Consider the following 116,085-nt stretch of genomic DNA (forward strand, 5'->3'; position numbering starts at 1 on the left):
TTTCCTAAGCAGGTGGTCCCCCCTGGCGTCTGCGAGGGCATTGGCTTAGCAGCTGTTTGAGGGCCTTGCATCCTCAGGGGCGTCCTTGGTTGTCTCCTGGCCAGGGTGCGAGTCCTGTGAAGGCCGGACTTGTGTTCCTGATGATTGTGCTTCCCTTCTTTGCCAGTTCGCTGTCCCCGTGTCCCCCGTGAGAAGCCAGGCGCGCTTTGGGGGAGGCCAGCGTGAACGGTCAGTCGCTTGGTACTTGGAGAGTGCCAGTGGGATGCAGTTGGTGGCACTCGTGGTGGGTTAGGTCCGTCCCTGGTCAGTCCCTGTTGAGCTAGTGTGCTGGGTAGGTCAGGAGAGTCCCCCGGCCTAGGCTCCCCCTTTCCTGAAGCGGTGTCTAGTGAGTCCCGGGTGGTAGGGAGCTGCTCACAGGAATCTGTGTGGCCAGAGGAGTGGAGGGGCTGTGGGAGGAGTTGGGATGCAGACGCATTGCCCGGTGGGGCCCAATTCCTTCCTGGCCTGAGCGCCTGCCTGGTGTGCAGGCAGTGAATACATGCGTGTGATTGACCTTGTGGTGTGCATCGAGGCCCCAAGCGGGCGAGAGGCAGGACCACAGAGCTGTGTTCTTTCCTGGGGACAGGTAGGCTTGGGTTCCCCATTGGCTTGCTCAACACACAAGGCCTGAAGGGGTGCGCTTCCACACGCCAGTGTGAGTTCTCTCAAGAACATACAAGGAAGCGTGGTCCTAAAGGAAGGTCATGCTTCTTAGAGGGCTGCCAGCGTGTGGGCTGTGTCGCCCGTGGTGGAAGCTCTTCCTTTGGCTGTTTCAGGTTGTCCTGTCCACCGGGGTTTCAGTTGGGGGGGAGATTGCTGAGGACGAGCCATGCTAGGGTTCGTCCTGCTTGCTTCTGGGAAGCCAGGGAGGAGCCGTCAGCCAGCCGGGGGTGACTTGAGAGGAAAGAGAGGCCGGCCAGCGGACCCTTGTTTCCTTTCCCTGAGCGTAGGCGCTGCCAGGTGTCCTGTTGTGGAAGGTTTGCACTTGGTGTGAAGGTGGTGTGCAGATGTGGGATTGCAGCCGATGTTTGTGACTTGGCTAGAAGAGAGAGCTTGCCGCCCTGCAAATCACACACACTCATGCACCCGGCCCCTCTCTGGTGTGCGCAGTGGGGCCTAGCCAGGCCCCACTCTCAGAGGGAGCCTGACGGCATGGGAAGAGGAAAGACGCAAAGCCCTTTAGAATGTCAGACAGACGTGCAGGTGAAGTAGAAGATGGTCACTGTGGGCCCCCGAACTTCTCTCATATTGGCATCTGCTTTGTGTCCACGCCACAGGGCTTGATTTGGCGGAAGTCCCCGGTCCACAGGGCAGCGCGGCGTGTGCCCTGGTGGAGGATCGGCGATGGAGGCCGGTCTGCAGGCCGTGGTCACTCCCGGATACCGCCCAGGCCGCTGTGTGCCCCGGAGAGGTAAGCGAGGGTTTCCCTGCGCAAACGACGGGGTTGGCGTGGACTGGAGGAGCCTCCAGGCTGTCTGGCGGCAGTCCTGCCGAGTCCTAGCAAATCGCAGGGCCCCGGGAGCAGCCGAGCGTCCCTGCGGCAATGTCTTGTGCCACGCAGGGCGGCCGAGCCCGAGGCTGTCTATTGCCCGGTGGTGGAGCCCGTGTGCTTGGATCGATGATGATTCCCCAAAAAACATTCCTTGGAAAAGCTGAACAAAATGAGTGAAAACTCACTCCCGTCTCGCTCATCGGTGACTGAGGTCCGGCACGTTCGCGTGACCCAGCTAGTGTAGGGCCCAGGAAGGTCTTTTCTTCACTCCCATTCCTACACCAGCTAGGGCGGCAGCTCTGGACAGGCACGCAGCCATGGGGGTGGGCCCTGGGACCCTTTCCTTCTTAGTGTGGCACACACGAGCGGTCCAGGGTATGGCTGATGGGTCCGGGGTATCCCTTGTGTGGGGTGGCGGAGTAGAGACGCATGAGGTGATTGCAGTGAAGCTGGAACGTGGTGTGCAGTTGGGCCTAGGAGATGCTCACGCATGCAGGGGACGTGGCAGGTGAGCTTCAGGGTCTCGGGGGCATGAGCCAGGCCTGACTGTGGGAAATGGCCCATTTCCTCTGGTAGGGCGATAGAGATCTATGCAATAGCGTTGCGTGGCTCCGAGTTGCGGGTAGTGCTGCATAGGAGGGGACAGGAAAGGTTGGCAGGGAGTTGGAGCACCCCGGCTCCACGGAGTGCGTGTGCACTGCGGCTTGACAAGGCGCCACCCTGCTGACTTGTGCCCGTCCACGTGGGAGGGGTGTGTGGTGACCTGCCCTCACCCCAGCAGGAAACACAGGGACGGAGCTCACTCCAAGGCCCAGAGATGATCTCCCATTTGTACGCAGTTGGAGAGGAGCCAGAGGCGGTCCTCCTTGCGGGTGGTGTGGTGCCTGGCAGGACCGGGTTTTTGAGTAGACCAGGGACTCCTCCCAGGGAGTCAGCGTGTTGACTTTCCTAAGCAGGTGGTCCCCCCTGGCGTCTGCGAGGGCATTGGCTTAGCAGCTGTTTGAGGGCCTTGCATCCTCAGGGGCGTCCTTGGTTGTCTCCTGGCCAGGGTGCGAGTCCTGTGAAGGCCGGACTTGTGTTCCTGATGATTGTGCTTCCCTTCTTTGCCAGTTCGCTGTCCCCGTGTCCCCCGTGAGAAGCCAGGCGCGCTTTGGGGGAGGCCAGCGTGAACGGTCAGTCGCTTGGTACTTGGAGAGTGCCAGTGGGATGCAGTTGGTGGCACTCGTGGTGGGTTAGGTCCGTCCCTGGTCAGTCCCTGTTGAGCTAGTGTGCTGGGTAGGTCAGGAGAGTCCCCCGGCCTAGGCTCCCCCTTTCCTGAAGCGGTGTCTAGTGAGTCCCGGGTGGTAGGGAGCTGCTCACAGGAATCTGTGTGGCCAGAGGAGTGGAGGGGCTGTGGGAGGAGTTGGGATGCAGACGCATTGCCCGGTGGGGCCCAATTCCTTCCTGGCCTGAGCGCCTGCCTGGTGTGCAGGCAGTGAATACATGCGTGTGATTGACCTTGTGGTGTGCATCGAGGCCCCAAGCGGGCGAGAGGCAGGACCACAGAGCTGTGTTCTTTCCTGGGGACAGGTAGGCTTGGGTTCCCCATTGGCTTGCTCAACACACAAGGCCTGAAGGGGTGCGCTTCCACACGCCAGTGTGAGTTCTCTCAAGAACATACAAGGAAGCGTGGTCCTAAAGGAAGGTCATGCTTCTTAGAGGGCTGCCAGCGTGTGGGCTGTGTCGCCCGTGGTGGAAGCTCTTCCTTTGGCTGTTTCAGGTTGTCCTGTCCACCGGGGTTTCAGTTGGGGGGGAGATTGCTGAGGACGAGCCATGCTAGGGTTCGTCCTGCTTGCTTCTGGGAAGCCAGGGAGGAGCCGTCAGCCAGCCGGGGGTGACTTGAGAGGAAAGAGAGGCCGGCCAGCGGACCCTTGTTTCCTTTCCCTGAGCGTAGGCGCTGCCAGGTGTCCTGTTGTGGAAGGTTTGCACTTGGTGTGAAGGTGGTGTGCAGATGTGGGATTGCAGCCGATGTTTGTGACTTGGCTAGAAGAGAGAGCTTGCCGCCCTGCAAATCACACACACTCATGCACCCGGCCCCTCTCTGGTGTGCGCAGTGGGGCCTAGCCAGGCCCCACTCTCAGAGGGAGCCTGACGGCATGGGAAGAGGAAAGACGCAAAGCCCTTTAGAATGTCAGACAGACGTGCAGGTGAAGTAGAAGATGGTCACTGTGGGCCCCCGAACTTCTCTCATATTGGCATCTGCTTTGTGTCCACGCCACAGGGCTTGATTTGGCGGAAGTCCCCGGTCCACAGGGCAGCGCGGCGTGTGCCCTGGTGGAGGATCGGCGATGGAGGCCGGTCTGCAGGCCGTGGTCACTCCCGGATACCGCCCAGGCCGCTGTGTGCCCCGGAGAGGTAAGCGAGGGTTTCCCTGCGCAAACGACGGGGTTGGCGTGGACTGGAGGAGCCTCCAGGCTGTCTGGCGGCAGTCCTGCCGAGTCCTAGCAAATCGCAGGGCCCCGGGAGCAGCCGAGCGTCCCTGCGGCAATGTCTTGTGCCACGCAGGGCGGCCGAGCCCGAGGCTGTCTATTGCCCGGTGGTGGAGCCCGTGTGCTTGGATCGATGATGATTCCCCAAAAAACATTCCTTGGAAAAGCTGAACAAAATGAGTGAAAACTCACTCCCGTCTCGCTCATCGGTGACTGAGGTCCGGCACGTTCGCGTGACCCAGCTAGTGTAGGGCCCAGGAAGGTCTTTTCTTCACTCCCATTCCTACACCAGCTAGGGCGGCAGCTCTGGACAGGCACGCAGCCATGGGGGTGGGCCCTGGGACCCTTTCCTTCTTAGTGTGGCACACACGAGCGGTCCAGGGTATGGCTGATGGGTCCGGGGTATCCCTTGTGTGGGGTGGCGGAGTAGAGACGCATGAGGTGATTGCAGTGAAGCTGGAACGTGGTGTGCAGTTGGGCCTAGGAGATGCTCACGCATGCAGGGGACGTGGCAGGTGAGCTTCAGGGTCTCGGGGGCATGAGCCAGGCCTGACTGTGGGAAATGGCCCATTTCCTCTGGTAGGGCGATAGAGATCTATGCAATAGCGTTGCGTGGCTCCGAGTTGCGGGTAGTGCTGCATAGGAGGGGACAGGAAAGGTTGGCAGGGAGTTGGAGCACCCCGGCTCCACGGAGTGCGTGTGCACTGCGGCTTGACAAGGCGCCACCCTGCTGACTTGTGCCCGTCCACGTGGGAGGGGTGTGTGGTGACCTGCCCTCACCCCAGCAGGAAACACAGGGACGGAGCTCACTCCAAGGCCCAGAGATGATCTCCCATTTGTACGCAGTTGGAGAGGAGCCAGAGGCGGTCCTCCTTGCGGGTGGTGTGGTGCCTGGCAGGACCGGGTTTTTGAGTAGACCAGGGACTCCTCCCAGGGAGTCAGCGTGTTGACTTTCCTAAGCAGGTGGTCCCCCCTGGCGTCTGCGAGGGCATTGGCTTAGCAGCTGTTTGAGGGCCTTGCATCCTCAGGGGCGTCCTTGGTTGTCTCCTGGCCAGGGTGCGAGTCCTGTGAAGGCCGGACTTGTGTTCCTGATGATTGTGCTTCCCTTCTTTGCCAGTTCGCTGTCCCCGTGTCCCCCGTGAGAAGCCAGGCGCGCTTTGGGGGAGGCCAGCGTGAACGGTCAGTCGCTTGGTACTTGGAGAGTGCCAGTGGGATGCAGTTGGTGGCACTCGTGGTGGGTTAGGTCCGTCCCTGGTCAGTCCCTGTTGAGCTAGTGTGCTGGGTAGGTCAGGAGAGTCCCCCGGCCTAGGCTCCCCCTTTCCTGAAGCGGTGTCTAGTGAGTCCCGGGTGGTAGGGAGCTGCTCACAGGAATCTGTGTGGCCAGAGGAGTGGAGGGGCTGTGGGAGGAGTTGGGATGCAGACGCATTGCCCGGTGGGGCCCAATTCCTTCCTGGCCTGAGCGCCTGCCTGGTGTGCAGGCAGTGAATACATGCGTGTGATTGACCTTGTGGTGTGCATCGAGGCCCCAAGCGGGCGAGAGGCAGGACCACAGAGCTGTGTTCTTTCCTGGGGACAGGTAGGCTTGGGTTCCCCATTGGCTTGCTCAACACACAAGGCCTGAAGGGGTGCGCTTCCACACGCCAGTGTGAGTTCTCTCAAGAACATACAAGGAAGCGTGGTCCTAAAGGAAGGTCATGCTTCTTAGAGGGCTGCCAGCGTGTGGGCTGTGTCGCCCGTGGTGGAAGCTCTTCCTTTGGCTGTTTCAGGTTGTCCTGTCCACCGGGGTTTCAGTTGGGGGGGAGATTGCTGAGGACGAGCCATGCTAGGGTTCGTCCTGCTTGCTTCTGGGAAGCCAGGGAGGAGCCGTCAGCCAGCCGGGGGTGACTTGAGAGGAAAGAGAGGCCGGCCAGCGGACCCTTGTTTCCTTTCCCTGAGCGTAGGCGCTGCCAGGTGTCCTGTTGTGGAAGGTTTGCACTTGGTGTGAAGGTGGTGTGCAGATGTGGGATTGCAGCCGATGTTTGTGACTTGGCTAGAAGAGAGAGCTTGCCGCCCTGCAAATCACACACACTCATGCACCCGGCCCCTCTCTGGTGTGCGCAGTGGGGCCTAGCCAGGCCCCACTCTCAGAGGGAGCCTGACGGCATGGGAAGAGGAAAGACGCAAAGCCCTTTAGAATGTCAGACAGACGTGCAGGTGAAGTAGAAGATGGTCACTGTGGGCCCCCGAACTTCTCTCATATTGGCATCTGCTTTGTGTCCACGCCACAGGGCTTGATTTGGCGGAAGTCCCCGGTCCACAGGGCAGCGCGGCGTGTGCCCTGGTGGAGGATCGGCGATGGAGGCCGGTCTGCAGGCCGTGGTCACTCCCGGATACCGCCCAGGCCGCTGTGTGCCCCGGAGAGGTAAGCGAGGGTTTCCCTGCGCAAACGACGGGGTTGGCGTGGACTGGAGGAGCCTCCAGGCTGTCTGGCGGCAGTCCTGCCGAGTCCTAGCAAATCGCAGGGCCCCGGGAGCAGCCGAGCGTCCCTGCGGCAATGTCTTGTGCCACGCAGGGCGGCCGAGCCCGAGGCTGTCTATTGCCCGGTGGTGGAGCCCGTGTGCTTGGATCGATGATGATTCCCCAAAAAACATTCCTTGGAAAAGCTGAACAAAATGAGTGAAAACTCACTCCCGTCTCGCTCATCGGTGACTGAGGTCCGGCACGTTCGCGTGACCCAGCTAGTGTAGGGCCCAGGAAGGTCTTTTCTTCACTCCCATTCCTACACCAGCTAGGGCGGCAGCTCTGGACAGGCACGCAGCCATGGGGGTGGGCCCTGGGACCCTTTCCTTCTTAGTGTGGCACACACGAGCGGTCCAGGGTATGGCTGATGGGTCCGGGGTATCCCTTGTGTGGGGTGGCGGAGTAGAGACGCATGAGGTGATTGCAGTGAAGCTGGAACGTGGTGTGCAGTTGGGCCTAGGAGATGCTCACGCATGCAGGGGACGTGGCAGGTGAGCTTCAGGGTCTCGGGGGCATGAGCCAGGCCTGACTGTGGGAAATGGCCCATTTCCTCTGGTAGGGCGATAGAGATCTATGCAATAGCGTTGCGTGGCTCCGAGTTGCGGGTAGTGCTGCATAGGAGGGGACAGGAAAGGTTGGCAGGGAGTTGGAGCACCCCGGCTCCACGGAGTGCGTGTGCACTGCGGCTTGACAAGGCGCCACCCTGCTGACTTGTGCCCGTCCACGTGGGAGGGGTGTGTGGTGACCTGCCCTCACCCCAGCAGGAAACACAGGGACGGAGCTCACTCCAAGGCCCAGAGATGATCTCCCATTTGTACGCAGTTGGAGAGGAGCCAGAGGCGGTCCTCCTTGCGGGTGGTGTGGTGCCTGGCAGGACCGGGTTTTTGAGTAGACCAGGGACTCCTCCCAGGGAGTCAGCGTGTTGACTTTCCTAAGCAGGTGGTCCCCCCTGGCGTCTGCGAGGGCATTGGCTTAGCAGCTGTTTGAGGGCCTTGCATCCTCAGGGGCGTCCTTGGTTGTCTCCTGGCCAGGGTGCGAGTCCTGTGAAGGCCGGACTTGTGTTCCTGATGATTGTGCTTCCCTTCTTTGCCAGTTCGCTGTCCCCGTGTCCCCCGTGAGAAGCCAGGCGCGCTTTGGGGGAGGCCAGCGTGAACGGTCAGTCGCTTGGTACTTGGAGAGTGCCAGTGGGATGCAGTTGGTGGCACTCGTGGTGGGTTAGGTCCGTCCCTGGTCAGTCCCTGTTGAGCTAGTGTGCTGGGTAGGTCAGGAGAGTCCCCCGGCCTAGGCTCCCCCTTTCCTGAAGCGGTGTCTAGTGAGTCCCGGGTGGTAGGGAGCTGCTCACAGGAATCTGTGTGGCCAGAGGAGTGGAGGGGCTGTGGGAGGAGTTGGGATGCAGACGCATTGCCCGGTGGGGCCCAATTCCTTCCTGGCCTGAGCGCCTGCCTGGTGTGCAGGCAGTGAATACATGCGTGTGATTGACCTTGTGGTGTGCATCGAGGCCCCAAGCGGGCGAGAGGCAGGACCACAGAGCTGTGTTCTTTCCTGGGGACAGGTAGGCTTGGGTTCCCCATTGGCTTGCTCAACACACAAGGCCTGAAGGGGTGCGCTTCCACACGCCAGTGTGAGTTCTCTCAAGAACATACAAGGAAGCGTGGTCCTAAAGGAAGGTCATGCTTCTTAGAGGGCTGCCAGCGTGTGGGCTGTGTCGCCCGTGGTGGAAGCTCTTCCTTTGGCTGTTTCAGGTTGTCCTGTCCACCGGGGTTTCAGTTGGGGGGGAGATTGCTGAGGACGAGCCATGCTAGGGTTCGTCCTGCTTGCTTCTGGGAAGCCAGGGAGGAGCCGTCAGCCAGCCGGGGGTGACTTGAGAGGAAAGAGAGGCCGGCCAGCGGACCCTTGTTTCCTTTCCCTGAGCGTAGGCGCTGCCAGGTGTCCTGTTGTGGAAGGTTTGCACTTGGTGTGAAGGTGGTGTGCAGATGTGGGATTGCAGCCGATGTTTGTGACTTGGCTAGAAGAGAGAGCTTGCCGCCCTGCAAATCACACACACTCATGCACCCGGCCCCTCTCTGGTGTGCGCAGTGGGGCCTAGCCAGGCCCCACTCTCAGAGGGAGCCTGACGGCATGGGAAGAGGAAAGACGCAAAGCCCTTTAGAATGTCAGACAGACGTGCAGGTGAAGTAGAAGATGGTCACTGTGGGCCCCCGAACTTCTCTCATATTGGCATCTGCTTTGTGTCCACGCCACAGGGCTTGATTTGGCGGAAGTCCCCGGTCCACAGGGCAGCGCGGCGTGTGCCCTGGTGGAGGATCGGCGATGGAGGCCGGTCTGCAGGCCGTGGTCACTCCCGGATACCGCCCAGGCCGCTGTGTGCCCCGGAGAGGTAAGCGAGGGTTTCCCTGCGCAAACGACGGGGTTGGCGTGGACTGGAGGAGCCTCCAGGCTGTCTGGCGGCAGTCCTGCCGAGTCCTAGCAAATCGCAGGGCCCCGGGAGCAGCCGAGCGTCCCTGCGGCAATGTCTTGTGCCACGCAGGGCGGCCGAGCCCGAGGCTGTCTATTGCCCGGTGGTGGAGCCCGTGTGCTTGGATCGATGATGATTCCCCAAAAAACATTCCTTGGAAAAGCTGAACAAAATGAGTGAAAACTCACTCCCGTCTCGCTCATCGGTGACTGAGGTCCGGCACGTTCGCGTGACCCAGCTAGTGTAGGGCCCAGGAAGGTCTTTTCTTCACTCCCATTCCTACACCAGCTAGGGCGGCAGCTCTGGACAGGCACGCAGCCATGGGGGTGGGCCCTGGGACCCTTTCCTTCTTAGTGTGGCACACACGAGCGGTCCAGGGTATGGCTGATGGGTCCGGGGTATCCCTTGTGTGGGGTGGCGGAGTAGAGACGCATGAGGTGATTGCAGTGAAGCTGGAACGTGGTGTGCAGTTGGGCCTAGGAGATGCTCACGCATGCAGGGGACGTGGCAGGTGAGCTTCAGGGTCTCGGGGGCATGAGCCAGGCCTGACTGTGGGAAATGGCCCATTTCCTCTGGTAGGGCGATAGAGATCTATGCAATAGCGTTGCGTGGCTCCGAGTTGCGGGTAGTGCTGCATAGGAGGGGACAGGAAAGGTTGGCAGGGAGTTGGAGCACCCCGGCTCCACGGAGTGCGTGTGCACTGCGGCTTGACAAGGCGCCACCCTGCTGACTTGTGCCCGTCCACGTGGGAGGGGTGTGTGGTGACCTGCCCTCACCCCAGCAGGAAACACAGGGACGGAGCTCACTCCAAGGCCCAGAGATGATCTCCCATTTGTACGCAGTTGGAGAGGAGCCAGAGGCGGTCCTCCTTGCGGGTGGTGTGGTGCCTGGCAGGACCGGGTTTTTGAGTAGACCAGGGACTCCTCCCAGGGAGTCAGCGTGTTGACTTTCCTAAGCAGGTGGTCCCCCCTGGCGTCTGCGAGGGCATTGGCTTAGCAGCTGTTTGAGGGCCTTGCATCCTCAGGGGCGTCCTTGGTTGTCTCCTGGCCAGGGTGCGAGTCCTGTGAAGGCCGGACTTGTGTTCCTGATGATTGTGCTTCCCTTCTTTGCCAGTTCGCTGTCCCCGTGTCCCCCGTGAGAAGCCAGGCGCGCTTTGGGGGAGGCCAGCGTGAACGGTCAGTCGCTTGGTACTTGGAGAGTGCCAGTGGGATGCAGTTGGTGGCACTCGTGGTGGGTTAGGTCCGTCCCTGGTCAGTCCCTGTTGAGCTAGTGTGCTGGGTAGGTCAGGAGAGTCCCCCGGCCTAGGCTCCCCCTTTCCTGAAGCGGTGTCTAGTGAGTCCCGGGTGGTAGGGAGCTGCTCACAGGAATCTGTGTGGCCAGAGGAGTGGAGGGGCTGTGGGAGGAGTTGGGATGCAGACGCATTGCCCGGTGGGGCCCAATTCCTTCCTGGCCTGAGCGCCTGCCTGGTGTGCAGGCAGTGAATACATGCGTGTGATTGACCTTGTGGTGTGCATCGAGGCCCCAAGCGGGCGAGAGGCAGGACCACAGAGCTGTGTTCTTTCCTGGGGACAGGTAGGCTTGGGTTCCCCATTGGCTTGCTCAACACACAAGGCCTGAAGGGGTGCGCTTCCACACGCCAGTGTGAGTTCTCTCAAGAACATACAAGGAAGCGTGGTCCTAAAGGAAGGTCATGCTTCTTAGAGGGCTGCCAGCGTGTGGGCTGTGTCGCCCGTGGTGGAAGCTCTTCCTTTGGCTGTTTCAGGTTGTCCTGTCCACCGGGGTTTCAGTTGGGGGGGAGATTGCTGAGGACGAGCCATGCTAGGGTTCGTCCTGCTTGCTTCTGGGAAGCCAGGGAGGAGCCGTCAGCCAGCCGGGGGTGACTTGAGAGGAAAGAGAGGCCGGCCAGCGGACCCTTGTTTCCTTTCCCTGAGCGTAGGCGCTGCCAGGTGTCCTGTTGTGGAAGGTTTGCACTTGGTGTGAAGGTGGTGTGCAGATGTGGGATTGCAGCCGATGTTTGTGACTTGGCTAGAAGAGAGAGCTTGCCGCCCTGCAAATCACACACACTCATGCACCCGGCCCCTCTCTGGTGTGCGCAGTGGGGCCTAGCCAGGCCCCACTCTCAGAGGGAGCCTGACGGCATGGGAAGAGGAAAGACGCAAAGCCCTTTAGAATGTCAGACAGACGTGCAGGTGAAGTAGAAGATGGTCACTGTGGGCCCCCGAACTTCTCTCATATTGGCATCTGCTTTGTGTCCACGCCACAGGGCTTGATTTGGCGGAAGTCCCCGGTCCACAGGGCAGCGCGGCGTGTGCCCTGGTGGAGGATCGGCGATGGAGGCCGGTCTGCAGGCCGTGGTCACTCCCGGATACCGCCCAGGCCGCTGTGTGCCCCGGAGAGGTAAGCGAGGGTTTCCCTGCGCAAACGACGGGGTTGGCGTGGACTGGAGGAGCCTCCAGGCTGTCTGGCGGCAGTCCTGCCGAGTCCTAGCAAATCGCAGGGCCCCGGGAGCAGCCGAGCGTCCCTGCGGCAATGTCTTGTGCCACGCAGGGCGGCCGAGCCCGAGGCTGTCTATTGCCCGGTGGTGGAGCCCGTGTGCTTGGATCGATGATGATTCCCCAAAAAACATTCCTTGGAAAAGCTGAACAAAATGAGTGAAAACTCACTCCCGTCTCGCTCATCGGTGACTGAGGTCCGGCACGTTCGCGTGACCCAGCTAGTGTAGGGCCCAGGAAGGTCTTTTCTTCACTCCCATTCCTACACCAGCTAGGGCGGCAGCTCTGGACAGGCACGCAGCCATGGGGGTGGGCCCTGGGACCCTTTCCTTCTTAGTGTGGCACACACGAGCGGTCCAGGGTATGGCTGATGGGTCCGGGGTATCCCTTGTGTGGGGTGGCGGAGTAGAGACGCATGAGGTGATTGCAGTGAAGCTGGAACGTGGTGTGCAGTTGGGCCTAGGAGATGCTCACGCATGCAGGGGACGTGGCAGGTGAGCTTCAGGGTCTCGGGGGCATGAGCCAGGCCTGACTGTGGGAAATGGCCCATTTCCTCTGGTAGGGCGATAGAGATCTATGCAATAGCGTTGCGTGGCTCCGAGTTGCGGGTAGTGCTGCATAGGAGGGGACAGGAAAGGTTGGCAGGGAGTTGGAGCACCCCGGCTCCACGGAGTGCGTGTGCACTGCGGCTTGACAAGGCGCCACCCTGCTGACTTGTGCCCGTCCACGTGGGAGGGGTGTGTGGTGACCTGCCCTCACCCCAGCAGGAAACACAGGGACGGAGCTCACTCCAAGGCCCAGAGATGATCTCCCATTTGTACGCAGTTGGAGAGGAGCCAGAGGCGGTCCTCCTTGCGGGTGGTGTGGTGCCTGGCAGGACCGGGTTTTTGAGTAGACCAGGGACTCCTCCCAGGGAGTCAGCGTGTTGACTTTCCTAAGCAGGTGGTCCCCCCTGGCGTCTGCGAGGGCATTGGCTTAGCAGCTGTTTGAGGGCCTTGCATCCTCAGGGGCGTCCTTGGTTGTCTCCTGGCCAGGGTGCGAGTCCTGTGAAGGCCGGACTTGTGTTCCTGATGATTGTGCTTCCCTTCTTTGCCAGTTCGCTGTCCCCGTGTCCCCCGTGAGAAGCCAGGCGCGCTTTGGGGGAGGCCAGCGTGAACGGTCAGTCGCTTGGTACTTGGAGAGTGCCAGTGGGATGCAGTTGGTGGCACTCGTGGTGGGTTAGGTCCGTCCCTGGTCAGTCCCTGTTGAGCTAGTGTGCTGGGTAGGTCAGGAGAGTCCCCCGGCCTAGGCTCCCCCTTTCCTGAAGCGGTGTCTAGTGAGTCCCGGGTGGTAGGGAGCTGCTCACAGGAATCTGTGTGGCCAGAGGAGTGGAGGGGCTGTGGGAGGAGTTGGGATGCAGACGCATTGCCCGGTGGGGCCCAATTCCTTCCTGGCCTGAGCGCCTGCCTGGTGTGCAGGCAGTGAATACATGCGTGTGATTGACCTTGTGGTGTGCATCGAGGCCCCAAGCGGGCGAGAGGCAGGACCACAGAGCTGTGTTCTTTCCTGGGGACAGGTAGGCTTGGGTTCCCCATTGGCTTGCTCAACACACAAGGCCTGAAGGGGTGCGCTTCCACACGCCAGTGTGAGTTCTCTCAAGAACATACAAGGAAGCGTGGTCCTAAAGGAAGGTCATGCTTCTTAGAGGGCTGCCAGCGTGTGGGCTGTGTCGCCCGTGGTGGAAGCTCTTCCTTTGGCTGTTTCAGGTTGTCCTGTCCACCGGGGTTTCAGTTGGGGGGGAGATTGCTGAGGACGAGCCATGCTAGGGTTCGTCCTGCTTGCTTCTGGGAAGCCAGGGAGGAGCCGTCAGCCAGCCGGGGGTGACTTGAGAGGAAAGAGAGGCCGGCCAGCGGACCCTTGTTTCCTTTCCCTGAGCGTAGGCGCTGCCAGGTGTCCTGTTGTGGAAGGTTTGCACTTGGTGTGAAGGTGGTGTGCAGATGTGGGATTGCAGCCGATGTTTGTGACTTGGCTAGAAGAGAGAGCTTGCCGCCCTGCAAATCACACACACTCATGCACCCGGCCCCTCTCTGGTGTGCGCAGTGGGGCCTAGCCAGGCCCCACTCTCAGAGGGAGCCTGACGGCATGGGAAGAGGAAAGACGCAAAGCCCTTTAGAATGTCAGACAGACGTGCAGGTGAAGTAGAAGATGGTCACTGTGGGCCCCCGAACTTCTCTCATATTGGCATCTGCTTTGTGTCCACGCCACAGGGCTTGATTTGGCGGAAGTCCCCGGTCCACAGGGCAGCGCGGCGTGTGCCCTGGTGGAGGATCGGCGATGGAGGCCGGTCTGCAGGCCGTGGTCACTCCCGGATACCGCCCAGGCCGCTGTGTGCCCCGGAGAGGTAAGCGAGGGTTTCCCTGCGCAAACGACGGGGTTGGCGTGGACTGGAGGAGCCTCCAGGCTGTCTGGCGGCAGTCCTGCCGAGTCCTAGCAAATCGCAGGGCCCCGGGAGCAGCCGAGCGTCCCTGCGGCAATGTCTTGTGCCACGCAGGGCGGCCGAGCCCGAGGCTGTCTATTGCCCGGTGGTGGAGCCCGTGTGCTTGGATCGATGATGATTCCCCAAAAAACATTCCTTGGAAAAGCTGAACAAAATGAGTGAAAACTCACTCCCGTCTCGCTCATCGGTGACTGAGGTCCGGCACGTTCGCGTGACCCAGCTAGTGTAGGGCCCAGGAAGGTCTTTTCTTCACTCCCATTCCTACACCAGCTAGGGCGGCAGCTCTGGACAGGCACGCAGCCATGGGGGTGGGCCCTGGGACCCTTTCCTTCTTAGTGTGGCACACACGAGCGGTCCAGGGTATGGCTGATGGGTCCGGGGTATCCCTTGTGTGGGGTGGCGGAGTAGAGACGCATGAGGTGATTGCAGTGAAGCTGGAACGTGGTGTGCAGTTGGGCCTAGGAGATGCTCACGCATGCAGGGGACGTGGCAGGTGAGCTTCAGGGTCTCGGGGGCATGAGCCAGGCCTGACTGTGGGAAATGGCCCATTTCCTCTGGTAGGGCGATAGAGATCTATGCAATAGCGTTGCGTGGCTCCGAGTTGCGGGTAGTGCTGCATAGGAGGGGACAGGAAAGGTTGGCAGGGAGTTGGAGCACCCCGGCTCCACGGAGTGCGTGTGCACTGCGGCTTGACAAGGCGCCACCCTGCTGACTTGTGCCCGTCCACGTGGGAGGGGTGTGTGGTGACCTGCCCTCACCCCAGCAGGAAACACAGGGACGGAGCTCACTCCAAGGCCCAGAGATGATCTCCCATTTGTACGCAGTTGGAGAGGAGCCAGAGGCGGTCCTCCTTGCGGGTGGTGTGGTGCCTGGCAGGACCGGGTTTTTGAGTAGACCAGGGACTCCTCCCAGGGAGTCAGCGTGTTGACTTTCCTAAGCAGGTGGTCCCCCCTGGCGTCTGCGAGGGCATTGGCTTAGCAGCTGTTTGAGGGCCTTGCATCCTCAGGGGCGTCCTTGGTTGTCTCCTGGCCAGGGTGCGAGTCCTGTGAAGGCCGGACTTGTGTTCCTGATGATTGTGCTTCCCTTCTTTGCCAGTTCGCTGTCCCCGTGTCCCCCGTGAGAAGCCAGGCGCGCTTTGGGGGAGGCCAGCGTGAACGGTCAGTCGCTTGGTACTTGGAGAGTGCCAGTGGGATGCAGTTGGTGGCACTCGTGGTGGGTTAGGTCCGTCCCTGGTCAGTCCCTGTTGAGCTAGTGTGCTGGGTAGGTCAGGAGAGTCCCCCGGCCTAGGCTCCCCCTTTCCTGAAGCGGTGTCTAGTGAGTCCCGGGTGGTAGGGAGCTGCTCACAGGAATCTGTGTGGCCAGAGGAGTGGAGGGGCTGTGGGAGGAGTTGGGATGCAGACGCATTGCCCGGTGGGGCCCAATTCCTTCCTGGCCTGAGCGCCTGCCTGGTGTGCAGGCAGTGAATACATGCGTGTGATTGACCTTGTGGTGTGCATCGAGGCCCCAAGCGGGCGAGAGGCAGGACCACAGAGCTGTGTTCTTTCCTGGGGACAGGTAGGCTTGGGTTCCCCATTGGCTTGCTCAACACACAAGGCCTGAAGGGGTGCGCTTCCACACGCCAGTGTGAGTTCTCTCAAGAACATACAAGGAAGCGTGGTCCTAAAGGAAGGTCATGCTTCTTAGAGGGCTGCCAGCGTGTGGGCTGTGTCGCCCGTGGTGGAAGCTCTTCCTTTGGCTGTTTCAGGTTGTCCTGTCCACCGGGGTTTCAGTTGGGGGGGAGATTGCTGAGGACGAGCCATGCTAGGGTTCGTCCTGCTTGCTTCTGGGAAGCCAGGGAGGAGCCGTCAGCCAGCCGGGGGTGACTTGAGAGGAAAGAGAGGCCGGCCAGCGGACCCTTGTTTCCTTTCCCTGAGCGTAGGCGCTGCCAGGTGTCCTGTTGTGGAAGGTTTGCACTTGGTGTGAAGGTGGTGTGCAGATGTGGGATTGCAGCCGATGTTTGTGACTTGGCTAGAAGAGAGAGCTTGCCGCCCTGCAAATCACACACACTCATGCACCCGGCCCCTCTCTGGTGTGCGCAGTGGGGCCTAGCCAGGCCCCACTCTCAGAGGGAGCCTGACGGCATGGGAAGAGGAAAGACGCAAAGCCCTTTAGAATGTCAGACAGACGTGCAGGTGAAGTAGAAGATGGTCACTGTGGGCCCCCGAACTTCTCTCATATTGGCATCTGCTTTGTGTCCACGCCACAGGGCTTGATTTGGCGGAAGTCCCCGGTCCACAGGGCAGCGCGGCGTGTGCCCTGGTGGAGGATCGGCGATGGAGGCCGGTCTGCAGGCCGTGGTCACTCCCGGATACCGCCCAGGCCGCTGTGTGCCCCGGAGAGGTAAGCGAGGGTTTCCCTGCGCAAACGACGGGGTTGGCGTGGACTGGAGGAGCCTCCAGGCTGTCTGGCGGCAGTCCTGCCGAGTCCTAGCAAATCGCAGGGCCCCGGGAGCAGCCGAGCGTCCCTGCGGCAATGTCTTGTGCCACGCAGGGCGGCCGAGCCCGAGGCTGTCTATTGCCCGGTGGTGGAGCCCGTGTGCTTGGATCGATGATGATTCCCCAAAAAACATTCCTTGGAAAAGCTGAACAAAATGAGTGAAAACTCACTCCCGTCTCGCTCATCGGTGACTGAGGTCCGGCACGTTCGCGTGACCCAGCTAGTGTAGGGCCCAGGAAGGTCTTTTCTTCACTCCCATTCCTACACCAGCTAGGGCGGCAGCTCTGGACAGGCACGCAGCCATGGGGGTGGGCCCTGGGACCCTTTCCTTCTTAGTGTGGCACACACGAGCGGTCCAGGGTATGGCTGATGGGTCCGGGGTATCCCTTGTGTGGGGTGGCGGAGTAGAGACGCATGAGGTGATTGCAGTGAAGCTGGAACGTGGTGTGCAGTTGGGCCTAGGAGATGCTCACGCATGCAGGGGACGTGGCAGGTGAGCTTCAGGGTCTCGGGGGCATGAGCCAGGCCTGACTGTGGGAAATGGCCCATTTCCTCTGGTAGGGCGATAGAGATCTATGCAATAGCGTTGCGTGGCTCCGAGTTGCGGGTAGTGCTGCATAGGAGGGGACAGGAAAGGTTGGCAGGGAGTTGGAGCACCCCGGCTCCACGGAGTGCGTGTGCACTGCGGCTTGACAAGGCGCCACCCTGCTGACTTGTGCCCGTCCACGTGGGAGGGGTGTGTGGTGACCTGCCCTCACCCCAGCAGGAAACACAGGGACGGAGCTCACTCCAAGGCCCAGAGATGATCTCCCATTTGTACGCAGTTGGAGAGGAGCCAGAGGCGGTCCTCCTTGCGGGTGGTGTGGTGCCTGGCAGGACCGGGTTTTTGAGTAGACCAGGGACTCCTCCCAGGGAGTCAGCGTGTTGACTTTCCTAAGCAGGTGGTCCCCCCTGGCGTCTGCGAGGGCATTGGCTTAGCAGCTGTTTGAGGGCCTTGCATCCTCAGGGGCGTCCTTGGTTGTCTCCTGGCCAGGGTGCGAGTCCTGTGAAGGCCGGACTTGTGTTCCTGATGATTGTGCTTCCCTTCTTTGCCAGTTCGCTGTCCCCGTGTCCCCCGTGAGAAGCCAGGCGCGCTTTGGGGGAGGCCAGCGTGAACGGTCAGTCGCTTGGTACTTGGAGAGTGCCAGTGGGATGCAGTTGGTGGCACTCGTGGTGGGTTAGGTCCGTCCCTGGTCAGTCCCTGTTGAGCTAGTGTGCTGGGTAGGTCAGGAGAGTCCCCCGGCCTAGGCTCCCCCTTTCCTGAAGCGGTGTCTAGTGAGTCCCGGGTGGTAGGGAGCTGCTCACAGGAATCTGTGTGGCCAGAGGAGTGGAGGGGCTGTGGGAGGAGTTGGGATGCAGACGCATTGCCCGGTGGGGCCCAATTCCTTCCTGGCCTGAGCGCCTGCCTGGTGTGCAGGCAGTGAATACATGCGTGTGATTGACCTTGTGGTGTGCATCGAGGCCCCAAGCGGGCGAGAGGCAGGACCACAGAGCTGTGTTCTTTCCTGGGGACAGGTAGGCTTGGGTTCCCCATTGGCTTGCTCAACACACAAGGCCTGAAGGGGTGCGCTTCCACACGCCAGTGTGAGTTCTCTCAAGAACATACAAGGAAGCGTGGTCCTAAAGGAAGGTCATGCTTCTTAGAGGGCTGCCAGCGTGTGGGCTGTGTCGCCCGTGGTGGAAGCTCTTCCTTTGGCTGTTTCAGGTTGTCCTGTCCACCGGGGTTTCAGTTGGGGGGGAGATTGCTGAGGACGAGCCATGCTAGGGTTCGTCCTGCTTGCTTCTGGGAAGCCAGGGAGGAGCCGTCAGCCAGCCGGGGGTGACTTGAGAGGAAAGAGAGGCCGGCCAGCGGACCCTTGTTTCCTTTCCCTGAGCGTAGGCGCTGCCAGGTGTCCTGTTGTGGAAGGTTTGCACTTGGTGTGAAGGTGGTGTGCAGATGTGGGATTGCAGCCGATGTTTGTGACTTGGCTAGAAGAGAGAGCTTGCCGCCCTGCAAATCACACACACTCATGCACCCGGCCCCTCTCTGGTGTGCGCAGTGGGGCCTAGCCAGGCCCCACTCTCAGAGGGAGCCTGACGGCATGGGAAGAGGAAAGACGCAAAGCCCTTTAGAATGTCAGACAGACGTGCAGGTGAAGTAGAAGATGGTCACTGTGGGCCCCCGAACTTCTCTCATATTGGCATCTGCTTTGTGTCCACGCCACAGGGCTTGATTTGGCGGAAGTCCCCGGTCCACAGGGCAGCGCGGCGTGTGCCCTGGTGGAGGATCGGCGATGGAGGCCGGTCTGCAGGCCGTGGTCACTCCCGGATACCGCCCAGGCCGCTGTGTGCCCCGGAGAGGTAAGCGAGGGTTTCCCTGCGCAAACGACGGGGTTGGCGTGGACTGGAGGAGCCTCCAGGCTGTCTGGCGGCAGTCCTGCCGAGTCCTAGCAAATCGCAGGGCCCCGGGAGCAGCCGAGCGTCCCTGCGGCAATGTCTTGTGCCACGCAGGGCGGCCGAGCCCGAGGCTGTCTATTGCCCGGTGGTGGAGCCCGTGTGCTTGGATCGATGATGATTCCCCAAAAAACATTCCTTGGAAAAGCTGAACAAAATGAGTGAAAACTCACTCCCGTCTCGCTCATCGGTGACTGAGGTCCGGCACGTTCGCGTGACCCAGCTAGTGTAGGGCCCAGGAAGGTCTTTTCTTCACTCCCATTCCTACACCAGCTAGGGCGGCAGCTCTGGACAGGCACGCAGCCATGGGGGTGGGCCCTGGGACCCTTTCCTTCTTAGTGTGGCACACACGAGCGGTCCAGGGTATGGCTGATGGGTCCGGGGTATCCCTTGTGTGGGGTGGCGGAGTAGAGACGCATGAGGTGATTGCAGTGAAGCTGGAACGTGGTGTGCAGTTGGGCCTAGGAGATGCTCACGCATGCAGGGGACGTGGCAGGTGAGCTTCAGGGTCTCGGGGGCATGAGCCAGGCCTGACTGTGGGAAATGGCCCATTTCCTCTGGTAGGGCGATAGAGATCTATGCAATAGCGTTGCGTGGCTCCGAGTTGCGGGTAGTGCTGCATAGGAGGGGACAGGAAAGGTTGGCAGGGAGTTGGAGCACCCCGGCTCCACGGAGTGCGTGTGCACTGCGGCTTGACAAGGCGCCACCCTGCTGACTTGTGCCCGTCCACGTGGGAGGGGTGTGTGGTGACCTGCCCTCACCCCAGCAGGAAACACAGGGACGGAGCTCACTCCAAGGCCCAGAGATGATCTCCCATTTGTACGCAGTTGGAGAGGAGCCAGAGGCGGTCCTCCTTGCGGGTGGTGTGGTGCCTGGCAGGACCGGGTTTTTGAGTAGACCAGGGACTCCTCCCAGGGAGTCAGCGTGTTGACTTTCCTAAGCAGGTGGTCCCCCCTGGCGTCTGCGAGGGCATTGGCTTAGCAGCTGTTTGAGGGCCTTGCATCCTCAGGGGCGTCCTTGGTTGTCTCCTGGCCAGGGTGCGAGTCCTGTGAAGGCCGGACTTGTGTTCCTGATGATTGTGCTTCCCTTCTTTGCCAGTTCGCTGTCCCCGTGTCCCCCGTGAGAAGCCAGGCGCGCTTTGGGGGAGGCCAGCGTGAACGGTCAGTCGCTTGGTACTTGGAGAGTGCCAGTGGGATGCAGTTGGTGGCACTCGTGGTGGGTTAGGTCCGTCCCTGGTCAGTCCCTGTTGAGCTAGTGTGCTGGGTAGGTCAGGAGAGTCCCCCGGCCTAGGCTCCCCCTTTCCTGAAGCGGTGTCTAGTGAGTCCCGGGTGGTAGGGAGCTGCTCACAGGAATCTGTGTGGCCAGAGGAGTGGAGGGGCTGTGGGAGGAGTTGGGATGCAGACGCATTGCCCGGTGGGGCCCAATTCCTTCCTGGCCTGAGCGCCTGCCTGGTGTGCAGGCAGTGAATACATGCGTGTGATTGACCTTGTGGTGTGCATCGAGGCCCCAAGCGGGCGAGAGGCAGGACCACAGAGCTGTGTTCTTTCCTGGGGACAGGTAGGCTTGGGTTCCCCATTGGCTTGCTCAACACACAAGGCCTGAAGGGGTGCGCTTCCACACGCCAGTGTGAGTTCTCTCAAGAACATACAAGGAAGCGTGGTCCTAAAGGAAGGTCATGCTTCTTAGAGGGCTGCCAGCGTGTGGGCTGTGTCGCCCGTGGTGGAAGCTCTTCCTTTGGCTGTTTCAGGTTGTCCTGTCCACCGGGGTTTCAGTTGGGGGGGAGATTGCTGAGGACGAGCCATGCTAGGGTTCGTCCTGCTTGCTTCTGGGAAGCCAGGGAGGAGCCGTCAGCCAGCCGGGGGTGACTTGAGAGGAAAGAGAGGCCGGCCAGCGGACCCTTGTTTCCTTTCCCTGAGCGTAGGCGCTGCCAGGTGTCCTGTTGTGGAAGGTTTGCACTTGGTGTGAAGGTGGTGTGCAGATGTGGGATTGCAGCCGATGTTTGTGACTTGGCTAGAAGAGAGAGCTTGCCGCCCTGCAAATCACACACACTCATGCACCCGGCCCCTCTCTGGTGTGCGCAGTGGGGCCTAGCCAGGCCCCACTCTCAGAGGGAGCCTGACGGCATGGGAAGAGGAAAGACGCAAAGCCCTTTAGAATGTCAGACAGACGTGCAGGTGAAGTAGAAGATGGTCACTGTGGGCCCCCGAACTTCTCTCATATTGGCATCTGCTTTGTGTCCACGCCACAGGGCTTGATTTGGCGGAAGTCCCCGGTCCACAGGGCAGCGCGGCGTGTGCCCTGGTGGAGGATCGGCGATGGAGGCCGGTCTGCAGGCCGTGGTCACTCCCGGATACCGCCCAGGCCGCTGTGTGCCCCGGAGAGGTAAGCGAGGGTTTCCCTGCGCAAACGACGGGGTTGGCGTGGACTGGAGGAGCCTCCAGGCTGTCTGGCGGCAGTCCTGCCGAGTCCTAGCAAATCGCAGGGCCCCGGGAGCAGCCGAGCGTCCCTGCGGCAATGTCTTGTGCCACGCAGGGCGGCCGAGCCCGAGGCTGTCTATTGCCCGGTGGTGGAGCCCGTGTGCTTGGATCGATGATGATTCCCCAAAAAACATTCCTTGGAAAAGCTGAACAAAATGAGTGAAAACTCACTCCCGTCTCGCTCATCGGTGACTGAGGTCCGGCACGTTCGCGTGACCCAGCTAGTGTAGGGCCCAGGAAGGTCTTTTCTTCACTCCCATTCCTACACCAGCTAGGGCGGCAGCTCTGGACAGGCACGCAGCCATGGGGGTGGGCCCTGGGACCCTTTCCTTCTTAGTGTGGCACACACGAGCGGTCCAGGGTATGGCTGATGGGTCCGGGGTATCCCTTGTGTGGGGTGGCGGAGTAGAGACGCATGAGGTGATTGCAGTGAAGCTGGAACGTGGTGTGCAGTTGGGCCTAGGAGATGCTCACGCATGCAGGGGACGTGGCAGGTGAGCTTCAGGGTCTCGGGGGCATGAGCCAGGCCTGACTGTGGGAAATGGCCCATTTCCTCTGGTAGGGCGATAGAGATCTATGCAATAGCGTTGCGTGGCTCCGAGTTGCGGGTAGTGCTGCATAGGAGGGGACAGGAAAGGTTGGCAGGGAGTTGGAGCACCCCGGCTCCACGGAGTGCGTGTGCACTGCGGCTTGACAAGGCGCCACCCTGCTGACTTGTGCCCGTCCACGTGGGAGGGGTGTGTGGTGACCTGCCCTCACCCCAGCAGGAAACACAGGGACGGAGCTCACTCCAAGGCCCAGAGATGATCTCCCATTTGTACGCAGTTGGAGAGGAGCCAGAGGCGGTCCTCCTTGCGGGTGGTGTGGTGCCTGGCAGGACCGGGTTTTTGAGTAGACCAGGGACTCCTCCCAGGGAGTCAGCGTGTTGACTTTCCTAAGCAGGTGGTCCCCCCTGGCGTCTGCGAGGGCATTGGCTTAGCAGCTGTTTGAGGGCCTTGCATCCTCAGGGGCGTCCTTGGTTGTCTCCTGGCCAGGGTGCGAGTCCTGTGAAGGCCGGACTTGTGTTCCTGATGATTGTGCTTCCCTTCTTTGCCAGTTCGCTGTCCCCGTGTCCCCCGTGAGAAGCCAGGCGCGCTTTGGGGGAGGCCAGCGTGAACGGTCAGTCGCTTGGTACTTGGAGAGTGCCAGTGGGATGCAGTTGGTGGCACTCGTGGTGGGTTAGGTCCGTCCCTGGTCAGTCCCTGTTGAGCTAGTGTGCTGGGTAGGTCAGGAGAGTCCCCCGGCCTAGGCTCCCCCTTTCCTGAAGCGGTGTCTAGTGAGTCCCGGGTGGTAGGGAGCTGCTCACAGGAATCTGTGTGGCCAGAGGAGTGGAGGGGCTGTGGGAGGAGTTGGGATGCAGACGCATTGCCCGGTGGGGCCCAATTCCTTCCTGGCCTGAGCGCCTGCCTGGTGTGCAGGCAGTGAATACATGCGTGTGATTGACCTTGTGGTGTGCATCGAGGCCCCAAGCGGGCGAGAGGCAGGACCACAGAGCTGTGTTCTTTCCTGGGGACAGGTAGGCTTGGGTTCCCCATTGGCTTGCTCAACACACAAGGCCTGAAGGGGTGCGCTTCCACACGCCAGTGTGAGTTCTCTCAAGAACATACAAGGAAGCGTGGTCCTAAAGGAAGGTCATGCTTCTTAGAGGGCTGCCAGCGTGTGGGCTGTGTCGCCCGTGGTGGAAGCTCTTCCTTTGGCTGTTTCAGGTTGTCCTGTCCACCGGGGTTTCAGTTGGGGGGGAGATTGCTGAGGACGAGCCATGCTAGGGTTCGTCCTGCTTGCTTCTGGGAAGCCAGGGAGGAGCCGTCAGCCAGCCGGGGGTGACTTGAGAGGAAAGAGAGGCCGGCCAGCGGACCCTTGTTTCCTTTCCCTGAGCGTAGGCGCTGCCAGGTGTCCTGTTGTGGAAGGTTTGCACTTGGTGTGAAGGTGGTGTGCAGATGTGGGATTGCAGCCGATGTTTGTGACTTGGCTAGAAGAGAGAGCTTGCCGCCCTGCAAATCACACACACTCATGCACCCGGCCCCTCTCTGGTGTGCGCAGTGGGGCCTAGCCAGGCCCCACTCTCAGAGGGAGCCTGACGGCATGGGAAGAGGAAAGACGCAAAGCCCTTTAGAATGTCAGACAGACGTGCAGGTGAAGTAGAAGATGGTCACTGTGGGCCCCCGAACTTCTCTCATATTGGCATCTGCTTTGTGTCCACGCCACAGGGCTTGATTTGGCGGAAGTCCCCGGTCCACAGGGCAGCGCGGCGTGTGCCCTGGTGGAGGATCGGCGATGGAGGCCGGTCTGCAGGCCGTGGTCACTCCCGGATACCGCCCAGGCCGCTGTGTGCCCCGGAGAGGTAAGCGAGGGTTTCCCTGCGCAAACGACGGGGTTGGCGTGGACTGGAGGAGCCTCCAGGCTGTCTGGCGGCAGTCCTGCCGAGTCCTAGCAAATCGCAGGGCCCCGGGAGCAGCCGAGCGTCCCTGCGGCAATGTCTTGTGCCACGCAGGGCGGCCGAGCCCGAGGCTGTCTATTGCCCGGTGGTGGAGCCCGTGTGCTTGGATCGATGATGATTCCCCAAAAAACATTCCTTGGAAAAGCTGAACAAAATGAGTGAAAACTCACTCCCGTCTCGCTCATCGGTGACTGAGGTCCGGCACGTTCGCGTGACCCAGCTAGTGTAGGGCCCAGGAAGGTCTTTTCTTCACTCCCATTCCTACACCAGCTAGGGCGGCAGCTCTGGACAGGCACGCAGCCATGGGGGTGGGCCCTGGGACCCTTTCCTTCTTAGTGTGGCACACACGAGCGGTCCAGGGTATGGCTGATGGGTCCGGGGTATCCCTTGTGTGGGGTGGCGGAGTAGAGACGCATGAGGTGATTGCAGTGAAGCTGGAACGTGGTGTGCAGTTGGGCCTAGGAGATGCTCACGCATGCAGGGGACGTGGCAGGTGAGCTTCAGGGTCTCGGGGGCATGAGCCAGGCCTGACTGTGGGAAATGGCCCATTTCCTCTGGTAGGGCGATAGAGATCTATGCAATAGCGTTGCGTGGCTCCGAGTTGCGGGTAGTGCTGCATAGGAGGGGACAGGAAAGGTTGGCAGGGAGTTGGAGCACCCCGGCTCCACGGAGTGCGTGTGCACTGCGGCTTGACAAGGCGCCACCCTGCTGACTTGTGCCCGTCCACGTGGGAGGGGTGTGTGGTGACCTGCCCTCACCCCAGCAGGAAACACAGGGACGGAGCTCACTCCAAGGCCCAGAGATGATCTCCCATTTGTACGCAGTTGGAGAGGAGCCAGAGGCGGTCCTCCTTGCGGGTGGTGTGGTGCCTGGCAGGACCGGGTTTTTGAGTAGACCAGGGACTCCTCCCAGGGAGTCAGCGTGTTGACTTTCCTAAGCAGGTGGTCCCCCCTGGCGTCTGCGAGGGCATTGGCTTAGCAGCTGTTTGAGGGCCTTGCATCCTCAGGGGCGTCCTTGGTTGTCTCCTGGCCAGGGTGCGAGTCCTGTGAAGGCCGGACTTGTGTTCCTGATGATTGTGCTTCCCTTCTTTGCCAGTTCGCTGTCCCCGTGTCCCCCGTGAGAAGCCAGGCGCGCTTTGGGGGAGGCCAGCGTGAACGGTCAGTCGCTTGGTACTTGGAGAGTGCCAGTGGGATGCAGTTGGTGGCACTCGTGGTGGGTTAGGTCCGTCCCTGGTCAGTCCCTGTTGAGCTAGTGTGCTGGGTAGGTCAGGAGAGTCCCCCGGCCTAGGCTCCCCCTTTCCTGAAGCGGTGTCTAGTGAGTCCCGGGTGGTAGGGAGCTGCTCACAGGAATCTGTGTGGCCAGAGGAGTGGAGGGGCTGTGGGAGGAGTTGGGATGCAGACGCATTGCCCGGTGGGGCCCAATTCCTTCCTGGCCTGAGCGCCTGCCTGGTGTGCAGGCAGTGAATACATGCGTGTGATTGACCTTGTGGTGTGCATCGAGGCCCCAAGCGGGCGAGAGGCAGGACCACAGAGCTGTGTTCTTTCCTGGGGACAGGTAGGCTTGGGTTCCCCATTGGCTTGCTCAACACACAAGGCCTGAAGGGGTGCGCTTCCACACGCCAGTGTGAGTTCTCTCAAGAACATACAAGGAAGCGTGGTCCTAAAGGAAGGTCATGCTTCTTAGAGGGCTGCCAGCGTGTGGGCTGTGTCGCCCGTGGTGGAAGCTCTTCCTTTGGCTGTTTCAGGTTGTCCTGTCCACCGGGGTTTCAGTTGGGGGGGAGATTGCTGAGGACGAGCCATGCTAGGGTTCGTCCTGCTTGCTTCTGGGAAGCCAGGGAGGAGCCGTCAGCCAGCCGGGGGTGACTTGAGAGGAAAGAGAGGCCGGCCAGCGGACCCTTGTTTCCTTTCCCTGAGCGTAGGCGCTGCCAGGTGTCCTGTTGTGGAAGGTTTGCACTTGGTGTGAAGGTGGTGTGCAGATGTGGGATTGCAGCCGATGTTTGTGACTTGGCTAGAAGAGAGAGCTTGCCGCCCTGCAAATCACACACACTCATGCACCCGGCCCCTCTCTGGTGTGCGCAGTGGGGCCTAGCCAGGCCCCACTCTCAGAGGGAGCCTGACGGCATGGGAAGAGGAAAGACGCAAAGCCCTTTAGAATGTCAGACAGACGTGCAGGTGAAGTAGAAGATGGTCACTGTGGGCCCCCGAACTTCTCTCATATTGGCATCTGCTTTGTGTCCACGCCACAGGGCTTGATTTGGCGGAAGTCCCCGGTCCACAGGGCAGCGCGGCGTGTGCCCTGGTGGAGGATCGGCGATGGAGGCCGGTCTGCAGGCCGTGGTCACTCCCGGATACCGCCCAGGCCGCTGTGTGCCCCGGAGAGGTAAGCGAGGGTTTCCCTGCGCAAACGACGGGGTTGGCGTGGACTGGAGGAGCCTCCAGGCTGTCTGGCGGCAGTCCTGCCGAGTCCTAGCAAATCGCAGGGCCCCGGGAGCAGCCGAGCGTCCCTGCGGCAATGTCTTGTGCCACGCAGGGCGGCCGAGCCCGAGGCTGTCTATTGCCCGGTGGTGGAGCCCGTGTGCTTGGATCGATGATGATTCCCCAAAAAACATTCCTTGGAAAAGCTGAACAAAATGAGTGAAAACTCACTCCCGTCTCGCTCATCGGTGACTGAGGTCCGGCACGTTCGCGTGACCCAGCTAGTGTAGGGCCCAGGAAGGTCTTTTCTTCACTCCCATTCCTACACCAGCTAGGGCGGCAGCTCTGGACAGGCACGCAGCCATGGGGGTGGGCCCTGGGACCCTTTCCTTCTTAGTGTGGCACACACGAGCGGTCCAGGGTATGGCTGATGGGTCCGGGGTATCCCTTGTGTGGGGTGGCGGAGTAGAGACGCATGAGGTGATTGCAGTGAAGCTGGAACGTGGTGTGCAGTTGGGCCTAGGAGATGCTCACGCATGCAGGGGACGTGGCAGGTGAGCTTCAGGGTCTCGGGGGCATGAGCCAGGCCTGACTGTGGGAAATGGCCCATTTCCTCTGGTAGGGCGATAGAGATCTATGCAATAGCGTTGCGTGGCTCCGAGTTGCGGGTAGTGCTGCATAGGAGGGGACAGGAAAGGTTGGCAGGGAGTTGGAGCACCCCGGCTCCACGGAGTGCGTGTGCACTGCGGCTTGACAAGGCGCCACCCTGCTGACTTGTGCCCGTCCACGTGGGAGGGGTGTGTGGTGACCTGCCCTCACCCCAGCAGGAAACACAGGGACGGAGCTCACTCCAAGGCCCAGAGATGATCTCCCATTTGTACGCAGTTGGAGAGGAGCCAGAGGCGGTCCTCCTTGCGGGTGGTGTGGTGCCTGGCAGGACCGGGTTTTTGAGTAGACCAGGGACTCCTCCCAGGGAGTCAGCGTGTTGACTTTCCTAAGCAGGTGGTCCCCCCTGGCGTCTGCGAGGGCATTGGCTTAGCAGCTGTTTGAGGGCCTTGCATCCTCAGGGGCGTCCTTGGTTGTCTCCTGGCCAGGGTGCGAGTCCTGTGAAGGCCGGACTTGTGTTCCTGATGATTGTGCTTCCCTTCTTTGCCAGTTCGCTGTCCCCGTGTCCCCCGTGAGAAGCCAGGCGCGCTTTGGGGGAGGCCAGCGTGAACGGTCAGTCGCTTGGTACTTGGAGAGTGCCAGTGGGATGCAGTTGGTGGCACTCGTGGTGGGTTAGGTCCGTCCCTGGTCAGTCCCTGTTGAGCTAGTGTGCTGGGTAGGTCAGGAGAGTCCCCCGGCCTAGGCTCCCCCTTTCCTGAAGCGGTGTCTAGTGAGTCCCGGGTGGTAGGGAGCTGCTCACAGGAATCTGTGTGGCCAGAGGAGTGGAGGGGCTGTGGGAGGAGTTGGGATGCAGACGCATTGCCCGGTGGGGCCCAATTCCTTCCTGGCCTGAGCGCCTGCCTGGTGTGCAGGCAGTGAATACATGCGTGTGATTGACCTTGTGGTGTGCATCGAGGCCCCAAGCGGGCGAGAGGCAGGACCACAGAGCTGTGTTCTTTCCTGGGGACAGGTAGGCTTGGGTTCCCCATTGGCTTGCTCAACACACAAGGCCTGAAGGGGTGCGCTTCCACACGCCAGTGTGAGTTCTCTCAAGAACATACAAGGAAGCGTGGTCCTAAAGGAAGGTCATGCTTCTTAGAGGGCTGCCAGCGTGTGGGCTGTGTCGCCCGTGGTGGAAGCTCTTCCTTTGGCTGTTTCAGGTTGTCCTGTCCACCGGGGTTTCAGTTGGGGGGGAGATTGCTGAGGACGAGCCATGCTAGGGTTCGTCCTGCTTGCTTCTGGGAAGCCAGGGAGGAGCCGTCAGCCAGCCGGGGGTGACTTGAGAGGAAAGAGAGGCCGGCCAGCGGACCCTTGTTTCCTTTCCCTGAGCGTAGGCGCTGCCAGGTGTCCTGTTGTGGAAGGTTTGCACTTGGTGTGAAGGTGGTGTGCAGATGTGGGATTGCAGCCGATGTTTGTGACTTGGCTAGAAGAGAGAGCTTGCCGCCCTGCAAATCACACACACTCATGCACCCGGCCCCTCTCTGGTGTGCGCAGTGGGGCCTAGCCAGGCCCCACTCTCAGAGGGAGCCTGACGGCATGGGAAGAGGAAAGACGCAAAGCCCTTTAGAATGTCAGACAGACGTGCAGGTGAAGTAGAAGATGGTCACTGTGGGCCCCCGAACTTCTCTCATATTGGCATCTGCTTTGTGTCCACGCCACAGGGCTTGATTTGGCGGAAGTCCCCGGTCCACAGGGCAGCGCGGCGTGTGCCCTGGTGGAGGATCGGCGATGGAGGCCGGTCTGCAGGCCGTGGTCACTCCCGGATACCGCCCAGGCCGCTGTGTGCCCCGGAGAGGTAAGCGAGGGTTTCCCTGCGCAAACGACGGGGTTGGCGTGGACTGGAGGAGCCTCCAGGCTGTCTGGCGGCAGTCCTGCCGAGTCCTAGCAAATCGCAGGGCCCCGGGAGCAGCCGAGCGTCCCTGCGGCAATGTCTTGTGCCACGCAGGGCGGCCGAGCCCGAGGCTGTCTATTGCCCGGTGGTGGAGCCCGTGTGCTTGGATCGATGATGATTCCCCAAAAAACATTCCTTGGAAAAGCTGAACAAAATGAGTGAAAACTCACTCCCGTCTCGCTCATCGGTGACTGAGGTCCGGCACGTTCGCGTGACCCAGCTAGTGTAGGGCCCAGGAAGGTCTTTTCTTCACTCCCATTCCTACACCAGCTAGGGCGGCAGCTCTGGACAGGCACGCAGCCATGGGGGTGGGCCCTGGGACCCTTTCCTTCTTAGTGTGGCACACACGAGCGGTCCAGGGTATGGCTGATGGGTCCGGGGTATCCCTTGTGTGGGGTGGCGGAGTAGAGACGCATGAGGTGATTGCAGTGAAGCTGGAACGTGGTGTGCAGTTGGGCCTAGGAGATGCTCACGCATGCAGGGGACGTGGCAGGTGAGCTTCAGGGTCTCGGGGGCATGAGCCAGGCCTGACTGTGGGAAATGGCCCATTTCCTCTGGTAGGGCGATAGAGATCTATGCAATAGCGTTGCGTGGCTCCGAGTTGCGGGTAGTGCTGCATAGGAGGGGACAGGAAAGGTTGGCAGGGAGTTGGAGCACCCCGGCTCCACGGAGTGCGTGTGCACTGCGGCTTGACAAGGCGCCACCCTGCTGACTTGTGCCCGTCCACGTGGGAGGGGTGTGTGGTGACCTGCCCTCACCCCAGCAGGAAACACAGGGACGGAGCTCACTCCAAGGCCCAGAGATGATCTCCCATTTGTACGCAGTTGGAGAGGAGCCAGAGGCGGTCCTCCTTGCGGGTGGTGTGGTGCCTGGCAGGACCGGGTTTTTGAGTAGACCAGGGACTCCTCCCAGGGAGTCAGCGTGTTGACTTTCCTAAGCAGGTGGTCCCCCCTGGCGTCTGCGAGGGCATTGGCTTAGCAGCTGTTTGAGGGCCTTGCATCCTCAGGGGCGTCCTTGGTTGTCTCCTGGCCAGGGTGCGAGTCCTGTGAAGGCCGGACTTGTGTTCCTGATGATTGTGCTTCCCTTCTTTGCCAGTTCGCTGTCCCCGTGTCCCCCGTGAGAAGCCAGGCGCGCTTTGGGGGAGGCCAGCGTGAACGGTCAGTCGCTTGGTACTTGGAGAGTGCCAGTGGGATGCAGTTGGTGGCACTCGTGGTGGGTTAGGTCCGTCCCTGGTCAGTCCCTGTTGAGCTAGTGTGCTGGGTAGGTCAGGAGAGTCCCCCGGCCTAGGCTCCCCCTTTCCTGAAGCGGTGTCTAGTGAGTCCCGGGTGGTAGGGAGCTGCTCACAGGAATCTGTGTGGCCAGAGGAGTGGAGGGGCTGTGGGAGGAGTTGGGATGCAGACGCATTGCCCGGTGGGGCCCAATTCCTTCCTGGCCTGAGCGCCTGCCTGGTGTGCAGGCAGTGAATACATGCGTGTGATTGACCTTGTGGTGTGCATCGAGGCCCCAAGCGGGCGAGAGGCAGGACCACAGAGCTGTGTTCTTTCCTGGGGACAGGTAGGCTTGGGTTCCCCATTGGCTTGCTCAACACACAAGGCCTGAAGGGGTGCGCTTCCACACGCCAGTGTGAGTTCTCTCAAGAACATACAAGGAAGCGTGGTCCTAAAGGAAGGTCATGCTTCTTAGAGGGCTGCCAGCGTGTGGGCTGTGTCGCCCGTGGTGGAAGCTCTTCCTTTGGCTGTTTCAGGTTGTCCTGTCCACCGGGGTTTCAGTTGGGGGGGAGATTGCTGAGGACGAGCCATGCTAGGGTTCGTCCTGCTTGCTTCTGGGAAGCCAGGGAGGAGCCGTCAGCCAGCCGGGGGTGACTTGAGAGGAAAGAGAGGCCGGCCAGCGGACCCTTGTTTCCTTTCCCTGAGCGTAGGCGCTGCCAGGTGTCCTGTTGTGGAAGGTTTGCACTTGGTGTGAAGGTGGTGTGCAGATGTGGGATTGCAGCCGATGTTTGTGACTTGGCTAGAAGAGAGAGCTTGCCGCCCTGCAAATCACACACACTCATGCACCCGGCCCCTCTCTGGTGTGCGCAGTGGGGCCTAGCCAGGCCCCACTCTCAGAGGGAGCCTGACGGCATGGGAAGAGGAAAGACGCAAAGCCCTTTAGAATGTCAGACAGACGTGCAGGTGAAGTAGAAGATGGTCACTGTGGGCCCCCGAACTTCTCTCATATTGGCATCTGCTTTGTGTCCACGCCACAGGGCTTGATTTGGCGGAAGTCCCCGGTCCACAGGGCAGCGCGGCGTGTGCCCTGGTGGAGGATCGGCGATGGAGGCCGGTCTGCAGGCCGTGGTCACTCCCGGATACCGCCCAGGCCGCTGTGTGCCCCGGAGAGGTAAGCGAGGGTTTCCCTGCGCAAACGACGGGGTTGGCGTGGACTGGAGGAGCCTCCAGGCTGTCTGGCGGCAGTCCTGCCGAGTCCTAGCAAATCGCAGGGCCCCGGGAGCAGCCGAGCGTCCCTGCGGCAATGTCTTGTGCCACGCAGGGCGGCCGAGCCCGAGGCTGTCTATTGCCCGGTGGTGGAGCCCGTGTGCTTGGATCGATGATGATTCCCCAAAAAACATTCCTTGGAAAAGCTGAACAAAATGAGTGAAAACTCACTCCCGTCTCGCTCATCGGTGACTGAGGTCCGGCACGTTCGCGTGACCCAGCTAGTGTAGGGCCCAGGAAGGTCTTTTCTTCACTCCCATTCCTACACCAGCTAGGGCGGCAGCTCTGGACAGGCACGCAGCCATGGGGGTGGGCCCTGGGACCCTTTCCTTCTTAGTGTGGCACACACGAGCGGTCCAGGGTATGGCTGATGGGTCCGGGGTATCCCTTGTGTGGGGTGGCGGAGTAGAGACGCATGAGGTGATTGCAGTGAAGCTGGAACGTGGTGTGCAGTTGGGCCTAGGAGATGCTCACGCATGCAGGGGACGTGGCAGGTGAGCTTCAGGGTCTCGGGGGCATGAGCCAGGCCTGACTGTGGGAAATGGCCCATTTCCTCTGGTAGGGCGATAGAGATCTATGCAATAGCGTTGCGTGGCTCCGAGTTGCGGGTAGTGCTGCATAGGAGGGGACAGGAAAGGTTGGCAGGGAGTTGGAGCACCCCGGCTCCACGGAGTGCGTGTGCACTGCGGCTTGACAAGGCGCCACCCTGCTGACTTGTGCCCGTCCACGTGGGAGGGGTGTGTGGTGACCTGCCCTCACCCCAGCAGGAAACACAGGGACGGAGCTCACTCCAAGGCCCAGAGATGATCTCCCATTTGTACGCAGTTGGAGAGGAGCCAGAGGCGGTCCTCCTTGCGGGTGGTGTGGTGCCTGGCAGGACCGGGTTTTTGAGTAGACCAGGGACTCCTCCCAGGGAGTCAGCGTGTTGACTTTCCTAAGCAGGTGGTCCCCCCTGGCGTCTGCGAGGGCATTGGCTTAGCAGCTGTTTGAGGGCCTTGCATCCTCAGGGGCGTCCTTGGTTGTCTCCTGGCCAGGGTGCGAGTCCTGTGAAGGCCGGACTTGTGTTCCTGATGATTGTGCTTCCCTTCTTTGCCAGTTCGCTGTCCCCGTGTCCCCCGTGAGAAGCCAGGCGCGCTTTGGGGGAGGCCAGCGTGAACGGTCAGTCGCTTGGTACTTGGAGAGTGCCAGTGGGATGCAGTTGGTGGCACTCGTGGTGGGTTAGGTCCGTCCCTGGTCAGTCCCTGTTGAGCTAGTGTGCTGGGTAGGTCAGGAGAGTCCCCCGGCCTAGGCTCCCCCTTTCCTGAAGCGGTGTCTAGTGAGTCCCGGGTGGTAGGGAGCTGCTCACAGGAATCTGTGTGGCCAGAGGAGTGGAGGGGCTGTGGGAGGAGTTGGGATGCAGACGCATTGCCCGGTGGGGCCCAATTCCTTCCTGGCCTGAGCGCCTGCCTGGTGTGCAGGCAGTGAATACATGCGTGTGATTGACCTTGTGGTGTGCATCGAGGCCCCAAGCGGGCGAGAGGCAGGACCACAGAGCTGTGTTCTTTCCTGGGGACAGGTAGGCTTGGGTTCCCCATTGGCTTGCTCAACACACAAGGCCTGAAGGGGTGCGCTTCCACACGCCAGTGTGAGTTCTCTCAAGAACATACAAGGAAGCGTGGTCCTAAAGGAAGGTCATGCTTCTTAGAGGGCTGCCAGCGTGTGGGCTGTGTCGCCCGTGGTGGAAGCTCTTCCTTTGGCTGTTTCAGGTTGTCCTGTCCACCGGGGTTTCAGTTGGGGGGGAGATTGCTGAGGACGAGCCATGCTAGGGTTCGTCCTGCTTGCTTCTGGGAAGCCAGGGAGGAGCCGTCAGCCAGCCGGGGGTGACTTGAGAGGAAAGAGAGGCCGGCCAGCGGACCCTTGTTTCCTTTCCCTGAGCGTAGGCGCTGCCAGGTGTCCTGTTGTGGAAGGTTTGCACTTGGTGTGAAGGTGGTGTGCAGATGTGGGATTGCAGCCGATGTTTGTGACTTGGCTAGAAGAGAGAGCTTGCCGCCCTGCAAATCACACACACTCATGCACCCGGCCCCTCTCTGGTGTGCGCAGTGGGGCCTAGCCAGGCCCCACTCTCAGAGGGAGCCTGACGGCATGGGAAGAGGAAAGACGCAAAGCCCTTTAGAATGTCAGACAGACGTGCAGGTGAAGTAGAAGATGGTCACTGTGGGCCCCCGAACTTCTCTCATATTGGCATCTGCTTTGTGTCCACGCCACAGGGCTTGATTTGGCGGAAGTCCCCGGTCCACAGGGCAGCGCGGCGTGTGCCCTGGTGGAGGATCGGCGATGGAGGCCGGTCTGCAGGCCGTGGTCACTCCCGGATACCGCCCAGGCCGCTGTGTGCCCCGGAGAGGTAAGCGAGGGTTTCCCTGCGCAAACGACGGGGTTGGCGTGGACTGGAGGAGCCTCCAGGCTGTCTGGCGGCAGTCCTGCCGAGTCCTAGCAAATCGCAGGGCCCCGGGAGCAGCCGAGCGTCCCTGCGGCAATGTCTTGTGCCACGCAGGGCGGCCGAGCCCGAGGCTGTCTATTGCCCGGTGGTGGAGCCCGTGTGCTTGGATCGATGATGATTCCCCAAAAAACATTCCTTGGAAAAGCTGAACAAAATGAGTGAAAACTCACTCCCGTCTCGCTCATCGGTGACTGAGGTCCGGCACGTTCGCGTGACCCAGCTAGTGTAGGGCCCAGGAAGGTCTTTTCTTCACTCCCATTCCTACACCAGCTAGGGCGGCAGCTCTGGACAGGCACGCAGCCATGGGGGTGGGCCCTGGGACCCTTTCCTTCTTAGTGTGGCACACACGAGCGGTCCAGGGTATGGCTGATGGGTCCGGGGTATCCCTTGTGTGGGGTGGCGGAGTAGAGACGCATGAGGTGATTGCAGTGAAGCTGGAACGTGGTGTGCAGTTGGGCCTAGGAGATGCTCACGCATGCAGGGGACGTGGCAGGTGAGCTTCAGGGTCTCGGGGGCATGAGCCAGGCCTGACTGTGGGAAATGGCCCATTTCCTCTGGTAGGGCGATAGAGATCTATGCAATAGCGTTGCGTGGCTCCGAGTTGCGGGTAGTGCTGCATAGGAGGGGACAGGAAAGGTTGGCAGGGAGTTGGAGCACCCCGGCTCCACGGAGTGCGTGTGCACTGCGGCTTGACAAGGCGCCACCCTGCTGACTTGTGCCCGTCCACGTGGGAGGGGTGTGTGGTGACCTGCCCTCACCCCAGCAGGAAACACAGGGACGGAGCTCACTCCAAGGCCCAGAGATGATCTCCCATTTGTACGCAGTTGGAGAGGAGCCAGAGGCGGTCCTCCTTGCGGGTGGTGTGGTGCCTGGCAGGACCGGGTTTTTGAGTAGACCAGGGACTCCTCCCAGGGAGTCAGCGTGTTGACTTTCCTAAGCAGGTGGTCCCCCCTGGCGTCTGCGAGGGCATTGGCTTAGCAGCTGTTTGAGGGCCTTGCATCCTCAGGGGCGTCCTTGGTTGTCTCCTGGCCAGGGTGCGAGTCCTGTGAAGGCCGGACTTGTGTTCCTGATGATTGTGCTTCCCTTCTTTGCCAGTTCGCTGTCCCCGTGTCCCCCGTGAGAAGCCAGGCGCGCTTTGGGGGAGGCCAGCGTGAACGGTCAGTCGCTTGGTACTTGGAGAGTGCCAGTGGGATGCAGTTGGTGGCACTCGTGGTGGGTTAGGTCCGTCCCTGGTCAGTCCCTGTTGAGCTAGTGTGCTGGGTAGGTCAGGAGAGTCCCCCGGCCTAGGCTCCCCCTTTCCTGAAGCGGTGTCTAGTGAGTCCCGGGTGGTAGGGAGCTGCTCACAGGAATCTGTGTGGCCAGAGGAGTGGAGGGGCTGTGGGAGGAGTTGGGATGCAGACGCATTGCCCGGTGGGGCCCAATTCCTTCCTGGCCTGAGCGCCTGCCTGGTGTGCAGGCAGTGAATACATGCGTGTGATTGACCTTGTGGTGTGCATCGAGGCCCCAAGCGGGCGAGAGGCAGGACCACAGAGCTGTGTTCTTTCCTGGGGACAGGTAGGCTTGGGTTCCCCATTGGCTTGCTCAACACACAAGGCCTGAAGGGGTGCGCTTCCACACGCCAGTGTGAGTTCTCTCAAGAACATACAAGGAAGCGTGGTCCTAAAGGAAGGTCATGCTTCTTAGAGGGCTGCCAGCGTGTGGGCTGTGTCGCCCGTGGTGGAAGCTCTTCCTTTGGCTGTTTCAGGTTGTCCTGTCCACCGGGGTTTCAGTTGGGGGGGAGATTGCTGAGGACGAGCCATGCTAGGGTTCGTCCTGCTTGCTTCTGGGAAGCCAGGGAGGAGCCGTCAGCCAGCCGGGGGTGACTTGAGAGGAAAGAGAGGCCGGCCAGCGGACCCTTGTTTCCTTTCCCTGAGCGTAGGCGCTGCCAGGTGTCCTGTTGTGGAAGGTTTGCACTTGGTGTGAAGGTGGTGTGCAGATGTGGGATTGCAGCCGATGTTTGTGACTTGGCTAGAAGAGAGAGCTTGCCGCCCTGCAAATCACACACACTCATGCACCCGGCCCCTCTCTGGTGTGCGCAGTGGGGCCTAGCCAGGCCCCACTCTCAGAGGGAGCCTGACGGCATGGGAAGAGGAAAGACGCAAAGCCCTTTAGAATGTCAGACAGACGTGCAGGTGAAGTAGAAGATGGTCACTGTGGGCCCCCGAACTTCTCTCATATTGGCATCTGCTTTGTGTCCACGCCACAGGGCTTGATTTGGCGGAAGTCCCCGGTCCACAGGGCAGCGCGGCGTGTGCCCTGGTGGAGGATCGGCGATGGAGGCCGGTCTGCAGGCCGTGGTCACTCCCGGATACCGCCCAGGCCGCTGTGTGCCCCGGAGAGGTAAGCGAGGGTTTCCCTGCGCAAACGACGGGGTTGGCGTGGACTGGAGGAGCCTCCAGGCTGTCTGGCGGCAGTCCTGCCGAGTCCTAGCAAATCGCAGGGCCCCGGGAGCAGCCGAGCGTCCCTGCGGCAATGTCTTGTGCCACGCAGGGCGGCCGAGCCCGAGGCTGTCTATTGCCCGGTGGTGGAGCCCGTGTGCTTGGATCGATGATGATTCCCCAAAAAACATTCCTTGGAAAAGCTGAACAAAATGAGTGAAAACTCACTCCCGTCTCGCTCATCGGTGACTGAGGTCCGGCACGTTCGCGTGACCCAGCTAGTGTAGGGCCCAGGAAGGTCTTTTCTTCACTCCCATTCCTACACCAGCTAGGGCGGCAGCTCTGGACAGGCACGCAGCCATGGGGGTGGGCCCTGGGACCCTTTCCTTCTTAGTGTGGCACACACGAGCGGTCCAGGGTATGGCTGATGGGTCCGGGGTATCCCTTGTGTGGGGTGGCGGAGTAGAGACGCATGAGGTGATTGCAGTGAAGCTGGAACGTGGTGTGCAGTTGGGCCTAGGAGATGCTCACGCATGCAGGGGACGTGGCAGGTGAGCTTCAGGGTCTCGGGGGCATGAGCCAGGCCTGACTGTGGGAAATGGCCCATTTCCTCTGGTAGGGCGATAGAGATCTATGCAATAGCGTTGCGTGGCTCCGAGTTGCGGGTAGTGCTGCATAGGAGGGGACAGGAAAGGTTGGCAGGGAGTTGGAGCACCCCGGCTCCACGGAGTGCGTGTGCACTGCGGCTTGACAAGGCGCCACCCTGCTGACTTGTGCCCGTCCACGTGGGAGGGGTGTGTGGTGACCTGCCCTCACCCCAGCAGGAAACACAGGGACGGAGCTCACTCCAAGGCCCAGAGATGATCTCCCATTTGTACGCAGTTGGAGAGGAGCCAGAGGCGGTCCTCCTTGCGGGTGGTGTGGTGCCTGGCAGGACCGGGTTTTTGAGTAGACCAGGGACTCCTCCCAGGGAGTCAGCGTGTTGACTTTCCTAAGCAGGTGGTCCCCCCTGGCGTCTGCGAGGGCATTGGCTTAGCAGCTGTTTGAGGGCCTTGCATCCTCAGGGGCGTCCTTGGTTGTCTCCTGGCCAGGGTGCGAGTCCTGTGAAGGCCGGACTTGTGTTCCTGATGATTGTGCTTCCCTTCTTTGCCAGTTCGCTGTCCCCGTGTCCCCCGTGAGAAGCCAGGCGCGCTTTGGGGGAGGCCAGCGTGAACGGTCAGTCGCTTGGTACTTGGAGAGTGCCAGTGGGATGCAGTTGGTGGCACTCGTGGTGGGTTAGGTCCGTCCCTGGTCAGTCCCTGTTGAGCTAGTGTGCTGGGTAGGTCAGGAGAGTCCCCCGGCCTAGGCTCCCCCTTTCCTGAAGCGGTGTCTAGTGAGTCCCGGGTGGTAGGGAGCTGCTCACAGGAATCTGTGTGGCCAGAGGAGTGGAGGGGCTGTGGGAGGAGTTGGGATGCAGACGCATTGCCCGGTGGGGCCCAATTCCTTCCTGGCCTGAGCGCCTGCCTGGTGTGCAGGCAGTGAATACATGCGTGTGATTGACCTTGTGGTGTGCATCGAGGCCCCAAGCGGGCGAGAGGCAGGACCACAGAGCTGTGTTCTTTCCTGGGGACAGGTAGGCTTGGGTTCCCCATTGGCTTGCTCAACACACAAGGCCTGAAGGGGTGCGCTTCCACACGCCAGTGTGAGTTCTCTCAAGAACATACAAGGAAGCGTGGTCCTAAAGGAAGGTCATGCTTCTTAGAGGGCTGCCAGCGTGTGGGCTGTGTCGCCCGTGGTGGAAGCTCTTCCTTTGGCTGTTTCAGGTTGTCCTGTCCACCGGGGTTTCAGTTGGGGGGGAGATTGCTGAGGACGAGCCATGCTAGGGTTCGTCCTGCTTGCTTCTGGGAAGCCAGGGAGGAGCCGTCAGCCAGCCGGGGGTGACTTGAGAGGAAAGAGAGGCCGGCCAGCGGACCCTTGTTTCCTTTCCCTGAGCGTAGGCGCTGCCAGGTGTCCTGTTGTGGAAGGTTTGCACTTGGTGTGAAGGTGGTGTGCAGATGTGGGATTGCAGCCGATGTTTGTGACTTGGCTAGAAGAGAGAGCTTGCCGCCCTGCAAATCACACACACTCATGCACCCGGCCCCTCTCTGGTGTGCGCAGTGGGGCCTAGCCAGGCCCCACTCTCAGAGGGAGCCTGACGGCATGGGAAGAGGAAAGACGCAAAGCCCTTTAGAATGTCAGACAGACGTGCAGGTGAAGTAGAAGATGGTCACTGTGGGCCCCCGAACTTCTCTCATATTGGCATCTGCTTTGTGTCCACGCCACAGGGCTTGATTTGGCGGAAGTCCCCGGTCCACAGGGCAGCGCGGCGTGTGCCCTGGTGGAGGATCGGCGATGGAGGCCGGTCTGCAGGCCGTGGTCACTCCCGGATACCGCCCAGGCCGCTGTGTGCCCCGGAGAGGTAAGCGAGGGTTTCCCTGCGCAAACGACGGGGTTGGCGTGGACTGGAGGAGCCTCCAGGCTGTCTGGCGGCAGTCCTGCCGAGTCCTAGCAAATCGCAGGGCCCCGGGAGCAGCCGAGCGTCCCTGCGGCAATGTCTTGTGCCACGCAGGGCGGCCGAGCCCGAGGCTGTCTATTGCCCGGTGGTGGAGCCCGTGTGCTTGGATCGATGATGATTCCCCAAAAAACATTCCTTGGAAAAGCTGAACAAAATGAGTGAAAACTCACTCCCGTCTCGCTCATCGGTGACTGAGGTCCGGCACGTTCGCGTGACCCAGCTAGTGTAGGGCCCAGGAAGGTCTTTTCTTCACTCCCATTCCTACACCAGCTAGGGCGGCAGCTCTGGACAGGCACGCAGCCATGGGGGTGGGCCCTGGGACCCTTTCCTTCTTAGTGTGGCACACACGAGCGGTCCAGGGTATGGCTGATGGGTCCGGGGTATCCCTTGTGTGGGGTGGCGGAGTAGAGACGCATGAGGTGATTGCAGTGAAGCTGGAACGTGGTGTGCAGTTGGGCCTAGGAGATGCTCACGCATGCAGGGGACGTGGCAGGTGAGCTTCAGGGTCTCGGGGGCATGAGCCAGGCCTGACTGTGGGAAATGGCCCATTTCCTCTGGTAGGGCGATAGAGATCTATGCAATAGCGTTGCGTGGCTCCGAGTTGCGGGTAGTGCTGCATAGGAGGGGACAGGAAAGGTTGGCAGGGAGTTGGAGCACCCCGGCTCCACGGAGTGCGTGTGCACTGCGGCTTGACAAGGCGCCACCCTGCTGACTTGTGCCCGTCCACGTGGGAGGGGTGTGTGGTGACCTGCCCTCACCCCAGCAGGAAACACAGGGACGGAGCTCACTCCAAGGCCCAGAGATGATCTCCCATTTGTACGCAGTTGGAGAGGAGCCAGAGGCGGTCCTCCTTGCGGGTGGTGTGGTGCCTGGCAGGACCGGGTTTTTGAGTAGACCAGGGACTCCTCCCAGGGAGTCAGCGTGTTGACTTTCCTAAGCAGGTGGTCCCCCCTGGCGTCTGCGAGGGCATTGGCTTAGCAGCTGTTTGAGGGCCTTGCATCCTCAGGGGCGTCCTTGGTTGTCTCCTGGCCAGGGTGCGAGTCCTGTGAAGGCCGGACTTGTGTTCCTGATGATTGTGCTTCCCTTCTTTGCCAGTTCGCTGTCCCCGTGTCCCCCGTGAGAAGCCAGGCGCGCTTTGGGGGAGGCCAGCGTGAACGGTCAGTCGCTTGGTACTTGGAGAGTGCCAGTGGGATGCAGTTGGTGGCACTCGTGGTGGGTTAGGTCCGTCCCTGGTCAGTCCCTGTTGAGCTAGTGTGCTGGGTAGGTCAGGAGAGTCCCCCGGCCTAGGCTCCCCCTTTCCTGAAGCGGTGTCTAGTGAGTCCCGGGTGGTAGGGAGCTGCTCACAGGAATCTGTGTGGCCAGAGGAGTGGAGGGGCTGTGGGAGGAGTTGGGATGCAGACGCATTGCCCGGTGGGGCCCAATTCCTTCCTGGCCTGAGCGCCTGCCTGGTGTGCAGGCAGTGAATACATGCGTGTGATTGACCTTGTGGTGTGCATCGAGGCCCCAAGCGGGCGAGAGGCAGGACCACAGAGCTGTGTTCTTTCCTGGGGACAGGTAGGCTTGGGTTCCCCATTGGCTTGCTCAACACACAAGGCCTGAAGGGGTGCGCTTCCACACGCCAGTGTGAGTTCTCTCAAGAACATACAAGGAAGCGTGGTCCTAAAGGAAGGTCATGCTTCTTAGAGGGCTGCCAGCGTGTGGGCTGTGTCGCCCGTGGTGGAAGCTCTTCCTTTGGCTGTTTCAGGTTGTCCTGTCCACCGGGGTTTCAGTTGGGGGGGAGATTGCTGAGGACGAGCCATGCTAGGGTTCGTCCTGCTTGCTTCTGGGAAGCCAGGGAGGAGCCGTCAGCCAGCCGGGGGTGACTTGAGAGGAAAGAGAGGCCGGCCAGCGGACCCTTGTTTCCTTTCCCTGAGCGTAGGCGCTGCCAGGTGTCCTGTTGTGGAAGGTTTGCACTTGGTGTGAAGGTGGTGTGCAGATGTGGGATTGCAGCCGATGTTTGTGACTTGGCTAGAAGAGAGAGCTTGCCGCCCTGCAAATCACACACACTCATGCACCCGGCCCCTCTCTGGTGTGCGCAGTGGGGCCTAGCCAGGCCCCACTCTCAGAGGGAGCCTGACGGCATGGGAAGAGGAAAGACGCAAAGCCCTTTAGAATGTCAGACAGACGTGCAGGTGAAGTAGAAGATGGTCACTGTGGGCCCCCGAACTTCTCTCATATTGGCATCTGCTTTGTGTCCACGCCACAGGGCTTGATTTGGCGGAAGTCCCCGGTCCACAGGGCAGCGCGGCGTGTGCCCTGGTGGAGGATCGGCGATGGAGGCCGGTCTGCAGGCCGTGGTCACTCCCGGATACCGCCCAGGCCGCTGTGTGCCCCGGAGAGGTAAGCGAGGGTTTCCCTGCGCAAACGACGGGGTTGGCGTGGACTGGAGGAGCCTCCAGGCTGTCTGGCGGCAGTCCTGCCGAGTCCTAGCAAATCGCAGGGCCCCGGGAGCAGCCGAGCGTCCCTGCGGCAATGTCTTGTGCCACGCAGGGCGGCCGAGCCCGAGGCTGTCTATTGCCCGGTGGTGGAGCCCGTGTGCTTGGATCGATGATGATTCCCCAAAAAACATTCCTTGGAAAAGCTGAACAAAATGAGTGAAAACTCACTCCCGTCTCGCTCATCGGTGACTGAGGTCCGGCACGTTCGCGTGACCCAGCTAGTGTAGGGCCCAGGAAGGTCTTTTCTTCACTCCCATTCCTACACCAGCTAGGGCGGCAGCTCTGGACAGGCACGCAGCCATGGGGGTGGGCCCTGGGACCCTTTCCTTCTTAGTGTGGCACACACGAGCGGTCCAGGGTATGGCTGATGGGTCCGGGGTATCCCTTGTGTGGGGTGGCGGAGTAGAGACGCATGAGGTGATTGCAGTGAAGCTGGAACGTGGTGTGCAGTTGGGCCTAGGAGATGCTCACGCATGCAGGGGACGTGGCAGGTGAGCTTCAGGGTCTCGGGGGCATGAGCCAGGCCTGACTGTGGGAAATGGCCCATTTCCTCTGGTAGGGCGATAGAGATCTATGCAATAGCGTTGCGTGGCTCCGAGTTGCGGGTAGTGCTGCATAGGAGGGGACAGGAAAGGTTGGCAGGGAGTTGGAGCACCCCGGCTCCACGGAGTGCGTGTGCACTGCGGCTTGACAAGGCGCCACCCTGCTGACTTGTGCCCGTCCACGTGGGAGGGGTGTGTGGTGACCTGCCCTCACCCCAGCAGGAAACACAGGGACGGAGCTCACTCCAAGGCCCAGAGATGATCTCCCATTTGTACGCAGTTGGAGAGGAGCCAGAGGCGGTCCTCCTTGCGGGTGGTGTGGTGCCTGGCAGGACCGGGTTTTTGAGTAGACCAGGGACTCCTCCCAGGGAGTCAGCGTGTTGACTTTCCTAAGCAGGTGGTCCCCCCTGGCGTCTGCGAGGGCATTGGCTTAGCAGCTGTTTGAGGGCCTTGCATCCTCAGGGGCGTCCTTGGTTGTCTCCTGGCCAGGGTGCGAGTCCTGTGAAGGCCGGACTTGTGTTCCTGATGATTGTGCTTCCCTTCTTTGCCAGTTCGCTGTCCCCGTGTCCCCCGTGAGAAGCCAGGCGCGCTTTGGGGGAGGCCAGCGTGAACGGTCAGTCGCTTGGTACTTGGAGAGTGCCAGTGGGATGCAGTTGGTGGCACTCGTGGTGGGTTAGGTCCGTCCCTGGTCAGTCCCTGTTGAGCTAGTGTGCTGGGTAGGTCAGGAGAGTCCCCCGGCCTAGGCTCCCCCTTTCCTGAAGCGGTGTCTAGTGAGTCCCGGGTGGTAGGGAGCTGCTCACAGGAATCTGTGTGGCCAGAGGAGTGGAGGGGCTGTGGGAGGAGTTGGGATGCAGACGCATTGCCCGGTGGGGCCCAATTCCTTCCTGGCCTGAGCGCCTGCCTGGTGTGCAGGCAGTGAATACATGCGTGTGATTGACCTTGTGGTGTGCATCGAGGCCCCAAGCGGGCGAGAGGCAGGACCACAGAGCTGTGTTCTTTCCTGGGGACAGGTAGGCTTGGGTTCCCCATTGGCTTGCTCAACACACAAGGCCTGAAGGGGTGCGCTTCCACACGCCAGTGTGAGTTCTCTCAAGAACATACAAGGAAGCGTGGTCCTAAAGGAAGGTCATGCTTCTTAGAGGGCTGCCAGCGTGTGGGCTGTGTCGCCCGTGGTGGAAGCTCTTCCTTTGGCTGTTTCAGGTTGTCCTGTCCACCGGGGTTTCAGTTGGGGGGGAGATTGCTGAGGACGAGCCATGCTAGGGTTCGTCCTGCTTGCTTCTGGGAAGCCAGGGAGGAGCCGTCAGCCAGCCGGGGGTGACTTGAGAGGAAAGAGAGGCCGGCCAGCGGACCCTTGTTTCCTTTCCCTGAGCGTAGGCGCTGCCAGGTGTCCTGTTGTGGAAGGTTTGCACTTGGTGTGAAGGTGGTGTGCAGATGTGGGATTGCAGCCGATGTTTGTGACTTGGCTAGAAGAGAGAGCTTGCCGCCCTGCAAATCACACACACTCATGCACCCGGCCCCTCTCTGGTGTGCGCAGTGGGGCCTAGCCAGGCCCCACTCTCAGAGGGAGCCTGACGGCATGGGAAGAGGAAAGACGCAAAGCCCTTTAGAATGTCAGACAGACGTGCAGGTGAAGTAGAAGATGGTCACTGTGGGCCCCCGAACTTCTCTCATATTGGCATCTGCTTTGTGTCCACGCCACAGGGCTTGATTTGGCGGAAGTCCCCGGTCCACAGGGCAGCGCGGCGTGTGCCCTGGTGGAGGATCGGCGATGGAGGCCGGTCTGCAGGCCGTGGTCACTCCCGGATACCGCCCAGGCCGCTGTGTGCCCCGGAGAGGTAAGCGAGGGTTTCCCTGCGCAAACGACGGGGTTGGCGTGGACTGGAGGAGCCTCCAGGCTGTCTGGCGGCAGTCCTGCCGAGTCCTAGCAAATCGCAGGGCCCCGGGAGCAGCCGAGCGTCCCTGCGGCAATGTCTTGTGCCACGCAGGGCGGCCGAGCCCGAGGCTGTCTATTGCCCGGTGGTGGAGCCCGTGTGCTTGGATCGATGATGATTCCCCAAAAAACATTCCTTGGAAAAGCTGAACAAAATGAGTGAAAACTCACTCCCGTCTCGCTCATCGGTGACTGAGGTCCGGCACGTTCGCGTGACCCAGCTAGTGTAGGGCCCAGGAAGGTCTTTTCTTCACTCCCATTCCTACACCAGCTAGGGCGGCAGCTCTGGACAGGCACGCAGCCATGGGGGTGGGCCCTGGGACCCTTTCCTTCTTAGTGTGGCACACACGAGCGGTCCAGGGTATGGCTGATGGGTCCGGGGTATCCCTTGTGTGGGGTGGCGGAGTAGAGACGCATGAGGTGATTGCAGTGAAGCTGGAACGTGGTGTGCAGTTGGGCCTAGGAGATGCTCACGCATGCAGGGGACGTGGCAGGTGAGCTTCAGGGTCTCGGGGGCATGAGCCAGGCCTGACTGTGGGAAATGGCCCATTTCCTCTGGTAGGGCGATAGAGATCTATGCAATAGCGTTGCGTGGCTCCGAGTTGCGGGTAGTGCTGCATAGGAGGGGACAGGAAAGGTTGGCAGGGAGTTGGAGCACCCCGGCTCCACGGAGTGCGTGTGCACTGCGGCTTGACAAGGCGCCACCCTGCTGACTTGTGCCCGTCCACGTGGGAGGGGTGTGTGGTGACCTGCCCTCACCCCAGCAGGAAACACAGGGACGGAGCTCACTCCAAGGCCCAGAGATGATCTCCCATTTGTACGCAGTTGGAGAGGAGCCAGAGGCGGTCCTCCTTGCGGGTGGTGTGGTGCCTGGCAGGACCGGGTTTTTGAGTAGACCAGGGACTCCTCCCAGGGAGTCAGCGTGTTGACTTTCCTAAGCAGGTGGTCCCCCCTGGCGTCTGCGAGGGCATTGGCTTAGCAGCTGTTTGAGGGCCTTGCATCCTCAGGGGCGTCCTTGGTTGTCTCCTGGCCAGGGTGCGAGTCCTGTGAAGGCCGGACTTGTGTTCCTGATGATTGTGCTTCCCTTCTTTGCCAGTTCGCTGTCCCCGTGTCCCCCGTGAGAAGCCAGGCGCGCTTTGGGGGAGGCCAGCGTGAACGGTCAGTCGCTTGGTACTTGGAGAGTGCCAGTGGGATGCAGTTGGTGGCACTCGTGGTGGGTTAGGTCCGTCCCTGGTCAGTCCCTGTTGAGCTAGTGTGCTGGGTAGGTCAGGAGAGTCCCCCGGCCTAGGCTCCCCCTTTCCTGAAGCGGTGTCTAGTGAGTCCCGGGTGGTAGGGAGCTGCTCACAGGAATCTGTGTGGCCAGAGGAGTGGAGGGGCTGTGGGAGGAGTTGGGATGCAGACGCATTGCCCGGTGGGGCCCAATTCCTTCCTGGCCTGAGCGCCTGCCTGGTGTGCAGGCAGTGAATACATGCGTGTGATTGACCTTGTGGTGTGCATCGAGGCCCCAAGCGGGCGAGAGGCAGGACCACAGAGCTGTGTTCTTTCCTGGGGACAGGTAGGCTTGGGTTCCCCATTGGCTTGCTCAACACACAAGGCCTGAAGGGGTGCGCTTCCACACGCCAGTGTGAGTTCTCTCAAGAACATACAAGGAAGCGTGGTCCTAAAGGAAGGTCATGCTTCTTAGAGGGCTGCCAGCGTGTGGGCTGTGTCGCCCGTGGTGGAAGCTCTTCCTTTGGCTGTTTCAGGTTGTCCTGTCCACCGGGGTTTCAGTTGGGGGGGAGATTGCTGAGGACGAGCCATGCTAGGGTTCGTCCTGCTTGCTTCTGGGAAGCCAGGGAGGAGCCGTCAGCCAGCCGGGGGTGACTTGAGAGGAAAGAGAGGCCGGCCAGCGGACCCTTGTTTCCTTTCCCTGAGCGTAGGCGCTGCCAGGTGTCCTGTTGTGGAAGGTTTGCACTTGGTGTGAAGGTGGTGTGCAGATGTGGGATTGCAGCCGATGTTTGTGACTTGGCTAGAAGAGAGAGCTTGCCGCCCTGCAAATCACACACACTCATGCACCCGGCCCCTCTCTGGTGTGCGCAGTGGGGCCTAGCCAGGCCCCACTCTCAGAGGGAGCCTGACGGCATGGGAAGAGGAAAGACGCAAAGCCCTTTAGAATGTCAGACAGACGTGCAGGTGAAGTAGAAGATGGTCACTGTGGGCCCCCGAACTTCTCTCATATTGGCATCTGCTTTGTGTCCACGCCACAGGGCTTGATTTGGCGGAAGTCCCCGGTCCACAGGGCAGCGCGGCGTGTGCCCTGGTGGAGGATCGGCGATGGAGGCCGGTCTGCAGGCCGTGGTCACTCCCGGATACCGCCCAGGCCGCTGTGTGCCCCGGAGAGGTAAGCGAGGGTTTCCCTGCGCAAACGACGGGGTTGGCGTGGACTGGAGGAGCCTCCAGGCTGTCTGGCGGCAGTCCTGCCGAGTCCTAGCAAATCGCAGGGCCCCGGGAGCAGCCGAGCGTCCCTGCGGCAATGTCTTGTGCCACGCAGGGCGGCCGAGCCCGAGGCTGTCTATTGCCCGGTGGTGGAGCCCGTGTGCTTGGATCGATGATGATTCCCCAAAAAACATTCCTTGGAAAAGCTGAACAAAATGAGTGAAAACTCACTCCCGTCTCGCTCATCGGTGACTGAGGTCCGGCACGTTCGCGTGACCCAGCTAGTGTAGGGCCCAGGAAGGTCTTTTCTTCACTCCCATTCCTACACCAGCTAGGGCGGCAGCTCTGGACAGGCACGCAGCCATGGGGGTGGGCCCTGGGACCCTTTCCTTCTTAGTGTGGCACACACGAGCGGTCCAGGGTATGGCTGATGGGTCCGGGGTATCCCTTGTGTGGGGTGGCGGAGTAGAGACGCATGAGGTGATTGCAGTGAAGCTGGAACGTGGTGTGCAGTTGGGCCTAGGAGATGCTCACGCATGCAGGGGACGTGGCAGGTGAGCTTCAGGGTCTCGGGGGCATGAGCCAGGCCTGACTGTGGGAAATGGCCCATTTCCTCTGGTAGGGCGATAGAGATCTATGCAATAGCGTTGCGTGGCTCCGAGTTGCGGGTAGTGCTGCATAGGAGGGGACAGGAAAGGTTGGCAGGGAGTTGGAGCACCCCGGCTCCACGGAGTGCGTGTGCACTGCGGCTTGACAAGGCGCCACCCTGCTGACTTGTGCCCGTCCACGTGGGAGGGGTGTGTGGTGACCTGCCCTCACCCCAGCAGGAAACACAGGGACGGAGCTCACTCCAAGGCCCAGAGATGATCTCCCATTTGTACGCAGTTGGAGAGGAGCCAGAGGCGGTCCTCCTTGCGGGTGGTGTGGTGCCTGGCAGGACCGGGTTTTTGAGTAGACCAGGGACTCCTCCCAGGGAGTCAGCGTGTTGACTTTCCTAAGCAGGTGGTCCCCCCTGGCGTCTGCGAGGGCATTGGCTTAGCAGCTGTTTGAGGGCCTTGCATCCTCAGGGGCGTCCTTGGTTGTCTCCTGGCCAGGGTGCGAGTCCTGTGAAGGCCGGACTTGTGTTCCTGATGATTGTGCTTCCCTTCTTTGCCAGTTCGCTGTCCCCGTGTCCCCCGTGAGAAGCCAGGCGCGCTTTGGGGGAGGCCAGCGTGAACGGTCAGTCGCTTGGTACTTGGAGAGTGCCAGTGGGATGCAGTTGGTGGCACTCGTGGTGGGTTAGGTCCGTCCCTGGTCAGTCCCTGTTGAGCTAGTGTGCTGGGTAGGTCAGGAGAGTCCCCCGGCCTAGGCTCCCCCTTTCCTGAAGCGGTGTCTAGTGAGTCCCGGGTGGTAGGGAGCTGCTCACAGGAATCTGTGTGGCCAGAGGAGTGGAGGGGCTGTGGGAGGAGTTGGGATGCAGACGCATTGCCCGGTGGGGCCCAATTCCTTCCTGGCCTGAGCGCCTGCCTGGTGTGCAGGCAGTGAATACATGCGTGTGATTGACCTTGTGGTGTGCATCGAGGCCCCAAGCGGGCGAGAGGCAGGACCACAGAGCTGTGTTCTTTCCTGGGGACAGGTAGGCTTGGGTTCCCCATTGGCTTGCTCAACACACAAGGCCTGAAGGGGTGCGCTTCCACACGCCAGTGTGAGTTCTCTCAAGAACATACAAGGAAGCGTGGTCCTAAAGGAAGGTCATGCTTCTTAGAGGGCTGCCAGCGTGTGGGCTGTGTCGCCCGTGGTGGAAGCTCTTCCTTTGGCTGTTTCAGGTTGTCCTGTCCACCGGGGTTTCAGTTGGGGGGGAGATTGCTGAGGACGAGCCATGCTAGGGTTCGTCCTGCTTGCTTCTGGGAAGCCAGGGAGGAGCCGTCAGCCAGCCGGGGGTGACTTGAGAGGAAAGAGAGGCCGGCCAGCGGACCCTTGTTTCCTTTCCCTGAGCGTAGGCGCTGCCAGGTGTCCTGTTGTGGAAGGTTTGCACTTGGTGTGAAGGTGGTGTGCAGATGTGGGATTGCAGCCGATGTTTGTGACTTGGCTAGAAGAGAGAGCTTGCCGCCCTGCAAATCACACACACTCATGCACCCGGCCCCTCTCTGGTGTGCGCAGTGGGGCCTAGCCAGGCCCCACTCTCAGAGGGAGCCTGACGGCATGGGAAGAGGAAAGACGCAAAGCCCTTTAGAATGTCAGACAGACGTGCAGGTGAAGTAGAAGATGGTCACTGTGGGCCCCCGAACTTCTCTCATATTGGCATCTGCTTTGTGTCCACGCCACAGGGCTTGATTTGGCGGAAGTCCCCGGTCCACAGGGCAGCGCGGCGTGTGCCCTGGTGGAGGATCGGCGATGGAGGCCGGTCTGCAGGCCGTGGTCACTCCCGGATACCGCCCAGGCCGCTGTGTGCCCCGGAGAGGTAAGCGAGGGTTTCCCTGCGCAAACGACGGGGTTGGCGTGGACTGGAGGAGCCTCCAGGCTGTCTGGCGGCAGTCCTGCCGAGTCCTAGCAAATCGCAGGGCCCCGGGAGCAGCCGAGCGTCCCTGCGGCAATGTCTTGTGCCACGCAGGGCGGCCGAGCCCGAGGCTGTCTATTGCCCGGTGGTGGAGCCCGTGTGCTTGGATCGATGATGATTCCCCAAAAAACATTCCTTGGAAAAGCTGAACAAAATGAGTGAAAACTCACTCCCGTCTCGCTCATCGGTGACTGAGGTCCGGCACGTTCGCGTGACCCAGCTAGTGTAGGGCCCAGGAAGGTCTTTTCTTCACTCCCATTCCTACACCAGCTAGGGCGGCAGCTCTGGACAGGCACGCAGCCATGGGGGTGGGCCCTGGGACCCTTTCCTTCTTAGTGTGGCACACACGAGCGGTCCAGGGTATGGCTGATGGGTCCGGGGTATCCCTTGTGTGGGGTGGCGGAGTAGAGACGCATGAGGTGATTGCAGTGAAGCTGGAACGTGGTGTGCAGTTGGGCCTAGGAGATGCTCACGCATGCAGGGGACGTGGCAGGTGAGCTTCAGGGTCTCGGGGGCATGAGCCAGGCCTGACTGTGGGAAATGGCCCATTTCCTCTGGTAGGGCGATAGAGATCTATGCAATAGCGTTGCGTGGCTCCGAGTTGCGGGTAGTGCTGCATAGGAGGGGACAGGAAAGGTTGGCAGGGAGTTGGAGCACCCCGGCTCCACGGAGTGCGTGTGCACTGCGGCTTGACAAGGCGCCACCCTGCTGACTTGTGCCCGTCCACGTGGGAGGGGTGTGTGGTGACCTGCCCTCACCCCAGCAGGAAACACAGGGACGGAGCTCACTCCAAGGCCCAGAGATGATCTCCCATTTGTACGCAGTTGGAGAGGAGCCAGAGGCGGTCCTCCTTGCGGGTGGTGTGGTGCCTGGCAGGACCGGGTTTTTGAGTAGACCAGGGACTCCTCCCAGGGAGTCAGCGTGTTGACTTTCCTAAGCAGGTGGTCCCCCCTGGCGTCTGCGAGGGCATTGGCTTAGCAGCTGTTTGAGGGCCTTGCATCCTCAGGGGCGTCCTTGGTTGTCTCCTGGCCAGGGTGCGAGTCCTGTGAAGGCCGGACTTGTGTTCCTGATGATTGTGCTTCCCTTCTTTGCCAGTTCGCTGTCCCCGTGTCCCCCGTGAGAAGCCAGGCGCGCTTTGGGGGAGGCCAGCGTGAACGGTCAGTCGCTTGGTACTTGGAGAGTGCCAGTGGGATGCAGTTGGTGGCACTCGTGGTGGGTTAGGTCCGTCCCTGGTCAGTCCCTGTTGAGCTAGTGTGCTGGGTAGGTCAGGAGAGTCCCCCGGCCTAGGCTCCCCCTTTCCTGAAGCGGTGTCTAGTGAGTCCCGGGTGGTAGGGAGCTGCTCACAGGAATCTGTGTGGCCAGAGGAGTGGAGGGGCTGTGGGAGGAGTTGGGATGCAGACGCATTGCCCGGTGGGGCCCAATTCCTTCCTGGCCTGAGCGCCTGCCTGGTGTGCAGGCAGTGAATACATGCGTGTGATTGACCTTGTGGTGTGCATCGAGGCCCCAAGCGGGCGAGAGGCAGGACCACAGAGCTGTGTTCTTTCCTGGGGACAGGTAGGCTTGGGTTCCCCATTGGCTTGCTCAACACACAAGGCCTGAAGGGGTGCGCTTCCACACGCCAGTGTGAGTTCTCTCAAGAACATACAAGGAAGCGTGGTCCTAAAGGAAGGTCATGCTTCTTAGAGGGCTGCCAGCGTGTGGGCTGTGTCGCCCGTGGTGGAAGCTCTTCCTTTGGCTGTTTCAGGTTGTCCTGTCCACCGGGGTTTCAGTTGGGGGGGAGATTGCTGAGGACGAGCCATGCTAGGGTTCGTCCTGCTTGCTTCTGGGAAGCCAGGGAGGAGCCGTCAGCCAGCCGGGGGTGACTTGAGAGGAAAGAGAGGCCGGCCAGCGGACCCTTGTTTCCTTTCCCTGAGCGTAGGCGCTGCCAGGTGTCCTGTTGTGGAAGGTTTGCACTTGGTGTGAAGGTGGTGTGCAGATGTGGGATTGCAGCCGATGTTTGTGACTTGGCTAGAAGAGAGAGCTTGCCGCCCTGCAAATCACACACACTCATGCACCCGGCCCCTCTCTGGTGTGCGCAGTGGGGCCTAGCCAGGCCCCACTCTCAGAGGGAGCCTGACGGCATGGGAAGAGGAAAGACGCAAAGCCCTTTAGAATGTCAGACAGACGTGCAGGTGAAGTAGAAGATGGTCACTGTGGGCCCCCGAACTTCTCTCATATTGGCATCTGCTTTGTGTCCACGCCACAGGGCTTGATTTGGCGGAAGTCCCCGGTCCACAGGGCAGCGCGGCGTGTGCCCTGGTGGAGGATCGGCGATGGAGGCCGGTCTGCAGGCCGTGGTCACTCCCGGATACCGCCCAGGCCGCTGTGTGCCCCGGAGAGGTAAGCGAGGGTTTCCCTGCGCAAACGACGGGGTTGGCGTGGACTGGAGGAGCCTCCAGGCTGTCTGGCGGCAGTCCTGCCGAGTCCTAGCAAATCGCAGGGCCCCGGGAGCAGCCGAGCGTCCCTGCGGCAATGTCTTGTGCCACGCAGGGCGGCCGAGCCCGAGGCTGTCTATTGCCCGGTGGTGGAGCCCGTGTGCTTGGATCGATGATGATTCCCCAAAAAACATTCCTTGGAAAAGCTGAACAAAATGAGTGAAAACTCACTCCCGTCTCGCTCATCGGTGACTGAGGTCCGGCACGTTCGCGTGACCCAGCTAGTGTAGGGCCCAGGAAGGTCTTTTCTTCACTCCCATTCCTACACCAGCTAGGGCGGCAGCTCTGGACAGGCACGCAGCCATGGGGGTGGGCCCTGGGACCCTTTCCTTCTTAGTGTGGCACACACGAGCGGTCCAGGGTATGGCTGATGGGTCCGGGGTATCCCTTGTGTGGGGTGGCGGAGTAGAGACGCATGAGGTGATTGCAGTGAAGCTGGAACGTGGTGTGCAGTTGGGCCTAGGAGATGCTCACGCATGCAGGGGACGTGGCAGGTGAGCTTCAGGGTCTCGGGGGCATGAGCCAGGCCTGACTGTGGGAAATGGCCCATTTCCTCTGGTAGGGCGATAGAGATCTATGCAATAGCGTTGCGTGGCTCCGAGTTGCGGGTAGTGCTGCATAGGAGGGGACAGGAAAGGTTGGCAGGGAGTTGGAGCACCCCGGCTCCACGGAGTGCGTGTGCACTGCGGCTTGACAAGGCGCCACCCTGCTGACTTGTGCCCGTCCACGTGGGAGGGGTGTGTGGTGACCTGCCCTCACCCCAGCAGGAAACACAGGGACGGAGCTCACTCCAAGGCCCAGAGATGATCTCCCATTTGTACGCAGTTGGAGAGGAGCCAGAGGCGGTCCTCCTTGCGGGTGGTGTGGTGCCTGGCAGGACCGGGTTTTTGAGTAGACCAGGGACTCCTCCCAGGGAGTCAGCGTGTTGACTTTCCTAAGCAGGTGGTCCCCCCTGGCGTCTGCGAGGGCATTGGCTTAGCAGCTGTTTGAGGGCCTTGCATCCTCAGGGGCGTCCTTGGTTGTCTCCTGGCCAGGGTGCGAGTCCTGTGAAGGCCGGACTTGTGTTCCTGATGATTGTGCTTCCCTTCTTTGCCAGTTCGCTGTCCCCGTGTCCCCCGTGAGAAGCCAGGCGCGCTTTGGGGGAGGCCAGCGTGAACGGTCAGTCGCTTGGTACTTGGAGAGTGCCAGTGGGATGCAGTTGGTGGCACTCGTGGTGGGTTAGGTCCGTCCCTGGTCAGTCCCTGTTGAGCTAGTGTGCTGGGTAGGTCAGGAGAGTCCCCCGGCCTAGGCTCCCCCTTTCCTGAAGCGGTGTCTAGTGAGTCCCGGGTGGTAGGGAGCTGCTCACAGGAATCTGTGTGGCCAGAGGAGTGGAGGGGCTGTGGGAGGAGTTGGGATGCAGACGCATTGCCCGGTGGGGCCCAATTCCTTCCTGGCCTGAGCGCCTGCCTGGTGTGCAGGCAGTGAATACATGCGTGTGATGGACCTTGTGGTGTGCATTGAGGCCCCAAGCGGGCGAGAGGCAGGACCACAGAGCTGTGTTCTTTCCTGGGGACAGGTAGGCTTGGGTTCCCCATTGGCTTGCTCAACACACAAGGCCTGAAGGGGTGCGCTTCCACATGCCAGTGTGAGTTCTCTCAAGAACATACAAGGAAGCGTGGTCCTAAAGGAAGGTCATAATTCTTAGTAGGCTGCCAGCGTGTGGGCTGTGTCACCCGTGGTGGAAGCTCTTCCTTTGGCTGTTTCAGGTTGTCCTGTCCACCGGGGTTTCAGTTGTGGGGGGAAATTGCTGAGGACGAGCTATGCTAGGGTTCGTCCTGCTTGCTTCTTGGAAGCCAGGGAGGAACCGTCAGCCAGCCGGGGGTGATTTGAGAGGAAAGAGAGGTATGCCAGCGGACCCTTGTTTCCTTTCCCTGAGCGTAGGCGCTGCCAGGTGTCCTGTTGTGGAAGGTTTGCACTTGGTGTGAAGGTGGTGTGCAGATGTGGGATTGCAGCCTATGTTTGTGACTTGGCTAGAAGAGAGAGCTTGCCGCCCTGCAAATCACACACACTCATGCACCCGGCCCCTCTCTGGTGTGCGCAGTGGGGCCTAGCCAGGCCCCACTCTCAGAGGGAGCATGACAGCATGGGAAGAGAAAAGACGCAAAGCCCTTTAGAATGTCAGACAGACGTGCAGATGAAGTAGAAGATGGTCACTGTGGGCCCCCGAACTTCTCTCATATTGGCATCTGCTTTGTGTCCACGCAACAGGGCTTGATTTGGCGGAAGTCCCTGGTCCACAGGGCAGCGCGGCGTGTGCTCTGGTGGAGGATCGGCGTTGGAAGCCGGTCTGCAGGCCGTGGTCACTCCCGGATACCGCCCAGGCCGCTGTGTGCCCCGGAGAGGTAAGCGAGGGTTTCCCTGCGCAAACGACCGGGTTGGCGTGGACTGGAGGAGCCTCCAGGCTGTCTGACGGCAGTCCTGCCGAGTCCTAGCAAATCCCAAGGCCCCGGGAGCAGCCGAGCCTCCCTGCGGCAATGTCTTGTGTCACGCAGGGCGGCGGAGCCCGAGGCTGCCTTTTGCCTGGTGTTGGAGCCAGAGTTGTTCGTTGATGATTATTACCCAGCAAACATGCCTTTGAAAAGCTAGACAAAATGAGTGAATACTATAAGACCTTTGTTCTTATCGTGACTGAGGTCCAGTACTTCGCTCTCGTTAGTGCTTGGCTCTGAGAAGGAATGCCAGCACCCCAGGACTTAGACGATGGGGTGTGCTAGTCTAGGGCTTCGTGCATTTCTCTGCTCCTAGGGTGTGTCGGTGGCAGCCGACCCAACCTCTGATTGCCAAAGGGACCAGAAGTCGACCTCTGATTGCCAAAAGGGACACACAGACTTGCTGGGCCTTGGGCCGCTTGGGTGTACGCTAATGGGGCAGTCCTGGCTGAGGGGCGGCTGGCTTTGGGCAGGCTATGTATGGAATTGGGCCTTGTGTGCTGGGGCTCTTAGGAGAATGCAGACAGTGGCTAGCTGTGAGTCCTCAGACCAGCAGAGGGGAGGGGTGGGGGTGTCTGGCTTTGGAGAGGCGGTGCAGGAAATTGGAAGTTGAAGCAGCTTAGTGCCAGGGTACCCGGGCCCAGTTTGTTGGGCACACGGCTGGTGACAAAAGTCGGGCATGGAGGGAGCAGAGAGCGGATTGGGCGGGGCTGGAGCCAGCAGCCGCCCTTCCAAGGCAGGGTGTAAGGGCAGATGTCCCCCCGATGCCAGAGCGGCCTGGCTGGCACAGGGGAGCCTGGCCACACAGATTTTTGCACACCCCCTGTGCGCACCCCCTCACATCCCCAAGCGAGGCACCCACACACCACCAAACAGACAAACACAGGCACACTGGAACACAGCCTGAGACACATATAGTTGAGCGTACACGTGCGCTCACGCGCGGACACTGGCTCCATGTAGGGCTTGGTTTAGCAGAGCACCCATGCTCATGGTGGTGAAGGACCCCTTGAGGGTCCCAGGGGCAATTAGAAGAGCGATACGGGGCTGGGGCCAGCCAGGAGTTGGCCTGAGGGCTGAGCCCTTGGCCTTGATCCTTTTCTGAAAAGACCTCTTGATTTCTCCTGTCTCCCAGTCGCTGATGTCCCAGCATGCCATCCTTGTTTGAGTGTGGTTGCACGTTGGCCCCCAGGCCAGAGAGCAGTGTAAGCTGGAAGGGGCTGAGGTGCCCGACCGGCTCTGCGTCCCGCCCTGCTCAGCGCATCCACCCCAGCAGAGGAAGGTAAGCCTTACTGTGCCCCTGGTGTTTGCATTGCCCTCGCTTTGTGTCCGGGCTGGTCAAGGCTGGCCATTTGGCCCGGCCACGGCTGCTTGCGCCATGCGTGCCGTGCCGTGCCGTGCCGTGACCTGCCTGGCGCCCAGAGGATGTGTTGGATCGATGATGACTCCCCAAAATAACATTCCTTGGAAGCTGAACAAAATGAGTGAAAACTCTATAACCGTCGTTCTCATCGTGACTGAGGTCCAGTGCTTGGCTCTCCTCAGGCAGCGTAGGAGTGGGACCCGACATGCACTCAGTCACACACATTGTTTCCACGTGCCAGGCCCCCTGTCAAGACAGCCTTGCAGGCAATCAGACACTGTCATCCTCTGCTTGCTGTGACTTGCGAGCCCGGTCAGTAGGCCAGTTTCCGCTGTCCCCATTGAGCATCCCTGGGTTGTTGCCTGGCGGCGTCTTGTGGGGTAGGCCAGTGGCTGGCCAGTTCTGATGTGCCCGGTCGAGGAGGGAGGAGGAAGGAGCTAGGCTTCCTCATGGGTGGCTTGTAGATTGGATGGCCAGGACTTTGCCATTCCCCCAAGTGCGGTCTTAGGATTTCGCTGCCTAGATTGGGGCTTGGGTTAGGTAGCATACACCAGAAGCCTCGAGATTGTAGGCCAGGTCCTCATTGTTACTCTCTCGATTGTGCGGGTGGCGGAGTATGGTTCTTGGGCTTAGTACGTAGGAGATCCCATGCTCGGGACGATGCTGCCGCCACCCAGTTAAGAAGTGGCTCCCCCCGTGGTATTGGAATATTGGGTGGAGCCCCGAGAACAAAGTTTAGTTGCAGGTTGCAAGGGCCACGGCTGGGGTTGCGATGGTGGCAGGAGGTGGATTCGTAATCGTTGGCGAGGACTGCTCATCCTTTGCCTGGGTCCTCCCCGGCATGGAGTTGGTGGTGTCGGGTGTCTTTCTGGTGCTGTGCCCACGCCGTGGTGTGGATTCGAGCCAGCGGGGGGCTGCCGTCAAGCACAGAGTGACTTAAGTGACAGTACAGGGCCTGGCAAGACCTGGCCTCTGCGTGTCTTCCAGGTTAGGGGCCAGCCTTTGCAGGGCCGGCAGGGCGAGGGTGGCCTGCCCTTTGTGCCCGTGAATACCTCAGTCTGCAGCTGAGGTGGTGGCGGCTCTGAGAAGGAATGCCAGGACCCCAGGGCTTAGACGATGGGGTGTGCTAGTCTAGGGCTTCGTGCATTTCTCTGCTCCTAGGGTGTGTCCGTGGCAGTCGACCCAACCTCTGATTGCCAAAGGGACCAGAAGTCGACCTCTGATTGCCAAAAGGGACACACAGACTTGCTGGGCCTTGGGCAACTTGGGTGTACGCTAATGGGGCAGTCCTGGCTGAGGGGCGGCTGGCTGTGGGCAGGCTATGTATGGAATTGGGCCTTGTGTGCTGGGGCTCTTAGGAGAATGCAGACAGTGGCTAGCTGTGAGTCCTCAGACCAGCAGAGGGGAGGGGTGGGGGTGTCTGGCCTTGGAGAGGCAGTGCAGGAAATTGGAAGTTGAAGCAGTTTAGTGCCAGGGTACCCGGGCCCAGTTTGTTGGGCACACGGCTGGTGACAATAGTCGGGCATGGAGGGAGCAGAGAGCGGATTGGGCGGGGCTGGAGCCAGCAGCCGCCCTTCCAAGGCAGGGTGTAAGGGCAGATGTCCCCCCGATGCCAGAGCGGCCTGGCTGGCACAGGGGAGCCTGGCCACACAGATTTTTGCACACCCCCTGTGCGCACCCCCTCACATCCCCAAGCGAGGCACCCACACACCACCAAACAGACAAACACAGGCACACTGGAACACAGCCTGAGACACATATAGTTGAGCGTACCCGTGCGCTCACGCGCGGACACTGGCCCCATGTAGGGCTTGGTTTAGCAGAGCACCCATGCTCATGGTGGTGAAGGACCCCTTGAGGGTCCCAGGGGCAATTAGAAGAGCGATACGGGGCTGGGGCCAGCCAGGAGTTGGCCTGAGGGCTGAGCCCTTGGCCTTGATCCTTTTCTGAAAAGACCTCTTGATTTCTCCTGTCTCCCAGTCGCTGATGTCCCAGCATGCCATCCTTGTTTGAGTGTGGTTGCACGTTGGCCCCCAGGCCAGAGAGCAGTGTAAGCTGGAAGGGGCTGAGGTGCCCGACCGGCTCTGCGTCCCGCCCTGCTCAGCGCATCCACCCCAGCAGAGGAAGGTAAGCCTTACTGTGCCCCAGGTGTTTGCATTGCCCTCGCTGTGTGTCCGGGTTCGTCAAGGCTGGCCATTTGGCCCGGCCACGGCTGCTTGCGCCATGCGTGCCGTGCCGTGCCGTGCCGTGACCTGCCTGGCGCCCAGAGGATGTGTTGGATCGATGATGACTCCCCAAAATAACATTCCTTGGAAGCTGAACAAAATGAGTGAAAACTCTATAACCGTCGTTCTCATCGTGACTGAGGTCCAGTGCTTGGCTCTCCTCAGGCAGCGTAGGAGTGGGACCCGACATGCACTCAGTCACACACATTGTTTCCACCTGCCAGGCCCCCTGTCAAGACAGCCTTGCAGGCAATCAGACACTGTCATCCTCTGCTTGCTGTGACTTGTGAGCCCGGTCAGTAGGCCAGTTTCCGCTGTCCCCATTGAGCATCCCTGGGTTGTTGCCTGGCGGCGTCTTGTGGGGTAGGCCAGTGGCTGGCCAGTACTGATGTGCCCGGTCGAGGAGGGAGGAGGAAGGAGCTAGGCTTTCTCATGGGTGGCTTGTAGATTGGATGGCCAGGACTTTGCCATTCCCCCAAGTGCGGTCTTAGGATTTCGCTGCCTAGATTGGGGCTTGGGTTAGGTAGCATACACCAGAAGCCTCGAGATTGTAGGCCAGGTCCTCATTGTTACTCTCTCGAGTGTGCGGGTGGCGGAGTATGGTTCTTGGGCTTAGTACGTAGGCGATCCCATGCTCGGGACGATGGTGCCACCACCCAGTTAAGAAGTGGCTCCCCCCGTGGTATTGGAATATTGGGTGGAGCCCCGAGAACAAAGTTTAGTTGCAGGTTGCAAGGGCCACGGCTGGGGTTGCGATGGTGGCAGGAGGTGGATTCGTAATCGTTGGCGAGGACTGCTCATCCTTTGCCTGGGTCCTCCCCGGCATGGAGTTGGTGGTGTCGGGTGTCTTTCTGGTGCTGTGCCCACGCCGTGGTGTGGATTCGAGCCAGCGGGGGGCTGCCGTCAAGCACAGAGTGACTTAAGTGACAGTACAGGGCCTGGCAAGACCTGGCCTCTGCGTGTCTTCCAGGTTAGGGGCCAGCCTTTGCAGGGCCGGCAGGGCGAGGGTGGCCTGCCCTTTGTGCCCGTGAATACCTCAGTCTGCAGCTGAGGTGGTGGCGGCTCTGAGAAGGAATGCCAGGACCCCAGGTCTTAGACGATGGGGTGTGCTAGTCTAGGGCTTCGTGCATTTCTCTGCTCCTAGGGTGTGTCCGTGGCAGTCGACCCAACCTCTGATTGCCAAAGGGACCAGAAGTCGACCTCTGATTGCCAAAAGGACACACAGACTTGCTGGGCCTTGGGCCGCTTGGGTGTACGCTAATGGGGCAGTCCTGGCTGAGGGGCGGCTGGCTGTGGGCAGGCTATGTATGGAATTGGGCCTTGTGTGCTGGGGCTCTTAGGAGAATGCAGACAGTGGCTAGCTGTGAGTCCTCAGACCAGCAGAGGGGAGGGGTGGGGGTGTCTGGCCTTGGAGAGGCAGTGCAGGAAATTGGAAGTTGAAGCAGCTTAGTGCCAGGGTACCCGGGCCCAGTTTGTTGGGCACACGGCTGGTGACAAAAGTCGGGCATGGAGGGAGCAGAGAGCGGATTGGGCGGGGCTGGAGCCAGCAGCCGCCCTTCCAAGGCAGGGTGTAAGGGCAGATGTCCCCCCGATGCCAGAGCGGCCTGGCTGGCACAGGGGAGCCTGGCCACACAGATTTTTGCACACCCCCTGTGCGCACCCCCTCACATCCCCAAGCGAGGCACCCACACACCACCAAACAGACAAACACAGGCACACTGGAACACAGCCTGAGACACATATAGTTGAGCGTACACGTGCGCTCACGCGCGGACACTGGCCCCATGTAGGGCTTGGTTTAGCAGAGCACCCATGCTCATGGTGGTGAAGGACCCCTTGAGGGTCCCAGGGGCAATTAGAAGAGCGATACGGGGCTGGGGCCAGCCAGGAGTTGGCCTGAGGGCTGAGCCCTTGGCCTTGATCCTTTTCTGAAAAGACCTCTTGATTTCTCCTGTCTCCCAGTCGCTGATGTCCCAGCATGCCATCCTTGTTTGAGTGTGGTTGCACGTTGGCCCCCAGGCCAGAGAGCAGTGTAAGCTGGAAGGGGCTGAGGTGCCCGACCGGCTCTGCGTCCCGCCCTGCTCAGCGCATCCACCCCAGCAGAGGAAGGTAAGCCTTACTGTGCCCCAGGTGTTTGCATTGCCCTCGCTGTGTGTCCGGGTTCGTCAAGGCTGGCCATTTGGCCCGGCCACGGCTGCTTGCGCCATGCGTGCCGTGCCGTGCCGTGCCGTGACCTGCCTGGCGCCCAGAGGATGTGTTGGATCGATGATGACTCCCCAAAATAACATTCCTTGGAAGCTGAACAAAATGAGTGAAAACTCTATAACCGTCGTTCTCATCGTGACTGAGGTCCAGTGCTTGGCTCTCCTCAGGCAGCGTAGGAGTGGGACCCGACATGCACTCAGTCACACACATTGTTTCCACGTGCCAGGCCCCCTGTCAAGACAGCCTTGCAGGCAATCAGACACTGTCATCCTCTGCTTGCTGTGACTTGTGAGCCCGGTCAGTAGGCCAGTTTCCGCTGTCCCCATTGAGCATCCCTGGGTTGTTGCCTGGCGGCGTCTTGTGGGGTAGGCCAGTGGCTGGCCAGTACTGATGTGCCCGGTCGAGGAGGGAGGAGGAAGGAGCTAGGCTTTCTCATGGGTGGCTTGTAGATTGGATGGCCAGGACTTTGCCATTCCCCCAAGTGCGGTCTTAGGATTTCGCTGCCTAGATTGGGGCTTGGGTTAGGTAGCATACACCAGAAGCCTCGAGATTGTAGGCCAGGTCCTCATTGTTACTCTCTCGAGTGTGCGGGTGGCGGAGTATGGTTCTTGGGCTTAGTACGTAGGAGATCCCATGCTCGGGACGATGGTGCCGCCACCCAGTTAAGAAGTGGCTCCCCCCGTGGTATTGGAATATTGGGTGGAGCCCCGAGAACAAAGTTTAGTTGCAGGTTGCAAGGGCCACGGCTGGGGTTGCGATGGTGGCAGGAGGTGGATTCGTAATCGTTGGCGAGGACTGCTCATCCTTTGCCTGGGTCCTCCCCGGCATGGAGTTGGTGGTGTCGGGTGTCTTTCTGGTGCTGTGCCCACGCCGTGGTGTGGATTCGAGCCAGCGGGGGGCTTCCGTCAAGCACAGAGTGACTTAAGTGACAGTACAGGGCCTGGCAAGACCTGGCCTCTGCGTGTCTTCCAGGTTAGGGGCCAGCCTTTGCAGGGCCGGCAGGGCGAGGGTGGCCTGCCCTTTGTGCCCGTGAATACCTCAGTCTGCAGCTGAGGTGGTGGCGGCTCTGAGAAGGAATGCCAGGACCCCAGGGCTTAGACGATGGGGTGTGCTAGTCTAGGGCTTCGTGCATTTCTCTGCTCCTAGGGTGTGTCGGTGGCAGCCGACCCAACCTCTGATTGCCAAAGGGACCAGAAGTCGACCTCTGATTGCCAAAAGGGACACACAGACTTGCTGGGCCTTGGGCCGCTTGGGTGTACGCTAATGGGGCAGTCCTGGCTGAGGGGCGGCTGGCTGTGGGCAGGCTATGTATGGAATTGGGCCTTGTGTGCTGGGGCTCTTAGGAGAATGCAGACAGTGGCTAGCTGTGAGTCCTCAGACCAGCAGAGGGGAGGGGTGGGGGTGTCTGGCCTTGGAGAGGCAGTGCAGGAAATTGGAAGTTGAAGCAGCTTAGTGCCAGGGTACCCGGGCCCAGTTTGTTGGGCACACGGCTGGTGACAAAAGTCGGGCATGGAGGGAGCAGAGAGCGGATTGGGCGGGGCTGGAGCCAGCAGCCGCCCTTCCAAGGCAGGGTGTAAGGGCAGATGTCCCCCCGATGCCAGAGCGGCCTGGCTGGCACAGGGGAGCCTGGCCACACAGATTTTTGCACACCCCCTGTGCGCACCCCCTCACATCCCCAAGCGAGGCACCCACACACCACCAAACAGACAAACACAGGCACACTGGAACACAGCCTGAGACACATATAGTTGAGCGTACACGTGCGCTCACGCGCGGACACTGGCCCCATGTAGGGCTTGGTTTAGCAGAGCACCCATGCTCATGGTGGTGAAGGACCCCTTGAGGGTCCCAGGGGCAATTAGAAGAGCGATACGGGGCTGGGGCCAGCCAGGAGTTGGCCTGAGGGCTGAGCCCTTGGCCTTGATCCTTTTCTGAAAAGACCTCTTGATTTCTCCTGTCTCCCAGTCGCTGATGTCCCAGCATGCCATCCTTGTTTGAGTGTGGTTGCACGTTGGCCCCCAGGCCAGAGAGCAGTGTAAGCTGGAAGGGGCTGAGGTGCCCGACCGGCTCTGCGTCCCGCCCTGCTCAGCGCATCCACCCCAGCAGAGGAAGGTAAGCCTTAGTGTGCCCCAGGTGTTTGCATTGCCCTCGCTGTGTGTCCGGGTTCGTCAAGGCTGGCCATTTGGCCCGGCCACGGCTGCTTGCGCCATGCGTGCCGTGCCGTGCCGTGCCGTGACCTGCCTGGCGCCCAGAGGATGTGTTGGATCGATGATGACTCCCCAAAATAACATTCCTTGGAAGCTGAACAAAATGAGTGAAAACTCTATAACCGTCGTTCTCATCGTGACTGAGGTCCAGTGCTTGGCTCTCCTCAGGCAGCGTAGGAGTGGGACCCGACATGCACTCAGTCACACACATTGTTTCCACCTGCCAGGCCCCCTGTCAAGACAGCCTTGCAGGCAATCAGACACTGTCATCCTCTGCTTGCTGTGACTTGTGAGCCCGGTCAGTAGGCCAGTTTCCGCTGTCCCCATTGAGCATCCCTGGGTTGTTGCCTGGCGGCGTCTTGTGGGGTAGGCCAGTGGCTGGCCAGTTCTGATGTGCCCGGTCGAGGAGGGAGGAGGAAGGAGCTAGGCTTTCTCATGGGTGGCTTGTAGATTGGATGGCCAGGACTTTGCCATTCCCCCAAGTGCGGTCTTAGGATTTCGCTGCCTAGATTGGGGCTTGGGTTAGGTAGCATACACCAGAAGCCTCGAGATTGTAGGCCAGGTCCTCATTGTTACTCTCTCGAGTGTGCGGGTGGCGGAGTATGGTTCTTGGGCTTAGTACGTAGGCGATCCCATGCTCGGGACGATGGTGCCGCCACCCAGTTAAGAAGTGGCTCCCCCCGTGGTATTGGAATATTGGGTGGAGCCCCGAGAACAAAGTTTAGTTGCAGGTTGCAAGGGCCACGGCTGGGGTTGCGATGGTGGCAGGAGGTGGATTCGTAATCGTTGGCGAGGACTGCTCATCCTTTGCCTGGGTCCTCCCCGGCATGGAGTTGGTGGTGTCGGGTGTCTTTCTGGTGCTGTGCCCACGCCGTGGTGTGGATTCGAGCCAGCGGGGGGCTGCCGTCAAGCACAGAGTGACTTAAGTGACAGTACAGGGCCTGGCAAGACCTGGCCTCTGCGTGTCTTCCAGGTTAGGGGCCAGCCTTTGCAGGGCCGGCAGGGCGAGGGTGGCCTGCCCTTTGTGCCCGTGAATACCTCAGTCTGCAGCTGAGGTGGTGGCGGCTCTGAGAAGGAATGCCAGGACCCCAGGGCTTAGACGATGGGGTGTGCTAGTCTAGGGCTTCGTGCATTTCTCTGCTCCTAGGGTGTGTCCGTGGCAGTCGACCCAACCTCTGATTGCCAAAGGGACCAGAAGTCGACCTCTGATTGCCAAAAGGGACACACAGACTTGCTGGGCCTTGGGCCGCTTGGGTGTACGCTAATGGGGCAGTCCTGGCTGAGGGGCGGCTGGCTGTGGGCAGGCTATGTATGGAATTGGGCCTTGTGTGCTGGGGCTCTTAGGAGAATGCAGACAGTGGCTAGCTGTGAGTCCTCAGACCAGCAGAGGGGAGGGGTGGGGGTGTCTGGCCTTGGAGAGGCAGTGCAGGAAATTGGAAGTTGAAGCAGCTTAGTGCCAGGGTACCCGGGCCCAGTTTGTTGGGCACACGGCTGGTGACAAAAGTCGGGCATGGAGGGAGCAGAGAGCGGATTGGGCGGGGCTGGAGCCAGCAGCCGCCCTTCCAAGGCAGGGTGTAAGGGCAGATGTCCCCCCGATGCCAGAGCGGCCTGGCTGGCACAGGGGAGCCTGGCCACACAGATTTTTGCACACCCCCTGTGCGCACCCCCTCACATCCCCAACCGAGGCACCCACACACCACCAAACAGACAAACACAGGCACACTGGAACACAGCCTGAGACACATATAGTTGAACGTACACGTGCGCTCACGCGCGGACACTGGCCCCATGTAGGGCTTGGTTTAGCAGAGCAGCCATGCTCATGGTGGTGAAGGACCCCTTGGGGTCCCAGGGGAAATTAGAAGAGCGATACGGGGCTGGGGCCAGCCAGGAGTTGGCCTGAGGGGTGAGCCCTTGGCCTTGATCCTTTTCTGAAAAGACCTCTTGATTTCTCCTGTCTCCCAGTCGCTGATGTCCCAGCATGCCATCCTTGTTTGAGTGTGGTTGCACGTTGGCCCCCAGGCCAGAGAGCAGTGTAAGCTGGAAGGGGCTGAGGTGCCCGACCGGCTCTGCGTCCCGCCCTGCTCAGCGCATCCACCCCAGCAGAGGAAGGTAAGCCTTACTGTGCCCCAGGTGTTTGCATTGCCCTCGCTGTGTGTCCGGGTTCGTCAAGGCTGGCCATTTGGCCCGGCCACGGCTGCTTGCGCCATGCGTGCCGTGCCGTGCCGTGCCGTGACCTGCCTGGCGCCCAGAGGATGTGTTGGATCGATGATGACTCCCCAAAATAACATTCCTTGGAAGCTGAACAAAATGAGTGAAAACTCTATAACCGTCGTTCTCATCGTGACTGAGGTCCAGTGCTTGGCTCTCCTCAGGCAGCGTAGGAGTGGGACCCGACATGCACTCAGTCACACACATTGTTTCCACCTGCCAGGCCCCCTGTCAAGACAGCCTTGCAGGCAATCAGACACTGTCATCCTCTGCTTGCTGTGACTTGTGAGCCCGGTCAGTAGGCCAGTTTCCGCTGTCCCCATTGAGCATCCCTGGGTTGTTGCCTGGCGGCGTCTTGTGGGGTAGGCCAGTGGCTGGCCAGTACTGATGTGCCCGGTCGAGGAGGGAGGAGGAAGGAGCTAGGCTTTCTCATGGGTGGCTTGTAGATTGGATGGCCAGGACTTTGCCATTCCCCCAAGTGCGGTCTTAGGATTTCGCTGCCTAGATTGGGGCTTGGGTTAGGTAGCATACACCAGAAGCCTCGAGATTGTAGGCCAGGTCCTCATTGTTACTCTCTCGAGTGTGCGGGTGGCGGAGTATGGTTCTTGGGCTTAGTACGTAGGCGATCCCATGCTCGGGACGATGGTGCCGCCACCCAGTTAAGAAGTGGCTCCCCCCGTGGTATTGGAATATTGGGTGGAGCCCCGAGAACAAAGTTTAGTTGCAGGTTGCAAGGGCCACGGCTGGGGTTGCGATGGTGGCAGGAGGTGGATTCGTAATCGTTGGCGAGGACTGCTCATCCTTTGCCTGGGTCCTCCCCGGCATGGAGTTGGTGGTGTCGGGTGTCTTTCTGGTGCTGTGCCCACGCCGTGGTGTGGATTCGAGCCAGCGGGGGGCTGCCGTCAAGCACAGAGTGACTTAAGTGACAGTACAGGGCCTGGCAAGACCTGGCCTCTGCGTGTCTTCCAGGTTAGGGGCCAGCCTTTGCAGGGCCGGCAGGGCGAGGGTGGCCTGCCCTTTGTGCCCGTGAATACCTCAGTCTGCAGCTGAGGTGGTGGCGGCTCTGAGAAGGAATGCCAGGACCCCAGGGCTTAGACGATGGGGTGTGCTAGTCTAGGGCTTCGTGCATTTCTCTGCTCCTAGGGTGTGTCGGTGGCAGCCGACCCAACCTCTGATTGCCAAAGGGACCAGAAGTCGACCTCTGATTGCCAAAAGGGACACACAGACTTGCTGGGCCTTGGGCCGCTTGGGTGTACGCTAATGGGGCAGTCCTGGCTGAGGGGCGGCTGGCTGTGGGCAGGCTATGTATGGAATTGGGCCTTGTGTGCTGGGGCTCTTAGGAGAATGCAGACAGTGGCTAGCTGTGAGTCCTCAGACCAGCAGAGGGGAGGGGTGGGGGTGTCTGGCCTTGGAGAGGCAGTGCAGGAAATTGGAAGTTGAAGCAGCTTAGTGCCAGGGTACCCGGGCCCAGTTTGTTGGGCACACGGCTGGTGACAAAAGTCGGGCATGGAGGGAGCAGAGAGCGGATTGGGCGGGGCTGGAGCCAGCAGCCGCCCTTCCAAGGCAGGGTGTAAGGGCAGATGTCCCCCCGATGCCAGAGCGGCCTGGCTGGCACAGGGGAGCCTGGCCACACAGATTTTTGCACACCCCCTGTGCGCACCCCCTCACATCCCCAAGCGAGGCACCCACACACCACCAAACAGACAAACACAGGCACACTGGAACACAGCCTGAGACACATATAGTTGAGCGTACACGTGCGCTCACGCGCGGACACTGGCCCCATGTAGGGCTTGGTTTAGCAGAGCACCCATGCTCATGGTGGTGAAGGACCCCTTGAGGGTCCCAGGGGCAATTAGAAGAGCGATACGGGGCTGGGGCCAGCCAGGAGTTGGCCTGAGGGCTGAGCCCTTGGCCTTGATCCTTTTCTGAAAAGACCTCTTGATTTCTCCTGTCTCCCAGTCGCTGATGTCCCAGCATGCCATCCTTGTTTGAGTGTGGTTGCACGTTGGCCCCCAGGCCAGAGAGCAGTGTAAGCTGGAAGGGGCTGAGGTGCCCGACCGGCTCTGCGTCCCGCCCTGCTCAGCGCATCCACCCCAGCAGAGGAAGGTAAGCCTTAGTGTGCCCCAGGTGTTTGCATTGCCCTCGCTGTGTGTCCGGGTTCGTCAAGGCTGGCCATTTGGCCCGGCCACGGCTGCTTGCGCCATGCGTGCCGTGCCGTGCCGTGCCGTGACCTGCCTGGCGCCCAGAGGATGTGTTGGATCGATGATGACTCCCCAAAATAACATTCCTTGGAAGCTGAACAAAATGAGTGAAAACTCTATAACCGTCGTTCTCATCGTGACTGAGGTCCAGTGCTTGGCTCTCCTCAGGCAGCGTAGGAGTGGGACCCGACATGCACTCAGTCACACACATTGTTTCCACCTGCCAGGCCCCCTGTCAAGACAGCCTTGCAGGCAATCAGACACTGTCATCCTCTGCTTGCTGTGACTTGTGAGCCCGGTCAGTAGGCCAGTTTCCGCTGTCCCCATTGAGCATCCCTGGGTTGTTGCCTGGCGGCGTCTTGTGGGGTAGGCCAGTGGCTGGCCATTACTGATGTGCCCGGTCGAGGAGGGAGGAGGAAGGAGCTAGGCTTTCTCATGGGTGGCTTGTAGATTGGATGGCCAGGACTTTGCCATTCCCCCAAGTGCGGTCTTAGGATTTCGCTGCCTAGATTTGGGCTTGGGTTAGGTAGCATACACCAGAAGCCTCGAGATTGTAGGCCAGGTCCTCATTGTTACTCTCTCGAGTGTGCGGGTGGCGGAGTATGGTTCTTGGGCTTAGTACGTAGGAGATCCCATGCTCGGGACGATGGTGCCGCCACCCAGTTAAGAAGTGGCTCCCCCCGTGGTATTGGAATATTGGGTGGAGCCCCGAGAACAAAGTTTAGTTGCAGGTTGCAAGGGCCACGGCTGGGGTTGCGATGGTGGCAGGAGGTGGATTCGTAATCGTTGGCGAGGACTGCTCATCCTTTGCCTGGGTCCTCCCCGGCATGGAGTTGGTGGTGTCGGGTGTCTTTCTGGTGCTGTGCCCACGCCGTGGTGTGGATTCGAGCCAGCGGGGGGCTGCCGTCAAGCACAGAGTGACTTAAGTGACAGTACAGGGCCTGGCAAGACCTGGCCTCTGCGTGTCTTCCAGGTTAGGGGCCAGCCTTTGCAGGGCCGGCAGGGCGAGGGTGGCCTGCCCTTTGTGCCCGTGAATACCTCAGTCTGCAGCTGAGGTGGTGGCGGCTCTGAGAAGGAATGCCAGGACCCCAGGGCTTAGACGATGGGGTGTGCTAGTCTAGGGCTTCGTGCATTTCTCTGCTCCTAGGGTGTGTCCGTGGCAGCCGACCCAACCTCTGATTGCCAAAGGGACCAGAAGTCGACCTCTGATTGCCAAAAGGGACACACAGACTTGCTGGGCCTTGGGCCGCTTGGGTGTACGCTAATGGGGCAGTCCTGGCTGAGGGGCGGCTGGCTGTGGGCAGGCTATGTATGGAATTGGGCCTTGTGTGCTGGGGCTCTTAGGAGAATGCAGACAGTGGCTAGCTGTGAGTCCTCAGACCAGCAGAGGGGAGGGGTGGGGGTGTCTGGCCTTGGAGAGGCAGTGCAGGAAATTGGAAGTTGAAGCAGCTTAGTGCCAGGGTACCCGGGCCCAGTTTGTTGGGCACACGGCTGGTGACAAAAGTCGGGCATGGAGGGAGCAGAGAGCGGATGGGCGGGGCTGGAGCCAGCAGCCGCCCTTCCAAGGCAGGGTGTAAGGGCAGATGTCCCCCCGATGCCAGAGCGGCCTGGCTGGCACAGGGGAGCCTGGCCACACAGATTTTTGCACACCCCCTGTGCGCACCCCCTCACATCCCCAAGCGAGGCACCCACACACCACCAAACAGACAAACACAGGCACACTGGAACACAGCCTGAGACACATATAGTTGAGCGTACACGTGCGCTCACGCGCGGACACTGGCCCCATGTAGGGCTTGGTTTAGCAGAGCAGCCATGCTCATGGTGGTGAAGGACCCCTTGAGGGTCCCAGGGGCAATTAGAAGAGCGATACGGGGCTGGGGCCAGCCAGGAGTTGGCCTGAGGGGTGAGCCCTTGGCCTTGATCCTTTTCTGAAAAGACCTCTTGATTTCTCCTGTCTCCCAGTCGCTGATGTCCCAGCATGCCATCCTTGTTTGAGTGTGGTTGCACGTTGGCCCCCAGGCCAGAGAGCAGTGTAAGCTGGAAGGGGCTGAGGTGCCCGACCGGCTCTGCGTCCCGCCCTGCTCAGCGCATCCACCCCAGCAGAGGAAGGTAAGCCTTAGTGTGCCCCAGGTGTTTGCATTGCCCTCGCTGTGTGTCCGGGTTCGTCAAGGCTGGCCATTTGGCCCGGCCACGGCTGCTTGCGCCATGCGTGCCGTGCCGTGCCGTGCCGTGACCTGCCTGGCGCCCAGAGGATGTGTTGGATCGATGATGACTCCCCAAAATAACATTCCTTGGAAGCTGAACAAAATGAGTGAAAACTCTATAACCGTCGTTCTCATCGTGACTGAGGTCCAGTGCTTGGCTCTCCTCAGGCAGCGTAGGAGTGGGACCCGACATGCACTCAGTCACACACATTGTTTCCACCTGCCAGGCCCCCTGTCAAGACAGCCTTGCAGGCAATCAGACACTGTCATCCTCTGCTTGCTGTGACTTGTGAGCCCGGTCAGTAGGCCAGTTTCCGGTGTCCCCATTGAGCATCCCTGGGTTGTTGCCTGGCGGCGTCTTGTGGGGTAGGCCAGTGGCTGGCCAGTACTGATGTGCCCGGTCGAGGAGGGAGGAGGAAGGAGCTAGGCTTTCTCATGGGTGGCTTGTAGATTGGATGGCCAGGACTTTGCCATTCCCCCAAGTGCGGTCTTAGGATTTCGCTGCCTAGATTTGGGCTTGGGTTAGGTAGCATACACCAGAAGCCTCGAGATTGTAGGCCAGGTCCTCATTGTTACTCTCTCGAGTGTGCGGGTGGCGGAGTATGGTTCTTGGGCTTAGTACGTAGGAGATCCCATGCTCGGGACGATGCTGCCGCCACCCAGTTAAGAAGTGGCTCCCCCCGTGGTATTGGAATATTGGGTGGAGCCCCGAGAACAAAGTTTAGTTGCAGGTTGCAAGGGCCACGGCTGGGGTTGCGATGGTGGCAGGAGGTGGATTCGTAATCGTTGGCGAGGACTGCTCATCCTTTGCCTGGGTCCCCCCGGCATGGAGTTGGTGGTGTCGGGTGTCTTTCTGGTGCTGTGCCCACGCCGTGGTGTGGATTCGAGCCAGCGGGGGGCTGCCGTCAAGCACAGAGTGACTTAAGTGACAGTACAGGGCCTGGCAAGACCTGGCCTCTGCGTGTCTTCCAGGTTAGGGGCCAGCCTTTGCAGGGCCGGCAGGGCGAGGGTGGCCTGCCCTTTGTGCCCGTGAATACCTCAGTCTGCAGCTGAGGTGGTGGCGGCTCTGAGAAGGAATGCCAGGACCCCAGGGCTTAGACGATGGGGTGTGCTAGTCTAGGGCTTCGTGCATTTCTCTGCTCCTAGGGTGTGTCCGTGGCAGTCGACCCAACCTCTGATTGCCAAAGGGACCAGAAGTCGACCTCTGATTGCCAAAAGGGACACACAGACTTGCTGGGCCTTGGGCCGCTTGGGTGTACGCTAATGGGGCAGTCCTGGCTGAGGGGCGGCTGGCTGTGGGCAGGCTATGTATGGAATTGGGCCTTGTGTGCTGGGGCTCTTAGGAGAATGCAGACAGTGGCTAGCTGTGAGTCCTCAGACCAGCAGAGGGGAGGGGTGGGGGTGTCTGGCCTTGGAGAGGCAGTGCAGGAAATTGGAAGTTGAAGCAGCTTAGTGCCAGGGTACCCGGGCCCAGTTTGTTGGGCACACGGCTGGTGACAAAAGTCGGGCATGGAGGGAGCAGAGAGCGGATTGGGCGGGGCTGGAGCCAGCAGCCGCCCTTCCAAGGCAGGGTGTAAGGGCAGATGTCCCCCCGATGCCAGAGCGGCCTGGCTGGCACAGGGGAGCCTGGCCACACAGATTTTTGCACACCCCCTGTGCGCACCCCCTCACATCCCCAAGCGAGGCACCCACACACCACCAAACAGACAAACACAGGCACACTGGAACACAGCCTGAGACACATATAGTTGAGCGTACACGTGCGCTCACGCGCGGACACTGGCCCCATGTAGGGCTTGGTTTAGCAGAGCAGCCATGCTCATGGTGGTGAAGGACCCCTTGAGGGTCCCAGGGGCAATTAGAAGAGCGATACGGGGCTGGGGCCAGCCAGGAGTTGGCCTGAGGGGTGAGCCCTTGGCCTTGATCCTTTTCTGAAAAGACCTCTTGATTTCTCCTGTCTCCCAGTCGCTGATGTCCCAGCATGCCATCCTTGTTTGAGTGTGGTTGCACGTTGGCCCCCAGGCCAGAGAGCAGTGTAAGCTGGAAGGGGCTGAGGTGCCCGACCGGCTCTGCGTCCCGCCCTGCTCAGCGCATCCACCCCAGCAGAGGAAGGTAAGCCTTAGTGTGCCCCAGGTGTTTGCATTGCCCTCGCTGTGTGTCCGGGTTCGTCAAGGCTGGCCATTTGGCCCGGCCACGGCTGCTTGCGCCATGCGTGCCGTGCCGTGCGTGCCGTGACCTGCCTGGCGCCCAGAGGATGTGTTGGATCGATGATGACTCCCCAAAATAACATTCCTTGGAAGCTGAACAAAATGAGTGAAAACTCTATAACCGTCGTTCTCATCGTGACTGAGGTCCAGTGCTTGGCTCTCCTCAGGCAGCGTAGGAGTGGGACCCGACATGCACTCAGTCACACACATTGTTTCCACCTGCCAGGCCCCCTGTCAAGACAGCCTTGCAGGCAATCAGACACTGTCATCCTCTGCTTGCTGTGACTTGTGAGCCCGGTCAGTAGGCCAGTTTCCGGTGTCCCCATTGAGCATCCCTGGGTTGTTGCCTGGCGGCGTCTTGTGGGGTAGGCCAGTGGCTGGCCAGTACTGATGTGCCCGGTCGAGGAGGGAGGAGGAAGGAGCTAGGCTTTCTCATGGGTGGCTTGTAGATTGGATGGCCAGGACTTTGCCATTCCCCCAAGTGCGGTCTTAGGATTTCGCTGCCTAGATTTGGGCTTGGGTTAGGTAGCATACACCAGAAGCCTCGAGATTGTAGGCCAGGTCCTCATTGTTACTCTCTCGAGTGTGCGGGTGGCGGAGTATGGTTCTTGGGCTTAGTACGTAGGAGATCCCATGCTCGGGACGATGGTGCCGCCACCCAGTTAAGAAGTGGCTCCCCCCGTGGTATTGGAATATTGGGTGGAGCCCCGAGAACAAAGTTTAGTTGCAGGTTGCAAGGGCCACGGCTGGGGTTGCGATGGTGGCAGGAGGTGGATTCGTAATCGTTGGCGAGGACTGCTCATCCTTTGCCTGGGTCCTCCCCGGCATGGAGTTGGTGGTGTCGGGTGTCTTTCTGGTGCTGTGCCCACGCCGTGGTGTGGATTCGAGCCAGCGGGGGGCTGCCGTCAAGCACAGAGTGACTTAAGTGACAGTACAGGGCCTGGCAAGACCTGGCCTCTGCGTGTCTTCCAGGTTAGGGGCCAGCCTTTGCAGGGCCGGCAGGGCGAGGGTGGCCTGCCCTTTGTGCCCGTGAATACCTCAGTCTGCAGCTGAGGTGGTGGCGGCTCTGAGAAGGAATGCCAGGACCCCAGGGCTTAGACGATGGGGTGTGCTAGTCTAGGGCTTCGTGCATTTCTCTGCTCCTAGGGTGTGTCCGTGGCAGTCGACCCAACCTCTGATTGCCAAAGGGACCAGAAGTCGACCTCTGATTGCCAAAAGGGACACACAGACTTGCTGGGCCTTGGGCCGCTTGGGTGTACGCTAATGGGGCAGTCCTGGCTGAGGGGCGGCTGGCTGTGGGCAGGCTATGTATGGAATTGGGCCTTGTGTGCTGGGGCTCTTAGGAGAATGCAGACAGTGGCTAGCTGTGAGTCCTCAGACCAGCAGAGGGGAGGGGTGGGGGTGTCTGGCCTTGGAGAGGCAGTGCAGGAAATTGGAAGTTGAAGCAGCTTAGTGCCAGGGTACCCGGGCCCAGTTTGTTGGGCACACGGCTGGTGACAAAAGTCGGGCATGGAGGGAGCAGAGAGCGGATTGGGCGGGGCTGGAGCCAGCAGCCGCCCTTCCAAGGCAGGGTGTAAGGGCAGATGTACCCCCGATGCCAGAGCGGCTGGCTGGCACAGGGGAGCCTGGCCACACAGATTTTTGCACACCCCCTGTGCGCACCCCCTCACATCCCCAAGCGAGGCACCCACACACCACCAAACAGACAAACACAGGCACACTGGAACACAGCCTGAGACACATATAGTTGAGCGTAAACGTGCGCTCACGCGCGGACACTGGCCCCATGTAGGGCTTGGTTTAGCAGAGCAGCCATGCTCATGGTGGTGAAGGACCCCTTGAGGGTCCCAGGGGCAATTAGAAGAGCGATACGGGGCTGGGGCCAGCCAGGAGTTGGCCTGAGGGGTGAGCCCTTGGCCTTGATCCTTTTCTGAAAAGACCTCTTGATTTCTCCTCTCTCCCAGTCGCTGATGTCCCAGCATGCCATCCTTGTTTGAGTGTGGTTGCACGTTGGCCCCCAGGCCAGAGAGCAGTGTAAGCTGGAAGGGGCTGAGGTGCCCGACCGGCTCTGCGTCCCGCCCTGCTCAGCGCATCCACCCCAGCAGAGGAAGGTAAGCCTTAGTGTGCCCCAGGTGTTTGCATTGCCCTCGCTGTGTGTCCGGGTTCGTCAAGGCTGGCCATTTGGCCCGGCCACGGCTGCTTGCGCCATGCGTGCCGTGCCGTGCTGTGCCGTGACCTGCCTGGCGCCCAGAGGATGTGTTGGATCGATGATGACTCCCCAAAATAACATTCCTTGGAAGCTGAACAAAATGAGTGAAAACTCTATAACCGTCGTTCTCATCGTGACTGAGGTCCAGTGCTTGGCTCTCCTCAGGCAGCGTAGGAGTGGGACCCGACATGCACTCAGTCACACACATTGTTTCCACCTGCCAGGCCCCCTGTCAAGACAGCCTTGCAGGCAATCAGACACTGTCATCCTCTGCTTGCTGTGACTTGTGAGCCCGGTCAGTAGGCCAGTTTCCGGTGTCCCCATTGAGCATCCCTGGGTTGTTGCCTGGCGGCGTCTTGTGGGGTAGGCCAGTGGCTGGCCAGTACTGATGTGCCCGGTCGAGGAGGGAGGAGGAAGGAGCTAGGCTTTCTCATGGGTGGCTTGTAGATTGGATGGCCAGGACTTTGCCATTCCCCCAAGTGCGGTCTTAGGATTTCGCTGCCTAGATTTGGGCTTGGGTTAGGTAGCATACACCAGAAGCCTCGAGATTGTAGGCCAGGTCCTCATTGTTACTCTCTCGAGTGTGCGGGTGGCGGAGTATGGTTCTTGGGCTTAGTACGTAGGAGATCCCATGCTCGGGACGATGGTGCCGCCACCCAGTTAAGAAGTGGCTCCCCCCGTGGTATTGGAATATTGGGTGGAGCCCCGAGAACAAAGTTTAGTTGCAGGTTGCAAGGGCCACGGCTGGGGTTGCGATGGTGGCAGGAGGTGGATTCGTAATCGTTGGCGAGGACTGCTCATCCTTTGCCTGGGTCCTCCCCGGCATGGAGTTGGTGGTGTCGGGTGTCTTTCTGGTGCTGTGCCCACGCCGTGGTGTGGATTCGAGCCAGCGGGGGGCTGCCGTCAAGCACAGAGTGACTTAAGTGACAGTACAGGGCCTGGCAAGACCTGGCCTCTGCGTGTCTTCCAGGTTAGGGGCCAGCCTTTGCAGGGCCGGCAGGGCGAGGGTGGCCTGCCCTTTGTGCCCGTGAATACCTCAGTCTGCAGCTGAGGTGGTGGCGGCTCTGAGAAGGAATGCCAGGACCCCAGGGCTTAGACGATGGGGTGTGCTAGTCTAGGGCTTCGTGCATTTCTCTGCTCCTAGGGTGTGTCCGTGGCAGTCGACCCAACCTCTGATTGCCAAAGGGACCAGAAGTCGACCTCTGATTGCCAAAAGGGACACACAGACTTGCTGGGCCTTGGGCCGCTTGGGTGTACGCTAATGGGGCAGTCCTGGCTGAGGGGCGGCTGGCTGTGGGCAGGCTATGTATGGAATTGGGCCTTGTGTGCTGGGGCTCTTAGGAGAATGCAGACAGTGGCTAGCTGTGAGTCCTCAGACCAGCAGAGGGGAGGGGTGGGGGTGTCTGGCCTTGGAGAGGCAGTGCAGGAAATTGGAAGTTGAAGCAGCTTAGTGCCAGGGTACCCGGGCCCAGTTTGTTGGGCACACGGCTGGTGACAAAAGTCGGGCATGGAGGGAGCAGAGAGCGGATTGGGCGGGGCTGGAGCCAGCAGCCGCCCTTCCAAGGCAGGGTGTAAGGGCAGATGTCCCCCCGATGCCAGAGCGGCCTGGCTGGCACAGGGGAGCCTGGCCACACAGATTTTTGCACACCCCCTGTGCGCACCCCCTCACATCCCCAAGCGAGGCACCCACACACCACCAAACAGACAAACACAGGCACACTGGAACACAGCCTGAGACACATATAGTAGAGCGTACACGTGCGCTCACGCGCGGACACTGGCCCCATGTAGGGCTTGGTTTAGCAGAGCACCCATGCTCATGGTGGTGAAGGACCCCTTGAGGGTCCCAGGGGCAATTAGAAGAGCGATACGGGGCTGGGGCCAGCCAGGAATTGGCCTGAGGGGTGAGCCCTTGGCCTTGATCCTTTTCTGAAAAGACCTCTTGATTTCTCCTGTCTCCCAGTCGCTGATGTCCCAGCATGCCATCCTTGTTTGAGTGTGGTTGCACGTTGGCCCCCAGGCCAGAGAGCAGTGTAAGCTGGAAGGGGCTGAGGTACCCGACCGGCTCTGCGTTCCGCCCTGCTCAGCGCATCCACCCCAGCAGAGGAAGGTAAGCCTTACTGTGCCCCAGGTGTTTGCATTGCCCTCGCTGTGTGTCCGGGTTCGTCAAGGCTGGCCATTTGGCCCAGCCACGGCTGCTTGCGCCATGCGTGCCGTGCCGTGCCGTGCCGTGACCTGCCTGGCACCCAGAGGATGTGTTGGATCGATGATGACTCCCCAAAATAACATTCCTTGGAAGCTGAACAAAATGAGTGAAAACTCTATAACCGTCGTTCTCATCGTGACTGAGGTCCAGTGCTTGGCTCTCCTCAGGCAGCGTAGGAGTGGGACCCGACATGCACTCAGTCACACACATTGTTTCCACGTGCCAGGCCCCTGTCAAGACAGCCTTGCAGGCAATCAGACACTGTCATCCTCTGCTTGCTGTGACTTGCGAGCCCGGTCAGTAGGCCAGTTTCCGCTGTCCCCATTGAGCATCCCTGGGTTGTTGCCTGGCGGCGTCTTGTGGGGTAGGCCAGTGGCTGGCCAGTTCTGATGTGCCCGGTCGAGGAGGGAGGAGGAAGGAGCTAGGCTTCCTCATGGGTGGCTTGTAGATTGGATGGCCAGGACTTTGCCATTCCCCCAAGTGCGGTCTTAGGATTTCGCTGCCTAGATTGGGGCTTGGGTTAGGTAGCATACACCAGAAGCCTCGAGATTGTAGGCCAGGTCCTCATTGTTACTCTCTCGAGTGTGCGGGTGGCGGAGTATGGTTCTTGGGCTTAGTACGTAGGCGATCCCATGCTCGGGACGATGCTGCCGCCACCCAGTTAAGAAGTGGCTCCCCCCGTGGTATTGGAATATTGGGTGGAGCCCCGAGAACAAAGTTTAGTTGCAGGTTGCAAGGGCCACGGCTGGGGTTGCGATGGTGGCAGGAGGTGGATTCGTAATCGTTGGCGAGGACTGCTCATCCTTTGCCTGGGTCCCCCCGGCATGGAGTTGGTGGTGTCGGGTGTCTTTCTGGTGCTGTGCCCACGCCGTGGTGTGGATTCGAGCCAGCGGGGGGCTGCCGTCAAGCACAGAGTGACTTAAGTGACAGTACAGGGCCTGGCAAGACCTGGCCTCTGCGTGTCTTCCAGGTTAGGGGCCAGCCTTTGCAGGGCCGGCAGGGCGAGGGTGGCCTGCCCTTTGTGCCCGTGAATACCTCAGTCTGCAGCTGAGGTTGTGGCGGCTCTGAGAAGTAATGCCAGGACCCCAGGGCTTAGACGATGGGGTGTGCTAGTCTAGGGCTTCGTGCATTTGTCTGCTCCTAGGGTGTGTCCGTGGCAGTCGACCCAACCTCTGATTGCCAAAGGGACCAGAAGTCGACCTCTGATTGCCAAAAGGGACACACAGACTTGCTGGGCCTTGGGCCGCTTGGGTGTACGCTAATGGGGCAGTCCTGGCTGAGGGGCGGCTGGCTGTGGGCAGGCTATGTATGGAATTGGGCCTTGTGTGCTGGGGCTCTTAGGAGAATGCAGACAGTGGCTAGCTGTGAGTCCTCAGACCAGCAGAGGGGAGGGGTGGGGGTGTCTGGCCTTGGAGAGGCAGTGCAGGAAATTGGAAGTTGAAGCAGCTTAGTGCCAGGGTACCCGGGCCCAGTTTGTTGGGCACACGGCTGGTGACAAAAGTCGGGCATGGAGGGAGCAGAGAGCGGATTGGGCGGGGCTGGAGCCAGCAGCCGCCCTTCCAAGGCAGGGTGTAAGGGCAGATGTCCCCCCGATGCCAGAGCGGCCTGGCTGGCACAGGGGAGCCTGGCCACACAGATTTTTGCACACCCCCTGTGCGCACCCCCTCACATCCCCAAGCGAGGCACCCACACACCACCAAACAGACAAACACAGGCACACTGGAACACAGCCTGAGACACATATAGTTGAGCGTACACGTGCGCTCACGCGCGGACACTGGCCCCATGTAGGGCTTGGTTTAGCAGAGCAGCCATGCTCATGGTGGTGAAGGACCCCTTGAGGGTCCCAGGGGCAATTAGAAGAGCGATACGGGGCTGGGGCCAGCCAGGAATTGGCCTGAGGGGTGAGCCCTTGGCCTTGATCCTTTTCTGAAAAGACCTCTTGATTTCTCCTGTCTCCCAGTCGCTGATGTCCCAGCATGCCATCCTTGTTTGAGTGTGGTTGCACGTTGGCCCCCAGGCCAGAGAGCAGTGTAAGCTGGAAGGGGCTGAGGTACCCGACCGGCTCTGCGTTCCGCCCTGCTCAGCGCATCCACCCCAGCAGAGGAAGGTAAGCCTTACTGTGCCCCAGGTGTTTGCATTGCCCTCGCTGTGTGTCCGGGTTCGTCAAGGCTGGCCATTTGGCCCAGCCACGGCTGCTTGCGCCATGCGTGCCGTGCCGTGCCGTGCCGTGACCTGCCTGGCGCCCAGAGGATGTGTTGGATCGATGATGACTCCCCAAAATAACATTCCTTGGAAGCTGAACAAAATGAGTGAAAACTCTATAACCGTCGTTCTCATCGTGACTGAGGTCCAGTGCTTGGTTCTCCTCAGGCAGCGTAGGAGTGGGACCCGACATGCACTCAGTCACACACATTGTTTCCACGTGCCAGGCCCCCTGTCAAGACAGCCTTGCAGGCAATCAGACACTGTCATCCTCTGCTTGCTGTGACTTGCGAGCCCGGTCAGTAGGCCAGTTTCCGCTGTCCCCATTGAGCATCCCTGGGTTGTTGCCTGGCGGCGTCTTGTGGGGTAGGCCAGTGGCTGGCCAGTTCTGATGTGCCCGGTCGAGGAGGGAGGAGGAAGGAGCTAGGCTTCCTCATGGGTGGCTTGTAGATTGGATGGCCAGGACTTTGCCATTCCCCCAAGTGCGGCCTTAGGATTTCGCGGCCTAGATTGGGGCTTGGGTTAGGTAGCATACACCAGAAGCCTCGAGATTGTAGGCCAGGTCCTCATTGTTACTCTCTCGAGTGTGCGGGTGGCGGAGTATGGTTCTTGGGCTTAGTACGTAGGAGATCCCATGCTCGGGACGATGCTGCCGCCACCCAGTTAAGAAGTGGCTCCCCCCGTGGTATTGGAATATTGGGTGGAGCCCCGAGAACAAAGTTTAGTTGCAGGTTGCAAGGGCCACGGCTGGGGTTGCGATGCTGGCAGAAGGTGGATTCGTAATCGTTGGCGAGGACTGCTCATCCTTTGCCTGGGTCCTCCCCGGCATGGAGTTGGTGGTGTCGGGTGTCTTTCTGGTGCTGTGCCCACGCCGTGGTGTGGATTCGAGCCAGCGGGGGGCTGCCGTCAAGCACAGAGTGACTTAAGTGACAGTACAGGGCCTGGCAAGACCTGGCCTCTGCGTGTCTTCCAGGTTAGGGGCCAGCCTTTGCAGGGCCGGCAGGGCGAGGGTGGCCTGTCCTTTGTGCCCGTGAATACCTCAGTCTGCAGCTGAGGTTGTGGCGGCTCTGAGAAGGAATGCCAGGACCCCAGGGCTTAGACGATGGGGTGTGCTAGTCTAGGGCTTCGTGCATTTCTCTGCTCCTAGGGTGTGTCGGTGGCAGCCGACCCAACCTCTGATTGCCAAAGGGACCAGAAGTCGACCTCTGATTGCCAAAAGGGACACACAGACTTGCTGGGCCTTGGGCCGCTTGGGTGTACGCTAATGGGGCAGTCCTGGCTGAGGGGCGGCTGGCTGTGGGCAGGCTATGTATGGAATTGGGCCTTGTGTGCTGGGGCTCTTAGGAGAATGCAGACAGTGGCTAGCTGTGAGTCCTCAGACCAGCAGAGGGGAGGGGTGGGGGTGTCTGGCCTTGGAGAGGCAGTGCAGGTAATTGGAAGTTGAAGCAGCTTAGTGCCAGGGTACCCGGGCCCAGTTTGTTGGGCACACGGCTGGTGACAAAAGTCGGGCATGGAGGGAGCAGAGAGCGGATTGGGCGGGGCTGGAGCCAGCAGCCGCCCTTCCAAGGCAGGGTGTAAGGGCAGATGTCCCCCCGATGCCAGAGCGGCCTGGCTGGCACAGGGGAGCCTGGCCACACAGATTTTTGCACACCCCCTGTGCGCACCCCCTCACATCCCCAAGCGAGGCACCCACACACCACCAAACAGACAAACACAGGCACACTGGAACACAGCCTGAGACACATATAGTTGAGCGCACACGTGCGCTCACGCGCGGACACTGGCCCCATGTAGGGCTTGGTTTAGCAGAGCAGCCATGCTCATGGTGGTGAAGGACCCCTTGAGGGTCCCAGGGGCAATTAGAAGAGCGATACGGGGCTGGGGCCAGCCAGGAGTTGGCCTGAGGGGTGAGCCCTTGGCCTTGATCCTTTTCTGAAAAGACCTCTTGATTTCTCCTGTCTCCCAGTCGCTGATGTCCCAGCATGCCATCCTTGTTTGAGTGTGGTTGCACGTTGGCCCCCAGGCCAGAGAGCAGTGTAAGCTGGAAGGGGCTGAGGTGCCCGACCGGCTCTGCGTCCCGCCCTGCTCAGCGCATCCACCCCAGCAGAGGAAGGTAAGCCTTAGTGTGCCCCAGGTGTTTGCATTGCCCTCGCTGTGTGTCCGGGTTCGTCAAGGCTGGCCATTTGGCCCGGCCACGGCTGCTTGCGCCATGCGTGCCGTGCCGTGCCGTGCCGTGACCTGCCTGGCGCCCAGAGGATGTGTTGGATCGATGATGACTCCCCAAAATAACATTCCTTGGAAGCTGAACAAAATGAGTGAAAACTCTATAACCGTCGTTCTCATCGTGACTGAGGTCCAGTGCTTGGCTCTCCTCAGGCAGCGTAGGAGTGGGACCCGACATGCACTCAGTCACACACATTGTTTCCACGTGCCAGGCCCCCTGTCAAGACAGCCTTGCAGGCAATCAGACACTGTCATCCTCTGCTTGCTGTGACTTGCGAGCCCGGTCAGTAGGCCAGTTTCCGCTGTCCCCATTGAGCATCCCTGGGTTGTTGCCTGGCGGCGTCTTGTGGGGTAGGCCAGTGGCTGGCCAGTTCTGATGTGCCCGGTCGAGGAGGGAGGAGGAAGGAGCTAGGCTTCCTCATGGGTGGCTTGTAGATTGGATGGCCAGGACTTTGCCATTCCCCCAAGTGCGGTCTTAGGATTTCGCTGCCTAGATTGGGGCTTGGGTTAGGTAGCATACACCAGAAGCCTCGAGATTGTAGGCCAGGTCCTCATTGTTACTCTCTCGAGTGTGCGGGTGGCGGAGTATGGTTCTTAGGCTTAGTACGTAGGCGATCCCATGCTCGGGACGATGCTGCCGCCACCCAGTTAAGTAGTGGCTCACCCCGTGGTATTGGAATATTGGGTGGAGCCCCGAGAACAAAGTTTAGTTGCAGGTTGCAAGGGCCACGGCTGGGGTTGCGATGGTGGCAGGAGGTGGATTCCTAATCGTTGGCGAGGACTGCTCATCCTTTGCCTGGGTCCTCCCCGGCATGGAGTTGGTGGTGTCGGGTGTCTTTCTGGTGCTGTGCCCACGCCGTGGTGTGGATTCGAGCCAGCGGGGGGCTGCCGTCAAGCACAGAGTGACTTAAGTGACAGTACAGGGCCTGGCAAGACCTGGCCTCTGCGTGTCTTCCAGGTTAGGGGCCAGCCTTTGCAGGGCCGGCAGGGCGAGGGTGGCCTGCCCTTTGTGCCCGTGAATACCTCAGTCTGCAGCTGAGGTGGTGGCGGCTCTGAGAAGGAATGCCAGGACCCCAGGGCTTAGACGATGGGGTGTGCTAGTCTAGGGCTTCGTGCATTTCTCTGCTCCTAGGGTGTGTCGGTGGCAGCCGACCCAACCTCTGATTGCCAAAGGGACCAGAAGTCGACCTCTGATTGCCAAAAGGGACACACAGACTTGCTGGGCCTTGGGCCGCTTGGGTGTACGCTAATGGGGCAGTCCTGGCTGAGGGGCGGCTGGCTGTGGGCAGGCTATGTATGGAATTGGGCCTTGTGTGCTGGGGCTCTTAGGAGAATGCAGACAGTGGCTAGCTGTGAGTCCTCAGACCAGCAGAGGGGAGGGGTGGGGGTGTCTGGCCTTGGAGAGGCAGTGCAGGAAATTGGAAGTTGAAGCAGCTTAGTGCCAGGGTACCCGGGCCCAGTTTGTTGGGCACACGGCTGGTGACAAAAGTCGGGCATGGAGGGAGCAGAGAGCGGATGGGCGGGGCTGGAGCCAGCAGCCGCCCTTCCAAGGCAGGGTGTAAGGGCAGATGTCCCCCCGATGCCAGAGCGGCCTGGCTGGCACAGGGGAGCCTGGCCACACAGATTTTTGCACACCCCCTGTGCGCACCCCCTCACATCCCCAAGCGAGGCACCCACACACCACCAAACAGACAAACACAGGCACACTGGAACACAGCCTGAGACACATATAGTTGAGCGTACACGTGCGCTCACGCGCGGACACTGGCCCCATGTAGGGCTTGGTTTAGCAGAGCAGCCATGCTCATGGTGGTGAAGGACCCCTTGAGGGTCCCAGGGGCAATTAGAAGAGCGATACGGGGCTGGGGCCAGCCAGGAGTTGGCCTGAGGGGTGAGCCCTTGGCCTTGATCCTTTTCTGAAAAGACCTCTTGATTTCTCCTGTCTCCCAGTCGCTGATGTCCCAGCATGCCATCCTTGTTTGAGTGTGGTTGCACGTTGGCCCCCAGGCCAGAGAGCAGTGTAAGCTGGAAGGGGCTGAGGTGCCCGACCGGCTCTGCGTCCCGCCCTGCTCAGCGCATCCACCCCAGCAGAGGAAGGTAAGCCTTAGTGTGCCCCAGGTGTTTGCATTGCCCTCGCTGTGTGTCCGGGTTCGTCAAGGCTGGCCATTTGGCCCGGCCACGGCTGCTTGCGCCATGCGTGCCGTGCCGTGCCGTGCCGTGACCTGCCTGGCGCCCAGAGGATGTGTTGGATCGATGATGACTCCCCAAAATAACATTCCTTGGAAGCTGAACAAAATGAGTGAAAACTCTATAACCGTCGTTCTCATCGTGACTGAGGTCCAGTGCTTGGCTCTCCTCAGGCAGCGTAGGAGTGGGACCCGACATGCACTCAGTCACACACATTGTTTCCACCTGCCAGGCCCCCTGTCAAGACAGCCTTGCAGGCAATCAGACACTGTCATCCTCTGCTTGCTGTGACTTGTGAGCCCGGTCAGTAGGCCAGTTTCCGCTGTCCCCATTGAGCATCCCTGGGTTGTTGCCTGGCGGCGTCTTGTGGGGTAGGCCAGTGGCTGGCCAGTACTGATGTGCCCGGTCGAGGAGGGAGGAGGAAGGAGCTAGGCTTTCTCATGGGTGGCTTGTAGATTGGATGGCCAGGACTTTGCCATTCCCCCAAGTGCGGTCTTAGGATTTCGCTGCCTAGATTTGGGCTTGGGTTAGGTAGCATACACCAGAAGCCTCGAGATTGTAGGCCAGGTCCTCATTGTTACTCTCTCGAGTGTGCGGGTGGCGGAGTATGGTTCTTGGGCTTAGTACGTAGGAGATCCCATGCTCGGGACGATGGTGCCGCCACCCAGTTAAGAAGTGGCTCCCCCGTGGTATTGGAATATTGGGTGGAGCCCCGAGAACAAAGTTTAGTTGCAGGTTGCAAGGGCCACGGCTGGGGTTGCGATGGTGGCAGGAGGTGGATTCGTAATCGTTGGCGAGGACTGCTCATCCTTTGCCTGGGTCCTCCCCGGCATGGAGTTGGTGGTGTCGGGTGTCTTTCTGGTGCTGTGCCCACGCCGTGGTGTGGATTCGAGCCAGCGGGGGGCTGCCGTCAAGCACAGAGTGACTTAAGTGACAGTACAGGGCCTGGCAAGACCTGGCCTCTGCGTGTCTTCCAGGTTAGGGGCCAGCCTTTGCAGGGCCGGCAGGGCGAGGGTGGCCTGCCCTTTGTGCCCGTGAATACCTCAGTCTGCAGCTGAGGTGGTGGCGGCTCTGAGAAGGAATGCCAGGACCCCAGGGCTTAGACGATGGGGTGTGCTAGTCTAGGGCTTCGTGCATTTCTCTGCTCCTAGGGTGTGTCCGTGGCAGCCGACCCAACCTCTGATTGCCAAAGGGACCAGAAGTCGACCTCTGATTGCCAAAAGGGACACACAGACTTGCTGGGCCTTGGGCCGCTTGGGTGTACGCTAATGGGGCAGTCCTGGCTGAGGGGCGGCTGGCTGTGGGCAGGCTATGTATGGAATTGGGCCTTGTGTGCTGGGGCTCTTAGGAGAATGCAGACAGTGGCTAGCTGTGAGTCCTCAGACCAGCAGAGGGGAGGGGTGGGGGTGTCTGGCCTTGGAGAGGCAGTGCAGGAAATTGGAAGTTGAAGCAGCTTAGTGCCAGGGTACCCGGGCCCAGTTTGTTGGGCACACGGCTGGTGACAAAAGTCGGGCATGGAGGGAGCAGAGAGCGGATTGGGCGGGGCTGGAGCCAGCAGCCGCCCTTCCAAGGCAGGGTGTAAGGGCAGATGTCCCCCCGATGCCAGAGCGGCCTGGCTGGCACAGGGGAGCCTGGCCACACAGATTTTTGCACACCCCCTGTGCGCACCCCCTCACATCCCCAAGCGAGGCACCCACACACCACCAAACAGACAAACACAGGCACACTGGAACACAGCCTGAGACACATATAGTTGAGCGTACACGTGCGCTCACGCGCGGACACTGGCCCCATGTAGGGCTTGGTTTAGCAGAGCAGCCATGCTCATGGTGGTGAAGGACCCCTTGAGGGTCCCAGGGGCAATTAGAAGAGCGATACGGGGCTGGGGCCAGCCAGGAGTTGGCCTGAGGGGTGAGCCCTTGGCCTTGATCCTTTTCTGAAAAGACCTCTTGATTTCTCCTGTCTCCCAGTCGCTGATGTCCCAGCATGCCATCCTTGTTTGAGTGTGGTTGCACGTTGGCCCCCAGGCCAGAGAGCAGTGTAAGCTGGAAGGGGCTGAGGTGCCCGACCGGCTCTGCGTCCCGCCCTGCTCAGCGCATCCACCCCAGCAGAGGAAGGTAAGCCTTAGTGTGCCCCAGGTGTTTGCATTGCCCTGCTGTGTGTCCGGGTTCGTCAAGGCTGGCCATTTGGCCCGGCCACGGCTGCTTGCGCCATGCGTGCCGTGCCGTGCCGTGCCGTGACCTGCCTGGCGCCCAGAGGATGTGTTGGATCGATGATGACTCCCCAAAATAACATTCCTTGGAAGCTGAACAAAATGAGTGAAAACTCTATAACCGTCGTTCTCATCGTGACTGAGGTCCAGTGCTTGGCTCTCCTCAGGCAGCGTAGGAGTGGGACCCGACATGCACTCAGTCACACACATTGTTTCCACCTGCCAGGCCCCCTGTCAAGACAGCCTTGCAGGCAATCAGACACTGTCATCCTCTGCTTGCTGTGACTTGTGAGCCCGGTCAGTAGGCCAGTTTCCGGTGTCCCCATTGAGCATCCCTGGGTTGTTGCCTGGCGGCGTCTTGTGGGGTAGGCCAGTGGCTGGCCAGTACTGATGTGCCCGGTCGAGGAGGGAGGAGGAAGGAGCTAGGCTTTCTCATGGGTGGCTTGTAGATTGGATGGCCAGGACTTTGCCATTCCCCCAAGTGCGGTCTTAGGATTTCGCTGCCTAGATTTGGGCTTGGGTTAGGTAGCATACACCAGAAGCCTCGAGATTGTAGGCCAGGTCCTCATTGTTACTCTCTCGAGTGTGCGGGTGGCGGAGTATGGTTCTTGGGCTTAGTACGTAGGAGATCCCATGCTCGGGACGATGCTGCCGCCACCCAGTTAAGAAGTGGCTCCCCCCGTGGTATTGGAATATTGGGTGGAGCCCCGAGAACAAAGTTTAGTTGCAGGTTGCAAGGGCCACGGCTGGGGTTGCGATGGTGGCAGGAGGTGGATTCGTAATCGTTGGCGAGGACTGCTCATCCTTTGCCTGGGTCCTCCCCGGCATGGAGTTGGTGGTGTCGGGTGTCTTTCTGGTGCTGTGCCCACGCCGTGGTGTGGATTCGAGCCAGCGGGGGGCTGCCGTCAAGCACAGAGTGACTTAAGTGACAGTACAGGGCCTGGCAAGACCTGGCCTCTGCGTGTCTTCCAGGTTAGGGGCCAGCCTTTGCAGGGCCGGCAGGGCGAGGGTGGCCTGCCCTTTGTGCCCGTGAATACCTCAGTCTGCAGCTGAGGTGGTGGCGGCTCTGAGAAGGAATGCCAGGACCCCAGGGCTTAGACGATGGGGTGTGCTAGTCTAGGGCTTCGTGCATTTCTCTGCTCCTAGGGTGTGTCCGTGGCAGTCGACCCAACCTCTGATTGCCAAAGGGACCAGAAGTCGACCTCTGATTGCCAAAAGGGACACACAGACTTGCTGGGCCTTGGGCCGCTTGGGTGTACGCTAATGGGGCAGTCCTGGCTGAGGGGCGGCTGGCTGTGGGCAGGCTATGTATGGAATTGGGCCTTGTGTGCTGGGGCTCTTAGGAGAATGCAGACAGTGGCTAGCTGTGAGTCCTCAGACCAGCAGAGGGGAGGGGTGGGGGTGTCTGGCCTTGGAGAGGCAGTGCAGGAAATTGGAAGTTGAAGCAGCTTAGTGCCAGGGTACCCGGGCCCAGTTTGTTGGGCACACGGCTGGTGACAAAAGTCGGGCATGGAGGGAGCAGAGAGCGGATTGGGCGGGGCTGGAGCCAGCAGCCGCCCTTCCAAGGCAGGGTGTAAGGGCAGATGTCCCCCCGATGCCAGAGCGGCCTGGCTGGCACAGGGGAGCCTGGCCACACAGATTTTTGCACACCCCCTGTGCGCACCCCCTCACATCCCCAAGCGAGGCACCCACACACCACCAAACAGACAAACACAGGCACACTGGAACACAGCCTGAGACACATATAGTTGAGCGTAAACGTGCGCTCACGCGCGGACACTGGCCCCATGTAGGGCTTGGTTTAGCAGAGCAGCCATGCTCATGGTGGTGAAGGACCCCTTGAGGGTCCCAGGGGCAATTAGAAGAGCGATACGGGGCTGGGGCCAGCCAGGAGTTGGCCTGAGGGGTGAGCCCTTGGCCTTGATCCTTTTCTGAAAAGACCTCTTGATTTCTCCTCTCTCCCAGTCGCTGATGTCCCAGCATGCCATCCTTGTTTGAGTGTGGTTGCACGTTGGCCCCCAGGCCAGAGAGCAGTGTAAGCTGGAAGGGGCTGAGGTGCCCGACCGGCTCTGCGTCCCGCCCTGCTCAGCGCATCCACCCCAGCAGAGGAAGGTAAGCCTTAGTGTGCCCCAGGTGTTTGCATTGCCCTCGCTGTGTGTCCGGGTTCGTCAAGGCTGGCCATTTGGCCCGGCCACGGCTGCTTGCGCCATGCGTGCCGTGCCGTGCTGTGCCGTGACCTGCCTGGCGCCCAGAGGATGTGTTGGATCGATGATGACTCCCCAAAATAACATTCCTTGGAAGCTGAACAAAATGAGTGAAAACTCTATAACCGTCGTTCTCATCGTGACTGAGGTCCAGTGCTTGGCTCTCCTCAGGCAGCGTAGGAGTGGGACCCGACATGCACTCAGTCACACACATTGTTTCCACCTGCCAGGCCCCCTGTCAAGACAGCCTTGCAGGCAATCAGACACTGTCATCCTCTGCTTGCTGTGACTTGTGAGCCCGGTCAGTAGGCCAGTTTCCGGTGTCCCCATTGAGCATCCCTGGGTTGTTGCCTGGCGGCGTCTTGTGGGGTAGGCCAGTGGCTGGCCAGTACTGATGTGCCCGGTCGAGGAGGGAGGAGGAAGGAGCTAGGCTTTCTCATGGGTGGCTTGTAGATTGGATGGCCAGGACTTTGCCATTCCCCCAAGTGCGGTCTTAGGATTTCGCTGCCTAGATTTGGGCTTGGGTTAGGTAGCATACACCAGAAGCCTCGAGATTGTAGGCCAGGTCCTCATTGTTACTCTCTCGAGTGTGCGGGTGGCGGAGTATGGTTCTTGGGCTTAGTACGTAGGAGATCCCATGCTCGGGACGATGGTGCCGCCACCCAGTTAAGAAGTGGCTCCCCCCGTGGTATTGGAATATTGGGTGGAGCCCCGAGAACAAAGTTTAGTTGCAGGTTGCAAGGGCCACGGCTGGGGTTGCGATGGTGGCAGGAGGTGGATTCGTAATCGTTGGCGAGGACTGCTCATCCTTTGCCTGGGTCCTCCCCGGCATGGAGTTGGTGGTGTCGGGTGTCTTTCTGGTGCTGTGCCCACGCCGTGGTGTGGATTCGAGCCAGCGGGGGGCTGCCGTCAAGCACAGAGTGACTTAAGTGACAGTACAGGGCCTGGCAAGACCTGGCCTCTGCGTGTCTTCCAGGTTAGGGGCCAGCCTTTGCAGGGCCGGCAGGGCGAGGGTGGCCTGCCCTTTGTGCCCGTGAATACCTCAGTCTGCAGCTGAGGTGGTGGCGGCTCTGAGAAGGAATGCCAGGACCCCAGGGCTTAGACGATGGGGTGTGCTAGTCTAGGGCTTCGTGCATTTCTCTGCTCCTAGGGTGTGTCCGTGGCAGTCGACCCAACCTCTGATTGCCAAAGGGACCAGAAGTCGACCTCTGATTGCCAAAAGGGACACACAGACTTGCTGGGCCTTGGGCCGCTTGGGTGTACGCTAATGGGGCAGTCCTGGCTGAGGGGCGGCTGGCTGTGGGCAGGCTATGTATGGAATTGGGCCTTGTGTGCTGGGGCTCTTAGGAGAATGCAGACAGTGGCTAGCTGTGAGTCCTCAGACCAGCAGAGGGGAGGGGTGGGGGTGTCTGGCCTTGGAGAGGCAGTGCAGGAAATTGGAAGTTGAAGCAGCTTAGTGCCAGGGTACCCGGGCCCAGTTTGTTGGGCACACGGCTGGTGACAAAAGTCGGGCATGGAGGGAGCAGAGAGCGGATTGGGCGGGGCTGGAGCCAGCAGCCGCCCTTCCAAGGCAGGGTGTAAGGGCAGATGTCCCCCCGATGCCAGAGCGGCCTGGCTGGCACAGGGGAGCCTGGCCACACAGATTTTTGCACACCCCCTGTGCGCACCCCCTCACATCCCCAAGCGAGGCACCCACACACCACCAAACAGACAAACACAGGCACACTGGAACACAGCCTGAGACACATATAGTTGAGCGTACACGTGCGCTCACGCGCGGACACTGGCCCCATGTAGGGCTTGGTTTAGCAGAGCACCCATGCTCATGGTGGTGAAGGACCCCTTGAGGGTCCCAGGGGCAATTAGAAGAGCGATACGGGGCTGGGGCCAGCCAGGAGTTGGCCTGAGGGGTGAGCCCTTGGCCTTGATCCTTTTCTGAAAAGACCTCTTGATTTCTCCTGTCTCCCAGTCGCTGATGTCCCAGCATGCCATCCTTGTTTGAGTGTGGTTGCACGTTGGCCCCCAGGCCAGAGAGCAGTGTAAGCTGGAAGGGGCTGAGGTGCCCGACCGGCTCTGCGTCCCGCCCTGCTCAGCGCATCCACCCCAGCAGAGGAAGGTAAGCCTTACTGTGCCCCAGGTGTTTGCATTGCCCTCGCTGTGTGTCCGGGTTCGTCAAGGCTGGCCATTTGGCCCGGCCACGGCTGCTTGCGCCATGCGTGCCGTGCCGTGCCGTGCCGTGACCTGCCTGGCGCCCAGAGGATGTGTTGGATCGATGATGACTCCCCAAAATAACATTCCTTGGAAGCTGAACAAAATGAGTGAAAACTCTATAACCGTCGTTCTCATCGTGACTGAGGTCCAGTGCTTGGCTCTCCTCAGGCAGCGTAGGAGTGGGACCCGACATGCACTCAGTCACACACATTGTTTCCACCTGCCAGGCCCCCTGTCAAGACAGCCTTGCAGGCAATCAGACACTGTCATCCTCTGCTTGCTGTGACTTGTGAGCCCGGTCAGTAGGCCAGTTTCCGGTGTCCCCATTGAGCATCCCTGGGTTGTTGCCTGGCGGCGTCTTGTGGGGTAGGCCAGTGGCTGGCCAGTACTGATGTGCCCGGTCGAGGAGGGAGGAGGAAGGAGCTAGGCTTTCTCATGGGTGGCTTGTAGATTGGATGGCCAGGACTTTGCCATTCCCCCAAGTGCGGTCTTAGGATTTCGCTGCCTAGATTTGGGCTTGGGTTAGGTAGCATACACCAGAAGCCTCGAGATTGTAGGCCAGGTCCTCATTGTTACTCTCTCGAGTGTGCGGGTGGCGGAGTATGGTTCTTGGGCTTAGTACGTAGGAGATCCCATGCTCGGGACGATGGTGCCGCCACCCAGTTAAGAAGTGGCTCCCCCCGTGGTATTGGAATATTGGGTGGAGCCCCGAGAACAAAGTTTAGTTGCAGGTTGCAAGGGCCACGGCTGGGGTTGCGATGGTGGCAGGAGGTGGATTCGTAATCGTTGGCGAGGACTGCTCATCCTTTGCCTGGGTCCTCCCCGGCATGGAGTTGGTGGTGTCGGGTGTCTTTCTGGTGCTGTGCCCACGCCGTGGTGTGGATTCGAGCCAGCGGGGGGCTGCCGTCAAGCACAGAGTGACTTAAGTGACAGTACAGGGCCTGGCAAGACCTGGCCTCTGCGTGTCTTCCAGGTTAGGGGCCAGCCTTTGCAGGGCCGGCAGGGCGAGGGTGGCCTGCCCTTTGTGCCCGTGAATACCTCAGTCTGCAGCTGAGGTGGTGGCGGCTCTGAGAAGGAATGCCAGGACCCCAGGGCTTAGACGATGGGGTGTGCTAGTCTAGGGCTTCGTGCATTTCTCTGCTCCTAGGGTGTGTCCGTGGCAGTCGACCCAACCTCTGATTGCCAAAGGGACCAGAAGTCGACCTCTGATTGCCAAAAGGGACACACAGACTTGCTGGGCCTTGGGCCGCTTGGGTGTACGCTAATGGGGCAGTCCTGGCTGAGGGGCGGCTGGCTGTGGGCAGGCTATGTATGGAATTGGGCCTTGTGTGCTGGGGCTCTTAGGAGAATGCAGACAGTGGCTAGCTGTGAGTCCTCAGACCAGCAGAGGGGAGGGGTGGGGGTGTCTGGCCTTGGAGAGGCAGTGCAGGAAATTGGAAGTTGAAGCAGCTTAGTGCCAGGGTACCCGGGCCCAGTTTGTTGGGCACACGGCTGGTGACAAAAGTCGGGCATGGAGGGAGCAGAGAGCGGATTGGGCGGGGCTGGAGCCAGCAGCCGCCCTTCCAAGGCAGGGTGTAAGGGCAGATGTCCCCCCGATGCCAGAGCGGCCTGGCTGGCACAGGGGAGCCTGGCCACACAGATTTTTGCACACCCCCTGTGCGCACCCCCTCACATCCCCAAGCGAGGCACCCACACACCACCAAACAGACAAACACAGGCACACTGGAACACAGCCTGAGACACATATAGTTGAGCGTACACGTGCGCTCACGCGCGGACACTGGCCCCATGTAGGGCTTGGTTTAGCAGAGCACCCATGCTCATGGTGGTGAAGGACCCCTTGAGGGTCCCAGGGGCAATTAGAAGAGCGATACGGGGCTGGGGCCAGCCAGGAATTGGCCTGAGGGGTGAGCCCTTGGCCTTGATCCTTTTCTGAAAAGACCTCTTGATTTCTCCTGTCTCCCAGTCGCTGATGTCCCAGCATGCCATCCTTGTTTGAGTGTGGTTGCACGTTGGCCCCCAGGCCAGAGAGCAGTGTAAGCTGGAAGGGGCTGAGGTACCCGACCGGCTCTGCGTTCCGCCCTGCTCAGCGCATCCACCCCAGCAGAGGAAGGTAAGCCTTACTGTGCCCCAGGTGTTTGCATTGCCCTCGCTGTGTGTCCGGGTTCGTCAAGGCTGGCCATTTGGCCCAGCCACGGCTGCTTGCGCCATGCGTGCCGTGCCGTGCCGTGCCGTGACCTGCCTGGCGCCCAGAGGATGTGTTGGATCGATGATGACTCCCCAAAATAACATTCCTTGGAAGCTGAACAAAATGAGTGAAAACTCTATAACCGTCGTTCTCATCGTGACTGAGGTCCAGTGCTTGGCTCTCCTCAGGCAGCGTAGGAGTGGGACCCGACATGCACTCAGTCACACACATTGTTTCCACGTGCCAGGCCCCTGTCAAGACAGCCTTGCAGGCAATCAGACACTGTCATCCTCTGCTTGCTGTGACTTGCGAGCCCGGTCAGTAGGCCAGTTTCCGCTGTCCCCATTGAGCATCCCTGGGTTGTTGCCTGGCGGCGTCTTGTGGGGTAGGCCAGTGGCTGGCCAGTTCTGATGTGCCCGGTCGAGGAGGGAGGAGGAAGGAGCTAGGCTTCCTCATGGGTGGCTTGTAGATTGGATGGCCAGGACTTTGCCATTCCCCCAAGTGCGGTCTTAGGATTTCGCTGCCTAGATTGGGGCTTGGGTTAGGTAGCATACACCAGAAGCCTCGAGATTGTAGGCCAGGTCCTCATTGTTACTCTCTCGAGTGTGCGGGTGGCGGAGTATGGTTCTTGGGCTTAGTACGTAGGCGATCCCATGCTCGGGACGATGCTGCCGCCACCCAGTTAAGAAGTGGCTCCCCCCGTGGTATTGGAATATTGGGTGGAGCCCCGAGAACAAAGTTTAGTTGCAGGTTGCAAGGGCCACGGCTGGGGTTGCGATGGTGGCAGGAGGTGGATTCGTAATCGTTGGCGAGGACTGCTCATCCTTTGCCTGGGTCCTCCCCGGCATGGAGTTGGTGGTGTCGGGTGTCTTTCTGGTGCTGTGCCCACGCCGTGGTGTGGATTCGAGCCAGCGGGGGGCTGCCGTCAAGCACAGAGTGACTTAAGTGACAGTACAGGGCCTGGCAAGACCTGGCCTCTGCGTGTCTTCCAGGTTAGGGGCCAGCCTTTGCAGGGCCGGCAGGGCGAGGGTGGCCTGCCCTTTGTGCCCGTGAATACCTCAGTCTGCAGCTGAGGTTGTGGCGGCTCTGAGAAGGAATGCCAGGACCCCAGGGCTTAGACGATGGGGTGTGCTAGTCTAGGGCTTCGTGCATTTGTCTGCTCCTAGGGTGTGTCCGTGGCAGTCGACCCAACCTCTGATTGCCAAAGGGACCAGAAGTCGACCTCTGATTGCCAAAAGGGACACACAGACTTGCTGGGCCTTGGGCCGCTTGGGTGTACGCTAATGGGGCAGTCCTGGCTGAGGGGCGGCTGGCTGTGGGCAGGCTATGTATGGAATTGGGCCTTGTGTGCTGGGGCTCTTAGGAGAATGCAGACAGTGGCTAGCTGTGAGTCCTCAGACCAGCAGAGGGGAGGGGTGGGGGTGTCTGGCCTTGGAGAGGCAGTGCAGGAAATTGGAAGTTGAAGCAGCTTAGTGCCAGGGTACCCGGGCCCAGTTTGTTGGGCACACGGCTGGTGACAAAAGTCGGGCATGGAGGGAGCAGAGAGCGGATTGGGCGGGGCTGGAGCCAGCAGCCGCCCTTCCAAGGCAGGGTGTAAGGGCAGATGTCCCCCCGATGCCAGAGCGGCCTGGCTGGCACAGGGGAGCCTGGCCACACAGATTTTTGCACACCCCCTGTGCGCACCCCCTCACATCCCCAAGCGAGGCACCCACACACCACCAAACAGACAAACACAGGCACACTGGAACACAGCCTGAGACACATATAGTTGAGCGTACACGTGCGCTCACGCGCGGACACTGGCCCCATGTAGGGCTTGGTTTAGCAGAGCAGCCATGCTCATGGTGGTGAAGGACCCCTTGAGGGTCCCAGGGGCAATTAGAAGAGCGATACGGGGCTGGGGCCAGCCAGGAGTTGGCCTGAGGGGTGAGCCCTTGGCCTTGATCCTTTTCTGAAAAGACCTCTTGATTTCTCCTGTCTCCCAGTCGCTGATGTCCCAGCATGCCATCCTTGTTTGAGTGTGGTTGCACGTTGGCCCCCAGGCCAGAGAGCAGTGTAAGCTGGAAGGGGCTGAGGTACCCGACCGGCTCTGCGTTCCGCCCTGCTCAGCGCATCCACCCCAGCAGAGGAAGGTAAGCCTTACTGTGCCCCAGGTGTTTGCATTGCCCTCGCTGTGTGTCCGGGTTCGTCAAGGCTGGCCATTTGGCCCGGCCACGGCTGCTTGCGCCATGCGTGCCGTGCCGTGCCGTGCCGTGACCTGCCTGGCGCCCAGAGGATGTGTTGGATCGATGATGACTCCCCAAAATAACATTCCTTGGAAGCTGAACAAAATGAGTGAAAACTCTATAACCGTCGTTCTCATCGTGACTGAGGTCCAGTGCTTGGCTCTCCTCAGGCAGCGTAGGAGTGGGACCCGACATGCACTCAGTCACACACATTGTTTCCACGTGCCAGGCCCCCTGTCAAGACAGCCTTGCAGGCAATCAGACACTGTCATCCTCTGCTTGCTGTGACTTGCGAGCCCGGTCAGTAGGCCAGTTTCCGCTGTCCCCATTGAGCATCCCTGGGTTGTTGCCTGGCGGCGTCTTGTGGGGTAGGCCAGTGGCTGGCCAGTTCTGATGTGCCCGGTCGAGGAGGGAGGAGGAAGGAGCTAGGCTTCCTCATGGGTGGCTTGTAGATTGGATGGCCAGGACTTTGCCATTCCCCCAAGTGCGGCCTTAGGATTTCGCGGCCTAGATTGGGGCTTGGGTTAGGTAGCATACACCAGAAGCCTCGAGATTGTAGGCCAGGTCCTCATTGTTACTCTCTCGAGTGTGCGGGTGGCGGAGTATGGTTCTTGGGCTTAGTACGTAGGAGATCCCATGCTCGGGACGATGCTGCCGCCACCCAGTTAAGAAGTGGCTCCCCCCGTGGTATTGGAATATTGGGTGGAGCCCCGAGAACAAAGTTTAGTTGCAGGTTGCAAGGGCCACGGCTGGGGTTGCGATGCTGGCAGAAGGTGGATTCGTAATCGTTGGCGAGGACTGCTCATCCTTTGCCTGGGTCCTCCCCGGCATGGAGTTGGTGGTGTCGGGTGTCTTTCTGGTGCTGTGCCCACGCCGTGGTGTGGATTCGAGCCAGCGGGGGGCTGCCGTCAAGCACAGAGTGACTTAAGTGACAGTACAGGGCCTGGCAAGACCTGGCCTCTGCGTGTCTTCCAGGTTAGGGGCCAGCCTTTGCAGGGCCGGCAGGGCGAGGGTGGCCTGTCCTTTGTGCCCGTGAATACCTCAGTCTGCAGCTGAGGTTGTGGCGGCTCTGAGAAGGAATGCCAGGACCCCAGGGCTTAGACGATGGGGTGTGCTAGTCTAGGGCTTCGTGCATTTCTCTGCTCCTAGGGTGTGTCGGTGGCAGCCGACCCAACCTCTGATTGCCAAAGGGACCAGAAGTCGACCTCTGATTGCCAAAAGGGACACACAGACTTGCTGGGCCTTGGGCCGCTTGGGTGTACGCTAATGGGGCAGTCCTGGCTGAGGGGCGGCTGGCTGTGGGCAGGCTATGTATGGAATTGGGCCTTGTGTGCTGGGGCTCTTAGGAGAATGCAGACAGTGGCTAGCTGTGAGTCCTCAGACCAGCAGAGGGGAGGGGTGGGGGTGTCTGGCCTTGGAGAGGCAGTGCAGGTAATTGGAAGTTGAAGCAGCTTAGTGCCAGGGTACCCGGGCCCAGTTTGTTGGGCACACGGCTGGTGACAAAAGTCGGGCATGGAGGGAGCAGAGAGCGGATTGGGCGGGGCTGGAGCCAGCAGCCGCCCTTCCAAGGCAGGGTGTAAGGGCAGATGTCCCCCCGATGCCAGAGCGGCCTGGCTGGCACAGGGGAGCCTGGCCACACAGATTTTTGCACACCCCCTGTGCGCACCCCCTCACATCCCCAAGCGAGGCACCCACACACCACCAAACAGACAAACACAGGCACACTGGAACACAGCCTGAGACACATATAGTTGAGCGCACACGTGCGCTCACGCGCGGACACTGGCCCCATGTAGGGCTTGGTTTAGCAGAGCAGCCATGCTCATGGTGGTGAAGGACCCCTTGAGGGTCCCAGGGGCAATTAGAAGAGCGATACGGGGCTGGGGCCAGCCAGGAGTTGGCCTGAGGGGTGAGCCCTTGGCCTTGATCCTTTTCTGAAAAGACCTCTTGATTTCTCCTGTCTCCCAGTCGCTGATGTCCCAGCATGCCATCCTTGTTTGAGTGTGGTTGCACGTTGGCCCCCAGGCCAGAGAGCAGTGTAAGCTGGAAGGGGCTGAGGTGCCCGACCGGCTCTGCGTCCCGCCCTGCTCAGCGCATCCACCCCAGCAGAGGAAGGTAAGCCTTAGTGTGCCCCAGGTGTTTGCATTGCCCTCGCTGTGTGTCCGGGTTCGTCAAGGCTGGCCATTTGGCCCGGCCACGGCTGCTTGCGCCATGCGTGCCGTGCCGTGCCGTGCCGTGACCTGCCTGGCGCCCAGAGGATGTGTTGGATCGATGATGACTCCCCAAAATAACATTCCTTGGAAGCTGAACAAAATGAGTGAAAACTCTATAACCGTCGTTCTCATCGTGACTGAGGTCCAGTGCTTGGCTCTCCTCAGGCAGCGTAGGAGTGGGACCCGACATGCACTCAGTCACACACATTGTTTCCACGTGCCAGGCCCCCTGTCAAGACAGCCTTGCAGGCAATCAGACACTGTCATCCTCTGCTTGCTGTGACTTGCGAGCCCGGTCAGTAGGCCAGTTTCCGCTGTCCCCATTGAGCATCCCTGGGTTGTTGCCTGGCGGCGTCTTGTGGGGTAGGCCAGTGGCTGGCCAGTTCTGATGTGCCCGGTCGAGGAGGGAGGAGGAAGGAGCTAGGCTTCCTCATGGGTGGCTTGTAGATTGGATGGCCAGGACTTTGCCATTCCCCCAAGTGCGGTCTTAGGATTTCGCTGCCTAGATTGGGGCTTGGGTTAGGTAGCATACACCAGAAGCCTCGAGATTGTAGGCCAGGTCCTCATTGTTACTCTCTCGAGTGTGCGGGTGGCGGAGTATGGTTCTTAGGCTTAGTACGTAGGCGATCCCATGCTCGGGACGATGCTGCCGCCACCCAGTTAAGTAGTGGCTCACCCCGTGGTATTGGAATATTGGGTGGAGCCCCGAGAACAAAGTTTAGTTGCAGGTTGCAAGGGCCACGGCTGGGGTTGCGATGGTGGCAGGAGGTGGATTCCTAATCGTTGGCGAGGACTGCTCATCCTTTGCCTGGGTCCTCCCCGGCATGGAGTTGGTGGTGTCGGGTGTCTTTCTGGTGCTGTGCCCACGCCGTGGTGTGGATTCGAGCCAGCGGGGGGCTGCCGTCAAGCACAGAGTGACTTAAGTGACAGTACAGGGCCTGGCAAGACCTGGCCTCTGCGTGTCTTCCAGGTTAGGGGCCAGCCTTTGCAGGGCCGGCAGGGCGAGGGTGGCCTGCCCTTTGTGCCCGTGAATACCTCAGTCTGCAGCTGAGGTTGTGGCGGCTCTGAGAAGGAATGCCAGGACCCCAGGGCTTAGACGATGGGGTGTGCTAGTCTAGGGCTTCGTGCATTTCTCTGCTCCTAGGGTGTGTCCGTGGCAGTCGACCCAACCTCTGATTGCCAAAGGGACCAGAAGTCGACCTCTGATTGCCAAAAGGGACACACAGACTTGCTGGGCCTTGGGCCGCTTGGGTGTACGCTAATGGGGCAGTCCTGGCTGAGGGGCGGCTGGCTGTGGGCAGGCTATGTATGGAATTGGGCCTTGTGTGCTGGGGCTCTTAGGAGAATGCAGACAGTGGCTAGCTGTGAGTCCTCAGACCAGCAGAGGGGAGGGGTGGGATTGTCTGGCCTTGGAGAGGCAGTGCAGGAAATTGGAAGTTGAAGCAGCTTAGTGCCAGGGTACCCGGGCCCAGTTTGTTGGGCACACGGCTGGTGACAAAAGTCGGGCATGGAGGGAGCAGAGAGCGGATTGGGAGGGGCTGGAGCCAGCAGCCGCCCTTCCAAGGCAGGGTGTAAGGGCAGATGTCCCCCCGATGCCAGAGCGGCCTGGCTGGCACAGGGGAGCCTGGCCACACAGATTTTTGCACACCCCCTGTGCGCACCCCCTCACATCCCCAACCGAGGCACCCACACACCACCAAACAGACAAACACAGGCACACTGGAACACAGCCTGAGACACATATAGTTGAACGTACACGTGCGCTCACGCGCGGACACTGGCCCCATGTAGGGCTTGGTTTAGCAGAGCAGCCATGCTCATGGTGGTGAAGGACCCCTTGTGGGTCCCAGGGGAAATTAGAAGAGCGATACGGGGCTGGGGCCAGCCAGGAGTTGGCCTGAGGGGTGAGCCCTTGGCCTTGATCCTTTTCTGAAAAGACCTCTTGATTTCTCCTGTCTCCCAGTCGCTGATGTCCCAGCATGCCATCCTTGTTTGAGTGTGGTTGCACGTTGGCCCCCAGGCCAGAGAGCAGTGTAAGCTGGAAGGGGCTGAGGTGCCCGACCGGCTCTGCGTCCCGCCCTGCTCAGCGCATCCACCCCAGCAGAGGAAGGTAAGCCTTACTGTGCCCCAGGTGTTTGCATTGCCCTCGCTGTGTGTCCGGGCTGGTCAAGGCTGGCCATTTGGCCCGGCCACGGCTGCTTGCGCCATGCGTGCCGTGCCGTGCCGTGCCGTGACCTGCCTGGCGCCCAGAGGATGTGTTGGATCGATGATGACTCCCCAAAATAACATTCCTTGGAAGCTGAACAAAATGAGTGAAAACTCTATAACCGTCGTTCTCATCGTGACTGAGGTCCAGTGCTTGGCTCTCCTCAGGCAGCGTAGGAGTGGGACCCGACATGCACTCAGTCACACACATTGTTTCCACGTGCCAGGCCCCCTGTCAAGACAGCCTTGCAGGCAATCAGACACTGTCATCCTCTGCTTGCTGTGACTTGTGAGCCCGGTCAGTAGGCCAGTTTCCGCTGTCCCCATTGAGCATCCCTGGGTTGTTGCCTGGCGGCGTCTTGTGGGGTAGGCCAGTGGCTGGCCAGTACTGATGTGCCCGGTCGAGGAGGGAGGAGGAAGGAGCTAGGCTGTCTCATGAGTGGCTTGTAGATTGGATGGCCAGGACTTTGCCATTCCCCCAAGTGCGGTCTTAGGATTTCGCTGCCTAGATTGGGGCTTGGGTTAGGTAGCATACACCAGAAGCCTCGAGATTGTAGGCCAGGTCCTCATTGTTACTCTCTCGAGTGTGCGGGTGGCGGAGTATGGTTCTTGGGCTTATTACGTAGGCGATCCCATGCTCGGGACGGTGCTGCCGCCACCCAGTTAAGAAGTGGCTCCCCGCGTGGTATTGGAATATTGGGTGGAGCCCCGAGAACAAAGTTTAGTTGCAGGTTGCAAGGGCCACGGCTGGGGTTGCGATGGTGGCAGGAGGTGGATTCGTAATCGTTGGCGAGGACTGCTCATCCTTTGCCTGGGTCCTCCCCGGCATGGAGTTGGTGGTGTCGGGTGTCTTTCTGGTGCTGTGCCCACGCCGTGGTGTGGATTCGAGCCAGCGGGGGGCTGCCGTCAAGCACAGAGTGACTTAAGTGACAGTACAGGGCCTGGCAAGACCTGGCCTCTGCGTGTCTTCCAGGTTAGGGGCCAGCCTTTGCAGGGCCGGCAGGGCGAGGGTGGCCTGCCCTTTGTGCCCGTGAATACCTCAGTCTGCAGCTGAGGTGGTGGCAGCTCTGAGAAGGAATGCCAGGACCCCAGGGCTTAGACGATGGGGTGTGCTAGTCTAGGGCTTCGTGCATTTCTCTGCTCCTAGGGTGTGTCCGTGGCAGCCGACCCAACCTCTGATTGCCAAAGGGACCAGAAGTCGACCTCTGATTGCCAAAAGGGACACACAGACTTGCTGGGCCTTGGGCCGCTTGGGTGTACGCTAATGGGGCAGTCCTGGCTGAGGGGCGGCTGGCTGTGGGCAGGCTATGTATGGAATTGGGCCTTGTGTGCTGGGGCTCTTAGGAGAATGCAGACAGTGGCTAGCTGTGAGTCCTCAGACCAGCAGAGGGGAGGGGTGGGGGTGTCTGGCCTTGGAGAGGCAGTGCAGGAAATTGGAAGTTGAAGCAGCTTAGTGCCAGGGTACCCGGGCCCAGTTTGTTGGGCACACGGCTGGTGACAAAAGTTGGGCATGGAGGGAGCAGAGAGCGGATTGGGTGGGGCTGGAGCCAGCAGCCGCCCTTCCAAGGCAGGGTGTAAGGGCAGATGTCCCCCCGATGCCAGAGCGGCCTGGCTGGCACAGGGGAGCCTGGCCACACAGATTTTTGCACACCCCCTGTGCCCACCCCCTCACATCCCCAAGCGAGGCACCCACACACCACCAAACAGACAAACACAGGCACACTGGAACACAGCCTGAGACACATATAGTTGAGCGTACACGTGCGCTCACGCGCGGACACTGGCCCCATGTAGGGCTTGGTTTAGCAGAGCACCCATGCTCATGGTGGTGAAGGACCCCTTGAGGGTCCCAGGGGCAATTAGAAGAGCGATACGGGGCTGGGGCCAGCCAGGAGTTGGCCTGAGGGCTGAGCCCTTGGCCTTGATCCTTTTCTGAAAAGACCTCTTGATTTCTCCTGTCTCCCAGTCGCTGATGTCCCAGCATGCCATCCTTGTTTGAGTGTGGTTGCACGTTGGCCCCCAGGCCAGAGAGCAGTGTAAGCTGGAAGGGGCTGAGGTGCCCGACCGGCTCTGCGTCCCGCCCTGCTCAGCGCATCCACCCCAGCAGAGGAAGGTAAGCCTTACTGTGCCCCAGGTGTTTGCATTGCCCTCGCTGTGTGTCCGGGCTGGTCAAGGCTGGCCATTTGGCCCGGCCACGGCTGCTTGCGCCATGCGTGCCGTGCCGTGCCGTGCCGTGACCTGCCTGGCGCCCAGAGGATGTGTTGGATCGATGATGACTCCCCAAAATAACATTCCTTGGAAGCTGAACAAAATGAGTGAAAACTCTATAACCGTCGTTCTCATCGTGACTGAGGTCCAGTGCTTGGCTCTCCTCAGGCAGCGTAGGAGTGGGACCCGACATGCACTCAGTCACACACATTGTTTCCACCTGCCAGGCCCCCTGTCAAGACAGCCTTGCAGGCAATCAGACACTGTCATCCTCTGCTTGCTGTGACTTGTGAGCCCGGTCAGTAGGCCAGTTTCCGGTGTCCCCATTGAGCATCCCTGGGTTGTTGCCTGGCGGCGTCTTGTGGGGTAGGCCAGTGGCTGGCCAGTTCTGATGTGCCCGGTCGAGGAGGGAGGAGGAAGGAGCTAGGCTTTCTCATGGGTGGCTTGTAGATTGGATGGCCAGGACTTTGCCATTCCCCCAAGTGCGGTCTTAGGATTTCGCTGCCTAGATTGGGGCTTGGGTTAGGTAGCATACACCAGAAGCCTCGAGATTGTAGGCCAGGTCCTCATTGTTACTCTCTCGAGTGTGCGGGTGGCGGAGTATGGTTCTTGGGCTTAGTACGTAGGAGATCCCATGCTCGGGACGATGGTGCCGCCACCCAGTTAAGAAGTGGCTCCCCCCGTGGTATTGGAATATTGGGTGGAGCCCCGAGAACAAAGTTTAGTTGCAGGTTGCAAGGGCCACGGCTGGGGTTGCGATGGTGGCAGGAGGTGGATTCGTAATCGTTGGCGAGGACTGCTCATCCTTTGCCTGGGTCCTCCCCAGCATGGAGTTGGTGGTGTCGGGTGTCTTTCTGGTGCTGTGCCCACGCCGTGGTGTGGATTTGAACCAGCGGGGGGCTGCCGTCAAGCACAGAGTGACTTAAGTGACAGTACAGGGCCTGGCAAGACCTGGCCTCTGCGTGTCTTCCAGGTTAGGGGCCAGCCAATGCAGGGACGGCAGGGCGAGGGTGGCCTGCCCTTTGTGCCCGTGAATACCTCAGTCTGCAGCTGAGGTGGTGGCGGCTCTGAGAAGGAATGCCAGGACCCCAGGGCTTAGACGATGGGGTGTGCTAGTCTAGGGCTTCGTGCATTTCTCTGCTCCTAGGGTGTGTCCGTGGCAGTCAACCCAACCTCTGATTGCCAAAGGGACCAGAAGTCGACCTCTGATTGCCAAAAGGGACACACAGACTTGCTGGGCCTTGGGCCCCTTGGGTGTATGCTAATGGGGCAGTCCTGGCTGAGGGGCGGCTGGCTGTGGGCAGGCTATGTATGGAATTGGGCCTTGTGTGCTGGGGCTCTTAGGAGAATGCAGACAGTGGCTAGCTGTGAGTCCTCAGACCAGCAGAGGGGAGGGGTGGGGGTGTCTGGCCTTGGAGAGGCAGTGCAGGAAATTGGAAGTTGAAGCAGCTTAGTGCCAGGGTACCCGGGCCCAGTTTGTTGGGCACACGGCTGGTGACAAAAGTCGGGCATGGAGGGAGCAGAGAGCGGATTGGGCGGGGCTGGAGCCAGCAGCCGCCCTTCCAAGGCAGGGTGTAAGGGCAGATGTCCCCCCGATGCCAGAGCGGCCTGGCTGGCACAGGGGAGCCTGGCCACACAGATTTTTGCACACCCCCTGTGCGCACCCCCTCACATCCCCAAGCGAGGCACCCACACACCACCAAACAGACAAACACAGGCACACTGGAACACAGCCTGAGACACATATAGTTGAGCGTACACGTGCGCTCATGCGCGGACACTGGCCCCATGTAGGGCTTGGTTTAGCAGAGCAGCCATGCTCATGGTGGTGAAGGACCCCTTGAGGGTCCCAGGGGCAATTAGAAGAGCGATACGGGGCTGGGGCCAGCCAGGAGTTGGCCTGAGGGGTGAGCCCTTGGCCTTGATCCTTTTCTGAAAAGACCTCTTGATTTCTCCTGTCTCCCAGTCGCTGATGTCCCAGCATGCCATCCTTGTTTGAGTGTGGTTGCACGTTGGCCCCCAGGCCAGAGAGCAGTGTAAGCTGGAAGGGGCTGAGGTACCCGACCGGCTCTGCGTCCCGCCCTGCTCAGCGCATCCACCCCAGCAGAGGAAGGTAAGCCTTACTGTGCCCCAGGTGTTTGCATTGCCCTCGCTGTGTGTCCGGGCTGGTCAAGGCTGGCCAGTTGGCCCGGCCACGGCTGCTTGCGCCATGCGTGCCGTGCCGTGCCGTGCCGTGACCTGCCTGGCGCCCAGAGGATGTGTTGGATCGATGATGACTCCCCAAAATAACATTCCTTGGAAGCTGAACAAAATGAGTGAAAACTCTATAACCGTCGTTCTCATCGTGACTGAGGTCCAGTGCTTGGCTCTCCTCAGGCAGCGTAGGAGTGGGACCCGACATGCACTCAGTCACACACATTGTTTCCACGTGCCAGGCCCCCTGTCAAGACAGCCTTGCAGGCAATCAGACACTGTCATCCTCTGCTTGCTGTGACTTGTGAGCCCGGTCAGTAGGCCAGTTTCCGCTGTCCCCATTGAGCATCCCTGGGTTGTTGCCTGGCGGCGTCTTGTGGGGTAGGCCAGTGGCTGGCCAGTACTGATGTGCCCGGTCGAGGAGGGAGGAGGAAGGAGCTAGGCTTTCTCATGGGTGGCTTGTAGATTGGATGGCCAGGACTTTGCCATTCCCCCAAGTGCGGTCTTAGGATTTCGCTGCCTAGATTGGGGCTTGGGTTAGGTAGCATACACCAGAAGCCTCGAGATTGTAGGCCAGGTCCTCATTGTTACTCTCTCGAGTGTGCGGGTGGCGGAGTATGGTTCTTGGGCTTAGTACGTAGGCGATCCCATGCTCGGGACGATGGTGCCGCCACCCAGTTAAGAAGTGGCTCCCCCCGTGGTATTGGAATATTGGGTGGAGCCCCGAGAACAAAGTTTAGTTGCAGGTTGCAAGGGCCACGGCTGGGGTTGCGATGGTGGCAGGAGGTGGATTCGTAATCGTTGGCGAGGACTGCTGATCCTTTGCCTGGGTCCTCCCCGGCATGGAGTTGGTGGTGTCGGGTGTCTTTCTGGTGCTGTGCCCACGCCGTGGTGTGGATTCGAGCCAGCGGGGGGCTGCCATCAAGCACAGAGTGACTTAAGTGACAGTACAGGGCCTGGCAAGACCTGGCCTCTGCGTGTTTTCCAGGTTAGGGGCCAGCCTTTGCAGGGCCGGCAGGGCGAGGGTGGCCTGCCCTTTGTGCCCGTGAATACCTCAGTCTGCAGCTGAGGTGGTGGCGGCTCTGAGAAGGAATGCCAGGACCCCAGGGCTTAGACGATGGGGTGTGCTAGTCTAGGGCTTCGTGCATTTCTCTGCTCCTAGGGTGTGTCCGTGGCAGCCGACCCAACCTCTGATTGCCAAAGGGACCAGAAGTCGACCTCTGATTGCCAAAAGGGACACACAGACTTGCTGGGCCTTGGGCCGCTTGGGTGTACGCTAATGGGGCAGTCCTGGCTGAGGGGCGGCTGGCTGTGGGCAGGCTATGTATGGAATTGGGCCTTGTGTGCTGGGGCTCTTAGGAGAATGCAGACAGTGGCTAGCTGTGAGTCCTCAGACCAGCAGAGGGGAGGGGTGGGGATGTCTGGCCTTGGAGAGGCAGTGCAGGAAATTGGAAGTTGAAGCAGCTTAGTGCCGGGGTACCCGGGCCCAGTTTGTTGGGCACACGGCTGGTGACAAAAGTCGGGCATGGAGGGAGCAGAGAGCGGATTAGGCGGGGCTGGAGCCAGCAGCCGCCCTTCCAAGGCAGGGTGTAAGGGCAGATGTCCCCCCGATGCCAGAGCGGCCTGGCTGGCACAGGGGAGCCTGGCCACACAGATTTTTGCACACCCCCTGTGCGCACCCCCTCACATCCCCAACCGAGGCACCCACACACCACCAAACAGACAAACACAGGCACACTGGAACACAGCCTGAGACACATATAGTTGAACGTACACGTGCGCTCACGCGCGGACACTGGCCCCATGTAGGGCTTGGTTTAGCAGAGCACCCATGCTCATGGTGGTGAAGGATCCCTTGTGCGTCCCAGGGGCAATTAGAAGAGCGATACGGGGCTGGGGCCAGCCAGGAGTTGGCCTGAGGGCTGAGCCCTTGGCCTTGATCCTTTTCTGAAAAGACCTCTTGATTTCTCCTGTCTCCCAGTCGCTGATGTCCCAGCATGCCATCCTTGTTTGAGTGTGGTTGCACGTTGGCCCCCAGGCCAGAGAGCAGTGTAAGCTGGAAGGGGCTGAGGTGCCCGACCGGCTCTGCGTCCCGCCCTGCTCAGCGCATCCACCCCAGCAGAGGAAGGTAAGCCTTACTGTGCCCCAGGTGTTTGCATTGCCCTCGCTGTGTGTCCGGGCTGGTCAAGGCTGGCCGTTTGGCCCGGCCACGGCTGCTTGCGCCATGCGTGCCGTGCCGTGACCTGCCTGGCGCCCAGAGGATGTGTTGGATCGATGATGACTCCCCAAAATAACATTCCTTGGAAGCTGAACAAAATGAGTGAAAACTCTATAACCGTCGTTCTCATCGTGATTGAGGTCCAGTGCTTGGCTCTCCTCAGGCAGCGTAGGAGTGGGACCCGACATGCACTCAGTCACACACATTGTTTCCACCTGCCAGGCCCCCTGTCAAGACAGCCTTGCAGGCAATCAGACACTGTCATCCTCTGCTTGCTGTGACTTGTGAGCCCGGTCAGTAGGCCAGTTTCCGGTGTCCCCATTGAGCATCCCTGGGTTGTTGCCTGGCGGCGTCTTGTGGGGTAGGCCAGTGGCTGGCCAGTTCTGATGTGCCCGGTCGAGGAGGGAGGAGGAAGGAGCTAGGCTTTCTCATGGGTGGCTTGTAGATTGGATGGCCAGGACTTTGCCATTCCCCCAAGTGCGGTCTTAGGATTTCGCTGCCTAGATTGGGGCTTGGGTTAGGTAGCATACACCAGAAGCCTGGAGATTGTAGGCCAGGTCCTCATTGTTACTCTCTCGAGTGTGCGGGTGGCGGAGTATGGTTCTTGGGCTTAGTACGTAGGCGATCCCATGCTAGGGACGATGGTGCCGCCACCCAGTTAAGAAGTGGCTCCCCCCGTGGTATTGGAATATTGGGTGGAGCCCCGAGAACAAAGTTTAGTTGCAGGTTGCAAGGGCCACAGCTGGGGTTGCGATGGTGGCAGGAGGTGGATTCGTAATCGTTGGCGAGGACTGCTCATCCTTTGCCTGGGTCCTCCCCGGCATGGAGTTGGTGGTGTCGGGTGTCTTTCTGGTGCTGTGCCCACGCCGTGGTGTGGATTCGAGCCAGCGGGGGGCTGCCATCAAGCACAGAGTGACTTAAGTGACAGTACAGGGCCTGGCAAGACCTGACCTCTGCTTGTCTTCCAGGTTAGGGGCCAGCCTTTGCAGGGCCGGCAGGGCGAGGGTGGCCTGCCCTTTGTGCCCGTGAATACCTCAGTCTGCAGCTGAGGTGGTGGCGGCTCTGAGAAGGAATGCCAGGACCCCAGGGCTTAGACGATGGGGTGTGCTAGTCTAGGGCTTCGTGCATTTCTCTGCTCCTAGGGTGTGTCCGTGGCAGCCGACCCAACCTCTGATTGCCAAAGGGACCAGAAGTCGACCTCTGATTGCCAAAAGGGACACACAGACTTGCTGGGCCTTGGGCCACATGGGTGTACGCTAATGGGGCAGTCCTGGCTGAGGGGCGGCTGGCTGTGGGCAGGCTATGTATGGAATTGGGCCTTGTGTGCTGGGGCTCTTAGGAGAATGCAGACAGTGGCTAGCTGTGAGTCCTCAGACCAGCAGAGGGGAGGGGTGGGGGTGTCTGGCCTTGGAGAGGCAGTGCAGGAAATTGGAAGTTGAAGCAGCTTAGTGCCGGGGTACCCGGGCTCAGTTTGTTGGGCACACGGCTGGTGACAAAAGTCGGGCATGGAGGGAGCAGAGAGCGGATTGGGCGGGGCTGGAGCCAGCAGCCGCCCTTCCAAGGCAGGGTGTAAGGGCAGATGTCCCCCCGATGCCAGAGCGGCCTGGCTGGCACAGGGGAGCCTGGCCACACAGATTTTTGCACACCCCCTGTGCGCACCCCCTCACATCCCCAACCGAGGCACCCACACACCACCAAACAGACAAACACAGGCACACTGGAACACAGCCTGAGACACATATAGTTGAACGTACACGTGCGCTCACGCGCGGACACTGGCCCCATGTAGGGCTTGGTTTAGCAGAGCACCCATGCTCATGGTGGTGAAGGAGCCCTTGTGCGTCCCAGGGGAAATTAGAAGAGCGATACGGGGCTGGGGCCAGCCAGGAGTTGGCCTGAGGGCTGAGCCCTTGGCCTTGATCCTTTTCTGAAAAGACCTCTTGATTTCTCCTGTCTCCCAGTCGCTGATGTCCCAGCATGCCATCCTTGTTTGAGTGTGGTTGCACGTTGGCCCCCAGGCCAGAGAGCAGTGTAAGCTGGAAGGGGCTGAGGTGCCCGACCGGCTCTGCGTCCCGCCCTGCTCAGCGCATCCACCCCAGCAGAGGAAGGTAAGCCTTACTGTGCCCCAGGTGTTTGCATTGCCCTCGCTGTGTGTCCGGGCTGGTCAAGGCTGGCCGTTTGGCCCGGCCACGGCTGCTTGCGCCATGCGTGCCGTGCCGTGACCTGCCTGGCGCCCAGAGGATGTGTTGGATCGATGATGACTCCCCAAAATAACATTCCTTGGAAGCTGAACAAAATGAGTGAAAACTCTATAACCGTCGTTCTCATCGTGACTGAGGTCCAGTGCTTGGCTCTCCTCAGGCAGCGTAGGAGTGGGACCCGACATGCACTCAGTCACACACATTGTTTCCACCTGCCAGGCCCCCTGTCAAGACAGCCTTGCAGGCAATCAGACACTGTCATCCTCTGCTTGCTGTGACTTGTGAGCCCGGTCAGTAGGCCAGTTTCCGCTGTCCCCATTGAGCATCCCTGGGTTGTTGCCTGGCGGCGTCTTGTGGGGTAGGCCAGTGGCTGGCCAGTTCTGATGTGCCCGGTCGAGGAGGGAGGAGGAAGGAGCTAGGCTTTCTCATGGGTGGCTTGTAGATTGGATGGCCAGGACTTTGCCATTCCCCCAAGTGCGGTCTTAGGATTTTGCTGCCTAGATTGGGGCTTGGGTTAGGTAGCATACACCAGAAGCCTGGAGATTGTAGGCCAGGTCCTCATTGTTACTCTCTCGAGTGTGCGGGTGGCGGAGTATGGTTCTTGGGCTTAGTACGTAGGCGATCCCATGCTCGGGACGATGGTGCCGCCACCCAGTTAAGAAGTGGCTCCCCCCGTGGTATTGGAATATTGGGTGGAGCCCCGAGAACAAAGTTTAGTTGCAGGTTGCAAGGGCCACAGCTGGGGTTGCGATGGTGGCAGGAGGTGGATTCGTAATCGTTGGCGAGGACTGCTCATCCTTTGCCTGGGTCCTCCCCGGCATGGAGTTGGTGGTGTCGGGTGTCTTTCTGGTGCTGTGCCCACGCCGTGGTGTGGATTCGAGCCAGCGGGGGGCTGCCGTCAAGCACAGAGTGACTTAAGTGACAGTACAGGGCCTGGCAAGACCTGGCCTCTGCGTGTCTTCCAGGTTAGGGGCCAGCCTTTGCAGGGCCGGCAGGGCGAGGGTGGCCTGCCCTTTGTGCCCGTGAATACCTCAGTCTGCAGCTGAGGTGGTGGCAGCTCTGAGAAGGAATGCCAGGACCCCAGGGCTTAGACGATGGGGTGTGCTAGTCTAGGGCTTCGTGCATTTCTCTGCTCCTAGGGTGTGTCCGTGCAGCCGACCCAACCTCTGATTGCCAAAGGGACCAGAAGTCGACCTCTGATTGCCAAAAGGGACACACAGACTTGCTGGGCCTTGGGCCGCTTGGGTGTACGCTAATAGGGCTGTCCTGGCTGAGGGGCGGCTGGCTGTGGGCAGGCTATGTATGGAATTGGGCCTTGTGTGCTGGGGCTCTTAGGAGAATGCAGACAGTGGCTAGCTGTGAGTCCTCAGACCAGCAGAGGGGAGGGGTGGGGGTGTCTGGCCTTGGAGAGGCAGTGCAGGAAATTGGAAGTTGAAGCAGCTTAGTGCCAGGGTACCCGGGCCCAGTTTGTTGGGCACACGGCTGGTGACAAAAGTTGGGCATGGAGGGAGCAGAGAGCGGATTGGGTGGGGCTGGAGCCAGCAGCCGCCCTTCCAAGGCAGGGTGTAAGGGCAGATGTCCCCCCGATGCCAGAGCGGCCTGGCTGGCACAGGGGAGCCTGGCCACACAGATTTTTGCACATCCCCTGTGCGCACCCCCTCACATCCCCAAGCGAGGCACCCACACACCACCAAACAGACAAACACAGGCACACTGGAACACAGCCTGAGACACATATAGTTGAGCGTACACGTGCGCTCACGCGCGGACACTGGCCCCATGTAGGGCTTGGTTTAGCAGAGCACCCATGCTCATGGTGGTGAAGGACCCCTTGAGGGTCCCAGGGGCAATTAGAAGAGCGATACGGGGCTGGGGCCAGCCAGGAGTTGGCCTGAGGGCTGAGCCCTTGGCCTTGATCCTTTTCTGAAAAGACCTCTTGATTTCTCCTGTCTCCCAGTCGCTGATGTCCCAGCATGCCATCCTTGTTTGAGTGTGGTTGCACGTTGGCCCCCAGGCCAGAGAGCAGTGTAAGCTGGAAGGGGCTGAGGTGCCCGACCGGCTCTGCGTCCCGCCCTGCTCAGCGCATCCACCCCAGCAGAGGAAGGTAAGCCTTACTGTGCCCCAGGTGTTTGCATTGCCCTCGCTGTGTGTCCGGGCTGGTCAAGGCTGGCCATTTGGCCCGGCCACGGCTGCTTGCGCCATGCGTGCCGTGCCGTGCCGTGCCGTGACCTGCCTGGCGCCCAGAGGATGTGTTGGATCGATGATGACTCCCCAAAATAACATTCCTTGGAAGCTGAACAAAATGAGTGAAAACTCTATAACCGTCGTTCTCATCGTGACTGAGGTCCAGTGCTTGGCTCTCCTCAGGCAGCGTAGGAGTGGGACCCGACATGCACTCAGTCACACACATTGTTTCCACCTGCCAGGCCCCCTGTCAAGACAGCCTTGCAGGCAATCAGACACTGTCATCCTCTGCTTGCTGTGACTTGTGAGCCCGGTCAGTAGGCCAGTTTCCGGTGTCCCCATTGAGCATCCCTGGGTTGTTGCCTGGCGGCGTCTTGTGGGGTAGGCCAGTGGCTGGCCAGTTCTGATGTGCCCGGTCGAGGAGGGAGGAGGAAGGAGCTAGGCTTTCTCATGGGTGGCTTGTAGATTGGATGGCCAGGACTTTGCCATTCCCCCAAGTGCGGTCTTAGGATTTCGCTGCCTAGATTGGGGCTTGGGTTAGGTAGCATACACCAGAAGCCTCGAGATTGTAGGCCAGGTCCTCATTGTTACTCTCTCGAGTGTGCGGGTGGCGGAGTATGGTTCTTGGGCTTAGTACGTAGGAGATCCCATGCTCGGGACGATGGTGCCGCCACCCAGTTAAGAAGTGGCTCCCCCCGTGGTATTGGAATATTGGGTGGAGCCCCGAGAACAAAGTTTAGTTGCAGGTTGCAAGGGCCACGGCTGGGGTTGCGATGGTGGCAGGAGGTGGATTCGTAATCGTTGGCGAGGACTGCTCATCCTTTGCCTGGGTCCTCCCCAGCATGGAGTTGGTGGTGTCGGGTGTCTTTCTGGTGCTGTGCCCACGCCGTGGTGTGGATTTGAACCAGCGGGGGGCTGCCGTCAAGCACAGAGTGACTTAAGTGACAGTACAGGGCCTGGCAAGACCTGGCCTCTGCGTGTCTTCCAGGTTAGGGGCCAGCCAAGGCAGGGACGGCAGGGCGAGGGTGGCCTGCCCTTTGTGCCCGTGAATACCTCAGTCTGCAGCTGAGGTGGTGGCGGCTCTGAGAAGGAATGCCAGGACCCCAGGGCTTAGACGATGGGGTGTGCTAGTCTAGGGCTTCGTGCATTTCTCTGCTCCTAGGGTGTGTCCGTGGCAGTCAACCCAACCTCTGATTGCCAAAGGGACCAGAAGTCGACCTCTGATTGCCAAAAGGGACACACAGACTTGCTGGGCCTTGGGCCCCTTGGGTGTATGCTAATGGGGCAGTCCTGGCTGAGGGGCGGCTGGCTGTGGGCAGGCTATGTATGGAATTGGGCCTTGTGTGCTGGGGCTCTTAGGAGAATGCAGACAGTGGCTAGCTGTGAGTCCTCAGACCAGCAGAGGGGAGGGGTGGGGGTGTCTGGCCTTGGAGAGGCAGTGCAGGAAATTGGAAGTTGAAGCAGCTTAGTGCCAGGGTACCCGGGCCCAGTTTGTTGGGCACACGGCTGGTGACAAAAGTCGGGCATGGAGGGAGCAGAGAGCGGATTGGGCGGGGCTGGAGCCAGCAGCCGCCCTTCCAAGGCAGGGTGTAAGGGCAGATGTCCCCCCGATGCCAGAGCGGCCTGGCTGGCACAGGGGAGCCTGGCCACACAGATTTTTGCACACCCCCTGTGCGCACCCCCTCACATCCCCAAGCGAGGCACCCACACACCACCAAACAGACAAACACAGGCACACTGGAACACAGCCTGAGACACATATAGTTGAGCGTACACGTGCGCTCATGCGCGGACACTGGCCCCATGTAGGGCTTGGTTTAGCAGAGCAGCCATGCTCATGGTGGTGAAGGACCCCTTGAGGGTCCCAGGGACAATTAGAAGAGCGATACGGGGCTGGGGCCAGCCAGGAGTTGGCCTGAGGGGTGAGCCCTTGGCCTTGATCCTTTTCTGAAAAGACCTCTTGATTTCTCCTGTCTCCCAGTCGCTGATGTCCCAGCATGCCATCCTTGTTTGAGTGTGGTTGCACGTTGGCCCCCAGGCCAGAGAGCAGTGTAAGCTGGAAGGGGCTGAGGTACCCGACCGGCTCTGCGTCCCGCCCTGCTCAGTGCATCCACCCCAGCAGAGGAAGGTAAGCCTTACTGTGCCCCAGGTGTTTGCATTGCCCTCGCTGTGTGTCCGGGCTGGTCAAGGCTGGCCAGTTGGCCCGGCCACGGCTGCTTGCGCCATGCGTGCCGTGCCGTGCCGTGCCGTGACCTGCCTGGCGCCCAGAGGATGTGTTGGATCGATGATGACTCCCCAAAATAACATTCCTTGGAAGCTGAACAAAATGAGTGAAAACTCTATAACCGTCGTTCTCATCGTGACTGAGGTCCAGTGCTTGGCTCTCCTCAGGCAGCGTAGGAGTGGGACCCGACATGCACTCAGTCACACACATTGTTTCCACGTGCCAGGCCCCCTGTCAAGACAGCCTTGCAGGCAATCAGACACTGACATCCTCTGCTTGCTGTGACTTGTGAGCCCGGTCAGTAGGCCAGTTTCCGCTGTCCCCATTGAGCATCCCTGGGTTGTTGCCTGGCGGCGTCTTGTGGGGTAGGCCAGTGGCTGGCCAGTACTGATGTGCCCGGTCGAGGAGGGAGGAGGAAGGAGCTAGGCTTTCTCATGGGTGGCTTGTAGATTGGATGGCCAGGACTTTGCCATTCCCCCAAGTGCGGTCTTAGGATTTCGCTGCCTAGATTGGGGCTTGGGTTAGGTAGCATACACCAGAAGCCTCGAGATTGTAGGCCAGGTCCTCATTGTTACTCTCTCGAGTGTGCGGGTGGCGGAGTATGGTTCTTGGGCTTAGTACGTAGGCGATCCCATGCTCGGGACGATGGTGCCGCCACCCAGTTAAGAAGTGGCTCCCCCCGTGGTATTGGAATATTGGGTGGAGCCCCGAGAACAAAGTTTAGTTGCAGGTTGCAAGGGCCACGGCTGGGGTTGCGATGGTGGCAGGAGGTGGATTCGTAATCGTTGGCGAGGACTGCTGATCCTTTGCCTGGGTCCTCCCCGGCATGGAGTTGGTGGTGTCGGGTGTCTTTCTGGTGCTGTGCCCACGCCGTGGTGTGGATTCGAGCCAGCGGGGGGCTGCCATCAAGCACAGAGTGACTTAAGTGACAGTACAGGGCCTGGCAAGACCTGGCCTCTGCGTGTTTTCCAGGTTAGGGGCCAGCCTTTGCAGGGCCGGCAGGGCGAGGGTGGCCTGCCCTTTGTGCCCGTGAATACCTCAGTCTGCAGCTGAGGTGGTGGCGGCTCTGAGAAGGAATGCCAGGACCCCAGGGCTTAGACGATGGGGTGTGCTAGTCTAGGGCTTCGTGCATTTCTCTGCTCCTAGGGTGTGTCCGTGGCAGCCGACCCAACCTCTGATTGCCAAAGGGACCAGAAGTCGACCTCTGATTGCCAAAAGGGACACACAGACTTGCTGGGCCTTGGGCCGCTTGGGTGTACGCTAATGGGGCAGTCCTGGCTGAGGGGCGGCTGGCTGTGGGCAGGCTATGTATGGAATTGGGCCTTGTGTGCTGGGGCTCTTAGGAGAATGCAGACAGTGGCTAGCTGTGAGTCCTCAGACCAGCAGAGGGGAGGGGTGGGGATGTCTGGCCTTGGAGAGGCAGTGCAGGAAATTGGAAGTTGAAGCAGCTTAGTGCCGGGGTACCCGGGCCCAGTTTGTTGGGCACACGGCTGGTGACAAAAGTCGGGCATGGAGGGAGCAGAGAGCGGATTAGGCGGGGCTGGAGCCAGCAGCCGCCCTTCCAAGGCAGGGTGTAAGGGCAGATGTCCCCCCGATGCCAGAGCGGCCTGGCTGGCACAGGGGAGCCTGGCCACACAGATTTTTGCACACCCCCTGTGCGCACCCCCTCACATCCCCAACCGAGGCACCCACACACCACCAAACAGACAAACACAGGCACACTGGAACACAGCCTGAGACACATATAGTTGAACGTACACGTGCGCTCACGCGCGGACACTGGCCCCATGTAGGGCTTGGTTTAGCAGAGCACCCATGCTCATGGTGGTGAAGGATCCCTTGTGCGTCCCAGGGGCAATTAGAAGAGCGATACGGGGCTGGGGCCAGCCAGGAGTTGGCCTGAGGGCTGAGCCCTTGGCCTTGATCCTTTTCTGAAAAGACCTCTTGATTTCTCCTGTCTCCCAGTCGCTGATGTCCCAGCATGCCATCCTTGTTTGAGTGTGGTTGCACGTTGGCCCCCAGGCCAGAGAGCAGTGTAAGCTGGAAGGGGCTGAGGTGCCCGACCGGCTCTGCGTCCCGCCCTGCTCAGCGCATCCACCCCAGCAGAGGAAGGTAAGCCTTACTGTGCCCCAGGTGTTTGCATTGCCCTCGCTGTGTGTCCGGGCTGGTCAAGGCTGGCCGTTTGGCCCGGCCACGGCTGCTTGCGCCATGCGTGCCGTGCCGTGACCTGCCTGGCGCCCAGAGGATGTGTTGGATCGATGATGACTCCCCAAAATAACATTCCTTGGAAGCTGAACAAAATGAGTGAAAACTCTATAACCGTCGTTCTCATCGTGATTGAGGTCCAGTGCTTGGCTCTCCTCAGGCAGCGTAGGAGTGGGACCCGACATGCACTCAGTCACACACATTGTTTCCACCTGCCAGGCCCCCTGTCAAGACAGCCTTGCAGGCAATCAGACACTGTCATCCTCTGCTTGCTGTGACTTGTGAGCCCGGTCAGTAGGCCAGTTTCCGGTGTCCCCATTGAGCATCCCTGGGTTGTTGCCTGGCGGCGTCTTGTGGGGTAGGCCAGTGGCTGGCCAGTTCTGATGTGCCCGGTCGAGGAGGGAGGAGGAAGGAGCTAGGCTTTCTCATGGGTGGCTTGTAGATTGGATGGCCAGGACTTTGCCATTCCCCCAAGTGCGGTCTTAGGATTTCGCTGCCTAGATTGGGGCTTGGGTTAGGTAGCATACACCAGAAGCCTGGAGATTGTAGGCCAGGTCCTCATTGTTACTCTCTCGAGTGTGCGGGTGGCGGAGTATGGTTCTTGGGCTTAGTACGTAGGCGATCCCATGCTAGGGACGATGGTGCCGCCACCCAGTTAAGAAGTGGCTCCCCCCGTGGTATTGGAATATTGGGTGGAGCCCCGAGAACAAAGTTTAGTTGCAGGTTGCAAGGGCCACAGCTGGGGTTGCGATGGTGGCAGGAGGTGGATTCGTAATCGTTGGCGAGGACTGCTCATCCTTTGCCTGGGTCCTCCCCGGCATGGAGTTGGTGGTGTCGGGTGTCTTTCTGGTGCTGTGCCCACGCCGTGGTGTGGATTCGAGCCAGCGGGGGGCTGCCATCAAGCACAGAGTGACTTAAGTGACAGTACAGGGCCTGGCAAGACCTGACCTCTGCTTGTCTTCCAGGTTAGGGGCCAGCCTTTGCAGGGCCGGCAGGGCGAGGGTGGCCTGCCCTTTGTGCCCGTGAATACCTCAGTCTGCAGCTGAGGTGGTGGCGGCTCTGAGAAGGAATGCCAGGACCCCAGGGCTTAGACGATGGGGTGTGCTAGTCTAGGGCTTCGTGCATTTCTCTGCTCCTAGGGTGTGTCCGTGGCAGCCGACCCAACCTCTGATTGCCAAAGGGACCAGAAGTCGACCTCTGATTGCCAAAAGGGACACACAGACTTGCTGGGCCTTGGGCCACATGGGTGTACGCTAATGGGGCAGTCCTGGCTGAGGGGCGGCTGGCTGTGGGCAGGCTATGTATGGAATTGGGCCTTGTGTGCTGGGGCTCTTAGGAGAATGCAGACAGTGGCTAGCTGTGAGTCCTCAGACCAGCAGAGGGGAGGGGTGGGGGTGTCTGGCCTTGGAGAGGCAGTGCAGGAAATTGGAAGTTGAAGCAGCTTAGTGCCGGGGTACCCGGGCTCAGTTTGTTGGGCACACGGCTGGTGACAAAAGTCGGGCATGGAGGGAGCAGAGAGCGGATTAGGCGGGGCTGGAGCCAGCAGCCGCCCTTCCAAGGCAGGGTGTAAGGGCAGATGTCCCCCCGATGCCAGAGCGGCCTGGCTGGCACAGGGGAGCCTGGCCACACAGATTTTTGCACACCCCCTGTGCGCACCCCCTCACATCCCCAACCGAGGCACCCACACACCACCAAACAGACAAACACAGGCACACTGGAACACAGCGTGAGACACATATAGTTGAACGTACACGTGCGCTCACGCGCGGACACTGGCCCCATGTAGGGCTTGGTTTAGCAGAGCACCCATGCTCATGGTGGTGAAGGACCACTTGTGGGTCCCAGGGGAAATTAGAAGAGCGATACGGGGCTGGGGCCAGCCAGGAGTTGGCCTGAGGGCTGAGCCCTTGGCCTTGATCCTTTTCTGAAAAGACCTCTTGATTTCTCCTGTCTCCCAGTCGCTGATGTCCCAGCATGCCATCCTTGTTTGCGTTTGGTTGCACGTTGGCCCCCAGGCCAGAGAGCAGTGTAAGCTGGAAGGGGCTGAGGTGCCCGACCGGCTCTGCGTCCCGCCCTGCTCAGCGCATCCACCCCAGCAGAGGAAGGTAAGCCTTATTGTGCCCCAGGTGTTTGCATTGCCCTCGCTGTGTGTCCGGGCTGGTCAAGGCTGGCCGTTTGGCCTGGCCACGGCTGCTTGCGCCATGCGTGCCGTGCCGTGCCGTGCCGTGACCTGCCTGGCGCCCAGAGGATGTGTTGGATCGATGATGACTCCCCAAAATAACATTCCTTGGAAGCTGAACAAAATGAGTGAAAACTCTATAACCGTCGTTCTCATCGTGACTGAGGTCCAGTGCTTGGCTCTCCTCAGGCAGCGTAGGAGTGGGACCCGACATGCACTCAGTCACACACATTGTTTCCACCTGCCAGGCCCCCTGTCAAGACAGCCTTGCAGGCAATCAGACACTGTCATCCTCTGCTTGCTGTGACTTGTGAGCCCGGTCAGTAGGCCTGTTTCCGGTGTCCCCATTGAGCATCCCTGGGTTGTTGCCTGGCGGCGTCTTGTGGGGTAGGCCAGTGGCTGGCCAGTTCTGATGTGCCCGGTCGAGGAGGGAGGAGGAAGGAGCTAGGCTTTCTCATGGGTGGCTTGTAGATTGGATGGCCAGGACATTGCCATTCCCCCAAGTACAGTGAATGAATTGTCATGTAGTTTGTTTTCTTGTAAAATTTTGTATGCGCCAGTACTGGGACTTTGAGGTCAAGAAATTAAATTCTCAGCTTTTTCACTCAATGTTAGTACTCTGTCTTATGGGCCACACCTTCATTTACAACTTCCCTATGGTTAATTGCCAATAACAGAATCTAAGTTTTTTCTGCTGATCTGGCTTTGACCCTCAATCCTCAAATCTCAACCTCCGATGTGGATTATAGGCAGGAGTCACAGGCACCAGTCTTGTTGCTCTAAATTCTTGAGTTAAACATTTAGCTGACTAGGTAGTTTTCAAGTTTTCTGCCTAAACTGTGACATGTGACTTCAAAATTCTTCCTGTCACATTATTTTACCTTTTTTTTCTGTTTGTCCTAGAGTTTGTACCCAGGGTCTGGTTGCTACCCCTGAGCTCTCCTCCTCCTCCTATTCCTCCTCCTCCCTCCCCCCTCTTCTTCATGGTCATGGGGCTTCAACTTGGTGCCTGCTCACTCGAGGCTTGCCCTCTACCCCTTTGAGCCACTGCACCACGTCTGGCTTTTTGGTGGTTAGTTGGAGATAACAGTCTTAGGGACTTTCCTGTCTCAACTGGCTTTGAACCAAGCGCCTCAAATCTCAGCCTCCTGATTAGCTAGGATTATAGAATCTTCTGATCCGTAGTGAGATGCGTTATCCGTTGGGCCACTGGTCCGAGTGCTAGCTAGGATTATAGGCATGAGCCACTGGCCCCCTGCTAGATTTTTTTATTGTCTCTCAAATATGTTCCCTGCAAATAATCAGTTTCCTGGGTAATAGTTCCATTTTAAATAAGCAAATTTTCGTGGGTTGTTTTGTAAATAATCAAGAATGTTGTTGATTTTTCAAAGTTTGTAAGTCCAGATAATATTGTAATATGGAAGTCAGATCTGGCCAGCACCATCATTGGCTGTTGAGGGGTGTCAGATTGACTCCATCTTAGATTAGTTAAAGAGAGCAGAAACTGACTCCATCTTAGCTAAGATCTCCCCCTCCATATCCAGGGAAGTTCCCCTTCGCTGTCATAAGATTTTGTAAAGTACTTGGCCTCCTAAATAGTGGAACATTCAGGGTTAAACCTGTGCCCTCCCATGAGTAGGCAT

General features: G+C 60.0%; 50 non-coding genes across 50 annotated transcripts; all 50 read left to right on the plus strand.

Moving 5' to 3' along the window:
- Window positions 1-1,651: 1,651 nt before the first annotated feature.
- Window positions 1,652-1,746, plus strand: LOC125339180. Its single transcript, XR_007208467.1, has one exon. It is a non-coding gene; the product is annotated as a small nucleolar RNA SNORD116 (small nucleolar RNA).
- Window positions 1,747-4,126: 2,380 nt separating this feature from the next.
- Window positions 4,127-4,221, plus strand: LOC125339181. The gene has a single exon (XR_007208468.1). It is a non-coding gene; the product is annotated as a small nucleolar RNA SNORD116 (small nucleolar RNA).
- Window positions 4,222-6,601: 2,380 nt separating this feature from the next.
- Window positions 6,602-6,696, plus strand: LOC125339182. The gene has a single exon (XR_007208469.1). It is a non-coding gene; the product is annotated as a small nucleolar RNA SNORD116 (small nucleolar RNA).
- A 2,380-nt stretch (window positions 6,697-9,076) lies between these two features.
- On the plus strand, window positions 9,077-9,171 carry LOC125339183. Its single transcript, XR_007208470.1, has one exon. It is a non-coding gene; the product is annotated as a small nucleolar RNA SNORD116 (small nucleolar RNA).
- Window positions 9,172-11,551: 2,380 nt separating this feature from the next.
- LOC125339184 lies at window positions 11,552-11,646 on the plus strand. The gene has a single exon (XR_007208471.1). It is a non-coding gene; the product is annotated as a small nucleolar RNA SNORD116 (small nucleolar RNA).
- A 2,380-nt stretch (window positions 11,647-14,026) lies between these two features.
- Window positions 14,027-14,121, plus strand: LOC125339187. The gene has a single exon (XR_007208473.1). It is a non-coding gene; the product is annotated as a small nucleolar RNA SNORD116 (small nucleolar RNA).
- A 2,380-nt stretch (window positions 14,122-16,501) lies between these two features.
- Window positions 16,502-16,596, plus strand: LOC125339188. The gene has a single exon (XR_007208474.1). It is a non-coding gene; the product is annotated as a small nucleolar RNA SNORD116 (small nucleolar RNA).
- Window positions 16,597-18,976: 2,380 nt separating this feature from the next.
- On the plus strand, window positions 18,977-19,071 carry LOC125339189. Its single transcript, XR_007208475.1, has one exon. It is a non-coding gene; the product is annotated as a small nucleolar RNA SNORD116 (small nucleolar RNA).
- A 2,380-nt stretch (window positions 19,072-21,451) lies between these two features.
- Window positions 21,452-21,546, plus strand: LOC125339190. The gene has a single exon (XR_007208476.1). It is a non-coding gene; the product is annotated as a small nucleolar RNA SNORD116 (small nucleolar RNA).
- Window positions 21,547-23,926: 2,380 nt separating this feature from the next.
- Window positions 23,927-24,021, plus strand: LOC125339191. The gene has a single exon (XR_007208477.1). It is a non-coding gene; the product is annotated as a small nucleolar RNA SNORD116 (small nucleolar RNA).
- Window positions 24,022-26,401: 2,380 nt separating this feature from the next.
- LOC125339192 lies at window positions 26,402-26,496 on the plus strand. The gene has a single exon (XR_007208478.1). It is a non-coding gene; the product is annotated as a small nucleolar RNA SNORD116 (small nucleolar RNA).
- Window positions 26,497-28,876: 2,380 nt separating this feature from the next.
- LOC125339193 lies at window positions 28,877-28,971 on the plus strand. The gene has a single exon (XR_007208479.1). It is a non-coding gene; the product is annotated as a small nucleolar RNA SNORD116 (small nucleolar RNA).
- A 2,380-nt stretch (window positions 28,972-31,351) lies between these two features.
- LOC125339194 lies at window positions 31,352-31,446 on the plus strand. The gene has a single exon (XR_007208480.1). It is a non-coding gene; the product is annotated as a small nucleolar RNA SNORD116 (small nucleolar RNA).
- Window positions 31,447-33,826: 2,380 nt separating this feature from the next.
- On the plus strand, window positions 33,827-33,921 carry LOC125339195. The gene has a single exon (XR_007208481.1). It is a non-coding gene; the product is annotated as a small nucleolar RNA SNORD116 (small nucleolar RNA).
- A 2,380-nt stretch (window positions 33,922-36,301) lies between these two features.
- LOC125339196 lies at window positions 36,302-36,396 on the plus strand. The gene has a single exon (XR_007208482.1). It is a non-coding gene; the product is annotated as a small nucleolar RNA SNORD116 (small nucleolar RNA).
- A 2,380-nt stretch (window positions 36,397-38,776) lies between these two features.
- LOC125339198 lies at window positions 38,777-38,871 on the plus strand. The gene has a single exon (XR_007208484.1). It is a non-coding gene; the product is annotated as a small nucleolar RNA SNORD116 (small nucleolar RNA).
- Window positions 38,872-41,251: 2,380 nt separating this feature from the next.
- Window positions 41,252-41,346, plus strand: LOC125339199. Its single transcript, XR_007208485.1, has one exon. It is a non-coding gene; the product is annotated as a small nucleolar RNA SNORD116 (small nucleolar RNA).
- A 2,380-nt stretch (window positions 41,347-43,726) lies between these two features.
- On the plus strand, window positions 43,727-43,821 carry LOC125339200. The gene has a single exon (XR_007208486.1). It is a non-coding gene; the product is annotated as a small nucleolar RNA SNORD116 (small nucleolar RNA).
- A 2,380-nt stretch (window positions 43,822-46,201) lies between these two features.
- LOC125339201 lies at window positions 46,202-46,296 on the plus strand. Its single transcript, XR_007208487.1, has one exon. It is a non-coding gene; the product is annotated as a small nucleolar RNA SNORD116 (small nucleolar RNA).
- Window positions 46,297-48,676: 2,380 nt separating this feature from the next.
- On the plus strand, window positions 48,677-48,771 carry LOC125339202. The gene has a single exon (XR_007208488.1). It is a non-coding gene; the product is annotated as a small nucleolar RNA SNORD116 (small nucleolar RNA).
- A 2,380-nt stretch (window positions 48,772-51,151) lies between these two features.
- LOC125339203 lies at window positions 51,152-51,246 on the plus strand. Its single transcript, XR_007208489.1, has one exon. It is a non-coding gene; the product is annotated as a small nucleolar RNA SNORD116 (small nucleolar RNA).
- Window positions 51,247-53,623: 2,377 nt separating this feature from the next.
- On the plus strand, window positions 53,624-53,721 carry LOC125339137. The gene has a single exon (XR_007208427.1). It is a non-coding gene; the product is annotated as a small nucleolar RNA SNORD116 (small nucleolar RNA).
- A 1,224-nt stretch (window positions 53,722-54,945) lies between these two features.
- LOC125339204 lies at window positions 54,946-55,039 on the plus strand. The gene has a single exon (XR_007208490.1). It is a non-coding gene; the product is annotated as a small nucleolar RNA SNORD116 (small nucleolar RNA).
- Window positions 55,040-57,153: 2,114 nt separating this feature from the next.
- Window positions 57,154-57,247, plus strand: LOC125339205. The gene has a single exon (XR_007208491.1). It is a non-coding gene; the product is annotated as a small nucleolar RNA SNORD116 (small nucleolar RNA).
- Window positions 57,248-59,360: 2,113 nt separating this feature from the next.
- LOC125339206 lies at window positions 59,361-59,454 on the plus strand. The gene has a single exon (XR_007208492.1). It is a non-coding gene; the product is annotated as a small nucleolar RNA SNORD116 (small nucleolar RNA).
- Window positions 59,455-61,568: 2,114 nt separating this feature from the next.
- LOC125339207 lies at window positions 61,569-61,662 on the plus strand. Its single transcript, XR_007208493.1, has one exon. It is a non-coding gene; the product is annotated as a small nucleolar RNA SNORD116 (small nucleolar RNA).
- Window positions 61,663-63,775: 2,113 nt separating this feature from the next.
- On the plus strand, window positions 63,776-63,869 carry LOC125339209. Its single transcript, XR_007208495.1, has one exon. It is a non-coding gene; the product is annotated as a small nucleolar RNA SNORD116 (small nucleolar RNA).
- Window positions 63,870-65,983: 2,114 nt separating this feature from the next.
- Window positions 65,984-66,077, plus strand: LOC125339210. Its single transcript, XR_007208496.1, has one exon. It is a non-coding gene; the product is annotated as a small nucleolar RNA SNORD116 (small nucleolar RNA).
- Window positions 66,078-68,190: 2,113 nt separating this feature from the next.
- Window positions 68,191-68,284, plus strand: LOC125339211. The gene has a single exon (XR_007208497.1). It is a non-coding gene; the product is annotated as a small nucleolar RNA SNORD116 (small nucleolar RNA).
- A 2,112-nt stretch (window positions 68,285-70,396) lies between these two features.
- On the plus strand, window positions 70,397-70,490 carry LOC125339213. The gene has a single exon (XR_007208498.1). It is a non-coding gene; the product is annotated as a small nucleolar RNA SNORD116 (small nucleolar RNA).
- Window positions 70,491-72,603: 2,113 nt separating this feature from the next.
- On the plus strand, window positions 72,604-72,697 carry LOC125339214. Its single transcript, XR_007208499.1, has one exon. It is a non-coding gene; the product is annotated as a small nucleolar RNA SNORD116 (small nucleolar RNA).
- Window positions 72,698-74,811: 2,114 nt separating this feature from the next.
- LOC125339111 lies at window positions 74,812-74,905 on the plus strand. Its single transcript, XR_007208403.1, has one exon. It is a non-coding gene; the product is annotated as a small nucleolar RNA SNORD116 (small nucleolar RNA).
- Window positions 74,906-77,017: 2,112 nt separating this feature from the next.
- On the plus strand, window positions 77,018-77,111 carry LOC125339112. The gene has a single exon (XR_007208404.1). It is a non-coding gene; the product is annotated as a small nucleolar RNA SNORD116 (small nucleolar RNA).
- Window positions 77,112-79,225: 2,114 nt separating this feature from the next.
- On the plus strand, window positions 79,226-79,319 carry LOC125339113. Its single transcript, XR_007208405.1, has one exon. It is a non-coding gene; the product is annotated as a small nucleolar RNA SNORD116 (small nucleolar RNA).
- Window positions 79,320-81,432: 2,113 nt separating this feature from the next.
- On the plus strand, window positions 81,433-81,526 carry LOC125339114. Its single transcript, XR_007208406.1, has one exon. It is a non-coding gene; the product is annotated as a small nucleolar RNA SNORD116 (small nucleolar RNA).
- Window positions 81,527-83,638: 2,112 nt separating this feature from the next.
- LOC125339115 lies at window positions 83,639-83,732 on the plus strand. Its single transcript, XR_007208407.1, has one exon. It is a non-coding gene; the product is annotated as a small nucleolar RNA SNORD116 (small nucleolar RNA).
- A 2,114-nt stretch (window positions 83,733-85,846) lies between these two features.
- On the plus strand, window positions 85,847-85,940 carry LOC125339117. Its single transcript, XR_007208409.1, has one exon. It is a non-coding gene; the product is annotated as a small nucleolar RNA SNORD116 (small nucleolar RNA).
- A 2,114-nt stretch (window positions 85,941-88,054) lies between these two features.
- LOC125339118 lies at window positions 88,055-88,148 on the plus strand. Its single transcript, XR_007208410.1, has one exon. It is a non-coding gene; the product is annotated as a small nucleolar RNA SNORD116 (small nucleolar RNA).
- Window positions 88,149-90,262: 2,114 nt separating this feature from the next.
- LOC125339119 lies at window positions 90,263-90,356 on the plus strand. Its single transcript, XR_007208411.1, has one exon. It is a non-coding gene; the product is annotated as a small nucleolar RNA SNORD116 (small nucleolar RNA).
- A 2,113-nt stretch (window positions 90,357-92,469) lies between these two features.
- LOC125339120 lies at window positions 92,470-92,563 on the plus strand. The gene has a single exon (XR_007208412.1). It is a non-coding gene; the product is annotated as a small nucleolar RNA SNORD116 (small nucleolar RNA).
- Window positions 92,564-94,677: 2,114 nt separating this feature from the next.
- Window positions 94,678-94,771, plus strand: LOC125339121. Its single transcript, XR_007208413.1, has one exon. It is a non-coding gene; the product is annotated as a small nucleolar RNA SNORD116 (small nucleolar RNA).
- A 2,114-nt stretch (window positions 94,772-96,885) lies between these two features.
- Window positions 96,886-96,979, plus strand: LOC125339122. Its single transcript, XR_007208414.1, has one exon. It is a non-coding gene; the product is annotated as a small nucleolar RNA SNORD116 (small nucleolar RNA).
- A 2,114-nt stretch (window positions 96,980-99,093) lies between these two features.
- On the plus strand, window positions 99,094-99,187 carry LOC125339123. The gene has a single exon (XR_007208415.1). It is a non-coding gene; the product is annotated as a small nucleolar RNA SNORD116 (small nucleolar RNA).
- Window positions 99,188-101,301: 2,114 nt separating this feature from the next.
- LOC125339124 lies at window positions 101,302-101,395 on the plus strand. Its single transcript, XR_007208416.1, has one exon. It is a non-coding gene; the product is annotated as a small nucleolar RNA SNORD116 (small nucleolar RNA).
- A 2,104-nt stretch (window positions 101,396-103,499) lies between these two features.
- On the plus strand, window positions 103,500-103,593 carry LOC125339130. Its single transcript, XR_007208422.1, has one exon. It is a non-coding gene; the product is annotated as a small nucleolar RNA SNORD116 (small nucleolar RNA).
- A 2,104-nt stretch (window positions 103,594-105,697) lies between these two features.
- LOC125339125 lies at window positions 105,698-105,791 on the plus strand. Its single transcript, XR_007208417.1, has one exon. It is a non-coding gene; the product is annotated as a small nucleolar RNA SNORD116 (small nucleolar RNA).
- Window positions 105,792-107,904: 2,113 nt separating this feature from the next.
- Window positions 107,905-107,998, plus strand: LOC125339126. The gene has a single exon (XR_007208418.1). It is a non-coding gene; the product is annotated as a small nucleolar RNA SNORD116 (small nucleolar RNA).
- A 2,114-nt stretch (window positions 107,999-110,112) lies between these two features.
- Window positions 110,113-110,206, plus strand: LOC125339128. Its single transcript, XR_007208420.1, has one exon. It is a non-coding gene; the product is annotated as a small nucleolar RNA SNORD116 (small nucleolar RNA).
- Window positions 110,207-112,310: 2,104 nt separating this feature from the next.
- LOC125339131 lies at window positions 112,311-112,404 on the plus strand. The gene has a single exon (XR_007208423.1). It is a non-coding gene; the product is annotated as a small nucleolar RNA SNORD116 (small nucleolar RNA).
- A 2,114-nt stretch (window positions 112,405-114,518) lies between these two features.
- Window positions 114,519-114,612, plus strand: LOC125339129. Its single transcript, XR_007208421.1, has one exon. It is a non-coding gene; the product is annotated as a small nucleolar RNA SNORD116 (small nucleolar RNA).
- Window positions 114,613-116,085: the final 1,473 nt, after the last annotated feature.

This window comes from Perognathus longimembris, chromosome 20 (genome assembly GCF_023159225.1).
Source record: "Perognathus longimembris pacificus isolate PPM17 chromosome 20, ASM2315922v1, whole genome shotgun sequence".
Classification (NCBI taxonomy): Eukaryota; Metazoa; Chordata; class Mammalia; order Rodentia; family Heteromyidae; genus Perognathus; species Perognathus longimembris.